Source organism: Hetaerina americana, unplaced genomic scaffold (assembly GCF_022747635.1).
Source record: "Hetaerina americana unplaced genomic scaffold, ioHetAmer1.1.p SCAF_101, whole genome shotgun sequence".
Taxonomy (NCBI): Eukaryota; Metazoa; Arthropoda; class Insecta; order Odonata; family Calopterygidae; genus Hetaerina; species Hetaerina americana.
Genome location: NW_027286082.1, coordinates 49,037 through 193,215, shown reverse-complemented (window position 1 = coordinate 193,215; position 144,179 = coordinate 49,037). Strand labels below are relative to the sequence as shown.

The 144,179-nt window shown below is 38.3% G+C and overlaps 2 protein-coding genes and 3 long non-coding RNA genes across 6 annotated transcripts; 1 reads left to right on the top strand and 4 right to left on the bottom strand.

The window, feature by feature from the left end:
- The first annotated feature begins 50,037 nt into the window (after positions 1-50,037).
- LOC139700468 (zinc finger protein 816-like) lies at positions 50,038-56,943 on the top strand. 2 transcript variants are annotated; one of them, XM_071599050.1, is made up of 5 exons: positions 50,038-50,286; positions 50,468-50,638; positions 51,225-51,449; positions 51,752-51,875; positions 55,788-56,943. In XM_071599050.1, the coding sequence occupies exons 1-5, from the start codon at positions 50,152-50,154 to the stop codon at positions 56,693-56,695; spliced, it is 1,563 nt and encodes a 520-aa protein (XP_071455151.1). In that variant the 5' UTR covers positions 50,038-50,151; the 3' UTR covers positions 56,696-56,943. The 2 variants fall into 2 exon arrangements, with proteins under 2 accessions (XP_071455151.1, XP_071455152.1); XM_071599051.1 differs by lacking the exon at positions 50,468-50,638.
- A 2,697-nt stretch (positions 56,944-59,640) lies between these two features.
- Positions 59,641-66,590, bottom strand: LOC139700467 (zinc finger protein 722-like). Its single transcript, XM_071599048.1, has 4 exons — positions 66,477-66,590; positions 64,944-65,114; positions 64,171-64,380; positions 59,641-61,189 (listed from the first exon to the last, which is right to left on the bottom strand). Exons 1-4 carry the CDS (start codon positions 66,483-66,485, stop codon positions 60,521-60,523), a joined length of 1,059 nt encoding a protein of 352 aa, XP_071455149.1. The 5' UTR covers positions 66,486-66,590; the 3' UTR covers positions 59,641-60,520.
- A 9,100-nt stretch (positions 66,591-75,690) lies between these two features.
- On the bottom strand, positions 75,691-80,602 carry LOC139700466 (uncharacterized). The gene is made up of 6 exons (XR_011703696.1): positions 80,530-80,602; positions 79,939-80,108; positions 77,804-79,761; positions 77,166-77,322; positions 76,575-76,744; positions 75,691-76,397 (listed from the first exon to the last, which is right to left on the bottom strand). It is a non-coding gene; the product is annotated as an uncharacterized lncRNA (long non-coding RNA).
- Positions 80,603-82,397: 1,795 nt separating this feature from the next.
- Positions 82,398-83,291, bottom strand: LOC139700465 (uncharacterized). Its single transcript, XR_011703695.1, has 3 exons — positions 83,219-83,291; positions 82,628-82,797; positions 82,398-82,450 (listed from the first exon to the last, which is right to left on the bottom strand). It is a non-coding gene; the product is annotated as an uncharacterized lncRNA (long non-coding RNA).
- Positions 83,292-84,256: 965 nt separating this feature from the next.
- On the bottom strand, positions 84,257-117,619 carry LOC139700464 (uncharacterized). The gene is made up of 7 exons (XR_011703694.1): positions 117,560-117,619; positions 106,284-106,442; positions 96,749-96,907; positions 86,546-87,766; positions 85,908-86,064; positions 85,317-85,486; positions 84,257-85,139 (listed from the first exon to the last, which is right to left on the bottom strand). It is a non-coding gene; the product is annotated as an uncharacterized lncRNA (long non-coding RNA).
- Positions 117,620-144,179: the final 26,560 nt, after the last annotated feature.

Sequence of the window (144,179 nt, the reverse complement as noted above, 5' to 3'; positions counted from 1 at the left end):
TTCATTAGGGTTGACCGCTTTTCCTTTCTACAATAGTTTCAACTCTCAGAATCATGTTTCAGAGTCATATTTCAAACATTTTCTTCTTTCATAAAACCGCCACGGCAAATGTTGGCAACCCCTGCTGTTATTTGTATTTCTTACTTTTCTTCACGCAACGTGCCTTTTTTTACATCGTTATTTTTTTGGTGGCTTTCATTTGAGTTTGACTTACATAATTTTCATGATTTATCTCATTGCGGGTCTTTTCGGTCAACCCATCGCTCAAGTCGAGAATGCTTCTGCACTCTTTAGCGTCTTTTTAGTCAAATCTTGTCGGGTATCCCATCGGTTTAGAAAAGAAAACCCGACAAGTTATTCAAAATCTCCCGCTAGAATGGCGCCAGAAATCAACTAACATGTTTATTATTTTCCTCAGTTATCATAATTCAGAACCCTTCGTTTTAACGATTATTCCATAGAGCAATTATCAAATCTTATAGGTATTATCCTGTAAGTTTCCGTAATGTCTTATTTTAAATCCCTGACCATTTTATTCTTTGAAATATTTGATGCGGGTGCCATATCTTCAGAGATCCGATGTTTTACCATGTTGTATTATCCAGAATAGGTTCCTGTACACATTCTATATGGTCCTTTAATAGTTTTGTGCCATGCGCCCCCTGTGTCGTAATATTGGTCGGCCCCTATTTTGTCATCAGCAGAGTTGAATATGAATGGCATGTACCTATTGGTTCATCCTTGTGCCTCTGCTGTTTTTGCCCCCTAACAAAGGGATCTTGAATTTGGATGACGACCACTACCTGCATAATATTTTCCTGCTGGAAGCCTGACGTGTATTCCAATCTTTCCCTCTTCTGTTCCTGATTTCAAAGAATTTTGTCTTTTTATTACGTACTCTTATTTTTGCTTAAGTCATAGTGGAATGTTCATTATTGAGATTTTAAAATATAACAGTTTCAGAGTGTAAAAATCATTCGCCTTGACTGGGATTCGAACCCAGATCCCTCAATATCCGGTCGAGTGCTTTAGCCACTTAAGCTACCGAGGCGTCCTCTTAAACTCTGAAATTTCGTTCGAATCCCAGTCAAGGCGAATGATTTTTACACTCTGAAACTGTTGCATTGAAATGCACATTAGCGGATGACTCCGTTAAAAGTTACTGCTGCGGCATCCCCCGCAGTTTCTTTGGAATTTTAAAATATAGTTAATTATTGCCTTTGAGACCGTCTATCGAAAGGGAAAATTTTTTTAGACCAATTCACAGAAGCTGTACTCTTACAATTCAATATATGTAGGGTATTAAACCTCTTAAAGTTAGATTTAGGACTGGCTTACGACTGCTATGTATTTCATATCCATAATACTCTCCATTTTTGCCATTCACTATGTCCTTCCTTGTTTCTTCGTAACTTCTGTCTGCCTTCATGTCATCTTAATGTCACCAATCCAACAGTTACCGCTACAATACAGAAATTTTAGAGTTTTAAAATCATTCGCATTGACCGGGATTCGAAACCGGATCCCTCAATTTCCGGCCGAAGGCTTTAGCCAGAGTTTGAGGACGCCTCGATAACTAAACTGGCTAAAGCACTCGACCGAATATTTAGGGATCAGGGTTCGAATCCCGGTCAAGGCGGATGATTTTTACACTTTGTAATTCTTGAATTTTAATGCACATTTAGCGGATAACTCCTTTAAAAGTTACTTTTGCGGCATATCCCGCAGTTGCATGTAATTCACCGCTCCTTTTCCCAATTAATTTTGTCATACAGAAATTCTGGTTGATAGTGGATCTTCTTACTTTGGAATCAACTGTTTCTTCAGCTCTTTGATCCAAACATACGAGGGTCATCCGGAAAGTAGTACCCGTTCGTGAAATAAAGACACAAAAGTAAATATTAACAAACATAAAAAATTTTATTTGAAAGAGGATACTTTAAACTACTTCTCAACATAATCTCCAAGCAAATTAAGGCATTTGTCATAACGTGTGACAAGTTTCTGTATTCCTGCTGCATAGTCCTTCGCCGCCAGCTCATTGAGATACGCGAGGGACCCATCTTGCACAAATTTTTGCATAATGCAGATGGTGTTTAACAATTTCATGAACAATTGTTCGAGAAACATTGGGAAAATGCTCACAGATGTCATCAATTGTGACGCGCCGATCGTTCCTCACGAATTCGTCAACTGAGCTCACCAGTTGGTCTGTAATGACAGACGGTCTCTCCGAACGCTCATCGTCGTGTGTGTTCCCCCTCCCCATGTTGAAGTTTCGACACCACCGCCGAACAGACGACTCGTCCATTACATTGTCTCCATACACCTCCTTTAATTGGCGATGAATATCACATGGGCGAACGTTTCTTGCATTGAGGAATTTAATCACTGCCCTCACTTCACAACTGGCGGCGTTCTCAATTTTTTTAAACATTGTAAACAATCACAGAAACAACACAGGCAATGCTAGCGTCACGCAACTTGGCTCAGAGAAGGCAGACAAGCCACTGAAGCTATCTGACCTCGTCCAGCGGCTACTCGCGTCGTCAGCACTTCATGCGGCACGAACGGGTACTACTTTCCGGATGACCCTCGTATATTCTGTCAAATCACGTTATTTTGACAAGTACCTGTAGAATTGGTAGAACAACGCTGGAAAATGATATAGATATGCAGTAATTACAGTTATCTATTTAATTTTTTTATATTTAATGGGTGAATAATGTCCTCTCATGTTGAACTTCTGTACGTTTATACATTATTTAAATATTTGTATAGCTATTTATGCTAACCATTTAGCCTCCAATAGCACCCGAGGAAAGGATAATTCCCTTTAATTTTGAACGAGCGATGGTCTTTGACTTATAAGGATTTTATGAATAAAACTCATCTTATAAGTCTTTTATGAATCATAAAATAAATCATTTTTTATGATGCTCAAAATTTTGATGAAAGCTGTACAAGTTAATTTACCAGCATTGAAGCCTCTATTGATTTCCAGGGAGTAAATGAAATTAGGGGCCTAGGTGCCATGTCAAGCAATTGGAGCCTACGTGCCATTATAGAAGCATGCGACAATACACTTAGGGACCTTCCGGAATCCGCGTATATGATTATTTTCCTACTGCCCTTTCTTCTTGTGTCGTTGTCCATTTCTCCGTTGGCGGGTGAATCAGCTAACGAACGCCATCTTCTGGCCGAAGAATTGGGGCACTTGGCGACATAAGCCCCCCGTAGGTTTCAGTGTAAATTGCGTTTCCTCGATCGCTCGGACGTGCCTGTGTTTACCGAGGGTCTGTTTCCGCTGACGACCGAGGCATCGGCCCTCTGGATTTGGTGAGCGCCGCTGCCGGACTCTCTCAGTGATCGAGGTATGGATTGTATGTTTTCGAGCGGCGGCTGGCCGCCAAGTTCTTCTAGAAGCGTTACGTTTGACTTCCGTCTTTAATCCCCGGTGAAGACCTTGCTTTCCCTGTCATTACTGGTTCAATACTGATGTTATATTCTGGTGTTGATCTTAGGCTCATTTTTGCTTGCTACTGCCGGGTGCGTGTAGTGGGGTGGGAGTTTACACGAGTGTTTTTTTCTCTCTTTGGTGTGTTGGACTTTTTTGGTTTGCCTTTTTTCCGCGTGGTCGTGCTCAATCGGATTTATTCAAAATGATGGTACGCGTGCGTAAACACGCTCGCCTTGCAAGTTAACGAGAAGGCAAAGACATCTACTCCATTGTAAGTCCACCTCTTCACGCTAGAGTCGCTGTCTTTCACACTAGAAGAGATAGAGGCGATACAATTTGGATATGATCGCCTTTTGATATTCTTGAAGTTGCCAACCGAAGCTGCAACGAATACGATTCTTCTTAAAATTCCGCCAAAAGTTAACGTTACCATCCTAAAATGACCAGAGGACAACGATTACTAATGACGATATTTCCAGCAGTCCTGGTAATGTAAGGGTTCTTTGTCTCTCCGTAGAGACGCCGTTGGGAGACATTCCTTTAACAGGCGAGATCAAATGTATTGCAAAAATCCAGCGCTCGTGGGGGAGCAGGTGGGAGGGTGACACGAGTCCGAGATGCGTGAGATTGTGCTATTTTGCCTCAAACATAACAACAACCAATTATTTAAAATGGCGCATTGAAATTTGATAATTGTAGTAGCATTTTATGATGGTACAATAAAGTTGATAAAACTAGTACTTGTATTGCTCGTTTATAGTGTAAATAAAATTGTATGTAATTGCTATTTTAAGTTAACGTGTATTATTTTGCCTAGTGTCCGATCAAAGGAAAAAAATCTTGTTTGACTCTGTAAACTGAAGTGTTATCATAAAATAATATATTCATCTAATAATAATAATTTTAATCTCTAATTGTACTAAATTTGGGTTCTACATTACTTCTGTAATTTAATGCTACTGTGTCATCTTGTTCGTCTTGTTTGATATTTCTTTTTCTCAAGTTGTGTAAAAGCTGTTAATTATATCAGAACACTAAATGGGGATTAAGCGAGAGCAGGAACCACCTCAACATATCATGCTATTTTGTTGCATACTATTTTTTTTGTATTTGTTTCCGCAATAAAAAAGGAAAGGTGTAATTGAGGAAACTCCTTCACCACATTTCCTTATTATTATTATTATTATTTATACAGGTTGAACAGCAACAGTGATAATGGGCAACCTTGCCTTACACCCCTTCCTAACACTGCCCATCCTGACTCCCCGTTTCCCACCCGCACCTGAGCAGTCTGAGATATGTACAGGCTGCGGATTAGCCTCCTTTCCCTCCAATCTATTCCTATCTTCTGCAATATACTCATTAGTTTTTCCCAGTTCACTCTATCAAACGCTTTTTCGAAATCTACGAAACAGGCAAATACCTCCTGGTTGTGTTCTATATTCCTCTCGATTAATAATCTCATTACTGCAATGGCATCACGCGTACCTCTCCCCTTCCTAAACCCAAACTGATCATCCCCTAAGTAATCATTTGCCCTCTCTCTATCCTTTTGTTTATGATCCTGAGAACAACTTTAGCTGCGTGGGATATCAAACTCATCGTCCTGTAGTCCTCACATGATCTAGCCTTTACCGCTTTCGGAATAGGAACTAAAACTGATCTCACAAAGTCTTCCGGCCAGATTCCTTCCTCATAGATACTACGAATCACCCCATATAGCCTCTTCCTCCCACATTTTCCTGAACATTTCAGTAATTCCGCAGGAATGTTATCCAACCCCATGGCCTTATTTAGTTTCATCTCCCGTAATGCCCTTTCTATCTCATCGTATGGTATTCCTGGACCTAAGCTATCTTCCTCTACGTCATGTTCATCTTCTATGTCTAGCTTTGTTGGTCTAAGTCCTTTACAATACAGTTCTTCTATGTATTCCTACAAATGGTCAGTTATTTTATTGGCCTTGTAAATATTGGCCGAACTCACTTCCCTTGTTCCTCGGACACAAGTGGTTCGTTACCTTCGGTCTCTTGAGACATATCAATGCCTTCAAGAGATATAACTTTGACGTATTTTGGTATGGTAATAAAAATGTGTGTCTCCGATTACCAACCAGATTTTCCAGTTTAAAATATATTGGGCGGTTTGTGCATAATCAGGTGTTTAGTTTAAATTGATAAGAAATGGAAATACCGCTAGTGCGGATTGAAGGGGTCAATCGCTTGCACAGTCCTTATGACCACAAAAATAACGTTAGAATTGCAAACGGCATACATTTATTTACATCATTACACTAAAATTTGGTTAAATTTATTTAATTCGAGAACGAATTTATAATTGACAAAAAAAATTATAATGCATTAAGAAACAAATAAATGACCAACTGTATGCACGTTGCAAGGTCCTATATATACACATTCCAAATGTATTTGTTTCTCTTTTTTCAAGGGATCTTGGAACCATCTAAAGGATTCTGTATCAAATCTTATATTGTTGCTGAATGAACGTTGAGATAGCCATATAGTCCATACTCATCATACACATGGCACCTTCTTCGTAAAAGAATTAACTTAAAAATTTCAAACCTAAGTCAATTGATTCGCCATACTCTCCTCCACATTAAGGTGACTGATACATATGCTTAGTAAGGTGACACAGGATAATCTTGCAGTCAACTTTTATTTCCTAAGCCCCATTGCTGCAATTGGCTGAAAATTATGCTGATTTGGTTTTTATGACCTTGGATGGCTAAATTTGAACTTGTTAACAACATTGAGGCCTAGAATGTAACTTGCTAAAAACATTTCTCAAATCTTAGTCTGAATATATGAACAATCTATTTTCTTTCATAAGTATGAAGCTAAAAATTTTTATTGAAGTATTATCTTCATGAAGCATGGAATGTTAGTTGCACTTACCAATTTTTAAAGAGTACAAGGTGCTATAAATTTAGAAATTCCCCATACATTTTTCCTCCCTTCATTCTGTCCAATAATATTCTATTCCTTCCAATATACTCGTTTGCCCAACGATTTCCCCTCTATCACAGTCGTCAACATTCTAATATCAACCGAAATGCCCTGAACCCATCTTTCCTGTCTTGTTTCGATTCCTCCCAACAAACTCCTCTCCTTGCCCATCATACCTAGCACTTCCTTATTTGTTTTCCTTTCGATCCATTTCACCTTCTCTATTCTTCTCCCCACCCACATTTCAAAATTCTCCAATTATCCTGCATTATGGCCATATTTCCAGACCGCACAAAACCACGATCTAAATCAAAGTTTTTCGAGCCTTTTCTCAACATTTTTACTCAAATTCCCTGTCATCGATTCCTACCTCTTCATGAAAACTTCCTTCTCTAATGGCAATTTTTCCTTGTTCGTTTACGACGTTAACCACTTTGATCCAAAAACTTTCGCGATACGTTAACTGTTCAATCTGCTCAAGTTTTTACCCTGCTATTTTAGCATTCCGCTTAACTTTTCTCTTCCTAGGAAATCGCTAAACCTTTGTTCCATTTACATCTATTCTCATCCGGCATATATCGCATTAATATTGAAATGTAGGTAGCAGAGTTGGCAAACACTTTGCTAACTGACAAACAAGACCTTGGTCATTCGCAGTCCTAACTTATTTTGACAGTTCATAGCCGACTTTTATTCCTATCTTCAGTTCTTCCTTCATTTATCTTTTTCCAGCCTCTTTTTTTGTTTACTTTACTACTTCACATATAAGTTGAAGAGCACCGGTAATAACAGACACTCTTGTCCTATTCTTCTTCCTAACGCCGCCCATCCAGATTCTACGCTCGTAAATTGCACCTGAGTAGTCTGTGACATGCACAGGTTATGGAAATGTTCCCCGTTCCGCCAGTTTAGTCTTATTTTTCTCCAATACCTTTAATATTAAGAAAGTGGATTCCGGAAGGTGCTTAACGGTACGAGTGCAAGATTCTTCAACGGCATTTAGGTTCCCATGTTGGTTTCCTTTGATGGATGGTGCATTTCACTTTTGGGAACAGGAATATTCTCCTGGTGCCAATTTGGGAATTTAACGGGGTTGGGAAATTATCGTGATACCGTCGTGGAAGCTCTTCGCAAACAGGTACTCGTCTGTGCTCTTGGTCATCCGCTAAGACTTTTGGGACGAGTTTAGCGCAGACCTTTCGCATCGTCAAATTTTCTGTAATAATGGTGCAAAACTGTAATCTTATATCGATGCCAATGTCAATCTTACCAATGCGGTCCATCGCAAACTTAACCGAAGGTCTGAATTCAACACTTCAAGCACACATCAGAAAAAACTGCTGTGAACACTTTTTATAGAGACCTTGTGGCCAAAGAGAAGTAAAGGAATGGAACAGCAGAGGAGTCAAGATTAATAGTGAAGAACGTAGCACTATCTGGTTTGCAGATCACAATGATTGTACATCGCCTGAATGACTGGGGTTCCCTCTATATATAATGGACGTAATATATTTGGAATATAATCTAGGCGTCTGCAAGATAAAGAACATAATCCCTGTTTTTGAAAGAAAGAAGCTTAAGGCTGATATTACATTCCGAGGAGTGAATCTAAAGCAAGTGCAATTCTTTATACAGGGTTCGTCCGGAAAATAAGTGTACTGAGCTCAGGAAAAAAAATGTATCACACTTTTACATATCTTAAGCTAATATTCCTCAAAATAGGACCCTTGTGAGTCGATACACTTGTTCCAGCGGCGTTCCCATTCCTGGAACGCTCCCGCGAAGGCATCATCGGGAACCTCTCGAAGACTCGTCGTCGACCTCTTCTCTGCCCTCCACGAACATCTTGTGCCACCGAAAGATCATGTTTCTGGACATGGCTGACTCCCAGTAAGCCTGGTTAACCATACAGAAAGTTTCGGTAGACGATTTCCCAAGCTTTACCGCAAATTTGATGGAATAACGCTGCTTCGGCATCGCGTACCGTGACGTGGGTCGAGCGTGGAGGTTCGCGTTAACAGAGCTCCTCACTACACCACAGCTCAGAGCCGACTGCCTTTTTCAGCGTCGCTTGCCAACATACCCCCCTCCAATCGCAGCCCGTCAGAGCACTGAGGTGCTGGGCGCGCCTGGAGCGGCGCGCCCAGCCCAGGAGTCAGTACACTTATTTTCCGGACGAACCCTGTATACCATCATTTAGGCAAATAAGTCTTTCCGCTGCAAATCCATGTAATAATGTTTACAATTGAGGTATCCTCTCTGCATACATTTACATCCATTCCTAAATTTGACGGGCTGGCTGAACTGCGCCTCTGGACTCTGCAACTACCTCTGCCTTTTTGATAATTTGGATATCCGCGTTACTTTCGCCAGTTTGATTCTCTATTAGTCTCGATTTGTTCTCGAACAAAATGACTTTTCTGAAGACAAAATATCACTGCAGATAAAAGGCATTATCTTTGGCACGATAATGGCACCCTCGCACATAAACCTGTTCGTGGCTCTTGCAGAGGATATATCCCTTGTCACATGTGACGAGACAATTTATTCGGGTCCTGTTCATTGACGTCAGTTCTTTTATCTGTATCCACGGCCCGGTCATGTACTGGCTTTTTTGCCAGCTTCTAAATCAATTTTAAAAATACCGGTTTCTTCCTTCCCAACAATCAGCCCGTTCCTCATATTTGTTCATATTATTCCCGTCATACACCAATGGTACATCTCTATTTCCCACCACTGCTCAACCGCCGCTTCATCTTTGCACTGCATTCCTCGCCGTAGCCATAATCTTTATTACATTGCGTGGGCGTGCTGGAGAATTTGGAATATTTGTGAAAAAGTGATGCACTGCAGGTATGCCACCTCAATACGAGCTTCGTTTCAAACTTGTCCCGCATTCTCCAACGGGTGACTCACTAACCCACACAATATTCTGCGACATGACAGCCCTCCGCACCGCACGTCCCCCTCCTAACCTCAAGGGTTCAATATCTATGACTTCGAGCACAACATTCAGTCTCATCCGCTCCCTTTCCTCTTTCACCTGGCCATACAGACCAAACGTGCTTACAATTTCATCATACGGCAAATTCTTCTCATTACAAACATCTTATACCTCCCGCAGTGTAACCAACCACCCTCGTCTTAGTTAAGTGAGACTTGTAATCCTCTTCCCATTTTCATTAACTACCACAGAACAGCTTCGCAGTTCTCGATCCCGAAGGATACCCTGAACCAAAGGTATACGGTCAATAATTTTTTTTCCTCTTTTATCCCTCGCGTGACTCCCATATGGCCTATTGCTGCGATTATAGTCATGGATTAATCATAAAATTGGTCTTTGAACTCACCCATCTCGGCAGGACTCGACGATTTTCACCGAGGAACAACGTTTCCGCTTTATAAATATTGGCCTAATCCTTTATTACATAAAAACCCTTTCTAATATTTAAATAATAGCCAGCGGTTTGTAGTCTATCCCCTCCTTTGCCCCTCACATTCCTTCTATGCTAACCCTTACCCCCCCCCCCCCTCCTTATAACATTGTTATTTCATCAGTTTTGGTCGGTTTAAATAAACTAGTTGTATATTTACGGGATGCGACCGACAGCTGAGGTCATTTGCGCCATTAGGGATGGAAAAGAAAGGATGAAGGGTGGAGAGAAACCCGGCGTCGGCATTAGCCTACTCTTAACGAAAGGCGCCAAGGGGTACGCAGCTTAACGTCCCATCCGACGGACGGCGTACTTACTCAAAGTGCCCTCCACAAAGCACCTCAAGTAAGGATCGAGATTCCACTGAAAAATATTCAACACCGCCGGGATTCGAACCCGGATCCCTCAATTTCCGTGCTTTAGCCAGAGTTTGAGGACGCCTCGATAACTAAACTGGCTAAAGCACTCGACCGGATATTGAGGGATCAGGGTTCGAATCCCGGTCAAGGCGAATGATTTTTACACTTTGTAATTCTTGAATTTTAATGCACATTTAGCGGATAACTCCCTTAAAAGTTACTGTCGCGGCATATCCCGCAGTTGCTTGTAATTCACCGCTCCTTTTCCCAATTAATTTTGTCATACAGAAATTCTGGTTGATAGTGGATCTTCTTACTCTCGCCGCCGTGATTCGAACCCAGGCTCACAGGGTGGGAAGCCAGTACGTTACCTACCGTGTCATTCCGTTCCCCATAAAAAACCTAATAGACCTTCATCTACATCCACTCAAAACCCGACAAACCACCGCAACGGCGTGTGGCGGGGGGTCTTAGGACACCACCCGTAATTAAAAAAAGGAATAAAAACCGCATGCAAACGCCAAGGCATAAGTGATACAATGCCATGCTGCGATGACAGAATAATTAGACATACATAAATATGAAGTGCATTCATTAATATAATATGATGTTCCCTCCTCTTAATTTCTTAAAGTGTTAATTTTTGACTGATGACGAGTTAATATTTAGGCAACACCATCAGTGAGAAAGCCAGACGAACGAATATCTGGACAGTAATGTGGGGATTATTCTGATAACTTTCTTCTCCAGGCATGCATTCCCCGGAGATGGCAGAAAATGTTAGGTTTAACAGTCAAGTTCTTGCGGTAAGCCAGGGAAATAAAATCACCCTATAGTCATTTCAATGGTCCGAAAAGGATTTTCCTCAGGAGTGTTCGATGAGTAAAGGGTTAATAAATCAAGCTGTGGTTAAAATAAAACCTGGAAAGGTATGATAGAAAATGAGAATACAAAAAAAAATCACCTTTGAATTTTATCTGACCCACGCCACTTGCAATGGCGATTGGCTTATTGCTCTGAGGCTCATGGAAGACTACAGGCTGGAATGTGTTGTGGTGAATATAATTAAGATATAATACTTATTCAACAGGAAAGATATATAAATTAAACGACAGTCGGGGAAGTGTCAATCAAATAGAAGAAAGCTTAAATGGAGCTCATGAATTCGATAGAGGGCATGGAACAGCCATTTAGCGGCTAGGCCCGGCATTGCCAGACAAACTTATCCGTACAGCTCTGACTGATTTTCATTCATATTTATAGGCCTTGAAGGCGGATCTGAGTCTATTTAGTGAGTTATACCTATCATGGTATCGTTTTTCTTTTAATGATTCCCACCACGATACATCAGGGTTTCATTGACGATTTTCGCTTTATCGTAACAGATTGTAATGAAACGGGCTGCCCGGCGTCGAGCCTTCTGAATTTCCCGGATGAGTCCTTTTTCACTCGGATTCCATGCACTAAATGCTTGCTCTAAATTAGTCCACAAAAGAGCGTGGTAACAACGTTACTAGATTTTGGAGTCACTTCTGTCAACAATGCGTCCCATAAATCCCCATATTTAACATATTTACCTACAGATTTTAATTACGCATATTTTTTACCGTATCAACTACTTCTAGGTCAAGTTCAGCTAGTATGTAAACAAATCCCGTTGATCTATAAATTAATTTAACACCAAACAGTTATTAACGTTTAATGAAAATCCCCATTTTGAACACCAATTCCAAATGCAATCTAGATCTTGTACTAGAATTAAACGATCCTCATCCTTAGATATCTCCCGAGACATCATCGACTCATCCGTGAACATCTTAATATTACAACCAATCTAATCAAGACACATCATTACAAGCCACAACTAAAACGTATTTAAACTGAGTAGATCTTGTGGAACAAAACTGGGTCTTTTTATTTCTTAGACCGGGAGAAAATAAAAGGCCAGTTAATGCAGTAGTTGTAGATTTTAAAACAGTCTTTGATAAAATTCCGCACCATAACTTGTTATACAAACTTAAATGCTATGGTATCAAGGAGAAAATAATAAATTGGATTAGAGACTTTTTGTCAAATCGCAAACAAATACTACTCAAGGATGGGTTGTACTCACCGGATAGACATGTAAGTTCAGGTGTCCCTCAGGGAATGGTAATAGGACCGCTTCTATTCTAAATATTAAATATTTATGCCTTAAACTCATATGTTAGTAGTGATCCCAGATGATTTGCAGAAGACACGGTGGTATACAGGGAAATAATTGGCCTTTCAGTTTGTCAGCTACTCTCGAGACACTTAGGCACTGTATCGGAATGAGGATTACTGCTTTATGAAGGCAAATACGCAATTGCAAATGCAGCGGCAGTTTGTGGGGTACTCTGTAGATGTTATGAATATTTGATAAACACTCTATACCTATGTTTCGGAGAACCAGGTGACCATCAGCTGGGGTGGGAAATGTTGACAACGGGTATGAAAACAGTGGCGAAGTATTATCCGTGGTCTTATGAATGCTTTCAAGTTAGAGGAGGTGGTGGAGGAACCGGGGGAGTGTTTTCCTGGTGTTGGTTAGAACAAACTGGCAAATAAATACACCCTACTTATTCAGTTGAACAGTAACCCCAGGGAAGAAATCTTTTCCATTCCGCTTGAACTTGAACTCATTAAGTCTTCCAAAAATCTATTTAAAAATTAGACACTAATATCAGTTTCAGAATCCCAAACACCCTACGAAACTTACGAGATGATTCCAAAGGCAAAAACGGCTCCTTTACCAAAGTCCGGAATCTCTGAGGTGAATTACAGCACGTATCATGCATAAGACCGGCAACACGTAATGTCCATATTAGGTTCAAGGAATAATTGGCTCACTATAAAAACGGTCATTTTGATAAATCGGAAATCCTTAAACACATTTCTGAAACTTCCCATCCTAAAAATCTTGAAGATTTAACAATGTTTAGGCACATACAAGATTTGAAACTCGACACCACTGAGAGCTTGCATGCAATATTACTTGAATAAAATTACAAAAAATGCACCAGGAATAGTCGACACATCCTTATTTTACTTGGTTCCTGAGTTTAAAATGGCACAGGCCTCACGATAGAAGAGAAAGTTCATCTCCCCCGCCTCTTCTCCACGCCCCACTCCCAGCCTTGCAACCCCAACCCCTAAAAAACCAGTCCTCTGCATTGCCTCCCTGACTTCCTCCGCTTGGACACACACTTGACCGCTCGCTTCCGTAAATTCGTTACTGTTATCTTACCCGTTGCCAAAATTTCCCACTCCTGCTGGTAGTCACTTAGTTGAGGGAAACACCGGTTAGGAGCATTTCTCAAATAATCAATATTGACTATAGGATTAACATTTTGCATATGCACAACTAATAGCTCAATTTAAATAACAGGACCCTTTATAGCACGACTAATATTTTTAGCATAATACTTCCGCAAATATATTTTTTTTTAAATAATGTTCCAAATGATACAGCATAATTTAATACTTTTATTAATGCTAATTATTTGGAAATCTACTGGTTAAGGTAGGTTTTTGGATGGACGCAGCTAATAAACAAATATTTTGGGACTACTAACAAAAGACAAAATCCAGCATCCTATTCTATATCAGATCCCTCTTCATCTCTGAGTACCTTCTTCCCGGCCATCCCGTCCCATCCCTATCCTGTTCCTTCCCTTTCCTCGGTTGCCTAACATTCTCCCCTCAATTACAGTCTTCAACATCCCACTGCCGGTCAATACCCCCCTCATCCACCTTTCCTGCCTCCATAGGATTTCTCCCAACAAACCCCTCTCTTTGCCCACCATACCAAGTACTTTCTCATTTGTTTTCTTCTCTGTCCATTTCAATTTCTCCATCCGTCTTCACACCCACATTTAAAAAGCCTCCAGTCTACGTCTATCCTCCCGCTTCAATGACCACGTTTCCGCAACGCACATAGCAACGCTCCATATTAAAGTTTTTACGAGTCTTTTCTTCATATTCTCACTCAACGTCCCTGTCATAAAATCCCTCCTCCTTGTGAAAGCCCTTTGCCTGGCGTAATTCTTCTCCTTAGGTCCCTACTACTTTGACCGCTTTGGCCCAAAACACTACCGAGACTCGTTAACTGCTCTACCTGCTCTAGTTTTTGCCCTCCTGCTATAGTGTTTAACTTAGCCATTTTCTTTCTAGTAATTCGCAAAACCTTTGTTATATTAATATTGATTCTCATCCAATACCTGTCGCACTGAATTTTCAATTCACTAAGCAATGCTTGCAACCCCTTGGCTGACTGACAAACTAAACCTTGGTCATCAGAAAAACCTAACTGATTTTACGAATTCCCCGCCCACTTTCATTCGTACCTCCAGTTCTTCCCATGCCTCTTTAATCATTTCCTCTGCCTACAGGTTGAACATCAACGATGATAATGGGCAACCCTGCCATACATCTCTTCCTAACACTGCCCAACCAGACTCGATGTTCCCCACTCGCACCTGTGCAGTCTGTGACATGTACAGGTTGCGGATAGGCCTCCCTTCCCTCCAATCTATTCCTATTTTATGCAATATACTCATTAGTTTTTCCCAATTCACTCTATCAAACGTTTTTCGAAGTCTACGAAACAGGCAAATACCCCCTGGTTGTATTCTATATTCCTCTTAATTAATAATCTCATTACTGCAATGGCATCACGCGTACCTCTTCCCTTCCTAAACCCAAACTCATCATCCCCTAGGTAATCATTTGCCCTACTCTCTATCCTTTTGTTTATAATCCTGAGAACAACTTTAGTTGCGTGGTTTATCAAACTTACAGTGCTGTAGTCCTCACATGATGTAGCTTTTACCTTTTTCGGAATAGGAACTAAAACTGATCTCACAAAGTCTTCCGGCCAGATTCCTTCCTCATAAATACTACGGATCAGCCTCTTCCTCCTACATTTTCCGATACATATCAGTAGCTCCGCAGGAATGTCCACCCCCACGGCCTTATTTAGATTTATTTCCCTTAATGCCCTTCCTATCTCCTCGTCGAGTATGCCTGGACCCAAGCTATCTTCCTCTACGTCATTTTCCTTTTCTGTGTGTAACTTTGCTGGTCTAAGTTCTTTATTATACAGTTCTTCTATGTATTCTACATCTACATCAACTTAATACCCCGCAAGCCGCCGCAAGGGCGTGTGGCGGGGGGTGCTAGGACACCACCCGTAATTTAGAAGAGAAAAAGAAAAAAAAACCGCATGTAATAACGACAAAATGATATATAAAAAAAACATGGCATACATTCATGCATGAACACTTACACCCCACACACATGCAAACACTCAAACTACCAACTAACATACACATGCACCTGAAAGTATACCTAACATCTCTATAGTGTTTAATTTTGTTCCGACTTGTAAATTCAGCGTTTTTAATATTTCTAAAGTGACTTCGGTTTCTTGCTATTATGATTTCTGATTGTTCGGGGAAAGAATGAGCATTTGTACCTATCTGTCTTGGAATCTATCTCCCTTAGTTTATCTTTGTGGTCTGATCTACCTAAGTAGTGTGGGGCCATTATAATTCATTCAGTGTCATATTTAAACTCGTTTGTTCTGAACCTTTCTAAAAGTCTAAGCCTCGCTTGTTCTCTCCGCACTTCAAGTGGTTCCCAGCCTAAATCCCCTAAGAGACCTGTCACACTTGTGTTTTTATCATAACAATTTTTAACGAATCTAGCGGATTTTCTCTGGACTTTATCTAATTCTTTTTGCCAAATTTTCTCCCACGGATCCCAAATACTTGCGGCATATTCCAAATGAGGTCTAACTAGAGCAAAATAACACCTCTATTTAACTTTTTCATTACATTTCCCCACCACCCGTTTTATGAAGCCAAGTTTCTTTAAAGCTGATCCGCATATTGTCCTGATATGTGCTCCCCATGAAAGGCGTGGTGTTAGAACAACCCCCAAATATTTAACTTGATTTGCCGTAGTCAATACTGAACCCTCTATTTTGTAGTTTATATCCTGTTCCTCGCTTCATTTATTCCAAAATTTCAAAACTGCACATTTATCTATATTAAGGGTTAATCCCCATTTATTGCACCATTCCGAGATATTGTCTAAGTCTCTAGAGAGTAGCTCGCGATCTAGTTGGCTCCTTATTTCCCTGTATATCACCGTGTCGTCAGCAAATAACCTCAGATTGCTACTAACGTGTGTGCTTAAGTCATTTATGTATATTAAGAACAGAAGAGACCCTATTACACTTCCCTGGGGGACGCCCGAAGTAACATCTCTCTCCGTTGAGCACAACCCATCTATGACTACTATTTGTTTGCGGTTTGACAAGACGTCTCTAATCCAATTAATTATTTTCTCATTGATCCCATAGTATTTAAGTTTATGTAACAATTTATTGTGTGGGACTTTGTCGAAGGCTTTTTTGAAATCCAGGAATACTGCATCGACTTGTGTGTTGTTTTCTCCCGATCTAAGTATATTGCGAAAGAAGAGACCAAGTTCTGTTTCGCAAGATCTGCTTTTCCTAAATCCGTGCTGGTTGTTGAATAGTATTTTCCTACTATCAAGAAATCTCATAATGTTAGTGACAATAATGTGATCCAATATTTTACAAGAGACCGATGTTAAAGAAATTGGTCGGTAATTGGTTGGTTTATCCCTATCGCCGCCTTTATAGATGGGAGTCATATGGGCTAGCTTCCAGTTGCGAGGCACTGAGCCTTCTTCTATCGATTTTAGAAAAACAATATGTAGAAACGGGGCAATGTCTTCAACCAATTCTTTTAATATTCGAGCAGGTAATTCTTCCGGACCAGGTGCCTTGTGTGCTTTGATACTACGGAGCAGATGTACTATTCCCTGCTTGGTCAGTGTAAGATCCCTCATGTGTTCCCCGGGTGGGTGTGGAGGATCGTTTGGTGCGTTTGTGTTTTTGTTGTAGACGCTCTGGAAAAAATGGTTTAAAATATTTGCCTTTTTCACGCTATCTGTAATGATTTCTCCATTTTCCGTCTTCAAAGAGTGAACAGTGGGACGTTTACCCTGTATTTCCCTAACATAGGACCAGAATGACTTTGGATTTTCCTCAAGATATTCGCTTAGCATTTTAGATTTAAAAGAGTGTAGTGCTGTGCGCATAATACTTTTCGTCTTACTACGACATTCTTTTAGTTGCTGTTTGGTTGTATTCATATAAATTATATCGCCACTTTTTAAACTCTTTTTAAAATTTGACTGTAGCTTTCTTTGCCTTCTTAATGCCGATCTGACTTCCCCGTTGTACCATCTAGGTTCCTTACTGTCGCATTTGAGTTTGGACGGGATGTAAGTCTTCATTCCTTCGCGTAAAATATTTAAGAAATAATTCCAAGTGTTCTCTGTATTTGTTGTCAGTGTTTTGGTCTTGTATTCTGGTATTTTTACGTTGAAATATTCTCTTAGTCCGTTAAAATTTGCCTTGTTGTATAGGTATATTTTACGCTTTTCTTTGTTTATTTTGACGAACTTAGTTTTTAACTCTACAAGAATAGCCTTATGGTCACTGATTCCGTCTATTATTTCAATGTTAGTAATGATTTCGGGCTTAGATGTCGCAAAGATGTCTAGTATGCTTTGGCCCCGTGTTGGTGATTTAACTATTTGTTCTAAGGAGTGTTTTGTGAATATATGAAGGAGTTCTTGGCATGAATCTCTGTTTTTGGCAGATTTTCCTACGCAGTAGTTGTCCCAGTCAATTGACGGTAGATTTGTGTCACCAGCGATTATAGTAATACTGTTGCTTTGTCTGCTGCTGATAGTGGATATTTGTTCGTCGAGCTTGTGTAGGACATCTGTGTTAGAATCTGGTGGTCTATAAAATGTACACACGTATAGGCTTCTGCCGTTGTAGTCCTTAATGTTGCACCAAACGCTTTCTATGTCATCTACGTCGCATTCATATCGTTTGCTACTAAGATGTGACTTTACTGCAATGAATACTCCCCCACCCAACCTATTTGGTCTGTCCCTTCTGTAAATTGTGAAACCGTTTGGAAAAACCTCAATGTTTGCTATATCTCCCGTGAGCCAACTTTCCGTTCCAACTACTATGTCTGCGTTTGTACTGACAAAAATATGTTCAATATCCGATATTTTGTTTCTAATGCTACGGCAGTTTAATGTTATAATTTTAATATGGCTAATAACTTCTTGTTTTTCGGTTTTATGTACGCTAACAAAACTGTTTTGAGACGATTCGTGGTGAACAGAGACAAAAGAATTACATTCACTTGCATTGCTATCTGTTATGTATGTAGAGGCACCAATTTTATTAAATTTACGTGGGTTACTACCTTGATCAAAAGGTTCCCGGAATAATCACCGTGTGGCGCTCCCATCGTTCCGATTTGAGTTCTATTTTTTTTGTTAAATTGGTACATCTGTTGTTGATATTCCCTTTAAATCTTAGTGTCATAACTTGACATTTGCAAACGTTACGTAGCCAAGAGTACATCTATCTCTGTGTGTGTTGGCGATTTTTTACAATTGCAGAAATGGATTTAAATTTGCAACAACGAACTTGTATTAAATTTTGCGTAAAAAACGGATTTAGTGGCGCACGGACGTTGGAAATGTTGGAAAAGTGTTTCGGCAACGATTCTCTAAAAAAAAACGGTCGTTTACCAGTGGCACGAGCGGTTCAGAAGTGGTCGTGAGTCAATCGAAGATGATGAACGCAGTGGCAGACCATCGACATCGAAAGTCGGTGAAAAAATTGATAAAGTAAAAGAAATGTTGGTCAATAACCGCAAATTAACCATCAGAGAAATAGCGGAGGACTTGAACATAGCCTATGGATCCGCCCAAGACATTGTGGTTAATGATTTGGGTTTCCGTCGTGTAGCAGCAAAGTTGGTGCCAAAAGACCTCAATTTCATGCAAAAAAGAGACCGTGTTGACGTCGCAAAAGACATGATTTGCGAGGCTGAATCCGATCCCACATTCATCAAAAGGATCATTACTGGAGACGAGACGTGGGTTTATGAGTACGACACGCAATCCAGACATCAGGCAAGTGAATGGCGTTCACCAAATGAGCCGAGACCAAAAAAACCACGTCGTTTTCAGTCAAAAAAGAAGGCAATGCTGACGGTTTTCATGGATTACAACGGTGTAGTGCATCATGAATTTTTGCCAGAAGGCCAGACAGTAAACAAAGAGTATTATTTGGGCGTTATGAGACGTTTGCGTGAAGCAATTCGCCGAAAGAGACCAGAAATGTGGGCAGAAAACTCGTGGATTTTGCACCATGATAACGCACCGTCGCACAGTGCTATCATTATTCGTAATTTTTTGACGAAAAATGCAACAAATACCATCCAACAGCCACCGAATTCACCTGATTTGGCTCCCTGTGACTTCTTTCTGTTCAATCGAGTTAAAAAACCATTACGGGGAACGCGTTTTAGCAGCCGAGAGGAAGTAATGGAAAAATCGCAGGAAGCACTGATGGACATACCGAAAACCAAATATAAAAAATGTTTCGAGGATTGGATCAAGCGCTGGCATAAGTGTGTTGCAGTCGATGGGGATTACTTTGAAGGGGACAATATAGATTTAGATGAATAAACTTGTATTTTTAATTTTCTGAATAAATTCCGGGAAATTTTTGATCAAGGTAGTATATGTTGTTTTAACGCAAGTGTTTGTTTGTTCAATTTTTTTGGGGATATGAGAGGCATTACCTGAACTGAATTGACAAAAAGCGCTGGATTCTACTTTATTTATCCCAATACATGACCTACGCTCCTGCCTACCAGCTATGCTAAACCCTCGAAACGTGTTCGTGTAACCTACGCGCTACCAACTGCGATGCCTCGGTAGTATAATGAACCCCGGAGCGATTAAGGGGTACCCGACACGATGAGAGGACGGGCCTCAGATCAACGAAGTCCGCTCCGATTCCCCGGCAAAATCCCAGCAATCTCTGATTTAAACCCTCAATGCGGCTCCAAACGAGCCTTCCGCGGTCTACACGCGGCACAATACTACATATACTTAATTTAATTGGGATCTTCAACTCTGCCTCGACTCGTTTCACCTCCGAGTGCATCTCCTTAAAGGAGCGCAGGATCTCTTCAGATCCACGTTCCGAGGCGTCGTTTGTCCCGACATGAGCCACAATGCGTAGCTTGGAGCAGCCCGTATTACTGACGGCCGCCTTCACCGCCAGCGTCGCCTGGGGTACCCCGCCGCCTGGTATACACCAGGACGACAAGAATCCAACACCTCCCTCCTGTTGGACTCTGCGGCGCAGCGGATTCATTATACGCCGGACATTTGAACTACCTAATATAACGGTTCCCTCCCTCCCCGACCGCTGATGCCTTACCCTAGGCATTGACCCTCGGAGTAGGGGTAGGGGCTGCAGGTACGGTGGTGCTGTCATCCGACAGCACCTGGTACCTGTTGGAGACGGGGATGGTATCTGCCTCCGCAGAGTCCAATCCTCGCCGCAGCGTTACCTTCCCCTTGCCCCGAGAGACGACCCTCCAATCGTCCGACCTACGGACGTGAGACACTCCCTCGTTAAGAGATGGGACACGGGGTAGGTCTCTAATCGCCCAGCCACGTGTTGAATTCGGACGAATCCGTGCACCCCTATGGGCGTGGCGGGTTTTCGTATTCCCACCCTGAGCACCATCTCTCCTGAGGGGAGCCTTCCGGCCGGCGATCTCCGATCGAAGCTCCCGCACCATTCTCTCCAGCATGACGATACGGGCCCTTAAAGCCGCGCATTCGCCAGTGCCTTCGAGAATGGCAACAGGGGCCTGGATGAAGCCATCCTAATTTAACTACCGAGTTCCCAACAAAAGCTAACCTGTATACACTATGGTAAAATTTCTAAAAGGGGTTAGCTAAATTTAGCTCAAACAATAAGTTACGATTTGGAATTGAATATGAAGCCTAAGTGGAAATAACGATGCTTGAGTAAGGTCTGGTTTTCAGAGGACCAAAAAAAGATAGTAAGAAAAAGGAAAGCACTCACCGGTCACCGATCAGAGTCGAAGGACAAAAACCACCACAATCCACTAAATAAATTACTACTACCACACACTACGGTTAACAAACCACTCACAAAACGAAAACTATATAAACGAAGCAACGTATACGTTGACACTAGACTGCACTTCACTAAAACCAAAAGCACCAAGAATCAAGCTGGCAGGCAGGTAGTCTCTGGTGGGTCAAATTGGTTACCAGGAGCGCTCAGTAGGCAGGTCCGCTCAGGTTGAGGGCCAGAGAGAGAATGATTCCTATTATCCATTCCTTCCATCTCTGTTGGATCTTTCCCATGTCAACAAATATCTTACCCGCTATATATCTAACTGCTAGCATAGATCTCCCGATAACGATTTAACTTAGCTGTACAGCCCACCAATTTCACCCTTCCGCTGCAAATTTTCCATATCCTCACACTGCGTCTTCCACCATGCTTCTTTTGCTTTTTTTGTTACCCGCCTCAATTTATTGTTTAATTATTTGTACTTCATTTTGCCTAACTCTGTATTTACATTATACCATTTTTTACGATCATCCATCTTAGTAATCATCTCATCCGTGATCCATGGTTTCCTAGTCCTTTTAGCGTTAACGGTTCCAATAGTGTCTTTTGCGGCTTTAGACACCCTTTCTTGATACTTTCCCATTTTTCTTCGATAGTACTTAGCTCTTTACCATCCTCCATGATTTCCTCTACCGCCTGTTTGTATTCCTTCCTTTTCAAACCATTTAATGCTTGTACATTCCATTTTCTTACTCGTCGCCCCTGCCTTATCTTTTTGAAACGGACGCTACTTTTCATAACAACTAAATTGTGGTCAGGGTCCGCATCCGCTCCCAGGAAGCTGTGCGAATTCATCACACTGTTCCTAAACCTGTGTCTAACCAGGATATAATCTAGCTGATACCTTTCTGAGTCACCTGGCATTTTCCATGTATACCTGCGTCTTTTGTGGTGTCTAAACCAAGTGTTGGTGATGACTAACCCCTGTCTCCTGCAGAACTCAACTGCTTTCTCCCCGCGGTCATTCTTCGTGCCTAAACCTTAGTCCCCGACCTGATCACCATCTCTTCCTTTGCCTGCCGTCGCATTCCAATCCCCCATCACTATCAAACGTTTCCCTGTAGGAACACATGCGATTATGTCCTCTAACTCATCGTATATCCTATCGACCTCTTCTTCTTTATGGTTGCTCGGTGGCATGTATACCTGAATAATAACCAATTTCGTCGGTTCTGCTTTTATCTCTACTAGTAGTATTTTATCCGTTACCTGCTCTATGTTGACTACGCTTCTTCCTACCTCTTCATTTAACACTATGGCAACCCCTCGTTGGCTCTCATCCCCGCCGCTGTATATTATTCTATAATTATCACTCCAGTAATCCCCGCTATCTTTCCATCTCACCTCGCATAGACCTAAAATATCTATATTTCCACTACCCCTCTCTCCGTTAACATTCTCTAATTTCCCCGTCCTTATCATTGTCCTAACATTCCACGTTCCTATTCTAACTAATATGGTCTTCTTCTCCAGCGTCTTCTGTCCTGCTGCTGCTGGTTTTCCCTTGCAAGGGTTTCGTGGGATGACAACCGCGGAAGCCTTGCCTCCCCCGCTGCCGGGCACGACACACGGCCGATTGGGCCGAGCCACATAGATGCCAGGACTCAAAATCTCTGTATTGTCCATCATTTAAATCTTGGGAATGATAATTGAGGTGGTTTCCCGTTGCCTTCCTCAATAGTGTTTTTAACGTGACAACATCACTTACTGACCGCCCCATTGGGGTCCGACGCCATTGCAGCCGCCTCACTGAGGAACAGACGCTGCGTGGACTACCTTTCGTCAGGCTCCTAACCTTCGACCTATCTCGCATGGGTGACCCTTACAGGAGCAATTATTATTATTCCCACCAGCACAGCTTTAGGCGTCATAGGAACGCGAAAGCCCTTCCACCACGTCAAGGTTTAATCTGGGTAGACATCAATACTAATATATAATAGTTATTTTAACTTGTTTCTATGTAATATATATTCTTAAATGAATAATTATAATATTATTAATATTTTTTATGACACATAATTACATACATTTACATAAATATTTTAAATTGTGTTTTTGAATTTGTGTGGGCTCTAGGGGGTTTTGGGCATGACTGCCTCTCTTGAATTTTGCTTCTTCATCTACATCTACATCTACATCAATATCCTGCAAGCCACCAAAAAGGTGTGTGGCAGGGGGTGCAGCATCAGGAGGAAAGGGTAAGGGGTTGAGGGGATTAGGGTTTTTCAAATGGATGGGGAAAGGTAAGGGGAACCTGCAAAAAAAAATATGTATAAAAAATATGTAAATATAATCGTAAAACCCTGCGCAGTCGCTACCTTGTAGGTTAATACTAATTGTGTCGAGCCGGATCCTGGGCGATTTCGATTAAAAGAATTCTGGTCTCTTATTGTTCTCGGAAAAAATGATCATTTAAATCTGTCTGTCCTGCATTCAATCTCTCCAATCTTACATTCGTGATCCCTCCGCCCGTAATACGTTGGGGTTCGTATTATGTTCTTGATGCCATCGGAAAAGAACCCACCTTTAAATGTTTTTAATAAGTTTAATCTATATTGTAATGGCCGCTGTGTAACGGAATCCCAGCCTAAATTTTCTAGCAAAGTAGTTACGCTACTGCGTTGGTCATAGCAATTTTTGACAATTCTAGCCCCCCTCCGCTGAACTCGTTCCAATTCCGAAATTAAATTTATTTCTTGAGGATCCCATATATTGGCAGCATACTCTAGGTGGGGCCTGACTAGGGCAATAAAACATCGTTCCTTCACTTTTTCGTCACATTTACCCAGCACTCTTTTTACAAATCCCAATTTTTTATCAGCGCGACCGCATATTTCCCGTATGTGCTTTCCCCAGGACAGATCGTGAGTAATTGTTACACCCAAGTATTTAAAGGAATCTACCCTCGCGATTTCTGTTTGCTTCACTTTGTAACTAAATGATGGGGTGTTACTCTTTTCCCAAAAATGTATTACTACGCATTTCTTCAAATTTAATTCCAATTGCCATGTATCGCACCAAGTCTGGATTGCATTTAGGTCGTTAGCTAACGTGACTCTGTCATCGCGACTTCGAATGTCCCCATAAATCACCGCATCGTCAGCAAAAAGACGGAGCCTGCTATTAGCCACGGTGCTGAGGTCATTTATGTAAATAAGAAACAAGAGGGGGCCTATGACACTTCCCTGTGGTACACCCGCCGTGACCTTGACAGTATCGGATGATACACCGTCCAGAACGACTGTTTGAACACGATTTTTTAAAAATTGTCTCATCCAGCATATAACACTCCCGTGTATTCCATAAGTTTCCAACTTCGCGAGTAACTTGCAATGAGGGACTTTATCAAAAGCTTTTTTAAAATCTAGGAATATCGCATCAACTGGAATATTACTTTCACCGGAATGCATTATATCATGAACAAATAGTGCGAGTTGAGTTTCGCAGGATCTACCTTTACGGAACCCGTGTTCGTTATTAATCAATAAATCTTGGCTATCGAGGTACCTCATTATGGAACTAACAATGATGTGCTCAAAAATCTTACAGGAGATAGAGGTGAGCGATATTGGCCTATAATTACTGGGGTCCTCCCGGTCTCCATTTTTAAATATGGGCGTCACAGAAGCTATCTTCCAGCCACTTGGCACGCTTTCTTCTGCTAATGATTTCTTAAATATTATATTAAGATAAGGAGCAATTTCAGACGATAGTTCTTTATACACGCGAGCCGGTATCTCATCAGGTCCCGGAGATTTGTTGGGGTCAATATTTTTAAGGAGTAACTCTATTCCGCGGGTGGAAAAGTCGATTGCATGCATTGGTTGTAGAAATGCTTTCGGGAGGTTCTCTGGTGTATTCGGGGAGCATTTGTTGAAGGGGATCGAGATGGTGCGGGGGCTAACGTACTGGCTTCCCACCATGAGGGCGCGGGTTCAAATCCCGGCGGTGTTGAATATTTTTCAGAGGTATCTCGATCCCTACTTGAGGTGCTTTGTGGAGGGCACTTTGAGTGAGTACGCCGTCCGTCGGATGGGACGTTAAACTGCGGACCCCTTGGCGCCTTTCGTAAAGAGTAGGCTAATGCCGACGCCGGGTTTCTCTCCACCCTTCATCCTTTCCTATCCATCCCCTATGGCGCAAATGACCTTAGCTGTCGGTCGCCTCCCCTCAAAACTACCTACTGCATTTGTTGAAAACCCTGTGGAAGAATGAGTTTAATATGTTGGCTTTGTCTAAACTGCTTGTTACTTTATCCCCTTTTTCGTTGTTTAATTAGTTTACGGTGGACTTTTTTCCCTGCACATCCCTGACGTAGGACCTAAACATCTTTGGGTTATCGTTTAAATGTTCACCTAATTTTTTCCTTTGAATTCCGCTAGCGCCTTCCGGAATGCCTTCTTGGCAGTGGACCTAGATGCTTTGTAATTCTGTATGGTTTCGTTGATTTTATCAGGGGAGGAATCTTTAACCGCGTTTTTCATTCTGGCATGGCACGCCCTTTGCCGTCTTAGTGATTTCCGAACTTCAGAGTTGTACCAACGGGGTTCCTTATTCTCTCTTATATATTTACTAGGTATGAATCTCTGTATTGCTGAACGTGCTGTCGCAAGAAAATTATTCCAGGTATCCTAGTTTTGCTTAATTCGTCAAATGTAAGAAAGGAACAGTTTAACTCACGTTTTAGGCCATCATGGTCAGCTTTATTGAATAAATAAATTTTTGTCTTAGGTTTGTTAACTTTTTCTACGCTTAGGGAAAATTAAGCGTTGACAGCCTTGTGATCGCTGATTCCATCAATAACTCCTACATTGAAGACCTTTTCGGGTATATTAGTAGCTAATAGATCAAGAATGTTCTTTCCCCTTGTTGGTGAAGTGACTAATTGATTTAGGGAATTTGAGGTGAACGTCATTAAGTGGGACCAATCCTTGTCTTTACCTCCATTTATAAAGCTGTACGAATCCCAATCTACTGTGGATACATTAAAATCGCCACCCATTATTAATCTATGCTCATTGTTGTGGGATATAAAGCTTTTTATCTGCCTTTCTAGATCTAGTATTGAGTTAACGCCAGCATGGAGTTGTCTATAATACGCACAGACATATATTCTTTTCGCACTGGGTATTTTTACTGAGCACCAGACACTTCCTATACAGTTATCAGGAAATAACTCAGCTCTACTGATGGTAGAGTTTTTAACCGCGATAAACACTCCTCCTCCGGCTCTATTCTGTCTGTCGTTTCTATAAACTGTGAAGGACTTGGGAAATATTTCGCTGTCTGCGATATCATCTGTTAACCAACTTTCAGTTCCTATTATTAGATATCTGATTCTGTGCTATGAATGAGGTGGTGAAATTCCGGTAACCGGTTCTTATTACGTTTGGTGTCCTAACACCCCACGCAACACGCCCTTGCGGCTGATTGCGGGGTATTAAGTAGAGGTAGATATAATATAGAAAGATACGTTAACTTTTCTCTTAAAAACATTTTGTTTGATTTGACTAAATGGTCAATATATAATATTTATTTTACACTAAATAGGATGCAATATCAATACTAAAATAAGAATTTGTAAAATGAATAAATTTTCATTACATAATATGCTATTTTGTATATTTAATAAAAAAATAAATCTACCGTAAAAGTATGCGTTTCTTATACTCTTCAAGCATTTCTATTTAAATTTATTGAACGAAAAACATATAATAGTAATATGGAACGAACTGGCATCTTCGTTTCAATGTAATTGCCGGTTGTGTGCATTTTCTAGATGGGGTAGAGGTTTACAGGGATGTGTATAAGGGACTGATTCCCTGGGAATAATGTCGTGCAAATGGAGAAGGTGTTCTGTTTTTGTCTTGGAAAGGATTTATTAATTTCGAGGGACTCGGGGGAAGTAATTTTATTGAAATTAACCCGCCTGTGCAGTAGTACTTTAATTATGAAAATGCAAATAAATGTAAACTCCTTCCTTTTATTTTGTTTGGCGTTTGAGCCACCGAATCAATATTGAGCGTGAGAGTGACTATCTTATATTTGCTTACATTTTTTTATTCATTAGTATGGTTTAAGTTTTATATTTGCATTTTAATGTAATATTATATTACATTTATATTTTTCAATTTATATCTATTATTTTAGTTATTTTATTTGAATTTTTAGTTTATCTTTCCATTTGTAATGGGAAACTGGCCAGGAAAGTATACGTACCTAGAAATTCAGAAAAGGATCGTCTTGACAGCGAAATATCTCGGACCATTCTCGTGTCCCATGTCGTTTCCTTTCCGACATTGCACGAGCACGCACGATCATGGCGACGGGCGCAATGCGATCAAGAACGATAAAAGCCAGCATTCATATCGGTCGGTCCTCCTCTTGGTGAATGGAACTATGTACCTAAATTGAATTTAAAAATATTTTGAATTTTTTGTCATTTTTGTTGTAGATATTATGAAATGGATATATTTCTTCACTTTTTCATCCCTTCAAATTGCTCTAAAAGGCGGTAGGTTGAGGTCGGTGCACACGTAAACAGCCGAGGGCAATTCTCATCATTCGTTGCCGGCTCAGCAGTGGAAAATGACCCCTATATTTTTTAAAAGGTATATCTAAATTCCACAATTAACACAGTTGATGTTAATATGTAAAGCTGTCACAGGAGAATAAATACCAGAGCACGATTTGACTACAACATTTCCTGTGTGTATCCAAATCTCAAAATTTCTTTTACGCAGATTACTAGTTTTTTACTTTTAATTACTTATAGAAACTCTTGCCCGCCAAAACTCAATGATGCCTTCCAAAAATCAATCTCTCTGTGCACATTTTCATTAGATTCAAGCTTAATTTACGATGTTATGAACGAATTTCAATGATATTTTACTAAAAATCCTTAAACTTCAGAACATTTGGATGATATTATCTGATTTTTTACTGCATATATCAAAACGATTCGTATTGGTAATTATAAATACATTCTTATTATTTCATTAAATATATCGATACAACATGTTTTATGTTAGTTACTGTCAGTCAGGTTCCTAAGGGAGTGGATAATGTATACCGTATTCAAGCGGCATTCTTGTATATCAGAAATACATGCTGTGTCTCCATAATTATTTTTTTAAAAGAAACAGATCTGAGGAAGTATTCTTAGTGCATGAAAATCTTATTTTTTATAATTTCTTACACCTATTTATGTAATGAATGCCTCGGTGCTCCTAATAAAGCTGGCACTGAGTGTCAAACACATTTAATATATGTGGGCTCTAAATATGATTGCAATATGGTTGGACGTAAAATGGTTTGGCGAAGGATTTATCTCCAAGAAGTGGCCAAAGTCATGTCTCGTGTTCCCAAAGCACAAGTGGCTCGTTACCTACCGTTATTCGACACATATATTTCCGCTGAGATACCGGATTCTTACGGTATCCACCTCATGTTGAGATAGCTGATTATTGCTTCAAATTTCTTATTATATTATAAAACTATCTCAGTATGGTGTCTCAGGTTTCAGAGCCGGATTTCTGGTTATTAAAAGCAACGATTGAGTATAATTTAAGAAGACGGAATACATTTCTTCGTCAATTTTAAGAGATAAATATCTTTATCTTATGCCAGTGATAAACAAATCAATTAATTTGAAAAGGTAATTCTTTACAATATTATCATTTGATGTAGATGTAATTTAATCAACAGAAGGACTAATTTTTTTTCACAAACCAGGTGTTCTTTCAATAACAAAGCCATTTCTTGCTCTGCATACGCGCTTCTTTACTAACTTACAAAAAAAATGTATTTACTTATTTTTCAGTTAAATTTGGGACCATATTAAGATATATCAATCAATGTCGTGGTCGTATTTTTGACATGTCTAAAATAGTGTGTTGTTTACTCAATAGAATATTTACTCATTATCTCTTGAGTTTCATCTTGATTCGTAAAAAAATTTTTATTTATTTGATGTTTTGTCCCACCAGGATATAAATTTAAAAGGATATATTTTCTGCTGAAACACTCATGCTGGTAAATAAAAGTCACTCACCATAATGATGAATGTATAGCGTAAGAAATTTCTTTTAAGTCTAAACAAGTCAAATCATGACAGAAGAGGAGTCAATAATTATCTACCTATAAGTTAAAAACAAGGTTTCTTTAGGCCTTAAATAAGTATAAATGGACTTATGAAGGTGGTAAAAGAGGGAAGAGGATCGAACATTTTTTTTCGCAATATTCTTGCCAAAATATAGGTTGCATGGATCGCTAAAACGATGGATTGCAATGGAGTTAAAACCTTTTACGTTCTAATTTTCTTTTCAGTGCATTAACGTTCTACATTATGTGTAAATAATTTCTTCATAAACTAAATGGCTTCTATTTGCTAAATATTTTTAAGGTTAAAGAAAACGTGCTAGAGGGAAGGTTAAGATATACGAGAGGAAGTATGGCGTTGAGTGTGAGAGGTGAAGGCCATATTAGGTGTTGGACGATGAATAAGATCTATATCATGAGGTAATAGTGATAAGCAAGAAAATAAAATAGAAAGGTAAAACTAAAGAAATGCATCTCAAGGAAGAGTAGACAAAAGTGAGTACGGTAAAAACAAGAGGACGTCACAGGAAAAATATCTCTGAGGGCAAGTGAATTTAATGTCAATAAAGAGAAAAGAATGATAGCAGTAAAATATGTTCAAGGATGAATTGGAATTGCAGTACACATGGTAAAGGACTGTGTCTCATAATTGATCCTATTGAATTGATTCGTTATTAGATGGGAGCGCTTCAATGAATTTAAAACCCACAAGCTGTGCTGGCGTATGTTTACGTAATTACCAAATTCATTTAGCGGCCGAGGAAGTAAAATACAGCAGGAAAATCGTTAAAGGGTGAGGCGTGTCTCCGCCGGTGGAAGAGAATTCGGGGAAGAGGACCACGACAAGACATTATTTTGTCGGAATAATGCTTTCTTTTCAAATTTTAGCCTTTGAGTTGATTTGTATCCTGGTTCATTTTGTTGGCATGTCGCGTGAATCTTGTTAGATCTAAAATTTTCCAGATTACTATCAGACTTATCAGGAGAAGAATAAATGCTAAAATTAGACTTTTTTTAGCCCTTAGGAATAATTAAATTTCTGATCGAAATGCAGGACGATGAATAATATTAAATTAAATAATATTATATTACAGTGATAAAAAATATTAAATGACAGTGTAATGTAATTTACAATTTTTTTCCGAATAATAACTATAAAATAATAAATTTAATAGAAAACCTACTCAATCAATTATCTGACCCCACGCGTGCCCTCCTCCGCTTTCCTTCCCGAGGTCATCTGTTTGTGCTCGAACAAAATGGCAGAGACAAATTATTCCTGGAGATAAAAGCCCGATGACCTCTTCCAAAACATTTCCCACTCAATTTCACTCACTCTGCGTCATTTCCCAGCTACAACTCCAGGAACATTATCCATCTTTCAGACATAGATATCTCTCTTTAGAGAAACCTGTTTCTTACCTCAGCTCAATTCAAGTCCGCCCAAGGCCATTTGAATATACATTTCAAGCAACGTGACACATTTATCCCAGATACATCATTGAAAATACTAAATACCCTCTTTTCTCTGAGGTATTACTGCTAAGAGCTGTAAATTATTTAATGGTATTCCCGTGCGGTCATGATGTAAAAGAGTGTTTTGACAGCAAAACATACGAGGTCAGTGATCGTGTATTCAATTGATCGTGTTGAACTAATTCTTCCCTAGGCGCTGAGGGTGGCAAGGAGAATTTTTGCTATCGATAACCTTAGAGTTGCCATCTCGTATTGCCCGTGGGAAGAAGGAGTCCGGCTAGTTCTGACATCTTTTTATACATGATCCAAAAGACCAATTGTTGACAAAGACCAATTCGCACACCAAAGTTGGTGTGCGAATAATTTGCGAGACCGGCTGCCCGGGGCTGAACCTTCTCAATTTCCCGGATGAGGCCTTTTTTACTCGCATCCCTTACCCTGCATGCATATTCAAAATTAGGCCTTACAAGAGTGTGGGGACAATGTGGCTTGACCTTGGCGTCTATTCTGCTGACTATGCGTCCAATAAATATCAATTTTTTAAGTTCTTGCCCGCAGACTTCACGCATGTGGATCCACTAAGTTAAGTCATTTAGTAATGAAATCTAGAACCAGCGCTAAAGTTAAACGAGAATCATCCCCAGATATCTTCAGATTCTTCTCCGTGTTCGTCACGAACCCGTCATGTTCCTTTTCAATGTCTAACTTTGTTGGTCTAAGCTCTTTACTATACAGTTCTTCTACATATTCCTTCTATTTCTCTTGGACCTTTCCTGTGTCAACTATTACCTTACCTGCCTTATCTCTAACTGCTATCGTTGATCTCCCTTTCTTACTTCCCGATAAAAACTTTGCTGTACAGCGCACCGATTTCACCCTTCCTCGGCAGACTTTCCATATCCCCGCACTGTGTCTTCCACCATGCTTCTTTTGCTTTATTTGTTGACCGCCTCAATTTATTGTTCAATGCTTTGTACTTCATTTTGCCTAATTCTGTATTGACATTCTTCCATTTTCGCCGCTCATCCATCTTTGTAATCATCTCATCCGGATCCATGGTTTCCTAGTCCTTTTAGCGTTTACGGTTCTAATAGTGTCTTTTGCGGCTTTAGACAACCCTTTCTTGATACATTCCCATTTTTCTTCGATAGTACTTAGATCTTTACCATCCTCCATGATTTCCTCTACCGCCTGTTTGTATTCCTTCCTTTTCAAACCATTTAATGTTTTTATATTCCATTTTCTAACTCGCCGCCCCTGCCTTATCCTTTTGAAACGGACGATACATTTCATAACAACTAAATTGTGGTCTGAGTCCGCATCCGCTCCCGGGAAGCTGTGCGAATTCATCACACTGTTCCTAAACCTGTGTCTGACCAGGATATAATCTAGCTGATACCTTTCTGAGTCACCTGGCATTTTCCATGTATACCTGCGTCTTTTGTGGTGTCTAAACCAAGTGTTGGTGATGACTAACCCCTGTCTCCTGCAGAACTCAACTGCTTTCTCCCCGCGGTCATTCTTCGTGCCTAAACCTTAGTCCCCGACCTGATCACCATCTCTTCCTTTGCCTGCCGTCGCATTCCAATCCCCCATCACTATCAAATGTTTCCCTGCAGGAACACATGCGATTATGTCCTCTAACTCATCGTATATCCTATCGACCTCTTCTTCTTTATGGTTGCTCGGTGGCATGTATACCTGAATAATAACCAATTTCGTCGGTTCTGCTTTTATCTCTACTAGTAGTATTTTATCCGTTACCTGATCGATGTTGACTACGCTTCTTCCTACCTCTTCATTTAACACTATGGCAACCCCTCGTTGGCTCTCATCCCCGCCGCTGTATATTATTCTATAATTATCACTTCAGTAATCCCCGCTATCTTTCCATCTCACCTCGCATAGACCTAAAATATCTATATTTTCCCTACCCCTCTCTCCGTTAACATTCTCTAATTTCCCCGTCCTTATCATTGTCCTAACATTCCACGTTCCTATTCTAACTAATATGGTCTTCTTCTCCAGCGTCTTCTGTCCTGCTGCTGCTGGTTTTCCCTTGCAAGGGTTTCGTGGGATGACAACCGCGGAAGCCTTGCCTCCCCCGCTGCCGGGCACGACACACGGCCGATTGGGCCGAGCCACGTAGATGCCAGGACTCAAAATCTCTGTATTGTCCATCATTTAAATCTTGGGAATGATAATTGAGGTGGTTTCCCGTTGCCTTCCTCAATAGTGTTTTTAACGTGACAACATCACTTACTGACCGCCCCATTGGGGTCCGACGCCATTGCAGCCGCCTCACTGAGGAACAGACGCTGCGTGGACTACCTTTCGTCAGGCTCCTAACCTTCGACCTATCTCGTATGGGTGACCCTTACAGGAGCAATTATTATTATTCCCACCAGCACAGCTTTAGGGGTCTTTGGAACGCACAAGCCCTTTCACCACGTCAAGGTTGTAGTCCGGGGAGGGATATATATATATATATATATATATATATATATATATATATATATATATATATATATATATATATATATATATTTTTTTTTAAAGTAATCTACCGGTTAAGGTAGGTTTTTGGACTGACACAACTACCAAACAAATATTTTATTACTCCTAACAAAACACAAAATCAATCATCCTACTCTATATCAGGTCCCTCTTTATCTCTGAGTACTTCCTTCCTCCCTTCATCCCGTCCAACAACCCTATCCTGTTCCTTCCCTTTCCTCTTTTGCCCAACATTCTACCCTCTATCACAGTCTTCAACATCCCACTGCCGGTCAACACCCCCTTAATCCACTTTTCCTGCCTCCATAGGATTGCTCCCAACAAACCCCTCTCTTCGCCCACCATACCAAGTACTTCCTCATTTGTTTTCTTCTCTGTCCATTTCACCTTCTCCATTCTTCTCCACACCCACATTTCAAAAGCCTCCAATCTACGTCTATCCTCCTGCTTCAATGACCACGTTTCCGCTCCGTACATAGCTACGCTCCATATCAAAGTTTTTACGAGTCTTTTCTTAACATCCTTACTCAAAGTCCCTGCCATCAACTCCCTCCTCCTTGTGAAAGCCTCTTTGCCTAGCGCAATTCTTCTCCTTACGTCCCTACTACTTTGACCGTGTTGGTCCAAAACACTACCGAGATACGTAAACTGTTCTACCTGCTCTAGCTTTTGCCCTCCTATTTTAATGTTAAGCTTGGCCTTTTTCTTTCTAGAAAATCGCATAACCTTTGTTTTATTAATATTGATTCTCATCCCATACCTGTCGCACTGAATTTCCAATTCACTAAGCAATGCTTGCAGCCCCTTGGCTGACTGACAAACTAAAGCTTGGTCATCAGCAAACCTAACTGATTTTACGAATTCCCCGCACACTTTCATTCCTACCTCGAGTTCTTCCCATGCCTCTTTGATCATTTCTTCTGCGTACAGGTTGAACAGCAACGGTGATAATGGGCAACCCTGCCTTACACCCCTTCCTAACACTGCCCATCCTGACTCCCCGTTTCCCACCCTCACCTGAGCAGTCTGAGACATGTACAGGTTGCGGATTAGCCTCCTTTCCCTCCAATCTATTCCTATTTTCTGCAATATACTCATTAGTTTTTCCCAATTTACTCTATCAAACGCTTTTTCGAAATCTACGAAACAGGCAAATACCTCCTGGTTGTGTTCTATATTCCTCTCGATTAATAATCTCATTACTGCAATGGCATCACGCGTACCTCTCCCCTTCCTAAACCCAAACTGATCATCCCCTAAGTAATCATTTGCCCTACTCTCTATCCTTTTGTTTATGATCCTGAGAACAACTTTAGTTGCGTGGTTTATCAAACTTACAGTGCTGTAGTCCTCACATGATGTAGCTTTTACCTTTTTCGGAATAGGAACTAAAACTGATCTCACAAAGTCTTCCGGCCAGATTCCCTCCTCATAAATACTACGGATCAGCCCATATAGCCTCTTCCTCCCACATTTTCCCAAGCATTTCAAAAGTTCCACGGGAATGTTATCTACCCCCACGGCCTTATTTAGTTTCATCTCCCTTAATGCCCTTTCTATCTCATTGTCTAGTATGCCTGGACCTAAGCTATCTTCCTCTACGTCATGTTCCTTTTCAAAGTCTAACTTTTTTGGTATAAGCTCTTTACTATACAGGTCTTCTACATATTCCTTCCATCTCTCTTTGATCTTTCCTGCGTCAACTATTACCTTACCGGCCTTATCTCTAACTGCTATCGTTGATCTCCCTTTCTTACTTCCCGATAAAGATTTAACTATGCTGTAAAGCGCACCGATTTCCCCCTTCCTCTGCAGACTTTCCATATTCTCGCACTGCGTCTTCCACCATGCTTCCTTTGCTTTATTTGTTGCCCGCCTCAATTTATTGTTCAATTCTTTGTACTTCATTTTGCCTAATTCTGTATTTATATTCTTCCATTTTCGCCGCTCATCCATTTTTGTAATCATCTCATCCGTGATCCATGGTTTACGAGTCCTTTTAGCGTTAACGGTTCCAATAGTGTCTTTTGCCGCTTTAGACAACCCTTTTTTGATACATTCCCATTTTTCTTCAATAGTACTTAGCTCTTTACCGTCCTCCATGATTTTCTCTACCGCCTGTTTGTATTCCTTTCTTTTCAACCCATTTAATGCTTCTACATTCCATTTTCTAACTCGCCGCCCCTGCCTTATCTTTTTAAAACGTACGCTACATTTCATAACAACTAAATTGTGGTCTGAGTCCGCATCCGCTCCCGGGAAGCTGTGGGAATTTATCACACTGTTCCTAAACCTGTGTCTAACCAGGATATAATCTAGCTGATATCTTCCCGAGTCACCTGGCATTTTCCATGTATACCTGCGTCTTTTGTGGTGTCTGAACCAAGTGTTGGTGATAACTAACCCCTGTCTCCTGCAGAACTCAACTGCTTTCTCCCCGCGGTCATTCCTCGTGCCTAAACCGTAGTCCCCCACCTCATCACCATCTCTTCCTTCGCCTACTGTCGCATTCCAATCCCCCATCACTATCAAATGTTTCCCTGCAGGAACACATGCAATCATGTCCTCTAACTGATCGTATATCCTATCGACCTCTTCTTCCTTATGGTTGCTCGGTGGCATGTATACCTGGATAATAACTAAGTTCGTCGGTTCTGCTTTTATCTCCACTAGTAGTATTCTATCCGTTACCTGCTCTATGTTGACTACGCTTCTTCCTACCTCTTCATTTAATACTATGGCGACCCCTCGTTGGCTCTCGTCCCCACCGCTGTATATTATTCTATACTTATCACTCCAGTAATCCCCGCTATCTTTCCATCTCACCTCGCATAGACCTAAAATATCTATATTTCCCCTTTCCATCTCTCGCTTAATATTCTCCAATTTCCCCGTCCTCATCATTGTCCTAACATTCCACGTTCCTATTCTAACTAATTTGGTCTTCTTCTCCTGCGTCTTCTGTCCTGCTGCTGCTGGTTTTCCCTTGCAAGGGTTTCGTGGGATGACGACCGCGGAAGCCTTGCCTCCCCCGCTGCCGGGCACGACACACGGCCGATTGGGCCGAGCCCCGTGGTTGCCAGGACTCAAAATATCTCTATTGTCCATCATATTTTTCTAGGGAATGATAATTGAGGTGGTTTCCCGTTGCCTTCCTCAATAGTGTTTTTAACGTGACACCATCACTTACTGGCCGCCCCACTGGGGTCAGACGCCATTGCAGCCGCCTCACTGAGGAACAGACGCTGCGTGGACTACCTTTCGTCTGGCTCCTAACCTTCGACCTATCTGGCATGGGTGACCCTACCAGGAGCAATTTTTATTACTCCCGCCAGTACAGCTCTAGGGGTCATCGGAACGCACAAGCCCTTCCACCACGTCAAGGTTGTAGTTCGGGGAGGGATATATATATATATATATACGTATATATATATATTTATTTATATTTAAATATTTTTATTTTCCTATAGATCAAAACATATTTAATATCACTCCCTTGCTCAGTTGAGTGCAACCCTTAATAACTAGATATATATTTTCGCAACTCTTATTACATACTAATATATCTTCGTATTGCACCTTTTTCCTCCGCCGCTTGTTTGTACATATCGAAATTAAATTAGATTGTTTAGTTTACCATGCTCAACATAAATCGTGTTTTTAAGTGGTCAGCCTACGCTTAAAATAGACATCTAATGTACGTACTCTGCATTCATTTCCTAATTTTGTGCATGAATAAATTAGTCATTACCGTAAGATACTTGTATTGGACAGTTATTGAAAACCGCGTATTTTAATATCATTTTATGTCCCAACATTCTTTGCTAAAAGCCTTTTTCTTCATTTTTAACCACTTTTTGCTCACGGCACCCATGCATCAAATTTTTTCTCGATGAATCATTTGAATTCCCACAATTCTCAATCCTAATTAATAAATTTTACCCAATCATACTCTCCTCCCCATTCTATTCGACAAAGTGATATCGTATGATGGTTCGAAGACTTAATATTTAAATGGTGAATTAAATGAAGGAAAAAATCAGGGCTTAGCTGGTTTATTATATATTACTCACAAGAGATTAATAGAAAAGGTAATCACAATAGAACATATAGAATCACCGCTTTGTCAAAATTTCAATGTTTTCCACCGAAATCAAATTCCTATGCATCACATTTTTAAACAGTTAACCTTTATATTTATTCAGAGATAAGATGAACGCATGACCGTTGGGAGAGTCAGACAAAGGAGTGGTCCATCTTGAGGTATTCATGGTAATTCGGTGAGGGGATACGAATTTACATTCCTTAGAGATGGCAGCAATCAAGAAGTCCGTAATCCAAGTGTTGTCGTAACATGAGAAAATGAGATTACTCGCCAGCCCTGGCTTCGTTTGGAGTTATACAGGGGAACAGAGGGCGTTGGTTGGGAAAAGCGCGCAGATCAAAGTTTTTAAACTTTCTGAAAAGTCATAAGAGAATATTAACATATTAGTACATTATGCCGGAAGTTATCCTCGTGGAAACTGTATATTTCGTAAGTGGAGATGGAACATATGTGTATATAACGCGACAGGAGTGTTAACATCATTTGGTTTGGTAAAATTAATGTCAATAATTTAAAAAGATAACTTGTAAAATGAAGCTCACAGGCCTTTTCTTGGGGCTTACTGGGGTGGCATTTTTAAAATTATAATTGTCTTCAAACGCTTTATCTACTTATATTGATGTAGCACCCAAAAAAACACGCACACGAAAACATACAGATGATATATAATTAATATATATATATATATATATATATATATATATATATATATATATATATATATATATATTTATTACTATTTAAGTAAGATTATAAATTATTGCATTGAATCATAACTTATAATATGTGATGAAGATTCTTTTGATAAATATTAAATTAAATGAGTCTCTGTCTAATAATATCTTTTATAAATGCCAAGTCGCCACACTTACGTTCCAAACTAACTAAGAACGCTTCTATGAAACCAGCAAGCGACGGGATCTCTCTTGTCATCCTCACCCCAAGTTCTTTTGATTCCGGCAATTTGTGAGCATGAATCATCAGAGAAATGGACACGAAGACAGAAAGAAATAAATATGCCTTCATATTTTCTTCTTGATTGTTTCTCCTTCGGGTTGAATGAGCTACTATTTAAGAAATGAATGCAATCAGTCATAAGTATGTTAAAATTAAAGATATAAAGAGTTAAACGATAGATGTTTTACTAAAGTTATATTATATTTTGTCCCAGAGGTCGCGAAAAATTGAAATTGATAATTATAATGAAAGTTTTCTTCTAAATATTGATTCGATAAAAACATGGAGTAATAAATAGATATCCAGTGCCACAAATGAAATTATGATACGGCAGTGTTTGTTTAATAACATCCGAGAACAATTGTTCCCGGCGTAACTGTATTTAGTTATAAATTTACATAGCAAAGATTCATGATGAACTTACCTCATTGACTCCTTGGGAATGAGTGGTTAGTTTTTAATGGTTGATCGTGGTATACTTATACACTTAGTCTAGATAACTCTATCGTTTTTTAGAAACATATATTAAAAGATTGTGTCAAGTTTCTCCACCGGATATTCCAGTTCGAAAAATGTGGTCGTTTTTACTTACAATATGATAAGCCTGAATTGATGCAGAGTTTGAAAGTATTCAAGCAGCCTGATGAAGAACAGTGCCGCCAAAGGTAAAAATATATCAAAGATAAAATATCAATAAGTATTATATTAGACAAGGTCAACATTTGGTGGCAGATGACATAACAAGACATATGCGGAACTTCAAATCGTGGCTAGGGAGGAGTCACATGTCAATTGAGAGGACAGAATGATAACAGTAAAATACTGACAGGGTGGTACTACTGTTTATGGCGAACAACTTTGTATCATAATTGAGTCCATCGGTTACTTTAGTGATATGAATACGTGGCTTCAATGAATAGAAAACCCGCAACCTCTACCGGCGTATGTTTACGTATTAACTCAATTCATTTAGTGGCGGAGGAAGTACAATACAGCGGAGAATCGTTCAAAGGTGAGGCGTGTCTCCGTCGGTGGGAGAGAATTCGGGGAATAGGACCACGGGGAGAAATCATTTTGTCGCAAATGCGCTTTCTTTTCAAATTTTAGCCATTGAATGGATTTGTATCCTGGTTTCTTTTGAAGGCATATTATGTGAATATTGTGGAATCTAAAACTTTTAGGATTATTGATAAACTATTAGATTAATCGGGAGAACACAGAATGGTAATATCAGATTCTTTTAACCCACCCTTCGGTTGTGACGATTAAATGCATTTCTGATCAAAGTTTAGGACTATAATCATTGAAAAAAATTTCAAATTACAGTATAGTGTAGCTTACGACTTCTTTCGCGTCAAAATAAAACCATAATATCGTTCATAGAAAATCTACTCATTTAACTACGTCTCCATATCCCACCCCACTTCCTCCATTTTCTTCCTTGAGCTTATCTGTTTATGCTCGAACAAAATAGCAAATAAAATGTGTTGCAAGGGGAAACAGCCCAATTACATCTTCCGGAACGAGTACAAACTCAATTTCACTTTCCCCGCGTCATTTACCTGCTACACTTCCAAGAACAATATCCACTTTTCTGACACAGATATCTATCTCTCTTAAGAGCCACCTGTTTCTTATCTCAGCTCAATTCAAGTCCAACCAAGTGCTTCTGAATATCCATTTAATTCAAGGTCACAAATTAAACTAAGATAATCTATTGAAACTACACAATACCCTCTTTTCTCTAATGCATTGAAATCCCAAATGACTCAAATTATTTTTTTATGAACTCTAATTTAAAAATCTTGTGATTAATTTTCCAAATGACACTTACAGGGGCGCTTCTTCTACGATGCTACGAGGTTTCATCGCCTTTTACGCAAACTTCCTGCTTCCAAATATTTCAAATTTTCTTCTATTTTGATACTACGTGGGACATACAGAAGAAACTATTGTCTAAACTCTTTCAATATTAACCGGTAGTTCTCAGCTTATTTCAAATTTCATCATATGGAAATAAATTTTATAAACTTCAAGTACATAATTAAGAGTATTTTTTTCGGTGCCCTTTATTTCTCTTATCTTCTGTTGTAATAAATTGGATTTCCACAATGGCGACATATTTAACTTTTCCCCGAGTCCCGGCTCATTTCAAATATGATCATGAGAAAAACATTTTATGAACTTCAAGTGCATTCTTAAGTGTGGTTTTTTTGGTGTCCCTCATTTATCTATGATTCTGTTGCACTAATAATTCCGTAAATACAACAATGCTACGTCAACGTATCAAGTCAACGTATGCTACTTATCGCTTCTAGCAATTTTATCGCTCGAGTATGAAGAAGATTTATTTAAAACAGATGAAAGAACTCACTAGGGTGCGTGGTAGGGGTAAATACACAAATACTTGGAATAAAATCCAAATATTTTTGCCTCTTTTGCGGTCTAAGAAGCGTGTACCTTATCATAAATCGAACGTGGAAAAACTGACATCTTAAATCTGTCGTTCATGGGTGTTCAAAGCTTCCCGCCACCGCCTAGTTGTAACTCATCCACGAAGATGTGGGAGCATCCTTTCGATACTTACTTCGGTATTGAGCATTTCTTAAGACTCCCTTCCATAAACCCATTTTCTTTCTTTTCCAATAAAATATTCTCTCAGGCGCTTCAATAAGTGTGAAGCTAACTAATCAGATAAAAGAACACAAAGACATATAGAAATAAATATGCCTTCATCTTTTCTTCTCGATTGTTTCTCCTTCGGGTGGACTATTCGAGAATTGAATACCTGCAGCCTTTTAGTCAGGTTAAAATGAAGATTGAAGCAATTTAAAGTAAGCGATATACGTATCACCAATGTTATACGATATTTCGCCCAATGGGCCACGAAAAATTGAAATTAATGATTATAATGAACTCACCAACAAAGTTTCCTTCATAGTATTCATTGGATAAGAACATGGAGTAATAAAAAAGTCATCCAGTGCTACAAATGAAATTATGGTTGGACAATATTTGTTTAATTATTCCTAAGAACAATTTTTCCCGACATGACTGTGTGTCCTAGCGCTGTCTCAATGAAAAAGCCGCTATGTGGGCGTCTGACCTTCAAAGCGTCCAATTCTAAACATCTCCGAGCGTTCGGTTGTGGGAGATCGTGAATATGGCAGACCTCCGTCCACCGATTCAGTGCATGCCAAAAATGCAGCGAAGAGTTACATTTCTGCGGACCGGCCACTTTAGTTTTGGACTGAAGAAATCAGATACGCAGACGTTGGACATAATCTACCTTTTGCGGAGGTATAAAAGGAAGTCAACGATCTCTCTCCGAATGTTTTTCCAGATGCTAAATAAGTAGTGTTTCAGCAAAGTATTCTAATGTAATTTGAAATTGAATGGAATGTTGTTTTGAATCATTTCCCGGTCTGGGTTAATGAGATTCGCATTATATTCACCAAGTTTAATCACATGGTGCATCGTCTGTGGCGAAATCGATCCATGAAATCAGATTTTGCAAATCATTCCTTGAGAACTTTATCCTTAGCTATTAAGGAATTCCCAAAACAACTATAGGATTTCAATGAATTAAAACGGGTTTCACACGTATTACGACTTGATTTTCTCAAAAATATTGTCACGGGTAAAATACTGTTGATTGTGGAACTATGTGCCATAATAAAGGACTTTCTTATGACTATTGTAGCTGGCAATGGCATTGACACCCTTCTATGTTCGAATGCGCGTGCCCTTTTAAATGAAAGAAGTTACTCTGAAGATTTAACTTCGAAATGCTTCTCAAGTTGAAATGGTTGGACGAGGGAGGGCAAGTAAAATCAGTCACCTCTCATGTGTCTTGGGAATAAATTGTTCTTTAATTTAGACCGCTTGGGATAAACATTCGCCTCTTTCTGAGATAAATGTTTCATTGTTAATGGTAGACAAACTGTATGTCTTCTGAGATTTCTACCAGTTTTGAGAATAGTGAACGTTTTTGAAATTAGGAAGTGTTTAACGAAAATCGATACGAAATTGGAAGATAGGTTTGTTGTCTCAGGCGTAACTTTGTGGAAGATAGGTTTTGAAAAGTAAAGTGATCGATTGCTTAACAAAAACAATTTTCGAACAATTGTTTTGCATTAAATTAGGAGGAATCCAGATTTTACATTCAATTTATGGATATAAAACTGGATCATTATTAAACATATTTCAGTCATATTTATATTCGACGTGGAAGAAAAAGTCCCCGTCCGTCACATGAATTACATGTGAATAGGGAGGAACGAACGATGGCAATGCAATACGTACGTGGTTAAATAGTGTTGATTGTGGACGACTGGGTGTCACACTTGAACCCAGCCAGCATCTGCCTTCGTGATACGACGGGAGGGCTTCAGTGAATCCAAGACACGTATGCTCTACTGGCGGGAGTTAGCGCAATCACTCATTTCATTTATTGGCCGAGAAAGTAAAAAGTTGTCCTAAGAATCGAAACGGGTGGGACGTGTCTCCATTAGAGGAAGGAAATTTGGGTAAAAGGACCGTGGGAAGAAATATTTTTTGTCCTTTATCCTGGTTTGTTTTGCATGCGTAAACTGGGATTTTTATTTCATCTAAAACTTTTGGGTATAATAATAAACTATCAAATCAATCGGGAAAATAAAGAATGTTGGTTTTAGAGTTTTCTTAGCCCCACATGTTTTTTTAGGATTTAATATATTTCTGATCGAAAATTAGGGCTAGGAGCGTTAAAACGAATTTTAACATGACAGCACAGTGTAGCTTACGACTTTTTACGCGTCAAAAAAATATCATAATATATTTAATATAAAATATACTATGTTTCCACATCCCACCCCACGTGTCCATTCCGCCATTTCCCTCCTCGAGTTTATCTGTTTGTGTTCGAACAAAATGGCAAATACAAAGTGTTGCAGAAGAAAACAGCCCAATTACATCTTCCGGAACAAGTCCAAACTCAATTTCACTTTCCCCACGTCATTTACCTGCTGCACTTCCACGAAAAATATCCAACTTTCAGACAGATATACACCTCTCTTAAGAGCAACCTGTTTCTTATCTCAGCTCAATTCAAGTCCGCCAAAGTGCTTCTGTACATCCATTTCATGCCATGTCACAAATTTATCTCAGATACCTTATTCAAACTACTAAATGCCCTCATCTCTCGAAGGGATAGACTGACCAAAAAGGCTCAAAGAAATTTTTCTTTCATTAGAATTAGTCCCTTAATTGAAATATCCTATATTTCAGTGTCCAACTAAACCTTTCAGATCAGCTGCTTCAACAATTTTATAGGTTTTCACCATCTTCGACGCAAACTTCCCTCTTCCGAAAATTCCGACTTTTCCTCTGTTTTGGACCTTGATGGAAAGAGAAAGGAGAGTCTCACCTTCTCTCATTCCATACCCTCCGGCTCAAACTGTCACAGCTCATTTAAAACTTCATCAAATGGCAAATGCATTTATCAGCCATCAATTTGTAACCTCTTTCATCGTTTGCTGTTGGTGTCCATATTTTATCTCAATTATGTTATAATAAGCTTCTTAAATACCATGTCAACGTGTTCAGCTAATTTATAGCTTTTCACAATTTTATCGTGTCCAGTGTGAGGGTACTTAAAATACTATTTAAATGTATTTACTTCACAGTCATGTAAGACATTGTTGTTAATGATTAATTAGACATTTTGACAGCAAAGAACATCGAAAATCCATATTTTATCTACAAAAAAATGACAATGTGCCAGCCATCTTGTATTATACTTGACCAAACGTGGGAATTTGTCCTTGGCTCTCTTAATTGCATACAAGACCTATTTCTAACGAACAAACCAGAGCGTATTTTGAGCAGAAGTAACGAGTAAGAGAAAGTGCATGAAATTGAGGGGACTAATATTTCCCTTGGCACATGGGGTGTAAAGTGGAATTGCTGCTATCTATAACCCTACTGTAGCTATCCCGTTTTAACCGTGGGAAGAAGGAGTCCTGCTAGTTTTGTTACATATATTTCCCGAATTTTGAATGCAAGATGCAAGAGACAAATGGATGTTTGAGTCCAAATAGTTTAGGAGGCCTCTGTTAATAATGCGAATCTGAAACTATTTCCTCAGTTCAACCTATCATTTCAACCCTTTCCTCCTGGTGCTGCACCCCCTGCCACACACCTTTTTGGTGGCTTGCAGGGTATTGTTGTAGATGAATTATTGAATCGCCTGTTTTCTAATGATTCCGCCAAAACTCCACCTGCCATTCCCTGACGATTTTCGGTTTATCGTTATAGCTTTTAAACGAAACAAGCTGCCCACCGTTGACCCTCTTTTTTCCCTTTTCTTGACGCCCTGGACATGCTTCACCTCGGAGCTCAGTTTTTTAAGAGAACGGGAAACCTCCTCGGATCCACGGTTTGTGAAATCGTTGGTGCCCACACGGCCCAAGACCTGCAGCTGAGAGCAGTTTATGCACCTGACCGCTGCTTCGATCCCCTTCGTCACTTAAGAGCTCAGTTCCTTAAGGGAACGGCGGACCTCCTCGGTTTCACGGTCCGTGACGTCTTTGGTGCCCACATGGGGCACGACCTATAGCCGAAGGCAATTCATCCACCTGACCGCCGCCTTCTTTGCCTTCGTCACCTGAGGGACTTTTCCGCCTGGTGTTCACCAGGCGGTCACTCGTTGATCGACGCCCACGCTGCGTATCCTTTCTCTCAATGGGAGGCGGACCTTTTAAACACCAATCTCTACCTAAAAAGAAGGGTTTTACTAGACTCATTGTTGGACTCCAAGTTCAAGAAACCTTGTCACCACGCCCTAGTGAGACCGCATTTAAAATATACAGGCAGTAAATGGGATCCGACTTAAAATGGGGAACTGAGAGGGTTCCTCGCCGGTAAGCCCGTTTGTTAAAACAAACTGTCACCATAACAATAAAGGCGTTATTAAAATGCTTTTGGAGTTGCGACGGGAACTATTTAAAGAAGGGTGTCTCAATGCTACGATTGAACGTCCATTTCAACAGCTGTTACGAAGAAGCTCGAATATCACTTGTTGCGTTCATGGCAAGTAGCGAAAATGCCTGCGAAGACACAATGAGACTGTCAATTTTCTTAAACTCTCCCTTTGGTCAAACACATATTTAGTGTTACTTTATCGCTTAGTTATTTGTAACTCTTTATAACAAGGTTTAATTTACCAGCTGTTTTTTAAAATTTGAATTAAACCTTTTTCCTCAGCTAATTCTATCTTTTAATCACATCATTTTTTTCCTAATTGAAACTCAATGATAGTTGTTTGCTCCGTGTAAACATTAAATTAATATAATCATTTTTCTATGTTCAACATAATATGTGTTCTTAAGTTGTCAGCCAACGTTTGATATAGATTGTCAATGTACACAGCATACTCTTTCATTTCCCAATTTTATGCATGAAGATACAAATCATATTTTAATATAAGTGTATTAGATAGTTATTCAAAACCGGGTATTTAAATTATCTCTTATCTCCCAACATTCTTTGTCAAAAGCCTTTTTTACCATTTCTACATCTCATTAAAATCATTTATTCTACGAATGCTATCGCAGAAAAATTACATAAATTTAATTAGAGAAATTAATCTTCTAATTGGAGAATTAATCTCCTTACCTAGTGTTTGGAAGAGCTATAAGCCAAGGTTATACATTGTCACCGGTGCTAGGTTGAAGGAAGTACCAACAGTTAAATAATTAACTGAGGGGTAAACAAACAGATCGGGAGAAAGGTGGTAGAAGCCTTTTGCTGATTCGCAGGTTTCGTAGATTTTGATAAGGCGTTAGAAAGGCTTCATTAGGAAAAACTAATGAATGTATTGCAGAAAATAATGAAGGATTGGAGGAATACGAGGCTGATCCGCAACCTGTACATGTCTCAAGACTGCTCAGGTGCGAGTGGGGAACGGGGAGTCTGGATGGGCAGTGTTAGGAAGAGGTGTAAGGCAGGGTTGCCCATTGGGACCGTTGCTGTTCAACGTTTTTGTGGAGGAAATTATTTAAGAGGCATGGGAACAACTGGAGGTAGGAATGAAAGTGGGCGGGGAATTCGTAAAATTAGTGAGGTTTGCCGATGACAGAGCTTAAGTTTTTCAGTCTGCCAAATGGGTTGCAAGCATTGCTGATTGAATGGGAAATGCAGCGCGATAGATATGGGACGAGAATCCCCCTTTATAAAACAAAATTTATGCGATTTTTTAGAGAGAAAACGGCTAAGCTAAACATTAAAATAGGAAGGTAAAAACTGGAGCAGGTAGAACAGTTTACGTATCTCGGAAGTGTTTTGGACCAACACGGTCAAAGTAGTAGGGACGTAAGGAGAAGAATTGCGCTAGGCAAAGAGACAAAGTAGGAGGGAGTTGATGAGAGGGACTGTGAGCAACCTCTTTTTGTAACTTCGTTCTTTGGACGGGATATAGGGAGGAAGGAAGTGCACAGAGATGAAGAAGGACTTGATGTAGAGTAGGTTGCTGATCAGAGTTTTGTTAGGAGTCACAAAATATTTACTCTTCAGTTCAATGACTGAATTTAGTCCAAAATAAGCAAACTTATCTTAAGATGAGCAATACTTAAGAAGCAAACTTATCTTCGATTTTAAATATGCAATATTTCCAAAAATTATGTATAAAACGTAATTATTTTATTTTGGAGTAAATACTTGACATGTTCCTAAGGTATTTATTCCATTTTTAAATTTTTTTCCCATTTCAACATGAAAAGGGGCAATACCCCTACTTGGCTTTAAAAGGAAATATTCGATCGTGAAAAATAAAACAAAATGATTTCAAGGGTGTAATTTATGTTCACTGTTACCCTATAAAACTAAAAACCCAGAAATGATTCTTTGAAGACACAAAGAAAACATGATAAATGAATAAGAAAATTTTTTATCATTTTTTATGTGCAAATATTTCTAAAAAATATTCATAAAATGTCTACAAAATCCATTTTATCACACATTCTGAACGTTTTCGATTGCGCCGGGTGATTTACAGGACAATATAACGTTAAATATTAAGACCTCTTTCCCATGTTACGTAAAGAAATATGTAATTAATAGAGCACAGTTAAAGGATTAAGGCTATGTGCCGGTTCTTTCGTTCTTCTTATGTTTTCTTTATGACAGCAGTTCAGTGGCAACAGCGGAAGGGTCAATAAAAATAACTAACTCTTGTGGAGAGAGGGGCTCACATTGCTACACATTACACAATCAGACGAATTTCAACAGGTGGATCATATCTTACTAAGAAAGAATCGGTGTTGTTTGTAGATATTTTTGAGCTAATGGAGTGTCACAGGTATCCTTAATGCATTAAATGACTACGAACAAAAATGAATCATGTAATTAATTTTCCGTTCATTGTTCGAAGACCCTGGTCAAAAGATTCATTATAGGTTCCATGGAAGAATAACTATTAATTTAAAGATGTAGTGGCTTTCATGGCTATACTAGTGATATGGACACATTCTGGACTCTACTGTGCAGTATTAATTACAGTTTTTCATTGGGAAATCGTTTCAAAGAGGCTAAAGTCTGTAACTAGCTTTCCTCAAAAATTGAATTTGAGCGCCACGTTAGGGATCTGTGAGATTGAGGTTCCCGCATTCCATGAGTATTTAGATGAAAATAATTGTGCATGATTTCACGGAAGAACTTAAAATATTTGTTGGATTCTTAAAATAATCAGATAAGCTCAGCAATATACGATATTATTATTAAAAATACACATGTGCTTCAAGAAGTTCTCTCGGGTTTCCCACCGGGTCAGGTTGCAGTACACCGACGTTTCGAAGGCTGACTCTGCCATCGTCGTCACCCTGAAGACGATGGCAGAGTCAGCCTTCGAAACGTCGGTGTACTGCAACCTGACCCGGTGGGAAACCCGAGAGAACTTCTTGAATACCATACGCCGGGAAAACCTGAGATCCTTCATTACACATGTGCTGATAGACAGTGTCAGGTGGCACACAGGTCCCAAATAATCGCAAAAGATAATATATAAAACCAGACTTCAAAACACAAATCTCTTTAACAAAACAAGTGAATCCCCATCCCATTTACAGCCATTAATCAGCCAGAAAAAAAGATACATTAAAAAACAATTAAGCTATTACATATATTACAATACACCACACATCAATCAAATTATTACATATATGCCTTACATCTATTCTTAAAAGTATACACTCTGTTTGGAAAGGGCTCGAATATTTTTGCAGGTAAAGTGTTCCACTCAACAATTGTTCTATTTAGAAAAGAAAATTTTTTTAATTTGTTCTCTGTGCCCGGCATTTTACCTTAAATTTGTGATCATTTCTGCCTATAAAATTTGGGTTCCCCGCCTCTTTCCTAAGATCTGCCCAAGCTTTCTCCCCCTTCAGAATTCGGAACACTCCACAAAGTCTGCTTACTTTCCTTCTAGTTTCTAGAGGTTCCCAGCCCAGCGTTTCTAGCATGTCAGACACTCTCCATCCTCCTATGCTTCCCCAGTACATATCGGGCAGCCTTTCTTTGCACCTTTTCCAGTTTTTTAATATGACCTTCTTCATGAGGGTCCCATACAATAGAAGCGTACTCTAAAATTGGTCTTACTAGGGTCTGATAAGCCTTCTCCTTGGTTGCTCTAACGCTCCCTTTGAGGTTTCTCATCACCCAATGAAGAGTTTTGAAAGCTTTCTTATAGATGTACTCCACATTTAGCCCCCACCCTAAGTCCTTAGTTAAATATACACCTAGGTATTTGCAAGTATCACTTCTAGGAATGACATTTTCTGAGAATTTATATTCCCTTATTTATAGTCCCGTTCCCGTATTTATATTCCCTTATTTATCCCGTGTTTATATGTATGACAGGGACCTATGACTCAATTCCGATTTACATTAATTGGAATTTAATAGACAAGTAAAGGCACATAAGTTACCCTAATAATAGTTTAATTATTAAAGTTAGTTTTAAGTCATTCGAAGGTGTTTTAATAGAATTCCGCACACGCATTGGCTTTTAAAAACTGCGGGGCTGCGTCAAGGTTCGAAGAATATTTTGACGTGCATGTTGAAAGGAAAAGATTTGGAAAAACGGCACAGTAGAACTTGCAACATTTTTATATCACTCTAGAGCTAGGACAGCCAATGATTTGATACCGTCATAGTCATTCTTTTATGTTGACATTGTAAAAAATGCAATGATGGGTCTTTTGACCCGAATCTTTAAAATGAATGAGCGGGACATTGACGAACTGAATCTAATTTTTCGATTTTTTTTTATAAATCGACACCCGTGATACACTATTAGCGCATTAACATCCCAAAAAAAGCTGAAATGATTTGTAGTTACCTTTTTACCAGATTAAGTCTAACTATTCCGTGAAATGTGTTTATATGTATGACCCGGATTAGGATGCTCTCTTTTCGTATCAATCAATTGAATCCTAGCAGACCTTCTCAAAAGAAAATAACAATTGAAAAATGATATGCAAGTTACCAGCTGTTAATTGGGTTATTTCGTGTATCAGAAACTTATTATAGTAAATCGAGTAAATTGAGACTGATGTCGTGATATTTTTAACGTTAGGCTGTCCGTTAAATCATTCTAAGTCCTTTAAAACGATCAGAATGCGCGATAAAGTGGATTTTGAAGTGTGTAGATTGTGTTTAAACAGTCGTGGACTTTTGATGAAAGTTTTCGGCGAGAATAGTCAATTACAATTCATGCTGGAAAAGACCATAGCCGATTTAATAGGTATTAAGGTAAGTTTAGAGTTAAGGTGATGAGTTTTTTCAAATAACGTTTGTAAGAAATCATCAGTAGGAATATTTAGTAGTCGGTTTATATATTCCGCACACTGTTGTCAAAAAGTATACTCTTTTTCGGAAAAAAGGAGTTTCGCGCATTCTGTGATTAATATCTGTTTTTTAAATATTTTATTAGGTTGTGGAGGATGCAAATTATCCATGGTTGGTATGTTCTAACTGCATGGAGAAGCTTACGGAATTTCGGCTGTTTAAGCGTCGATGTGCCGAGTGTTTGTCTGTTTTCAATGATCGCATCCTACAGGAGAGCATGCCTGCATCGAAATACAGGATACCCAGTCTAGAGGAGGTCAGTTGTATCTATTAAATTAAAGTATATAAGCTGCGAAGGCATCTTTGGCCAAAAAGGAATATTTAATTAAATATTCCATGATTAATGTGTAGAAGAGCCATTTTCTCGTGACTACGGTATTTATAATCAATAGTTTTTCGTAATGGATCTTTTTATCTAAATTTCATTTGCCACGGTTTCTTATTTAACTCATTAAATCTTTACATTTTTAACTATATAACTCTGTTCCTAAATAAGCAAGCAAGCAAAGTGTGGGTGTTGAGTAATGCCATATAATCTGTTAATCATTCGCTTTGAACAGCAACGGTTGAGAGGCTGGCAGTTATACATCTGGCACGTGGATATATTAAATGGTTGCTAATAATTTAAACAAACTAAAAATGTAGGTAAAAAATTTGAGCAATTATGCATTGACGTCATAACAAATGATGTTTCCTAAAGTTTTTTATTATAGTTTCTTGATGCGATTACGTTATTTACTGCGGCTCTAGTTTTTAGTTATCTCGAAAGATATGTTACTCTTACTTTTAATTGTTTACTATATGCCATTTTTTAATTGTAACGTTTGCTTGCCTTGCATCAGTTTGGTAGTGAGATCAAGAGAGAGATTAATGATAACGCCATCGCTAGTGACACTTTTGACAGTAGTGCTGTGGATCTCCAAGATGACATGATCATCGTCAAAGAGGAGATTGACACTGCCAGTGGATTCTCTGTTGCTCAAAAAAAGGTTGTAGATATTCCAATGATTGCATCAATGCAGGGAGTAGACAGTCATTGGTCGAATAATGATGAAGCAGGGAATTTGGTGAGTTTGCATATTCATGTTGTATGGATAATAAGCCAATTGCACTTTGAATCCAGTGACATTCAAAATGAAATTTTCTGTTTGATTTTTAACAATCCCCTCTCTTAACATGACTTTTTCTCTGTGTAGTTTGTTATCCTTTCATTCCACTCCATCACATGTGACAGTTAAGGACTGCAGTTGATTTTCTTCTGTTTGCAGTAGTGGCAAGGAGAATGTAAACTCTTCCATTGGTCATAATGAAAAAATCGAAATATATATAGACATCTCTGCATCTGTTATGTTCGTTTTTAATCTTGCAGGACCTTTTGGAAGATGGAGAATCACACTTGTCCTTTAATGAGGAAGTGGACATTAAGAATGAGTTTGACAATGAAATTTCTCAGGAGGGAGGATGCCTGCAAGCTGACCTGTCGCAGGAGCAAGGTAAGGAGGCGTGACAACTGTTTGTTTTTGACTTCAGCTTCACACAAATCCCTTTCTCCGCCCTTATTGTTTCCCCTTTAGTTATTTAGGACTGTTAGTGGATATGCCACCAGTGCATGCAAAAATTATATTGTTTTTTCCCCTGTTTTGGTGGGTAATTTTTTAATGCCATCTCAATACCTTTGGCTAATATTTAGTACACTTCTGTGAACATTAGTCGTGACATAGGGGCTGTTTATTTTTCAAGGTATAGACTGCAAGCATGTCATTTAGCAGGTGCTTTGGATTCATGCCATTTCATTGAGGACCTTGTCTGAATCCATCATTCCTGCCTTTTATGGATTTCTCCTAGCATTTCCATTTCACTCTATAATTTACAATTCCTTATTTGTTTTCTTTTCTTTCAACTTAACCTTCTCCAAGCCCTCATTTCAAAATCATCCAATCTATGCCTAACCACTTGTTTCCATGATCATGTTTCTGAGCCACACAAAAGATTTATAAGTTTTGAATTATGATGATGCATGTCTGGTGTAAGTTCATCCCCATGCCACATACCCAAGAGTTGGGTTTAGGGTACCAGGCAGAGAGATAGATATATTTTGATTGGAGTAATGAGTATGGCCTATGAAAAAAATAACCTGTAAATTTTGGCAGTTATTTAATGAAGTAATATTTCAAGACAGATTTTTCCTGTGCTTATGGAAGAAATGCCCAAGAATGGAAAGCAAGCCCTCAACCACCAAATACTTATCAGGATGTTTGTGTGTATATATATATATATGAAAACATCACACGAGTGTAATCCTAGAAGTACCTGACTGAAAAAGAAAGCATGAAATTTTTTTTAAAAATTGATTGAATTTTCAACATTATCTCCTTTAACCACTATAATTTTTTTCGGCAATGTTCAATAAGTTCAATACTCTTTTTAAAGTAAGAACTGTCTTCCTCCTCAAAATGGCCATTAATTGCCTTTTTTTAATAAACCTTTTTCCCAAATGCCCCTTGGTTCCTTTCAAACTCAACGTATCTGATCCCGCCAAATCAACCAATTCACTCCTTAAGAACCTTATGCTATCCCAGATCACTCTCATTCTCTGTTATGAACCTAGATAAAAACTTGGCATACTTTCAAAACCTGAATCAGCTCCTCTCTCTCACTTTACAACTCATGCCTTACCAATTCTGCATGTGCTTCCAGGACTGTACGTTTACCTTCTTAAGTGCCCTGCCTTCTTTTTTGGACGGTGTACCATACCCCTAACTATTGAAATCATAAATCACCTCATGCCATATACAAGAATTCTTCCCATATTGGGATGGTCCCAATCCCAAAACACGCCTCTGAATGCAACACTCCCTTTGTTAAATACTGTAATGTTTCCATCTTAGCATCCCTCTCACCCTCCACATAAACTCAGAATAATAGGGCAGGCATTTATCTGAAGGATCTCAGGTTTCCCTGGTGAATGGTATTCCAGAAGTTCTCGCAGGTTGCAGTACAGCAACATTTTGAAGGCTGACTCCACCATTGTCTTCAGGCTGAAGTTCAAAGCATAAAAAAGACCTAGTATTAATACACTCCACCAAGGTTCAGGTGTGCCCTGATTGGTCGGAAGCGTTAGTGTCCGGGTACGATACTCATTCCCCTGGAATGTCTTCCTTAAGTGATATATTTCTGCCTCCAGGTGCTCTTGGTCCGAAACTGAAGTAGTTCGGTGCACAAGTGTGGAAATCACTCCTCTCTTTTGTGCAGGATGATGATGACTTCTCCAGGTCAGTGTGGGTTGGTTTCCCAGTGTGGAGGCGGAAATACATCACCTAAGGAAGACCTTCCGGCAGAATAAGTATGGGACCCAGGAAATCCACATGACCCTTAAAAGGGCCTTCACAAATCCTGGAGGTAGGAGAGAAGAGACAGAAAAACCTGTTGCAAGAGCCTGCATCCTATTTGTCTCTACGATTTCCAATAAAATCTCAAGGATATCAAGGAAATACAAGGTGGAAACTATCCACAAACCGATAAGGAAGCTGCAATCAGTCCTGGACATGGCTAAAGACAAATGGATATTGAAGACCTCAGGAGGTGGTGGATTCCTTGCGAGTGTGGTCAAGCATACACCGCACCATAGAAACACGCCCAAAGGAACACGAGAGGTGCATCAGGTTAGTCTAACCAGCAAAATCTGTGGTCGCCAAACATTGCCTCAATAACGACCTCAATCAACTTTACCGGCATGAAGAGGCTCTGCCATGCCAACGGCTACTGGGATCACATGGTGAAGAAAGCCACTGAATCCAACTAGACACCAATACTTTCAACAGAGACAACGGCTTCCAAATCAGTAACACTTGGAAGCCAGTGCTAAAGAAAATAAAGAATGCATAGGAATGCACCTGATTGGCCATAGCAGAGCACACTAATGCTTCCAACCAATCAGGGCACACCTGAGCCTTGGCGGAGTTTATAAATACCAGGCCTTTTTTATGCTCTGAACTTCACCTTGAAGATGATGGCAGAGTCAGCCTTCGAAACATCGGTGTACTGCAACCTGACCCGGTGGGAAACCCAAGAGAACTACTTGAAGACATTTACAGGAATTCCTGTATCTGCCTCCTTGGATCCTGGAAAAAGCCAGGTATTAATTATAGACATTTTTTACCCCTAATTTCATATATTTTCATCCCCTCTCCACTCCAAAAACCTTCCATACTATGATTTCCATATTTCATAAATTCTCCTATGAACTCCCTCGCAAACTTTTTCCCACCTTCTCATATCATCCAGCATCCCCAGTATCTTCTGCTCAAACCATCTCCTAGGTTCATTCCTTCTCCTTCTTGAAAAATGTAGCTTGACCATTGAAAATTCTAAACTAGTAAATTTTGTTCCTGTGCTCTTTTATCACATAAAAAACCTTAGTTCTCCTTCTACTCCCAGTGCATGGCCTCCATCTCTACACAGCACCTCCTCCCAACAGAAATACATAGACCAGCTACAGGAATCTCTAAGGAAACACGGGTGCCCTTAAAAATTACTAAACAGAAAACTCCTCAAACCATCAATCTTAAACACTTCTCTCCCCAACTCAGACCTCCCAAAATGCTCAAACCATATCATAACTTTGTTCCCCAGAACCCACTCAAAATTAAACGTATAATCCATGAACTCTTCTCAATTATTAATAACAGTCAGTCCACATCAATTTTATACCAAGAATTGTCCCATGGTTTGGTTTCCCTTCATTGCGTGACATCTTCAAGACAACAAGACTATCTGTGGCCCCCCTGTCTCTTCTCTGACCCTACCTGCAACAAGTAGCCACCCATGCTGCAAATGCTACCTTCTTCTAAGATCCCATGCATCCCTTACTTCTGATTCTTAAACTTAAACCACTTGCACCTCAAAAAACAATATGTACAGCATCTCTTGTAACTTCTGTCCTGTCCTCTAGGTGGGTTAATTACCAGCGCTACTTTATTAAATCTCCCATATTCCTTAATTTTACCATACCTGATAACACTGCTATTTAAATGACCAATCTTTGGATGACTTCTCCTCTGGTTTCGTGATTGAAATCCATCCTGAAGCCAGAAGAGAGAGACTCAGGAACCAGTGAGATGGTGCATATCTGGGTACTTCAGTCATTTAAAACGCCCAGGCTAAACCATGCCCACTGAATCCAACTAATAGCCATCTAAACAGCCTTTCCTGCCCCATTTGTCATTTCCTATTCATCCCTTACCTTTCCTCCCAGCAACCTTCCCCCACTTATTTACTCCACTCTTTACCCAAGAATGGCATTTTGATGAAGGCCTCATCATTGAAATGTTAAAACTATATATCCGAGTGTCCTTTCTTTGTGTTAAAAAAATCTAAATATTTATAGGATACCGCAACTCTTTCAGAAGGTGGCAAAGAACAGGATGGACAGAATATTTGGCATAAATGTCAAATTTGCAACGAGAGATTTGCACAGAAAGACATTCTTGAGGCACACGTGACCCTTCTGCATCCTGTGAAGGCAGAGAAAATCAGAAGTGGCATTGATGCTGAGGCTTTAAAGTGCACGAGTGATTTCAAAGCAGACGTGATGATGTACAGGTACAAGTGTGCAATTTGTTCCAGAACATTCTCACAAAGAGACAAACTAAAGAGTCACATGATAACACACACTGAGGAAAAACATTTCAAACGTGACATACGTGCGAAGACACACAATCTCAAACAACACCTTAAGGATCAAATTCCTATGCATGCAATGGAGAAGTCCCATAAATGTGAGATATGTTCGGAAGTATTCACATTGAAACAACAGCTTATGGAGCACAGGTTGACGCACAGTGGTGCAAGGCCACATCAGTGTGATTTGTGTTCAAAGTCCTTCTCACAAAAGGCACATCTGCAGAGACACATGTTGGTGCATACTGGCGAAAGGCCTCACAAATGCGAGATATGCTTGAAAGGTTTTCACCACAAGCAAAACCTCGAGTGTCATATGTTGAGCCACACTGGGGAAAAGCCTTACAAATGCGAGGTTTGTCCCAAGACGTTCACTCTCAAGCATCACCTTAAGGATCACGTCCGCATACATGCAGGGGAGAAGCCATTTAAATGTGAGGTATGTTCAAAGGCATTCAGGCATAAACAGAACTTGAATGAGCACATGTCAAACCACAGAGTTGGCCCCCAGCAATGCATTGTTTGTTCAAGGGCATTCACACATAGTGGCAGCCTTAAAAGGCATATGAAAGTGCATGTAGATATCAACAGGATACCAACGAACAACTATATGACTGCCAATTCACTTCCCTAAGGGACAAATAGTGCCTATGGGGGATATCAACTAGAATGCAGAGGATTGATTGATACCCTAACTAATGTATGTTTAAGGAATCATACCTAATTGGGAAGTGATTGGAACTATTTATTTTCTTAACCTGTCATTATGAATGAAAATCTGTCTATAAATCCATGCGATAATGACTATTCTGTGTTAATATTACACGCTACAACAAACTATAATTTATGTATTTTCATTGAATAAATATTTATTTAACTATATTGTAGATTAAAATGCATTTCTTCTGCCTCCTTTGGATTTCTCCCAACAATCCTCACTCTCCTTCCCTCTTTGTACCTCCGTATTTAATTTCCTTTCTGACTACTTAACCTTCTCCATCCTCATACAAATTATATTTCAAAATGCTCCAACCTATGCCTATCGTACGTTGAGCAGCACAGGTGATAATGGGATACACCCAATTCCATACTCTTCTTCCCAACAAGGCTCATGTGGATTCTCTACTCCCCACCTGATAGCAGTCTGAGACATGTACAGGTTGTGGTTCTACAACCGGTTGTGGTATACCGATTGTACAGGCATTTGTCCCCCTAATCTATCCTTTTTTCCTGCATTATAAACTGGATTTATCCTAGTCCACTAAACATTATCAAGTGTCTTTCAACATCTTTGGAACAGGGGAATACGTACTGTATGTATTCTATTTGCCCCCTTATTAGTGCCCTCATTACTGCAATGCCTTTCACCTTCCTGGACCCAAATGTAACATCCCTTATGAAATAAACATTTGCCATTGCTCTTATTATATCCTCTTGTGGATGACCTTAAGTATCACATTAGCTGGGTGTAAAACCAAACTTCCTATATTTCTGTATTCCTCACAAATGAAGCCTATCCTGCTATTGCAGTTATAACTAATAGTGATTTAACGATTTTTTCGCCCTAACACATCCCTTATGTCAATATCATGATGTGATCTTTAGATGCGCTTTCTCCCCCATTTTAGTATCCCCATAATTATTCTAGTAGTTCATCAAATTAGACACTTTTCATAAGGTCAACATTGTGATAGGGACGTAAGGTACATAATATATATTGGTATGTATTTCCTAGTGATGCAACGGTAATTAAGTGTGCCTATGAATAATTAAATGAAAAATGCTAACTTGAAATCATTCAAAGGGTATATGAATAAACTTAATCATATGTTTCGAATTTTAAAAACAGCGGTATTGGGTCAACGCTCGCAGAATAATTTTGAAGTGTATTCAGAAAGGAACTGAATTGAGACGCGGCACAATTGAACTCGTGAAATGTTGATGAATAACAATTAATTAAGGCATCCCTTAGCTGTTGTAGGCATTAAAACAATGTGTATCATGTAAATAATGCTTATTGTAAATCTTATGACTTGGATCTTTGAATTGGACGAACGGAACATTAACTTTTGGGATCTTTTATTTCGATCTCAATTCAATATCAAAGGATACCTTTGATTCTACATCAGCTCATTAACATTTAAAAAAAGGCAGGTTCCGATTTTCCTTAACTCAACCATATCTGATTCATCGCGAAAACGGTTTTCATATATCTGACCCAGATTAAGATTCTTTCTTTCCATACCAAACGGGAATCCAATTGAATTTGCAAAAGAGCTCCTCGAAATGAAATAAACAGATGAAGAACGAAATGCAAATGGATAGCAGTGAAGTTGACTTTTTATTGTGTTATTGCTATTTTAGTGTCTTTGAATGCCTGTTCAAGTAATATGTGAAAGATGCCATTTTATTTTTACAATTAGCTGCTCCTGTTAATTAGTCTGAGCTATAAAACGATCAGAATCTGTGATAAGGTCGAATTTGAAGACTATAGATCGTGTTTAGACCGTCGCAGACTGTTGATGAATGTTTTCGGCGAGAATGGTAAATTACAATTCATGTTGGAAAAGACTGAAGAGGATTTAATAGATGTGAAAGTAAGTGTAGTTGTCCGTTTGACGTGTTTGTTTTAATTATGTACGTAAGAAATCTTCCGGAAATGATTTAGTAGTTGGGATACTTGTTCTGTACACTTGTCAAAAATTATTGTGGCATTGGAGTAAACGGAGTTTCGTGGGTTTCTGTTGAATATCCGTTACTGAAATATTTTATAAAGTTGTGAAGATGCAAATTATCCCTGATTGGTGTGTTCTACCTGCATGGAGAAGCTTACGGAATTTCGGCTCTTGAAGCGTTGATGTTTGTCTATAATCGCATCCAAACGGGGTGCACCTCTGCGACAAAAGACTGGTTTACACATAACTGAACTTGGCCTACGGAGATCTAGCCCACGACTATCCACCGGCCGTTGGAGCTCTTAGAGTTTTCAGTCATACCAACCTGCAATGGTTTAGGGGATTTACTTAGTTGCTTCGTGCAAAAATTTTTACGTTGGTCAGGAAGGAAAAGCCATTGAAGTAATTAGAGCAGAGAGGGGCGAATGAAATATCATCAGGATGTATTTACCTGTTCCAAAGATATCAAAAAAGGGTTAGATAGGGTAATATAAAAAAAAACAAGGAGTATAATGCAGAAAAATGAATGGAATGGAGGGAAATGAGACTACTCTGCAACCTGTACATGTCTATCAGATTGCTATCAGGTGCAAAAGGGAACCAGTAAGTCCAAATAGGCAAGGTTAGGATGAAGGGTATGGCATGAGGTGCCTCCCATTAAAACGTGTTCTGCTCAACGTATGATAGGCATTAATCGAAGGCTTTTTAAATGTGATTATGGAGAAGGGTGTAGGAGGTAAAGTGGACAAAAAGGAAAACAAACGAGGGAGTGCAAATAGGGGAGGATGCTGACGATTGTTGGAAGAAATCTTTATGAGGAACGAATATTGTGAATTTTAATCCACAATATGATTAAATAAATATTTATTTATTGGATATACATATATTAGTTTATTACTGTGTGTAATATAATCGCAAAACACCAGCTAATACATGGATGTGTAGCAATTTTTCATTCAAAACAACAGGGTGGAAAAAATTATTGTTTTTTATCATTTAAAAAATTGATACAATTCCTTAAACATACATCAGTTAACATATCAATGAATCCCCTGCATTCTAGTGCTGTAAATATAAATTCTGCCTGGGCACTATGTACCCCAGAAATAAGTGAATGTGCATTGGCGCTCATATAGTCATTCGTTGGCATCTGGTTAATAACCATGCACAATTTCAAGTGCATTTTAAGGTTGCAGCTTTGATTAAATACAGGGTTCGTCCGGAAAATAAGTGTATCGACTCCTGGGCTGGGCGCGCCGCTCCAGGCATGCCCAGCACCGCTCTGACGGGCTGCGATTGGAGGGGGGTATGTTGGCAAGCGACGCTGAAAAAGGCAGTCGGCTCTGAGCTGTGGTGTAGTGAGGAGCTCTGTTAACGCGAACCTCAACGCTCGACCCGCGTCACGGAACGCGACGCCGAAGTTTTTGGAGCAGCGTTATTCCATCAAATTTGCGGTTAAGCTTGGGAGATCGTCTACCGAAACTGTCGGTATGATTAACCAGGCTTACGGGGAGTCAGCCATGTCCAGAAACATGATCTTTCGGTGGCACAAGATGTTCGTGGAGGGCAGAGAAGAAGTCGACGACGAGTCTTCGAGAGGTTCCCGATGATGCCTTCGCGGGAGCGTTCCAGGAATGGGAACGCCGCTGGAACAAGTGTATCGACTCACAAGGGTCCTATTTTGAGGAATATTAGCTTAAGATATGTAAAAGTGTAATAAATTTTTTTTCCTGAGCTCAGTACACTTATTTTCCGGACGAACCCTGTATCCTTGAGCAATCATCTCATTGGTGAGGCCTATCTCCATGCGTCACTACGTGATCTGTTAGGTGGTGTTTTTGCCTGAATGCTGTTGAACATATCTCACATTTGTAGGGTCTCTCCCCAGTATGGATAAACATGTGACTTTTCAGACTTTGTTTGCGGACGAACGTCTTAAGGCATACCTCACATTTGTGCAAATCTTCCCCCGTATGTATACGAACGTGATCCTTGAGGTGTTGTTTGAGAGTGAATGTTTTTGCGCAAATCTTACACTCATGCGGCCGTGCTCCACTATGCGTCAACATGTGACTCTCAAGGGTTTGTTTGTGATTAAAACCTTTCAAACATATCTTGCATTTGTGAGGCTTCTCTCCAGTGTGCACCACCATGTGTCTCTTGAGATTGTGCTTGAGTGAGAATGCTCTCGCACAAATTGTACACTTGTAAGTCATTGCATCTGATTCAACTTCCTTTGAGCACTCAAAAGCCTCAGCATCCACATCGCATCTGATTTCCTCCATCTTCACAGGGTGTAAATCCATCACGTGACCTTCCAGGACGTCTCTCTGTGCCTGTGACAGATTGGCTCCCATGCATCCTTGCTCCACAGGAATAGCAACATCATACTCTTCCTTTATGTCCACTTCCTCATGAAAGGACAAGGATAATTGTCCATCTGGCAAAGGATCCTGCAAGATCAGAGACGAAATTTACGGATGTAAATGGAAATGTTAGCATTCTCCTAACCAGTACTGCCAACAGATGAATAGGAAGTGCCGTCCTTAACCCTCTTAGTGCGGCGGGGATTTCAGGGGTACTAGTGAGAAGTGCGAAGGGTAATTTAAGAAAATGTATCACCTTAGAAAAAAAACATTATGAAGTTATTTGTTTAGATATCCATATGCAGTTTTTTTATTTTAAAATATAATATTGTAGTTAATAATGATGTTATACATTTACATCATCTGAAAAATAAATGTAACTACTACAGTATCATAAATTTGAAGAATATTTTTTTAGCAATCATATTTCGATTTTTAGACACAAAACCAATATTTTTTTAAAAACATTTTTCAATTAAACTACGATATTTAAATATAATAAAGAATCAAAAAGACATGCAGAAAATTTTATAAATAAATAAAGAAAAACCAGTGAATTGCAAATTTTTTTGTCAGCCTCTGCATAGGTTGATTTTGTTGAAAAGGCTGATCTCACTGAGTCAAATTGGGACTTTTCCCCTTTCCTTGAGACTGCGGCAATGTGCTTACAATCTAAAGGCAGAAAAAAACCAAGTTCTAACTCACAGAGAACTGCTGACAATGTAATCCATTACACAGGGCGCAATTGATTAGATAGGATGGATGGCAAGGGAAACCAAAATGATTACAAAGCAGTGTTCTCATTTCCATCGTCTCAACAAAGTCTGAATAAGCGGCTATATGTGACACCACAACACATTCAAGAGATTACAGATGAAACCAGATTAGTAGCCTTTCAGTGGCTTTTCACAGTGGAAAGACCACTCAGAAAAAAAACGAGCAGACAATTAGGCTGAGCATCCCGACATGTACAAAACTGAACGAAAAATTATAGTAAGAATTATACTTTTTGAAAAGCATTAAAAATTGCTAATAAAAAATTAAAAAAATAGTTACGTAATTCTATGGAATTCAACCTATCAATAACATAAAAACCATAAATTATTAAAGAAAAAAACCATAAGTTACAGCGATTTAAACAATAGCCTACGCAAGAGCCAATATATCGGCCCGCTGCACTTTTCGCCAGGGATACGAAAGCCGATATATCGGCCCGCCGCACTAAGAGGGTTAATAGTCACACGAAGGGAATTGGAAAGAAAAGATAACATACTACAATGTGAAGGATCTCAGGTGTTCCCGGCATATGGTATTCAAGAAGTTCTCTTGGGTTTCTCACCGGGTCAGGTTGCAGTACACCTACATTTTGATGGCTGACTGTAACATCGTCTTCAGGATGAAGTTCAGAGCATAAAAAAAGGCCTGATATACTCTCCGCCAAGCCTCAGGTATGCCCTGATTGGTCGGAAGCATTAATGTGCTCTGCTATGGCCAATCGGGGGCATTCCCGTGCATTTTTTATTTTCTTTACCACTGGCTTCAAAGTGTTCCTGATTTGGAAGCTGTTGTCTCTGGTGCAAGTACTGGTATCTAGTTGGATTTCAACGGCTTCCTTCACTACTTTGCTACTTCTACAAGCATGGTTCAATGAGAAAACCATCAATCTCTTCTGCCACATCCTCACTTCAACATATTTCCTCCTCAATGGCAAATTCTATGAGCGGGTGGAGGGAGTCCCCATGGGTTCTCCATTGTCACTGGCCATTGCAAACTTCTACGTGGAAGACTTACTCACTGAGAACAGCACCCTTAAGACCAAGATACTTCTTCAGATATGTGGATGACACCTTCATCTTGTGGCCAAACCAACCAGAAGCACTCACTGAATTCCTTTGCCATATGAAGTTTCCACCCAAACATCCAGTTCACCATGGAGACTGAAATGAACAAATGCCTGCCTTTCCTTGATATTCTTATCGAGAGGAAAAGAGACAGCAGCTTAGGTCATCAAGTCTATTGGAAACCGACCCACACTGACCTATATCTGAACGGGAGAAATCATCATCATCCTGCAAAAAAGAGAGGAGTGATTTCCTTACTCGTGCTGAAAGCCACTTCAGTTTTGGACCAAGAGCACCTGGAGGCGGAAATACATCACCTAAGGAAGACGTTCCAGCAGAATGAGTATGGGACCCAGGAAATCAACATGACCCTTAAAAGGGCCTTCACAAATCCTGGACGTAGGAGAGAAGAGGCAGGAAAACCTGATGCAAGAAAATGCATCCCATCTGCCTCTCTGATTTCCAATAAAATCTCAAGGATATTAAGGAAATACAAGGTGAAAACTATCCACAAACTGATAAGGAAGCTGCAATCAGTCCTGGACATGGCTAAAGACAAATGGGGATTGAAGACCTCAGGAGTGTACCGGTTTCCTTGCGAGTATGGCCAAGCACACATCGGGGAGACCAGCCACACCATACAAACATGCCTAAAGGAACACGAATGGTGCATCAGGCTAGTCTACCCTGCAAAATCTGCGGTCGCCGAACATTGCCTCAATAATGACCACAGAATCAACTTAACAGGCACGAAGAGACTATGCCACACCAATGGCTACTGAGATCCTGTAGTGAAGGAAGCCATTGAAATCCAACTAGACACTAATACTTTCAACAGAGACAACGGCTTCCAATCAGGAACACCTGGATGCCAGTGCTAAAGAAAAAAAATGCACGGGAACGCACCTGATTGGCCATAGCGGAGCACATTAACGCTTCCCACCAACCAGGGCACACCTGAGGCTTGGCAGAGAGAATAAATACCAGACCTTTTTTATGCTCTGAACTTCACCCTGAAGATGATGGCAAAGTCAGCCATCAAGATGCAGGTGTTCTGCAACCTGACCAGGTGGGAAACCCAAGAGAACTTCTTGAATACTACAAAAAGCGAAAGTCAGGGTAAGGGTATGAATTGCTCAAATTGAAACAGCATATTTTCACTTAGAATAACACAAGATCCAAAGCACAGATGGATAATTATGCATACAAACCAATACGCACACTCACCAAATTCCCTGCTTCATCATTGCCAGACCAATGACTGCCACCTTCTTGCATTGATGTAATAATTGGAAAAACTACATCTTTTCCTGAGCACCAACTAGCAGTGTCAACCTCCTCTTTGACAATGATCATGTTATCTTGGACATCCACAGCAATACTCTCAACAGTGTCACTGGCCTTGTCATCAATCTTTTTCTTGAAATCTCTGTGAAACTATGCGAAGCATACACACGTTACAATTTCACAATCGCAGATAATAAACATTTTAAAATAGGAGCAGCAAGGCTACAGATATTTTTATAAAATAAACCTAATCACTTCAAGACACTACTCTTAAAAACTATGGGGAACATCATTTGTTTTAACTGCAATGCATAATTGCTCAGTTTTTTCACCTACATCTATATTTGGTCGTAGTGATTAGCAGTCATTTAATTCATCCAAGTTCCCGCTGCATTACTGTCATCCGTGTCAATAGTTGCTATTCGAACCGAATGATTAACAGATTGCATGCATTGCATTCAACACTCACACTCAGCGCAGTTTTAGGAACAGAGTTCAATAGTTAAAAAGATAAATAGTTAAAGAGTTATTAATAAACCGTGGCAATTACAATTTAAATAAATAAACCACTGTTAACTAAATTGATAATAGAGACCTTAGTGACGAGAAAATGGGTTTTCTACAAGTTAATTAAGGAAAATACAACGAAATATTAAATTTTGTCCTGATTTGCCCTCATTACTTACATGGTAGTTTTTAATGTATAAACTGACCTCCTCTCGATTGATTTTCCTGTCTTTCGTTGCAGGATTGCACTTCTTTTGGATGCGATTATAGAAAACAGACAAACACTCGCGACATCGACGCTTAAACAGCCGGAATTCCGTAAGCTTCTCCATGCAGTTAGAACACACCAGCCAGGGATGATTAGCATCTTCCACAACCTAATATTCAATTTCAAAACCAGACATTAACCACAGAATGCACGAAACTCCTTTTTCCAAAATTAGAAAAAACTTTGAGACAACAGTGTACGGAATATAAAAACCAACTACTAAAACTTTAACTGAAGATGTCTTGCAAACATAATTAACAAACGTCAAACAGACAACTAAACTTATCTTAAAATCTATTAAATCCTCTATAGTGTTTTCCAGCATGAGTTGTAATTCACTATTCTCGCCGAAAACATTCATCAATAGTCCACGATTGTTTAAACACAATCTGCACACTTTAAATTCCGCTTTATCGCACATTGTGATCGTTTTAAAGTACTTCGACTGATTCACTAGCCACACTAATGTATTAATAATAACGGCATCTTTCACAATACACTGACGTATTATTAAAAGTTTCTAACAAACAGAAAACCCCAATTTACAGGAGGGTTCTTGCATTTCATTCTTCAACTGTTCATTTAATTTGCGAAGGTCTTTTGAAAAGCAGGGGATTGATTGTAAAGAGTGGGTCTTAATCCGGGTCAGAAATATGAACACATTTCTCGGAGTAATTTGACTGAAACGCTGAACAAGGTAAAAGAGAATTACATTAAGTATTTTTTGAGATATTAATGAGCTAATGGAGAATCGTTTTCGAATGACCTTTACATCGTAATTGAAAGATTCATTTCGTTCATTCGCATGGAAGATTCGGGTCAATAGATTCATAACTATACTGTTTACGTTTTCAACTTTGAAGAATGATTATAAATGTATGCAAGCACTTGTTACCGTAGCTTTAGACTAGTGTAAAAATGTTACAAGTTCTACTGTGTGGTTTTTCCATTTATTTCCTGTCTCAAAACTCATCAAAATAATTCTTCGGTCGTTGACGTGGGCCCGCTGTTTTTAAAAGTCGATACGTGTGCTGAAGACTATTTTAATACCTTACAATGACTTGAAGATGACTGGAATCATTATATTGTTCATGGGTGAAATTATTTACCTTTATTTGGCTAAGAACATGCGTATTAATGTACATCATGAACCATCTTAGCTACTTATCACATAGCTGAGCTTATGAAAAGAATCTGATTATTTTAAAAATCTAACAAATAGTTTAATTTCTTCCGCGAAATCATGCACAAGTGCTTCCACTTAAATTCTCTTGAAATTCGGAAATCAATATCCCACTTTCCTGACGAGGCACTCAAATTTAACAAGAACTAATAAATAACTGTTGTAATCACTGGGTAGCACCGTTTTCGAGAGAAGGAAGTTAAACACTGTGCCATTTTGAAACCTATTCCTATGAAAAAACGGGACAGAATAGTAGCACTGTATAGTTTAGAAAATGTCTATACTTACGTATTCCATGACAGCTATTAAATGTTTAATTTCATAGTTATTCTATATGCCGACATCGTAACCATTGGGAATATTTGGATCTGGATCTTCGAAAGGAATGAACGGAAAACTTAGGAATTGATTCATTTTTGTCCAATGTCAGTTAAAGTTCAAAGGTAACCTGTGATACTCCATAGGGTCAAATACATCTATAAAAAGACTGATTTTGCTCCTTCTTTATATTCGTACTTAGACATGATTCACCGGGTGGAAGTTGTCTACAATTGTACGCAGGATTGTGAACCTGTCCTTCTAAGAATCGGTCATTTTATTGACCCTTCTGCTGTTGCTCATGAACTGCTGTCATGAAGAAAACATAAGATGAACGAAAAGCCACTCCTAATAGGATTACCCTTATGCTTCTTGCGTTCATGATTTATTAAATATTTCTTAACCTAATATAGGAAAGAGGTCTAATATAGGAAAGAGGTCATAAGATTTAACTTTATTGTCCTGTCAAATCATCCTGCGCGATTAAAAACGCTTAGAATGTGTGATAAAATTGAATTTGTGGTATGCATATTGTGTTTGAACAATGGACTTAAATTAAACATATTCGATAAGAATAATGAATCAGAATTTATGTTCGGAAGGACTTGAGAGGATTTGATGAGTGTTGAAGTAAAAGTGAAGAAATAACTTCTTAATCGAGTGAAGTTTGTGGGAATCTAGTATTGTGACACAACCAAAAGATATGCACTTCATCGAAGGGTGGTGGTTTCCGTGGAAATCCGTAGGTGTTTGGTTCGCTTCAATTTAACGAGCAACTTTTTTACTTTTAACTATTTTTTACGAATGTTGACGATCCTATTACTTTAATATAACCAAATAAAAGTATTTTTTCCTGAATAAAACCAAGTCAAATGTAAATACTTCATCAATGGTAGGGTATTTAAGGCGTTGGCTTGAAAATCCGTAGGTGTTTAGTTTGGTTCAAAATTAATTTTTTTACTTTTACACTTTTAATGGGGGACAACTAAGGCTGGTTAAGGTAAACTTGAAAAGGCGAAGGTGTTTGGTTCGCTCCTTTGTAACGAGAACTTTTTTATTTTAAATTTTCCTCTGTATATATTTTCTTAATTTAATAAATATCCATATATAACAAAAAAGTACTTTTCCCTCAATAAATGAAGTTACACTCACCTTTAATGTAACAACTTCATCAATGCAAGGCTAAATGTTGGATTGTGGTTGGTTGCTTGGATTATGTGATGGTTTGAAAAGCCGAAGGTAAATGTTTTGGTCGAAATGTGCACATTTCATTTTGAGATGAGAAAAATAAAATATTCTGAAAATGTACCTCTTAAAAACCTCAGGAAAAAGGTTGGTGGTGTTGGTTTCTGGTTGGTTGGTTGGTTGATGGCGTTCGGTGTTGATTTGAAAAGTCGGAGGTGTTTGGTTCGGTGCTGTATAGCGATATCTTTTTTACTTTTAAAATTTTTTACGCTATTTATTAATATGAAAAATTATAATTAATTATTAATGCACTAAATATTTTCTTATTCTTACCGATTTTAAAAATATGATCAAAAACAAGTATTGTTTTCTTTGAGTTACACACTTCATCGTAGGATATTGGTGGTTTAAAGTATTGGTTTGAGAATCCGAAGATGTTCAGTTCGCATTATATTACGAGCCCTTTTTTTACTTTAATTTTGTTCTCTTTATTTATTATTTATTATAAATTTTCGATAATCATTTATAACGTTCATATTTTTTCCTTGAGGGTTTTTCTGGATTTCTTTCAAAGCCAAAAAAGATAATGATGTTTTATGCATAGTTTATGGAAATATGTGGATATTTACTATCTAAAAAAATTTCGATTGTAATTTATTAAGTATATCTTTTGTCCTCTAGCATAAATTCTGAGTTTACGCATTTTATTTAAGCACTCCGAAAATGTAACTTTCAATAGAGCAAACTGGTAAGGTGACTGAAGGTGTTGGATTAAAAATACGAAGGTGTTTGGTTCGCTCTTATTTACCCAGAACTTTATTTACTTTAAATTGCGTAGAATACATTTTATCAATTTTCAAAATATAACTGAAAAAGAGGGCTATTTTGCATGAATAAATGAAATTACCCATTACTAAACCTCATAATTTGGTTTTGGGTGGTTACGGTGTTAGCTTGAAAATGCGAAGGTGTTTCGTTCGCTCGAGACATTTTTTACTTAAAATTTGTGCTCATTTTACTTTCGTAACCTAATCAAATTTAAAAATATCTTTATAAAATTAACACTTATACTCAAGTTAGTTTGGGTGTTTGTTTGAAAATCCGAAGTATTTGGGTCGTTTTTATTTTACGAGCATGTTTTGTACATGTAATTTTCTATAATTATAATTTCTTTATTCAATCAAATTTAAAATATAATGAAAAAAGTGTTGGTATTCATGAACAAAGGGAGTCACACAAAAATAAAATGTTACAACTCTTCGCAGGATAATGGGTGCCAAGCAAGGGGGTTAAGGTGTTGAAAAACGGAAGAAGTTTGGTTCGCGCCTTTGTAACGAGATCTGTTAAATTTTAATTTTTTCTCTATACATATATATTCTTATATATTTCACTCTTCTTCCCTCTCTCTCTATATATATATGTGTATGTGCATATATATATATATATATATATATATATATATATATATATATATATATATATATATATATATATATATATATATATATATATATGATTAATCTTATTAATTCCATACTACTTCATCAAAGATGCAGCCAAGATTCATCAAGATCAGCAGCCAACTGGTAGGGTTTCCCTGCAACAATTTCAGAGTGTAAAAATCATTCGCCTTGACTGGGATTCGAACCCAGATCCCTCAATATCCGGTCGAGTGCTTTAACCACTTAAGCTACCGAGGCGTCCTCTTAAACTCTGAAATTTTGGGGCTTTTAAAGGAACAAGATGTTGTGACGAAATACCGTACATACAATGTCACAGGCATTCGTAGTCGTGCGCGAGGCGCCACAGTCCACGAGGTTAAAGCCAACTTTAAACACTTATGGTGTTTTCACTTTGACAAATTCCAAAGAAACTGCGGGAGATGCCGCAACAGTAACTTTTAACGGAGTCATCCGCTAATGTGCATTTCAATGCAACAATTTCAGAGTGTAAAAATCATTCGCCTTGACTGTGATTCGAACCCAGATCCCTCAATATCCGGTCGAGTGCTTTAACCACTTAAGCTACCGAGGCGTCCTCTTAAACTCTGAAATTTTGGGGCTTTTAAAGGAACAAGATGTTGTGACGAAATACCGTACATACAATGTCACAGGCATTCGTAGTCGTGCGCGAGGCGCCACAGTCCACGAGGTTAAAGCCAACTTTAAACACTTATGGTGTTTTCACTTTGACAAATTCCAAAGAAACTGCGGGAGATGCCGCAACAGTAACTTTTAACGGAGTCATCCGCTAATGTGCATTTCAATGCAACAATTTCAGAGTGTAAAAATCATTCGCCTTGACTGTGATTCGAACCCAGATCCCTCAATATCCGGTCGAGTGCTTTAACCACTTAAGCTACCGAGGCGTCCTCTTAAACTCTGAAATTTTGGGGCTTTTAAAGGAACAAGATGTTGTGACGAAATACCGTACATACAATGTCACAGGCATTCGTAGTCGTGCGCGAGGCGCCACAGTCCACGAGGTTAAAGCCAACTTTAAACACTTATGGTGTTTTCACTTTGACAAATTCCAAAGAAACTGCGGGAGATGCCGCAACAGTAACTTTTAACGGAGTCATCCGCTAATGTGCATTTCAATGCAACAATTTCAGAGTGTAAAAATCATTCGCCTTGACTGGGATTCGAACCCAGATCCCTCAATATCCGGTCGAGTGCTTTAACCACTTAAGCTACCGAGGCGTCCTCTTAATTGTTTTTTACACTCTGAAATTGTTGCATTGAAATGCACATTAGCGGATGACTCCGTTAAAAGTTACTGTTGCGGCATCTCCCGCAGTTTCTTTGGAATTGGTAGGGTTTCCGCTAGAAATTCCAAGGTGTTCCCAATCCCTAGGGAACGGAAATCAAACTAAAAGTAAATCTGTTATAACGGGCGCTATTTTTATTTTTCATTTCTTTCTCCACACATTTTGATAATCTGATCAGTTCTAAAGTTTAAAAACCTTAGAGCCAGGAAAAATTATTGTTTTCCTTCAACTAATGAAACATTTCTTCGTTCAATACATTAATTGAAACATTGGGATTGGGACATTGGGAAGGATCGAATATTTTGTATTGAAGCCAAAGGGCACTTTTGGCACAAATGGCACATTTCATTTTGAAATAAGAAAAAAAATTTCTAAAAATCATGAAGTTATTCCTTTGTCTTTGAGAATTACTTCAATTTTATTCAACAAAGAACAAAAATTACCACTCTTGAAACCTTTTTGTACTTTTTTCAGAATTGAATATTTTGTGTAAAATCCAAATGATACACTTTTTATGGTGAAATAAGAAAAATCAAAAATTCTTAAAATGGAATAAATGCCTTTTAAACAACTAAGGTATTTACCATAAAAATGACGTTTTATGTATAATTTATGGAAATATTTATAATCGAAGAAAGAAAATTACTAAAATGTATTCGAGCATTATGGGTTCATGTTTCAAATGGTAACAATGAACAGTAATTAACATTGAAAACATTTTGTTTAATTATTGAGGATCGAATATTTCGTATTGAATTGGTATGGAACTTTTCATGGTGAAATGAGAAAAATAAAAAATTCTGAAAATGGAATAAATACCTTGTGAACACCTCAAGTATTTACTATAAAACAAAGACAGGATGTTTTAATTTTTTTTTAAGTTTTTAAGAAATTTATGCAAATTTCATCACATTAAGAATTGAAAAAAAGTTTGCTTGATTATTGAAATGGTATAAATGGTAAACATTATGTTTGCTTAATTATTAAAATAGTATACCAAATAGTTATTCTTTTGTCCTTGAGGATTATTATGGGTCTTTTCTATAGTATGATCTTAGAATCGGTGTTTTGTGTTGTTTGGTATTGGAATGAATGAAAATATTTTGCTTAATTTTTCAGGATATTTTATTTCGTATTGAAGCCAAATGGTAAGGGTGCTTTTTCTTTTGCAATGAGAAAAATAAGAAATTTAAAAAATGTAATAAATGCCTTTTCAACAGCTCAAGTTTTGCAACCGTATTGCAACCGAATTTGCAATCGAATAAAATTTTGGTTAATCATTGTTATACATTTACTACATTGGTCTTCGAGTTCGGTTCTTCATCTTATCAATTTTAAAAATATAACCAAAAAGTACCGTTTTGCTTGAAAAAATGGAGCGACTAACTTCATGGAAAGATAGCAATTCAGTTTTGAAAATCCGAAGGTGCTCGGTTCGATTCAATTAAAGAACAATTTTTATACTTGATTTTTTTTCTACCAATACCGACGATTTTTGATATAAAATTATTGATTTTCAATAATGAACACAAAACGCTAAACATGTAAACTACAACGAAAATATAAATTCTGCTCCTAAAAGGTGCTTCATTGTGGCGGTTCACAGCGCACTGTTTGCTTGAAAATCCGAAGGTGATTAAATCGCTACTTTGTAACGAGAACTTTTACTTTTAATGTTTTCTCTATTTATATATCCCTAAAAATAAGTCTAATCAATTTTAAAATATAACAAAAAAGTATTTTTTCCTTGAACAAATGAAGTTACACGAAACTAAAATGTAACAACTTCATCGAAGTGTTCGCTTGAAAATCAGAAGGTATTTGGTTCGGTCCTTTTACGAAAATCACTTTTTTACTTTTAATTTGTTCTAATAATTTTCATAATATTATTTTTTATATTATCTAAATACATTATCCCAGGGAAAAATATTTTGCTTGAATAAATTAAGTTACGCAATCCGAAAATGTAACTTTCAATCGCAGCAAATGTAACTTTCAATAGAGCCAACTGGTAAGTTGGATTTGGTGCTGGATTAAAAATCCGTCGGTGTTTGGTAACAAAAATGTAAAAACATCAGCAAAGTGCGGGCCAATTGGTACGGTGATAAAGGTGTTCTTGTGCAAATCGGAAAGTGTTTGGTTAGCTCTAATTTACCGAGCACTTTTTTATACTTCAAATCTTTTCTACGTATTTATATAATCAAATCAATTTGAAAAATCTATCCGAAAAGGATTGTTGTTTTGCTTGAATAAATGAAATTACCCATAGCTAAAATATAACTTGTTAGTCTAGGGAAAAAAGTGTAAATAAAGGATATATAAAGGGGGGTTTAAGTTATTGGTGTGAAAAAAGTATTTACATTTTCGTCGTAGGTAATTTTAATTATAATGAGTATCCTTCTATATTACTAGCACTTGTTTTACTTTTAGTTTATCTCAACTAATCTTCTCAATGTTATCTGAGCGCTTCGCTTCGAGTTTGCTTCTGTATCACGAGCACATTTTTGATTTTAATATTGTCCCCGCACATTTTCCTATTTAACTATAACCCAGAAAAAGTATTGTTTTTCTTAGATAGATGATGATACAAACAACTAAAATGCATGTCCATACTAACTTCGATGTATAATTTTGAAAGATTGAAATTAGCTACATAGTTTCTTTTAAATATATTTTTTTATTTTTTATTATAATATAATTAAATGCAAAATTTCTGAAAACAAAAGCAAAATGTGTTTTCCTAGCATCCTCAAAGCGCCAACAATTCCAGCATTCCAACGTTAATATCTCCTAAACATCTAACGAAATTTATTTCAAAAGAAAAAAAATATCAGCAAATATATAAAGCGTTACTGTAAATAAGTTGGAAAAGGGTAAACACCTCATTAGAAACAAGAAATCCAAAAAAGCTGAAATAATTTATTCAAATCAAAAAAAAATTTACATTCAAAAACAAAATTTTCTAATGAACAACATCACTAGTTATATGAAAGAAGTTTCATTCAAATTTTTGGATGGACCAGTTTTATTAGTACTTAATTAGTATTTTCAACAATAAATAATTTAAATAATTTCACTCTTAGTGTAGAAGTTCATTTTTTCTAATCAAATTCTTAAGTCATTAGAACAACATATTTGCACATTCCATGCCGAGCCCAGGAGGCCGTGCAATCGGCTCGTTATCCTTTATTTTACGTGGCGATTCCCCTTGGGTCCCCTTCAGGCTCCCTTCAGGCCTATACTCCACGATATAGCAAGACCTGTGGAAAGACGGGTTAATAACAAAAAAATAACACTACCCCATATATATAAAGCGTAATATCCCTCGACGGGATCCTATCTCGCAAACTCATGCACCCTGGGTGCCTATCTAAAACACGACCTAAGCGTCGCCTCCTATTTCCATTTCCTATTTCCATCGTAGGAAGTCCTCTCTTCTTTCTTCTCTCTTCGTTCTTGAAGTTACCTGGGGAAAAAAGGGATTAGAAAACAAAAAAATAACACTGCCCCAAAATATAAACCGCGTAAAATCCCACGGTGGGAGCCTGAAGGGCCCTAACTACGCAACATTTTGCACCGCTAAGTGCCTAACTAAAACACGCGCCCTAAGCTATCTTCAAACTTCTTTCTTCATCCAAAGAAGTCTTCTCTCTTCATTCTTGACATCCATGATCTTCTTTTCTTGAAGTCACCTGTGGAGAGAACGGATTAGTAAACATATACAAATAACACTCCCCACCAAAACCGCGTAAAAACCCACGACGGGTTGCCTTACGGGCCCTAACTACGCAACGTTTTGCACCGCTAAGTGCCTAACTAAAACACGCGCCCTAAGCTTTCTTCACACTTCTTTCTTCATCCAAGAAGTCTTCTCTTTTCTTTCTTCATTCTTGATATCCATTATCTTCTTTTCTTGAAGTCACCTGTAGAGAGAACGGATTAGTACACATATACAAATAACACTCCCCACCAAAACCGCGTAAAAACTCACGACGGGTTGCCTTATGGGCCATAACTACGCAACGTTTTGCACCGCTAAGTGCCTAACTAAAACACGCGCCCTAAGCTTTCTTCACACTTCTTTCTTCATCCAAGAAGTCTTCTCTTTTCTTTCTTCATTCTTGATATCCATTATCTTCTTTTCTTGAAGTCACCTGTGGAAAGAACGGATTAGTACACATAAACATATAACACTCCCCACCAAAACCGCGTAAATACCCACGTTAGGTTGCCTTACGGGCCCTAACTACGCAACGTTTTGCACCGCTAAGTGCCTAACTAAAAAACGCGCTCTAAGCTTTCTTCATCCAAGATGTCTTCTCTTTTCTTTCTTCATTCTTGACATCCATGATCTTCTTTTCTTGAAATCACCTGGAAAGAAAGGGGATTAGTTCACATATACAAATAACACTCCCCACCAAAACCGCGTGAAAACCCACGACGGGTTGCCTTATGGGCCCTAACTACGCAACGTTTTGCACCGCTAAGTGTCTAACTAAAACACGGGCCCTAAGCTTTCTTCACTTCTTTCTTCATCCAAGATGTCTTCTCTTTTCTATCTTCATTCTTGACATCCATGAACTTTTCTTGAAGTCACCTGTGGAGAAAGGGGATTAGTTCACATATACAAATAACACTCCCCACCAAAACCGCGTAAAAACCCACGACGGGTTGCCTTATGGGCCCTAACTACGCAACGTTTTGCACCGCTAAGTGCCTAACTAAAAACGCGCCCTAATCTTTCTTCATCCAAGATGTCTTCTCTTTTCTTTCTTCATTCTTGACATCCATGATCTTTTCTTGAAATCACCTGTGGAGAGAACGGATTAGTACACAAAAACATATAACACTCCCCACCAAAACCGCGTAAATACCCACGATGGGTTGCCTTACGGGCCCTAACTACGCAACGTTTTGCACCGCTAAGTGCCTAACTAAAAAACGCGCTCTAAGCTTTCTTCATCCAAGATGTCTTCTCTTTTCTTTCTTCATTCTTGACATCCATGATCTTCTTTTCTTGAAATCACCTGGAAAGAAAGGGGATTAGTTCACATATACAAATAACACTCCCCACCAAAACCGCGTGAAAACCCACGACGGGTTGCCTTATGGGCCCTAACTACGCAACGTTTTGCACCGCTAAGTGCCTAACTAAATCCATTATCTTCTTTTCTTGAAGTCACCTGTGGAGACGGGGGATTAGTACATATATACATATAACACTCCCCACCAAAACCGCGTAAATACCCACGATGGGTTGCCTTACGGGCCCTAACTACGCAACGTTTTGCACCGCTAAGTGCCTAACTAAAAACGCGCCCTAATCTTTCTTCATCCAAGATGTCTTCTCTTTTCTTTCTTCATTCTTGACATCCATGATCTTTTCTTGAAATCACCTGTGGAGAGAACGGATTAGTACACAAAAACATATAACACTCCCCACCAAAACCGCGTAAATACCCACGATGGGTTGCCTTACGGGCCCTAACTACGCAACGTTTTGCACCGCTAAGTGCCTAACTAAAAACGCGCCCTAAGCTTTCTTCACACTTCTTTCTTCATCCAAGATGTCTTCTCTTTTCTCTCTTCATTCTTGACATTCATGATCTTCTTTTCTTGAAGTCACCTGTGGAGAGGGGGGATTAGTACACATATACATATAACACTCCCCACCAAAACCGCGTAAAAACCCACGGCGGGTTGCCTTAAGGGCCCTAACTTTGCAATGTTTTGCACCGCTAAGTGCCTAACTAAAATACGTGCCCTAAGCTTTCTTCCAACTTCTTTCTTCATCCAAAGAAGTGTGCTCTCCTCATTTTTCATTCTTGATATCCATAATCTTGCAATCGTTTCATCAAGTGAAATTGATGAAAATTTCCATTCCTCAGGTTTAATGCAGTAAGTTCTGCATTATTTCTTCATTATCCGCATATTTTCTGTAAAGAAAGTGGAATTCATGTATGTATTTTATGTATTACTATTATTCTAATTAAACAGTATAACATGAGTCACAGCAGATAATGCTTCTTGCATTTTTCTCTTTTTTCTGATGAATTAATAAACTACCAACACGAACGACGGAAAATTTCCGTAAAAATGAATCCAACTCTTACAAATTCCTCGCTCCAACTTCCTTCTCCATCGGAGGTAGTGTTCTCTGTTCATTCTTCCCGCTCATAATCTTGTCATATATTCATTTAGGAAGAAGTTGAAGTGATGATAAAATCCATGTTTTACATTTTTTCCTGGTTCCATTAATATCCATTCAGGATCCATTAATTATCTGTGAAGAGAATTGATTTTACAATGACTAACCTATTTTTACTATAAATTTATACAGTTATTCTCTTTACTATTACACTGGTCATAGCATTTCATGCTTTTGGATTTATACTACTTTTTATCATCATTTAAAACATGAACAACAGATAATGTCTTGAATTATCATTTATGGAATTATTTGCTTAAAAAAGTGATTTCAAAAAATAAAACTTTTTTTGCATATGTGCCTTGATGAACAAGGTTATTGTTATCACTATATTACGTAGCATTCGTCAATATCCGAAAGTCATTGTAAGGGCAGAGAAAAAACTTTAAAGCTATACATAAATAGAATTCGAGTAACAAGGCGACTACTAGAAATTTATCTGCCCCAACTATTATCCCATTGGATTACTAACTTAAATATGCACCCCAATAATTACTTTGATTTCGTTCTCCATCGGAGGAATACTTTCTCTTCCTTCTTGACGTATGTGATTTTCACATTTCTTCTAGAAGGGACTGAAACTGATGTTAAATGACATCCTTAAGGTTTTCTCCGGCAAGAGCTGTATTTTGCTTTCCGTCTCCAGAACGTATCTGCAATAAAAGTAGATTTTACAATTAATTCATTTATTTATTATATTTATAATTATTATTCTGATTATGTAGATTTTTATTGGTGAAAGATGATGACGATCATTCCTCCATTTTATCTCATAACTAATAGAAATTACAAGCTTGAGCAACGGAAAATGTCCTTAAAAGTGAATCATCCACATTTCTACTACGAAAAAGCTAAATAGCTAAATATGTAAAACATAGCAAGTAACTTGGCTGTTACTGTTGTTAAAAGTTATCTTTTCTGATTTACTGTATGCCCATTTGCAAGAGGGACAAGAAATGTGTTGTAGCCAAACGATCTACTTAGACAGTACATTTAAGCAACGTAGAGAAATAGGCTAGAAATGCAAACCGCAATCTCTTAACTTGAAAATCAATGTTGGAAAAGAATTATTTGAAGGACAAAAACTAAGGATTAAAAGGAAAATTCTTTTCTATTGATGAAATTAAGAACTACCTTCTATCGGAGGAAGTGTTTTCCTGTCTCTTCTTTCTTCATTCTTGACATCCAATTTTCTTTTCTTAAAGTCACCTGTGGAGAGAGCGGATTATCACACATATACATGCAACATTCCCCACCAAAACCACGTAAAAACCCACGACGGGTTGCCTTATGGGCCCTAACTACGCAACGTTTTGCACCGCTAAGTGCCTAACTAAAACACGCGCCCTTAGCTTTCTTCACACTTCTTTCTTCATCCAAAGAAGTCTTCTCTCTTCATTCTTGACATCCATGATCTTCTTTCCTTGAAGTCACCTGTGGAGAGAACGGATTAGTACACATATACATATAACACTCCCCACCAAAACCGCGTAAAAACCCACGACGGGTTGCCTTATGGGCCCTAACTACGCAAGGTTTTGCACCGCTAAGTGCCTAACTAAAACACGCGCCCTAAGCTTTCTTCATACTTGTTTCTTCATCCAAGAAGTCTTCTCTTTTCTTTCTTCATTCTTGACATCCATTATCTTCTTTCTTGAAGTCACCTGTGGAGAGAACGGATTAGTACACATATACATATAACACTCCCCACCAAAACCGCGTAAATACCCACGACGGGTTGCCTTGTGGGCCCTAACTACGCAACGTTTTGCACCGCTAAGTGCCTAACTAAAACACGGGCCCTAAGCTTTCTTCATACTTCTTTCTTCATCAAAGAAGTCTTCTCTTTTCTTTCTTCATTCTTGACATCCATTATCTTCTTTTCTTGAAGTCACCTGTGGAGAAAGGGGATTAGTACACATATACATATAACACTCCCCACCAAAACCGCGTAAAAACCCACGGCGGGCTGCCTTATGGGCCCTAACTACGCAACGTTTTACACCGCTAAGTGCCTAACTAAAAACGCGCCCTAATCTTTCTTCATCCAAGATGTCTTCTCTTTTCTTTCTTCATTCTTGACATCCATGATCTTTTCTTGAAATCACCTGTGGAGAAAGGGGATTAGTTCACAAATACAAATAACACTCCCCACCAAAACCGCGTAAAAACCCACGACGGGTTGCCTTATGGGCCCTAACTACGCAACGTTTTGCACCGCTAAGTGCCTAACTAAAACACGGGCCCTAAGCTTTCTTCACACTTCTTTCTTCATCCAGGAAGTCTTCTCTTTTCTTTCTTCATTCTTGATATCCATTATCTTCTTTTCTTGAAGTCACCTGTGGAGACGGGGGATTAGTACACATATACATATAACACTCCCCACCAAAACCGCGTAAATACCCACGATGGGTTGCCTTACGGGCCCTAACTACGCAACGTTTTGCACCGCTAAGTGCCTAACTAAAAACGCGCCCTAATCTTTCTTCATCCAAGATGTCTTCTCTTTTCTTTCTTCATTCTTGACATCCATGATCTTTTCTTGAAATCACCTGTGGAGAGAACGGATTAGTACACAAAAACATATAACACTCCCCACCAAAACCGCGTAAATACCCACGATGGGTTGCCTTACGGGCCCTAACTACGCAACGTTTTGCACCGCTAAGTGCCTAACTAAAAACGCGCCCTAAGCTTTCTTCACACTTCTTTCTTCATCCAAGATGTCTTCTCTTTTCTCTCTTCATTCTTGACATTCATGATCTTCTTTTCTTGAAGTCACCTGTGGAGAGGGGGGATTAGTACACATATACATATAACACTCCCCACCAAAACCGCGTAAAAACCCACGGCGGGTTGCCTTAAGGGCCCTAACTTTGCAATGTTTTGCACCGCTAAGTGCCTAACTAAAATACGTGCCCTAAGCTTTCTTCCAACTTCTTTCTTCATCCAAAGAAGTGTGCTCTCTTCATTTTTCATTCTTGATATCCATAATCTTGCAATCGTTTCATCAAGTGAAATTGATGAAAATTTCCATTCCTCAGGTTTAATGCAGTAAGTTCTGCATTATTTCTTCATTATCCGCATATTTTCTGTAAAGAAAGTGGAATTCATGTATGTATTATATGTATTACTATTATTCTAATTAAACAGTATAACATGAGTCACAGCAGATAATGCTTCTTGCATTTTTCTCTTTTTTCTGATGAATTAATAAACTACCAACATGAACGACGGAAAATTTTCGTAAAAATGAATCCAACTCTTACAAATTCCTCGCTCCAACTTCCTTCTCCATCGGAGGTAGTGTTCTCTGTTCATTCTTCCCGCTCATAATCTTGTCATATATTCATTTAGGAAGAAGTTGAAGTGATGATAAAATCCATGTTTTACATTTTTTCCTGGTTCCATTAATATCCATTCAGGATCCATTAATTATCTGTGAAGAGAATGGATTTTACAATGACTAACCTATTTTTACTATAAATTTATACAGTTATTCTCTTTACTATTACACTGGTCATAGCATTTCATGCTTTTGGATTTATACTACTTTTTATCATCATTTAAAACATGAACAACAGATAATGTCTTGAATTATCATTTATGGAATTATTTGCTTAAAAACGTGATTTCAAAAAATAAAACTTTTTTTGCATATGTGCCTTGATGAACAAGGTTATTGTTATCACTATATTACGTAGCATTCGTCAATATCCGAAAGTCATTGTAAGGGCAGAGAAAAAACTTTAAAGCTATATATAAATAGAATTCGAGTAACAAGGCGACCACCAGAAATTTATCTGCCCCAACTATTATCCCATTGGATTACTAACTTAAATATGCACCCCAATCATTACTTTGATTTCGTTCTCCATCGGAGGAATACTTTCTCTTCCTTCTTGACGTATGTGATTTTCACATTTCTTCTAGAAGGGACTGAAACTGATGTTAAATTACATCCTTAAGGTTTTCTCCGGCAAGAGCTGTATTTTGCTTTCCGTCTCCAGAACGTATCTGCAATAAAAGTAGATTTTACAATTAATTCATTTATTTATTATATTTATAATTATTATTCTGATTATGTAGATTTTTATTGGTGAAAGATGATGACGATCATTCCTCCATTTTATCTCATAACTAATAGAAATTACAAGCTTGAGCAACGGAAAATGTCCTTAAAAGTGAATCATCCACATTTCTACTAAGAAAAAGCTAAATAGCTAAATATGTAAAACATAGCAAGTAACTTGGCTGTTACTGTTGTTAAAAGTTATCTTTTCTGATTTACTGTATGCCCATTTGCAAGAGGGACAAGAAATGTGTTGTAGCCAAACGATCTACTTAGACAGTACATTTAAGCAACGTAGAGAAAAAGGCTAGAAATGCAAACCGCAATCTCTTAACTTGAAAATCAATGTTGGAAAAGAATTATTTGAAGGACAAAAACTAAGGATTAAAAGGAAAATTCTTTTCTATTGATGAAATTAAGAACTACCTTCTATCGGAGGAAGTGTTTTCTTGTCTCTTCTTTCTTCATTCTTGACATCCAATTTTCTTTTCTTAAAGTCACCTGTGGAGAGAGCGGATTATCACACATATACATGCAACATTCCCCACCAAAACCACGTAAAAACCCACGACGGGTTGCCTTATGGGCCCTAACTACGCAACGTTTTGCACCGCTAAGTGCCTAACTAAAACACGCGCCCTTAGCTTTCTTCACACTTCTTTCTTCATCCAAAGAAGTCTTCTTTCTTCATTCTTGACATCCATTATCTTCTTTCTTGAAGTCACCTGTGGAGAGAACGGATTAGTACACATATACATATAACACTCCCCACCAAAACCGCGTAAATACCCACGACGGGTTGCCTTGTGGGCCCTAACTACGCAACGTTTTGCACCGCTAAGTGCCTAACTAAAACACGGGCCCTAAGCTTTCTTCATACTTCTTTCTTCATCAAAGAAGTCTTCTCTTTTCTTTCTTCATTCTTGACATCCATTATCTTCTTTTCTTGAAGTCACCTGTGGAGAAAGGGGATTAGTACACATATACATATAACACTCCCCACCAAAACCGCGTAAATACCCACGATGGGTTGCCTTACGGGCCCTAACTACGCAACGTTTTGCACCGCTAAGTGCCTAACTAAAAACGCGCCCTAATCTTTCTTCATCCAAGATGTCTTCTCTTTTCTTTCTTCATTCTTGACATCCATGATCTTTTCTTGAAATCACCTGTGGAGAGAACGGATTAGTACACAAAAACATATAACACTCCCCACCAAAACCGCGTAAATACCCACGATGGGTTGCCTTACGGGCCCTAACTACGCAACGTTTTGCACCGCTAAGTGCCTAACTAAAAACGCGCCCTAAGCTTTCTTCACACTTCTTTCTTCATCCAAGATGTCTTCTCTTTTCTCTCTTCATTCTTGACATTCATGATCTTCTTTTCTTGAAGTCACCTGTGGAGAGGGGGGATTAGTACACATATACATATAACACTCCCCACCAAAACCGCGTAAAAACCCACGGCGGGTTGCCTTAAGGGCCCTAACTTTGCAATGTTTTGCACCGCTAAGTGCCTAACTAAAATACGTGCCCTAAGCTTTCTTCCAACTTCTTTCTTCATCCAAAGAAGTGTGCTCTCTTCATTTTTCATTCTTGATATCCATAATCTTGCAATCGTTTCATCAAGTGAAATTGATGATAATTTCCATTCCTCAGGTTTAATGCAGTAAGTTCTGCATTATTTCTTCATTATCCGCATATTTTCTGTAAAGAAAGTGGAATTCATGTATGTATTATATGTATTACTATTATTCTAATTAAACAGTATAACATGAGTCACAGCAGATAATGCTTCTTGCATTTTTCTCTTTTTTCTGATGAATTAATAAACTACCAACATGAACGACGGAAAATTTCCGTAAAAATGAATCCCACTCTTACAAATTCCTCGCTCCAACTTCCTTCTCCATCGGAGGTAGTGTTCTCTGTTCATTCTTCCCGCTCATAATCTTGTCATATATTCATTTAGGAAGAAGTTGAAGTGATGATAAAATCCATGTTTTACATTTTTTCCTGGTTCCATTAATATCCATTCAGGATCCATTAATTATCTGTGAAGAGAATGGATTTTACAATGACTAACCTATTTTTACTATAAATTTATACAGTTATTCTCTTTACTATTACACTGGTCATAGCATTTCATGCTTTTGGATTTATACTACTTTTTATCATCATTTAAAACATGAACAACAGATAATGTCTTGAATTATCATTTATGGAATTATTTGCTTAAAAACGTGATTTCAAAAAATAAAACTTTTTTTGCATATGTGCCTTGATGAACAAGGTTATTGTTATCACTATATTACGTAGCATTCGTCAATATCCGAAAGTCATTGTAAGGGCAGAGAAAAAACTTTAAAGCTATATATAAATAGAATTCGAGTAACAAGGCGACCACCAGAAATTTATCTGCCCCAACTATTATCCCATTGGATTACTAACTTAAATATGCACCCCAATCATTACTTTGATTTCGTTCTCCATCGGAGGAATACTTTCTCTTCCTTCTTGACGTATGTGATTTTCACATTTCTTCTAGAAGGGACTGAAACTGATGTTAAATTACATCCTTAAGGTTTTCTCCGGCAAGAGCTGTATTTTGCTTTCCGTCTCCAGAACGTATCTGCAATAAAAGTAGATTTTACAATTAATTCATTTATTTATTATATTTATAATTATTATTCTGATTATGTAGATTTTTATTGGTGAAAGATGATGACGATCATTCCTCCATTTTATCTCATAACTAATAGAAATTACAAGCTTGAGCAACGGAAAATGTCCTTAAAAGTGAATCATCCACATTTCTACTAAGAAAAAGCTAAATAGCTAAATATGTAAAACATAGCAAGTAACTTGGCTGTTACTGTTGTTAAAAGTTATCTTTTCTGATTTACTGTATGCCCATTTGCAAGAGGGACAAGAAATGTGTTGTAGCCAAACGATCTACTTAGACAGTACATTTAAGCAACGTAGAGAAAAAGGCTAGAAATGCAAACCGCAATCTCTTAACTTGAAAATCAATGTTGGAAAAGAATTATTTGAAGGACAAAAACTAAGGATTAAAAGGAAAATTCTTTTCTATTGATGAAATTAAGAACTACCTTCTATCGGAGGAAGTGTTTTCTTGTCTCTTCTTTCTTCATTCTTGACATCCAATTTTCTTTTCTTAAAGTCACCTGTGGAGAGAGCGGATTATCACACATATACATGCAACATTCCCCACCAAAACCACGTAAAAACCCACGACGGGTTGCCTTATGGGCCCTAACTACGCAACGTTTTGCACCGCTAAGTGCCTAACTAAAACACGCGCCCTTAGCTTTCTTCACACTTCTTTCTTCATCCAAAGAAGTCTTCTTTCTTCATTCTTGACATCCATTATCTTCTTTCTTGAAGTCACCTGTGGAGAGAACGGATTAGTACACATATACATATAACACTCCCCACCAAAACCGCGTAAATACTTACGACGGGTTGCCTTGTGGGCCCTAACTACGCAACGTTTTGCACCGCTAAGTGCCTAACTAAAACACGGGCCCTAAGCTTTCTTCATACTTCTTTCTTCATCAAAGAAGTCTTCTCTTTTCTTTCTTCATTCTTGACATCCATTATCTTCTTTTCTTGAAGTCACCTGTGGAGAAAGGGGATTAGTACACATATACATATAACACTCCCCACCAAAACCGCGTAAATACCCACGATGGGTTGCCTTACGGGCCCTAACTACGCAACGTTTTGCACCGCTAAGTGCCTAACTAAAAACGCGCCCTAATCTTTCTTCATCCAAGATGTCTTCTCTTTTCTTTCTTCATTCTTGACATCCATGATCTTTTCTTGAAATCACCTGTGGAGAGAACGGATTAGTACACAAAAACATATAACACTCCCCACCAAAACCGCGTAAATACCCACGATGGGTTGCCTTACGGGCCCTAACTACGCAACGTTTTGCACCGCTAAGTGCCTAACTAAAAACGCGCCCTAAGCTTTCTTCACACTTCTTTCTTCATCCAAGATGTCTTCTCTTTTCTCTCTTCATTCTTGACATTCATGATCTTCTTTTCTTGAAGTCACCTGTGGAGAGGGGGGATTAGTACACATATACATATAACACTCCCCACCAAAACCGCGTAAAAACCCACGGCGGGTTGCCTTAAGGGCCCTAACTTTGCAATGTTTTGCACCGCTAAGTGCCTAACTAAAATACGTGCCCTAAGCTTTCTTCCAACTTCTTTCTTCATCCAAAGAAGTGTGCTCTCTTCATTTTTCATTCTTGATATCCATAATCTTGCAATCGTTTCATCAAGTGAAATTGATGAAAATTTCCATTCCTCAGGTTTAATGCAGTAAGTTCTGCATTATTTCTTCATTATCCGCATATTTTCTGTAAAGAAAGTGGAATTCATGTATGTATTATATGTATTACTATTATTCTAATTAAACAGTATAACATGAGTCACAGCAGATAATGCTTCTTGCATTTTTCTCTTTTTTCTGATGAATTAATAAACTACCAACATGAACGACGGAAAATTTCCGTAAAAATGAATCCCACTCTTACAAATTCCTCGCTCCAACTTCCTTCTCCATCGGAGGTAGTGTTCTCTGTTCATTCTTCCCGCTCATAATCTTGTCATATATTCATTTAGGAAGAAGTTGAAGTGATGATAAAATCCATGTTTTACATTTTTTCCTGGTTCCATTAATATCCATTCAGGATCCATTAATTATCTGTGAAGAGAATGGATTTTACAATGACTAACCTATTTTTACTATAAATTTATACAGTTATTCTCTTTACTATTACACTGGTCATAGCATTTCATGCTTTTGGATTTATACTACTTTTTATCATCATTTAAAACATGAACAACAGATAATGTCTTGAATTATCATTTATGGAATTATTTGCTTAAAAACGTGATTTCAAAAAATAAAACTTTTTTTGCATATGTGCCTTGATGAACAAGGTTATTGTTATCACTATATTACGTAGCATTCGTCAATATCCGAAAGTCATTGTAAGGGCAGAGAAAAAACTTTAAAGCTATATATAAATAGAATTCGAGTAACAAGGCGACCACCAGAAATTTATCTGCCCCAACTATTATCCCATTGGATTACTAACTTAAATATGCACCCCAATCATTACTTTGATTTCGTTCTCCATCGGAGGAATACTTTCTCTTCCTTCTTGACGTATGTGATTTTCACATTTCTTCTAGAAGGGACTGAAACTGATGTTAAATGACATCCTTAAGGTTTTCTCCGGCAAGAGCTGTATTTTGCTTTCCGTCTCCAGAACGTATCTGCAATAAAAGTAGATTTTACAATTAATTCATTTATTTATTATATTTATAATTATTATTCTGATTATGTAGATTTTTATTGGTGAAAGATGATGACGATCATTCCTCCATTTTATCTCATAACTAATAGAAATTACAAGCTTGAGCAACGGAAAATGTCCTTAAAAGTGAATCATCCACATTTCTACTAAGAAAAAGCTAAATAGCTAAATATGTAAAACATAGCAAGTAACTTGGCTGTTACTGTTGTTAAAAGTTATCTTTTCTGATTTACTGTATGCCCATTTGCAAGAGGGACAAGAAATGTGTTGTAGCCAAACGATCTACTTAGACAGTACATTTAAGCAACGTAGAGAAAAAGGCTAGAAATGCAAACCGCAATCTCTTAACTTGAAAATCAATGTTGGAAAAGAATTATTTGAAGGACAAAAACTAAGGATTAAAAGGAAAATTCTTTTCTATTGATGAAATTAAGAACTACCTTCTATCGGAGGAAGTGTTTTCCTGTCTCTTCTTTCTTCATTCTTGACATCCAATTTTCTTTTCTTAAAGTCACCTGTGGAGAGAGCGGATTATCACACATATACATGCAACATTCCCCACCAAAACCACGTAAAAACCAACGGCGGGTTGCCTTATGGGCCCTAACTACGCAACGTTTTGCACCGCTAAGTGCCTAACTAAAACACGCGCCCTTAGCTTTCTTCACACTTCTTTCTTCATCCAAAGAAGTCTTCTCTCTTCATTCTTGACATCCATGATCTTCTTTCCTTGAAGTCACCTGTGGAGAGAACGGATTAGTACACATATACATATAACACTCCCCACCAAAACCGCGTAAAAACCCACGACGGGTTGCCTTATGGGCCCTAACTACGCAACGTTTTGCACCGCTAAGTGCCTAACTAAAACACGCGCCCTAAGCTTTCTTCATACTTGTTTCTTCATCCAAGAAGTCTTCTCTTTTCTTTCTTCATTCTTGACATCCATGATCTTCTTTCCTTGAAGTCACCTGTGGAGAGAACGGATTAGTACACATATACATATAACACTCCTCACCAAAACCGCGTAAATACCCACGACGGGTTGCCTTGTGGGCCCTAACTACGCAACGTTTTGCACCGCTAAGTGCCTAACTAAAACACGGGCCCTAAGCTTTCTTCATACTTCTTTCTTCATCCAAGAAGTCTTCTCTTTTCTTTCTTCATTCTTGACATCCATTATCTTCTTTTCTTGAAGTCACCTGTGGAGAAAGGGGATTAGTACACATATACATATAACACTCCCCACCAAAACCGCGTAAAAACCCACGGCGGGCTGCCTTATGGGCCCTAACTACGCAACGTTTTGCACCGCTAAGTGCCTAACTAAAACACACGCCCTAAGCTTTCTTCACACTTCTTTCTTCATCCGAGAAGTCTTCTCTTTTCTTTCTTCATTCTTGATATCCATTATCTTCTTTTCTTGAAGTCACCTGTGGAGAGGGGGGATTAGTACACATATACATATAACACTCCCCACCAAAACCGCGTAAATACCCACGACGGGTTGCCTTATGGGCCCTAAATACGCAACGTTTTGCACCGCTAAGTGCCTAACTAAAACACGGGCCCTAAGCTTTCTTCACACTTCTTTCTTCATCCAAGATGTCTTCTCTTTTCTATCTTCATTGTTGACATCCATGATCTTTTCTTGAAGTCACCTGTGGAGAATGGGGATTAGTACACATATACATAAAATAAAATTTGTGTTTTGGATTTTTCTGTGTTTTTTTCTCATGAGTTAACACAAACAACGGAAACTTTCTAAAAAATGAATCATTGACATTTAATAAATAAATTAATGCTAAATAGCTTAAGACATAATAAATGAAATATTGGCTGTAACTGTTCTTGAAAGTTATCTTAATGATGACTGGTTGAGTGTATGCCCATTTACAAGAAGGGTAAAAAATGTGCTGTAGCCAAATGATTTACTGAGACAGGACATTTAAGTAACATGAATAAAAAGGTTATGAATGCAAACAGAAATCTCTCAACTTGAAAATCAAAGTATTGGAAAAGAATGAGGTAAAGGAGAAGACCAAAGAATTAAAAGGAAAAGCCTTATTTGATTGTTGAAAGATGAAACTACCATCTATCGAAGGAAGTGTTGTCTACGATCTTTTTTCTTTCTTTCCTCCAGTACCTTTATTCTTGAGGTAACTTTCCGTTCATGATCTTGTCATTTTTCATCTACGAATGAGTGAAATAAATTCCATCCTTCAGGTCTTTTCCCTTTAGCTGTGTATTATTACTTCATTATCCATAAATTATCTGCACGGAAAGTTGATTTAAAAATTAATTTATTTTACTTTAAATATATACATTTATTTTAATTATCTACTATTACACTTGTCAAAGGAGATCATGCATTTTGCATTTTCACTACTTCTGGCCATCAATTTACCACAACGGAAAACTTCCGGAATAATGGTCATGAAATGAAAAAAGTCTTTTGAAAAATAAAACGCATTTTAGAAATGTGCATTGATTAATTATGATAATTTCTCAGGTAATATTATGTAGCATTAATAAATATAAGAATGCAATTTCATAAGGAGATAAGAAAATATCTTTAAAGGTAAATGTAATCTAAATTCGAGTGACAAGGGGACTACCGGAAATTTATGAAGTAATCAGAGGCCTTTGGGAAAAATTAAATTGCTTTCAATCAATATCAAAGAGCTACTTTGCCTTATGATTCTTACTTTGCAGTGAATTAAATATATTTTTTTACTGAAGAAATGTTACTTACTAAATACAACTGTTTCACTTTCTCAAAATTTAACAGAAATTCAATTTACAAGGTTATTGGCGTTCTCTGAAGAATTTGACGCTTAATGTCAGCAAATTATTTAACAAGTGATTTGTAAGAAATTCACGAAATCTCTATATACTTACAACATGCAACTGGAGATGAATTATATATCCATCCTATCAACCCAGACAACTACGCTCTTATGAAAAAGAATTGATGTCGAATTGCACACTCTTGGAAAATAAATCGAAAAAATAATATTTAAGTCATAAATGCGCGTTGTTTAATTCAAATAAATGTTGACGTAATAATAACCGGAGTAGGTAATATTCTAAGGAATATGAGGAGAGAACAAAGTACCTGTGATACCTAAATTCGAGCTATGGGCTTGTAGCATCTGGCAGAATAATTCATTGAGTAATATTAAAATTTACGTTAAAATTAATTAATGGGATAAAAAATATTAAAGATCAACTTCACTATACGGTTCTTACTTCAAGGTGAACTAAGTGTAATTTGTAATTGACAAATACGATGGGTAACTTAATAATATCATCTACTTAAGTTAATTGAATTTCCAATCACAGGATAATTGATATCCCCAAAATTTTATATTGGATAATGTCAATGACCAACTTTGTTTGGAAGAAATTCACGAAATCTCTATATGCTTACAACTTGCAACTGGAGATGAATTATATATCCATCCTATCAACCCAGACAACTACGCTCTTATGAAAAAGAATTGATGTCGAATTGCACACTCTTGGAAAATAAATCAAAAAAATAATATTTAAGTCATAAATGCGTTTTGTTTAATTCAAATGAATATTGACGTAATAATAACCGGAGTAGGCAATATTCTAAGAAATATGAGGAAAGAACAAAGTACCTGTGATACCTAAATTCGAGCTATGGGCTTGTAGCATCTGGCAGAATAATTCATTGAGTAATATTAAAATGTACGTTAGAATTAATTAATGGGATAAAAAATATTAAAGATCAACTTCACTATACGGTTCTTACTTCAAGGTGAACTAAGTGTAATTTGTAATTGACAAATACGATGGGTAACTTAATAATATCATCTACTTAAGTTAATCGAATTTTGAATCACAGGATAATTGATATCCCCAAAATTTTATATTGGGTAATGTCAATGACCAACTTTGTTCTGCACGGAATCTCTGTGCTTCCATCTTGTACCCTATACTCAAATATATAATGCTTCCTCTTCATCCGCGAAAAATGTTCCTATGCGAACACTTGTCAGGCAATGATGAACTCATTGAAAGTAAATCGAAAAAAAAATTTTTAAACTGTGCATTGATTATTGGGAGTTGATATAATATTGCCTACAATAGGTAATATTTTGAAACAGTGATTATACAGGAGATAAGAAAGTACCTCTAATGCTAAATGTAATCTCAATTTGATTAGCGGGCCAATAAGGGCTCTCAAAAAATTTTAAAAAGTAATATGATACAAGAAATAACACTAGGTAAATATCTTTGCCATTATATATTAAAATGGATTGCAATCAATATCCAAGGGCTATTTTTTCTCACAGTTCTTACTTCAAGCTGAATTAAGTATCATTTTATACAAATATCACGAAGTACTACCATTAAGTAATATTACCTTGAAACACTTCGAAGAGTCTACGCCGAGTGTGCGGGAGGGGGAGAATGTGCAGCGAGGCCATTGGACAAGCGAAGTAGACCCTGTACCCTGAATATAGAAATATTAAATAAATGTGCCCTACTTATGAAATGAATAACCTTTTCACACTTTCACTTTGCTCTTGCCATTTTGTGCAGTGGCAATCGTTCAATGCGTCAACGGGTCGGGGTAGACTTTGCGTCAAATGGCCTTGTCGAGTGTTTTCTACACTGTACCAAAGAGCCATTTTAGCCTTTGACTTAGGGAATAAGATATAACATTGGCCTCTTTACATACTGGAAGATATTATACAAATACTACTCATGAATAGTAAATCCTGCAGGTTTTCTTCTTGATTCAATTTTGAAATTTACTAAAGTCAGGATGCGATGTTACTACTGTCTCAAAGTATGAAATTCCATTCTGTTCAGTTACCCTAATATGACTCGTATAATAATAATTTAACTCTAGAACTCATGCCTTTTTTGGTTCTCTGATTATAAGGCATAAGCAGAAATATTGAATAAGAAATTTCCTTCACCTTGTCTAGGAAAGTCCATAAATTGTGAATTGGAACCGCCGATGTTTTTAAAATAAAGCTACACACCCATTAGGCTGGCATAAATGACCTCAAAAGCATGGACGATGTATGAATGGAAATATTTAAGGAGGATTGATGGCCTGGTGAAAATAAAAGATAAATGCAGAACCCTTAACACTTGATTTATAAAAATACCAAAGTCGCTGTTTTAGACTGGGACATGATTTTATCAGTTAAATGATAATTACACTACCTGTCACTAAAATGAGATATGCCTGAACATTAACCCAGAGGTTGGTGTTAAACCAAATCAAAAAGTAATTTTCACTATGAAATGACCATCTCAATGCAACAATTTCAGAGCGTAAAAATCATTCGCCTTGACTGGGACTCGAACCCAGATCCCTCAATATCCGGTCGAGTGCTTTAGCCACTTAAGCTACCGAGGCGTCCTCTTGAACTCTGAAATTTTGGGGCTTTTAAAGGAACTAGATGTTATGACGAAATACCGTACATACAATGTCACATGTATTCGTAGTCGTGCGCGAGGCGCCACTGTCCACGAGGTTAAAGCCAACTTTAAACACGTATGGTGTTTTCCCTTTGCCAAATTCCAAAGAAACTGCGGGAGATGCCGCAACAGTAACTTTTAACGGAGTCATCCGCTATTATATAAGAGATAAAATGACATGAAAATTTTTCACATCAGCAATAGTACATTTTGCTTGTGTAAGATATTTCCTGTGAAAAAATTCATTAAATGCCATATTTTTTCCAAAGAAGCTATCATGCAATCAATATACGCCAGATTACATCACTCAAAATCAAACAACATGAAAAGCAACATACTGGCCCCATTCATCATTGCGCTGGTATTCAGATTACATCTGAACCTCTCATTTATGGCCGAGGATTAATGGAGCAGGAGTGTGGTACAAGATATGACAATTTTCAGCGAATCAGTTCACTGCAGATGCAATGCACTTCCAAGCAGCTTGAGTTATCCCAAGCCTGGATATCAAAGAAATGTGACCATTTGAAGGAAAAAGACCAATTTATGATGCAAAGGCACCAGCGGCCCCAATGGCAGCCACACATGCTGTGTCTGTGTTTCCAGAGTATTCCAACATAACTGTACTAACTGGTGCATGCCATAGATAAAAGAAGGTGTTTTTAAGTATATTTTGGATGTAAGAAGAACTGTATAGTAATGAACATAGGCTAACAAGCTTAGACATAGAAAGGGAACATGAATTAGATGAACATACAGCCTGTAGCTTAGGTCCATGCATACTAGACAATGTTAGAATGGACAGTAGGGGGGGATGAAATCAAATAAGGCCGGGTGGGTAGACAGAATTTCTGTGGAACTACTAAAAGGTTTACAAAAATGTGGTAGGAAGAGACAATGTATGGACTGATTCATAGTATCTGAGAGGAAGGAATATAGCCAGAATGTTATACGAGATCAGCATTGGTTCCTGTTTGATAAAAGGTAAAGGCTAAATCATGTGTGGATTGCAGAACAATAAGTTTGCTTTCCCGTGACACCAAGCTGAACTATCATTGTATAGAAATACAATTAAATATTACCTCCGACCGCTGCGAAGAGTCGACGCAGAGTGAGGGGGAGGGGGGGATTGTGCAGCGAGGCCATTGGACAAGGGCAGTAGACCCATTACTCCGGAGAAATAGTAAATAAATGTGCCCTACTCATGAAATGAATAACCTTTTCACACTTTCAATTTGCTCTGGTCCTTTTCTACAGTCGCGATCGGTCAATGCGTTGACGGGTCGGGGTCGGATTCAAAATTGTTCAAATCTTTGCGTCATGTGGCCTCTTGAGTTAAATTCACACATCATGCCACAAAATATGAAATAAAAAATTACTTTCACTGAAACAACTCTCGCGGACGGACCAATCTTGTCACAGCGACGGCGCTGCGCATACTTACGCATGTGACGTTAGCCTGACATACGACCGGCCGAATAAAGTACCGCAGCCGAATTCCCGTTACTTTTGGGGTCCCCCTCGTGAGATTCTTTTTTAACAAATCCCACTGATGAATGAAAAATGTTCCTCATGTATAATTCAATCGAAATTCGAATGATAGTCTTGCAGACATGAAAAACAACAAATAGTACGATTTTTACGTCAAGGTTAATTAGGTAATACCTAAAAAAAACCACTGAAAACTAACTATTATCTGCTTCCTAAATTTAATCGGATTTCGAATGACTAGCTAATAGATGTTCACTGAATAATTGAACGCATAATGTCAGTAAGTTATAAAGAAGAAATTCTATAAATGTTCTAGCGCATTCGTCCTGCAATGCACACGTGTCACATTTCCATGCGGAGAATGGTTTTGGAATGATTTACGAATTGGATGTAAATTTAAAAACTCATGCTTTTTAGAAATAAGCATTAATTAAGATAATTGCTGAGATCATGTTACCGAGAGTACTTACAGCGATTTTGAGGGCACATAAGAATGTGCAAAGTAATCTTAGTTCGAATAACTGGCTAATAGGACCTCGCATAATCATTTGAAAAGTAATTGGAGGAAGCAGGGGTGTATTAACCCCATTTGCCGCCCTACGCTATATATAGTCAATGTCTTCTGCCCCCTTAAGGAATTAATTTTCACAATTCAGAGCTTGTGTTTGAATAATGCGAACCAAATTCAATGTGTCCACAAGGTCCTCGCGCCTAACAACAGGAACTAGCGAAAAAAGCAATAGCGTGATCATTCGCAGTACAATGACCAATGTAAACACAGGATTCTCGCTTCTGGCGGCCATTGGTGGAACCTTTTTTCTAAAAAGAAAACGCGTGGGATTTTGAATCAATATGCTTGCATTAAAAAAATTGAAACAACTGAAGAAATAAAATTCCCGGACTTATGCCGCCGCCCCCCTGTGGGCTGACGCCCTACGCTAAGGCGTAGTTGGCGTGCAGGTAAATACGCCCCTGGGAGGAAGCTAGTAAGTAATTATTGAATAGGATTTCAATCAATATGAAAGAGCTACTTCACCTTACGATTCCTTCCTTCAAGGCGTATTAAGTATCATTTTTATTTGACCAATACCATTTGACAATGGCAAATTTAGTTCGAGAATAGGCGTTTACCGAAATATAAACGAGTAATGTCCGTAAGTAAATTAGAAGGTAATAAAAAAAATTTACTAAATGTCTAAGAGCTTAGGTTATAGAAGTTTTTACAAACATTTAATTAACAACAACCACCAGAAACCGACAAATGTCACTTACGTAAACTTGATTCGAAATTCGAATGACTGGCTAACAGAGTTTAACGAAACAATGTAACGTCATTAATAGGTTAGTGGTAATTAAAGAAATTCGCCAAATGTTTAAGTGCTTCATCCATTTAACCCAGGATGAAATACATCCCAGTCAAGGCGAATGATTTTTAAACTCTTGCCTTGAAATGCACATTAGCGGATGACTCTGTTAGAAGGTACTGTTGCGGCATCTCCCGCAGTTTCTTTGGAACATATCATTTCTATTCAGCTGCGACAGCAACGCCCCTATACAGTAAATAACTGTGGAGTAATGCACTCATGGGAAGTATATGCCATTAGTAATATATTAGTAAAAACCAAATCGTATGTTGGAAATGCTAGTTATTAATTAAGATAATTGTTGTCATAAATATTTGTCGACTAAGAATGCGTTAAAATATGAGACAGCGATTTTTAGGGGCGTTCGAATGGAAGTTCACCGACTTATTTGACAAATAATGTCAGAAATTAGTTACAACATTCGGGCGTCTGAAAAGTTGCCGATCTAACAAAGATGCAACACTTTTTTTCTAAAATGTTTGAGGTTGGAAACTTTTTAAACTTGTCGACTCTTAATTAGGAAAACACCTAAACCCCAATGCCTAAAAGCTTCCATCTTGTACCCCGAGATGAATTTCCTATTTAGCCACAACAAAGACGTTCTTATGCAAAGAATTTTTATGGACCTCAAATGCATTCATGGAAACTAAATCGAAATAAATGACAATAAAAGACACTTAATGCGCATTGCTTTACAAAGATCATTGATGACGTAAAATCATCTGGATTACCTAAAATTATGAGGAAGCGACTTAAGCGGGGAGAGGACAAAGTGTCTATTGTACTAAATTGAATCTGAATTCGAGGAACAGGCTAACAGCGACTCAAAGAATAATTAATGAAATATTCTTAGGATGCACGATAGTAATTATTATATAAATAGGATTTCAATCGATATCAAAGGTTAACTTTGCCTTACGATTCTTACTCAAGGTGAATTCGAGGTATCATTCTTACTTTAAAAATATTGCTGTTATCTAACTAATATCTCCTTGGTAAATCTGATTGAAATTCGAAAGACCGGCTAAGACGTTCACCTAATACTTTAACGAATTATGCCAGTAAATATTTTTAAGAAGATGGTGTAAAAAGAATGTCGGTAATAGTTAAATGTACGAATAAAAAGTAAGTTATTAGGAAGAAATTAACTAAATCTCTATTTGCTTCCATCTTGCTCCCAAAGATGTCTTGAGCAATAAATATAAAGTTATACGAGTAATGTCAGTAAGTTATTAGGACGAAATAAACAGACTATTATTAAACCATCCTATTAACCGCGAAAAGCTCACACCATCAATCAATAGTTTTTATAAATTGATGCGTTCAAGTAATTCGAGGAGAAGAATTCGAGTAATAGACTTGTAGCGACTCGCAGAATTATTAAAAAGTAATGATAGGGTGTACCTTAGTAATTATTAAAAAGGGTTCAACGTGAATTAATACCATTCTTGTTTATCAAATACCACATAACACTTCCCCGTGTCCACTACGTGCAATTTAATCGAAATTCTAACGACAGGCTAATAGACGTTCATCAAGAAATTACACAAGTGATGTCAGCAGAAATACTATAGTTACGATGAAGATATTCACAAAATCTCTTCGTGATTCGTTCTTGTAGATCATTACTAGATCATCCATCCTATTTTTCCGCGACAACCGCATTCCAATGCGAATGTCGCGAATAGTCGTTTGGAATAATGCACTCGTGAAAAGTCGAAAAAATATTTTTTTTAAATGCGCATTGACCGCATGCTCCAGATTGTGGACATGCTGACGTAATATTTCCTCAAGTACGTAAAATTTTAAGAGTGATTTTTTCAGAGAGAAGAAATAATATCTCCTTATCTAATACTATATGCAATCTAAACACGATTAACGTGCTTACTACTAGTAGAAGAGCATAGAAGTAATCTGAGGGAGTACGTAACTAAGTCGTCTTTATTAATTAGGTTCCGAATGAAAACCGAAGAGCTAAGTCACCTTCCGATTCTTACGTAAAGTAAATCATTCTTATTTTACTTATGCCACTAGAAACTGTTGTAGTAATACTTATGTGCGTAGTGATACGTAAAACGAAAATACGTTTGTAAAAATTGAGAAGATTTCACCTAATGTCTAAGGGCGTCCGTGTCGTAACCCAATAGGGTTTACGTGCGAAAACACTTTAACCACGACGACGCCGCTCCTATGCGAAGAATGGTTATGGAAATGGGCCACTCATGGAATGTACATCTGTGCATTTTGAACTCAGAACATTGATAAAATCCTCAGTTATCTACATATCACCCTGAATATGAAACGTTACCTACTTACCACGATTTCCACCAGCTATCGATTTCGAACTCCTTGGCTGGGTTATTCCGTGGTCTTCCTACTGTCACGACTTCTTCCCATGGAGCTAGAAGATTGAGTTCTTTCCGATCCAACCCGTTTGGAATTTCTCACCAGTTCCTTATTCACCCCTTGAATTCCCTGGAACAAATTTAAAAAGGATCATCATCAGAGAAAACGAAAATCAATTGTCGAGTGGATTAGGGAAATAATACCAGGACAGCTAAAACTAAGAAAAGGAGGTCTAGGACTCAGTTCACGACTTCTTAGTTCGGCATTGAAAGCACGACGCATCCTAAAACACAAGGGATAGTATTACATAAAATAACGATTTTACATTTCACAGAATTCGGTAAAATGATTACGCACTAATTAGAACAGCCAACAGTAAGCCTCTAACAGGTAAGAATATCGAACCCTCACGCGCGTGGTAAGAATAAAATATTCTTATCACTCCCTGTGCAGATGCACATAATCGAAGTTAACTGTTTCGAAAGAACTGCGTGCCATCATCGCGTAATTCGAGCCAAAATTGTTAATTTAATTAAAAAACGTACGTTGAGAACTATTGTATGCTTATTACTGGATTGCTTTAATGAGCAATGTTCTTAGTTTGGGCTTCATGCATGGATGGAGCTTCTTACCTCCGATCACTGCGAAGAGTCGGCGCAGAATGAGGGCGAAATGTGAAAAAGTAGTGTCCTCACAAATGAACAAATGACGTAATACGATGACGCAGAAACGTAATGCAAGGGGGTGGGGGATGAACAAGTATTGCTCAAGTCAAACTTTCTGAAGCCGTTAGCAGTAAATTGAAAAGAGGTCATGGCTGCTAATCCTGTATACCACACTACACAAGATCTAATGCAGAGGTCTCCTCATTTAACTCTCGGGGTCGATGTAAAATGGGTCAGCTGGAGTGTTACCTAAAGAGAGAGGGAGCTGTTGACCGCGAATACCAGTTTAATTCCATGACTCATGAGATTGGCTGGTGGGCCTCCTACACCGTGTGATAGGAATCGAATGGGGGAGTTGGGATGGGAGGGGCTTTGGCTTTCGTTCCCCGCAAAGACCGGGGGGGGGGGGGATCATGCAGGGAGGCCATTAGACAAGCGCAGTAGACCCATTTCTCCGAAGAAATATTAAATAAATGTGCCCCACTCATGAAATGAATAACCTTTTCACATTTTCACTTGGCTCTTGTCTTTTGGTACAGTCGCGATCGTTCAATGCGTCAACGGGTCGGGGTAGACTGCGTCAAGTGGCTTAGTCGAGTGTTTCCTACACTATGTACCAAGGAGTCATTTGGGCCTTTGACTTAGGGAATAAGATATAACATTGGCCTGTTTACATACTGCAAGATATTACACCAATACCACTAATGAATAGTAAATGCTGCAGGATTTCCTCTTGATTCAATTTTGAAATTTACAAAAGTCAGGATGCGATGTCACTACTTTCTCAAAGTATGAAATTCCATTCCGTTCACTTACCCTCATATGACTCATATAATATTAATTTAACTTCCTGCCTGTAACTGTTGTTATGACTTCACCTTGTCAAGGAAAGTCCATAAATTGTGAATTGGAACCGCCCATGTTTTGAAAATAAAGCTACATACCCATTAGGCTGGCATAAATGACCGCAAAAGCATGGACTGTGTATGAATGGATATATTTGAGGAGGATTGATGGCCTGGTGAAATAGGGCAAAATATGCAGAATCTTGTTAAAATGTGGTATTTAGATCTGCCTTAACATTTGAATTTTAAAAATACAACAGGTGCTGTTTTAGACAGAGGCATAATTTAATCAGTCCGCAAGCAACTTTCACCGAATAAGTTAAAGAGTAAATACGTTAGTGAGTTATCAGGGAGAATTTCACATTAAGATGTTTATTCACGCGCGTTCGTCTTGTAATCCGAGATCAGTAGCACAACATTCCCACTGAGCCGTGACGACGCTCTAATGCGAATAATTGTTATGAAATGGTGCACTAAAGAAAATTAAATGGAAAAATAATTCGTATATTATAAATACGTATCAATTATTTAGATAATTGTTGATCTAATATTACATGGTTTGATTCCCAGGGATTGTAGCCTGCAGCTTCTCCCAAGCTTTGTGATTTGGGAGGAATCAATTTTATTGTTACAATTAGCACTGAAAACTATGGGGGCAGAGATGAGGAAGTACGTCTAATACTAAATTGTATTCTAAATTCGAGTAACGGGCAATAAGCGACTTGCAAAATAATTTTAAAATAATATTGGGGTACGGTAGTAACTATTTAAAGTAACTATATAAAGAGCTTCACTGCCTGACGATTCTAAATTCAAGGCAAATCACTGTCATTCTTATTTAACAAATACCACCAAACATTTACAAATGTGTACAGCATCAAATTTAATCGGAATTCAAATGACATGCTAGTAGATGCTCATCGATAAATTGAACGAGTGACTTCAGCAAAAAAGTAAAAACGGAGAAAAATTCAAACGATGTCAAGGGACTCCAATGTTTTCACCCAAGATGAATTCCATATCATTCCTATTAATCCGTGACAACGCTTGTATGCGAAATCATCAGGTAATGATGCACTCATGGAAAGTAAGTCGAAAAAATATACACTTTTGAATAATACGGAATGACAAAAGAGATATGTTGATGTAATATTGCCTGGGTTACGTCAAATTGTGAGACAGCCTTTGTGGACAAATTATCTCAAATACTAAATGTTATCTAAATTAATATAAAAGAGCTAATTCACCTTCCGATTCTTACCTAAAATGAATCATTCTTATTTTACGTATACCGCTGGAAACTTGCTCCTATTCACGCATAAAAACGACGCTCTCATGCGGATTATGGTTATGAAATGGTGCACTAAAGAAACGCAAATCGAAATAACCTATACGTTTGTTTTAAAGGCGTATTAATTAATTTAGATAATTGTTAATATATCAAAGAGCAGTAAAAATTATGAGACGGTAATTTTTCGGGGAGAGAAGAAAGTACCTCTAATGCCAACTGTAATCTAAAATCAAGAAACATGCTAATAGGGACTCGAAGAATAAATTAAAAAGTAATCTGATATGGTAGGTCAATAGTCATTAAACCAAGGATTTAAATCAATATATAAGAGCTACTTCCCCTTAGGATTGTTACTTCAAGGAGAATCAAGTATCATTTTTATTTGACAAATACCTCTAGCCATTAAATATTATCACCTTAGTCAAATGACAGCCTAATAGAAGTTCATCGAATAATTTATAAGTAATTTCAATACCTAGTTTCAAAGTTATTAGGAAAAATTCACTATATATTTAAGAGAATTCGTCTAGTAATCCGAGTTCAATCCATCGTATCAACCGGCATAATAATAATAATACTTGATTCATTTTGAAAAATGGTACAACCATATTAAATGTCATCAATATAAATATTATTTTACATAAAAATGAGTTCTTAGATGCCACGAAGATTGTCACAAAAGAATTCATCAAATGAGTAAAGTGGGTGAGCAAGTAATCAGGTATATACCCTATTCTTGAGACTCTGGATACAGTCTGATTTTAACTGAGTAGGCAGATAGTTATACAGTCATATGTTTATATTATGAAATGTGTAAAGTTGATGACAATCTACAATATGTAGTATTTAGATTTGATCTACCTCTTGTGGGGTATTTATGGATGTTAGATCTTTATTGGTAAGTTTCTAGATTAACTTTCACATGAATCAGAGCCTCAAAGATATCTAAACTAAGGGCAATCCATAAGATTCCATACCAAATAAAAAAAAGGTTTGTGGGCAGCATCAATGATATGAGAGAAAAAATTGTCTTTAACAGCTTTAAAGAAAAATTATTTACAGCATCTGGGATAAAAGGAAGATTTTCCTTTCCATTACCATGACCAACTGCTTGATTGATTACTCTGCCCTTTGTAAATTTTTTGAATTCAATATGAAATGCTAATAAGCTTTATTTTTTGCACACTTAACTTTGTGATATTATCTATATCAAGTAAGCCTCTTTGTCATGCAGGCTTCCGCTGATTTTGTTAGAGTTATAGTAGCTAAGTAAATCATTTCTAAGAGCTAATAATTCCCCAGTATACCAGAGATTATTTTTATTTTTAGTGGGCATGGAGTTTAGTATTTTTTCGGAAATCATTGTTCAAAAATGTCAAAGAAGTTACCTTAAAACAAGTTTTCTATACAGAGTCTGTGTAAATACCATTCCAATTCATTCAAGATAGAAGCAGTTGGAAACTCTCTCAACCTTCTATAATTACGGGCCTCGTGATTATGGTTTTACCCCTATTTGAGAATATCTTTTGAGTTATTTTGTCTTTTAATAGTGAAGCCTTGATGGTCAAATGGGAGAGAGTCAATATCACTTAAACTAAACAGTTCAGGACATTAATTGGTAATTACATTATTTAGGCGGGCAGAAAATCCAGTTGGCTGTTTTACTGCCCAGTAAAAATTATATGAAAGCAAAAGATTTGCATGACATGGAAGTCTTGCAAGGAAGTAAAATTTCGAGAATTATGAAATGCTATTTTAATAAGTAGCTATGAAAATAAATAGCAGTATTTATGATAAAATTATTGATTACTTCTTTCCTTTGCAATGAGGTCATATTAATACTTGAAATGCATCTACTTGACCGCTGCTGACGCGTTTCGGATGTACATGGAACTGCTAACTTAGCATTTAGAAAATATCAATCTCTTCTCTTAACCACATTGCATGAACGGGAATTGCCTTTTTTGCTTCTTAATTGTTTGTCCTGTGCTCTATGGGCGTGAGTTTTTAAAAAATATATTGACGTTTCTTTATAATTCATGCCGTTTATTTTCTAGTGACGTGTTTCTGCTCTTAGCTGGAATGAAACGTAAGGATAAGTTTTTGGGAAATCTTGCTAGTTTTTAGCAATGCCTATTATATGGCATTGTGAAGAATCTTGACAAATTCTGTTGTGCACTTTATCATTCCGTTATATTAAAATGTCTTCTGTGGGTATTCTTATGATTAGCGGTAAAAGAAAAAGTGGGAAAGATTATATTACTGACGTTTAACACAAAAGGTGAGTGAAATATGATTACCCATCAATTTATTTATGATAAATATCCATTTAGTGATTTACCTCTTGTGGAGTTGTTTTGGATATTAGTTCTTAATTGGTAAGATTCTATATTGACTTTCAAATGAATGAGAGCCTTAAAGATATATGAACTAAATACAGTCATGATTCAGATTAATATTGCTGGCAGGAACCATGGGGTGGGGTGTGCATAGCTCTCTTTTGCAGTGGTAAAATTTGTTTAAAATATGGGGAATGACCCCATAATTCAACACCATAATTCAAATGACATTGAAAGAACACATGATAAAGTATTAAACAATACTCATTGGAATTGAGAAAGTTGAGCTTTCTTAACATAAATGCACCTCTTCTCAGTGTATTACAGGTCTGACTGATGTGAGTCTCCCAGTTAAGTTTTGTATCAATGTAAATTCCTAATATTTAAATAGTTTTAACATCAGTCACTGCATACACACGTCAACCCAACAAAGTTATTCCTATTCGAGAAATGGTTTTGGAATGATTTACTCATGGAATTTAAATCGATAAAAATAACAAGGTTGTTAGAAATGAGCTATAATTAATTTAGATAATTTTTGACTGTATATTACGAAGCGTAGGTAATATATGTGAGCCAGCGTTTTCATAGAGAGAGACGAAAGTACTTTTAATGTTAACTGTAATCCAAATTCGGGAAACTGGCTGAAAAGGACTAGCAGAATAATTTAAAAACTAATCTGAGAGAGTAGGTTTGTAATAATTAAAAAGGATTTCAATCAATATCAAAGAGCCACTTCTCCTTATGATTCTTTCTTGTGAATTAAATGTCATTCTCATTTAACAACTTTTGCTGGTAACTAAATAATATCTACTTGCTAAATTTAATGGCAAATCTAATGACTGGCTAATAAATGTTCAACAAATAAATTAACGAGTAATATAAGTCATCATGTTAATTAGTCATTAGGCACGAAGTAGAACTATATCTCTATGTGCTTCCGTCTTGCAACCGGAGATTAATATTATATCTATCCTAGAAACCGCGAAAAGCAACCTATGCGAATAATTGTAAAAGATGGACTGATGGAAAGTTAGTCAAAAATATATTGTTTTAAAAGTTGAAGTAAATTTATAGGAGTGATTTTATCAGAGATATTTATTAAGATAATTGCTGAGGTGATGTTACCAAGAGTATTTACAGCGATTTTGAGGGGAGATAAGAATGTGCCTCATATATTAAATGTAATCTTAGTTTGAATAACGGGCTAATAGCACCTCGAATAATCATTTGAAAAGTAAATGGAGGAAGCAGGGGCGTATTAACCCCATTTGCCGCCCTACGCCATATATAGTCAATGTCTGCCGCCCCCTTAAGGAATTAATTTTCACAATTCAGAGCTTGTGTTTATATAAAGCGACCCAAATTCAATGTGTCCCCAAGGTCCTCGCGCCTAGCAACAGGAACTAGCGAAAAAAGCAATAGCGTGATCATTCGCAAGACAATGACTAATGTAAACACAGGATTCTCACTCCTGGCGGCCTATGATGGAACCTTTTTTCTAAATAAGAAAACGCGCGGGATTTTGAATCAATATGTTCCCATCAAAAAAATTGAAAAAACTGATGAAATAAAAATTCCCGGACTTATGACGCCCCCCCTGGGAGCTGACGACCTACGCCAAGGCGTAGCTGACGTACTGGTAAATACGCCCCTGGGAGGAAGTTCGTAAGTAATTAATAAAATGGATTTCAATCAACATGAAAGAGCTTCTTCACCTAACGATTCCTTCCTTCAAGGCATATTAAGTATCATTTTTATATAACCAATACAACTTGACGCTGGCAAATTTCGTTTCAGAATAGGCGTTTACTGAAATTTAAATGAGTAATGTCCGTAAGTAAATTAGAAGATAATGAGGAACAAATTCACTAAATGTCTAAGGGCTTAGGTTATAGAAGTTTTTACAAGTATTTCATTTACAACATCCACCGGAAACCGACAAATGTCACTTTTGTAAACTTGATTCGAAATTCGAATAACTGGCTAATAGAGTTCAACGAAACAATGTGACGTCAGTATATAGGTTAGTGGTAATTAAAGAAATTCACCAAATGTGTAAGTGCTTCAGCCTTGTAACCCAGGATGAAATACATCCCAGTCAAGGCGAATGATTTTTAAACTCTTGCCTTGAAATGCACATTGGCGGATGACTCTGTTAAAAGTTACTGTTGCGGCATCTCCTGCAGTTACTTTGGAACATATCATTTATATTCAGCTGCGACAACAACGCCCCTATACAGTAAATAGTTGTGGAATAATGCACTCATGGAGAGTATATGCCAATAGTAATATATTAGTAAAAACCAAATCGTATGTTGGAAATGCTAGTTATTAATTAAGATAATTGTTGTCATAAATATTTGTCGACTAAGAATGCGTGAAAATATGAGACAGCGATTTTTAGGGGCCTTCGAATGGAAGTTCACCGACTTATTTGACGAATAATGTCAGAAATTAGTTACAACATTCGGGCGTCTGAAAAGTTGCCGATCTAACAAAGATGCAACACTTTTTTTCTAAAATGTTTGAGGTTGGAAACTTTTTAAACTTGTCGACTCTTAATTAGGAAAACACATAAACCCCAATGCCTAAAAGCTTCCATCTTGTACCCCGAGATGAATTTCCTATTTAGCCACAACAAAGACGTTCTTATGCAAAGAATGTTTATCGACCTCAAATGCATTCATGGAAACTAAATCGAAATAAATGACAATAAAAGACACTTAATGCGCATTGCTTTACAAAGATCATTGATGACGTAAAATCATCTGGATTACCTAAAATTATGAGGAAGCGACTTAAGCGGGGAGAGGACAAAGTGTCTATTGTACTAAATTGAATCTGAATTCGAGGAACAGGCTAACAGCGACTCAAAGAATAATTAATGAAATATTCTTAGGATGCACGATAGTAATTATTATATAAATAGGATTTCAATCGATATCAAAGGTTAACTTTGCCTTACGATTCTTACTCAAGGTGAATTCGAGGTATCATTCTTACTTTAAAAATATTGCTGTTATCTAACTAATATCTCCTTGGTAAATCTGATTGAAATTCGAAAGACCGGCTAAGACGTTCACCTAATACTTTAACGAATTATGCCAGTAAATATTTTTAAGAAGATGGTGTAAAAAGAATGTCGGTAATAGTTAAATGTACGAATAAAAAGTAAGTTATTAGGAAGAAATTAACTAAATCTCTATTTGCTTCCATCTTGCTCCCAAAGATGTCTTGAGCAATAAATATAAAGTTATACGAGTAATGTCAGTAAGTTATTAGGACGAAATAAACAGACTATTATTAAACCATCCTATTAACCGCGAAAAGCTCACACCATCAATCAATAGTTTTTATAAATTGATGCGTTCAAGTAATTCGAGGAGAAGAATTCGAGTAATAGACTTGTAGCGACTCGCAGAATTATTAAAAAGTAATGATAGGGTGTACCTTAGTAATTATTAAAAAGGGTTCAACGTGAATTAATACCATTCTTGTTTATCAAATACCACATAACACTTCCCCGTGTCCACTACGTGCAATTTAATCGAAATTCTAACGACAGGCTAATAGACGTTCATCAAGAAATTACACAAGTGATGTCAGCAGAAATACTATAGTTACGATGAAGATATTCACAAAATCTCTTCGTGATTCGTTCTTGTAGATCATTACTAGATCATCCATCCTATTTTTCCGCGACAACCGCATTCCAATGCGAATGTCGCGAATAGTCGTTTGGAATAATGCACTCGTGAAAAGTCGAAAAAATATTTTTTTTAAATGCGCATTGACCGCATGCTCCAGATTGTGGACATGCTGACGTAATATTTCCTCAAGTACGTAAAATTTTAAGAGTGATTTTTTCAGAGAGAAGAAATAATATCTCCTTATCTAATACTATATGCAATCTAAACACGATTAACGTGCTTACTACTAGTAGAAGAGCATAGAAGTAATCTGAGGGAGTACGTAACTAAGTCGTCTTTATTAATTAGGTTCCGAATGAAAACCGAAGAGCTAAGTCACCTTCCGATTCTTACGTAAAGTAAATCATTCTTATTTTACTTATGCCACTAGAAACTGTTGTAGTAATACTTATGTGCGTAGTGATACGTAAAACGAAAATACGTTTGTAAAAATTGAGAAGATTTCACCTAATGTCTAAGGGCGTCCGTGTCGTAACCCAATAGGGTTTACGTGCGAAAACACTTTAACCACGACGACGCCGCTCCTATGCGAAGAATGGTTATGGAAATGGGCCACTCATGGAATGTACATCTGTGCATTTTGAACTCAGAACATTGATAAAATCCTCAGTTATCTACATATCACCCTGAATATGAAACGTTACCTACTTACCACGATTTCCACCAGCTATCGATTTCGAACTCCTTGGCTGGGTTATTCCGTGGTCTTCCTACTGTCACGACTTCTTCCCATGGAGCTAGAAGATTGAGTTCTTTCCGATCCAACCCGTTTGGAATTTCTCACCAGTTCCTTATTCACCCCTTGAATTCCCTGGAACAAATTTAAAAAGGATCATCATCAGAGAAAACGAAAATCAATTGTCGAGTGGATTAGGGAAATAATACCAGGACAGCTAAAACTAAGAAAAGGAGGTCTAGGACTCAGTTCACGACTTCTTAGTTCGGCATTGAAAGCACGACGCATCCTAAAACACAAGGGATAGTATTACATAAAATAACGATTTTACATTTCACAGAATTCGGTAAAATGATTACGCACTAATTAGAACAGCCAACAGTAAGCCTCTAACAGGTAAGAATATCGAACCCTCACGCGCGTGGTAAGAATAAAATATTCTTATCACTCCCTGTGCAGATGCACATAATCGAAGTTAACTGTTTCGAAAGAACTGCGTGCCATCATCGCGTAATTCGAGCCAAAATTGTTAATTTAATTAAAAAACGTACGTTGAGAACTATTGTATGCTTATTACTGGATTGCTTTAATGAGCAATGTTCTTAGTTTGGGCTTCATGCATGGATGGAGCTTCTTACCTCCGATCACTGCGAAGAGTCGGCGCAGAATGAGGGCGAGTTGTGAAAAAGTAGTGTCCTCACAAATGAACAAATGACGTAATACGATGACGCAGAAACGTAATGCAAGGGGGTGGGGGATGAACAAGTATTGCTCAAGTCAAACTTTCTGAAGCCGTTAGCAGTAAATTGAAAAGAGGTCATGGCTGCTAATCCTGTATACCACACTACACAAGATCTAATGCAGAGGTCTCCTCATTTAACTCTCGGGGTCGATGTAAAATGGGTCAGCTGGAGTGTTACCTAAAGAGAGAGGGAGCTGTTGACCGCGAATACCAGTTTAATTCCATGACTCATGAGATTGGCTGGTGGGCCTCCTACACCGTGTGATAGGAATCGAATGGGGGAGTTGGGATGGGAGGGGCTTTGGCTTTCGTTCCCCGCAAAGACCGGGGTGGGGGGATTATGCAGGGAGGCCATTGGGCAAGCGTAATAGACCAATTACTCCGGAAAAATATTAAAGTTGTTTATCTTCTGCAAAATGAGATAGGTCCAGGAATCAGTCCAGAGTACCAGATGAACTACTAATTTTAACCAAGAAATGACCGCTTAAAGAAATCAATTGATAAGACAGGTATTAATAGCAACCAAAACTTGGTTTGATACCACAAATGGCATAGGTTTACATGGGAGGCTACTCAGAAAATGATTGGTTAGATTGTCAATTTTGTATTGAGAAACAGAAAAATACATTTACACTTGTTCCTAGGAGTGGATCTGATCACAATTTAGTAATTAGCAATATAGTAATAGAGTGGTATTTTGCATCTGATTGAATCAGTACAATGAGGGAGGATATTCAGGCAGCAGAAAAAATTGTAACTGAAGGAAGGAAGCTGGGGACTATCGAGAAGAATTGGGGATATATCAAAATGGGAATATATCTTCTGCCTCCTGCATGGGAATGGACATGGGTATGGGAAAAGGACAAGAAAGACAAAGGATTATGGACTGAATGATTAGGAAGATAGAAATGTGGAAAAATGTTAGGAAGTAAGAAAGGAAAATATTAACAAACAATAAGTCAAGAATATATGAGTTGAGCCACAAAATAACAGATAGTTGAAAGGAATACAGAGCTTTTACAAGGAAATTAAACAAGCAACATCATGATAATAAATGGTGTACATAGAATAGTTTATTTCAAGGCTTAACTGATTAAATGGACAAAAGAAGATGGAGGAAATTTTGACAAAAAAAGGCCATGGGGGTTGAAAACATTCCTGTGTTACTTTCAAATATTTAAATAGTGCAGGAAGAAGATTTTTTTAAACTATTTATTGGCATTTACAAAAGAATGAATTTGGCCAGAAGAATTGGTTAAATCAGTGTTAGTCCCTATTCCAAAAAGGGAAAAGGCTATAAATATATGTTTTGTATTCATCGCAATAAATCTGATTTTGCATGCAGCTTAAAATATTTTTTATGGTGTCAGTCATAGCATTTATGAGGCAGGTTTGGCTGTAAGACAAATTTATTTGGATAATATCCAAAAAAAGTAGCAGATGTACAAAAAGACTATTGAACAATGAAGTTTGATTTCACACACCAAAGGATTTTCTCATTTCAAAACTATCTATTGACATATTACTTTAGGTGAGAGATTAGCTAGGGTCATCAACCATTGAGTAAAGAAGAGAGGAAATTAGTATAAGGGCAATGAACAGTTTGAATCAGGAACCTGGAGGAGTATGTGTGACACCATGTCAGTAATGAGGTACCAAGTAAAAAGGAGCATACGATCATAGCGAGGATGTATTTTTATGCACCTTGTACTTTTATAAAGCATTCAATCTAGTAAACTAGGTACACATATAAATTAAGGTAGGAGTATCCTAGAGGGATTCACATCTTATCTGCTACCCATACATTTCCTAAAATGCAAAGAAGAATAAAGTAAACAAAGTAACATGGAGATAAAAGGTAGAAGGGATGAAGCCAGCGATGGCCAATATAGCTCAACCTTTTCAATATTTAGGTGTAGTAAGTTGTGCACACATCATGGGAGGGCTGATGAAGTAAGTGGGGAACCCATCAATCATGTGTGTGGATATTCAAATATTTGTTAGCCAGTCTACCAACAGGAAACAATTATTTATTATCACAGTACAGGATTAGTGTTATTTTATGGTGAGAATCTGTAGAAATGGGATGATTTAAATGAACATTCAGGGGCAAAAATTGGAAGCTCACCTATTTTGGAATTTATTTCAAAGGGGGGGGCAGAGCAGCAAGGAGAGAAAAAAAACTTACGTAAGGTGGGGAGTGGGTTGGGTGTAAAATGGGTGTGAGTTGATGACAGGCATACTAATGAATGAATTAAAGAAAATACTAGTTTTGTCTATCTCATTGTCGAGTATGCCTGGAACTAAGATATCTTCCTCTACGTCATGTTCCTCTTCTATGTCTAACTTTGTTGGTCTAAGTTCTTTATTATACTTTTCTTCTATATATATATATATATATATTTTATAGACCAACAAAGTTAGACATAGAAAAGGAACATGATGTAGAGGAAGATATCTTAGGTCCAGGGATACTCAACAATGAGATAGAAAGGGCATTCAGGGAGATAAACCTAAATAAGGCCGTGGGGGTGGATGACATTCCTGCTGAACTACTGAAATGTTTAGGAAAATGTAGGAGGAAGACGCTATATGGGCTTATTCGTAGTATCTATGAGGAAGTAATCTGGCCAGAAGACTTAGTGAGATAAATTTTAGTTCTTATTCCGAAAAAGGTAAAGGTTACATCTTGTGAGGAATACAGGACAATAAGTTTGATTTCCCACGCCGCTAAAGTTGTTCTCAGGATCATAACCAAAAGGATAGAGAGTAGGGAAAAGAGGCTTTCACAAGGAGGAGGGAGTCAATGACGGGGACGTTGAGTAAGGATTTTAAGAAAAGACTTGTAAAAACTTTGATAAGGAGCGTGTGTGTGCAGAGGAGGAGACATGTATGGCACAAAAACTTGATCATTGAAGCAGGAGGATAGAATATACAATAGATAGGAGGCTTTTGAAATATGATGTGGAGAAGAATGGGAAAAAGTGAAATAGACAGACAAGAAAACAAATTAGGAAGTACTTGGTATGGTGGGCAAAGATCTTGTCGGGAGAAATCCTATGGAGGCAGGAAAAGTGGATGAAGGGGGTATTGACCGGCAGTGAGATGTTGAAGACAGGGGGAGAATGTTAAGTTAACGAGGAAAGGGAAGCAGGATAGGGAGGTTGGACAGGATGAAGGAAGGAGGAAAGTACTCAGAGATGAAGAGGGACCTGATGTAGAGTAGGAAACTGGATTTCGTATTTTGTTAGGAATCACAAAATATTTATTTAGTAGCTGTGGCCATCCAAAACCCTACCTCAACCGGTAGATTACCTAATAATAATAATATATGCAATTTCAATCATTTATTAACATCAAATTTGCATAATATCTCTCACCAGGAGACTTGGTTCTCTTTCCTCAGGAATGTTTGCACCCCCTTAATTTTCAATTACTTGTGTAGTCTTCTTCATGCTTGCTCATTGGATATTTTCTTTCAAATTCAAATAAAATTTTTCGGGTGCCAGTTCTTTATGGGAAACCAAAAGCAGCTTAGGATACAAGGTGTGATCAAAAAAACACAGGACTGATTATATAACTTGGTTATTTCGACGGATCCAGCTTAATTGAACTAGTCGACCTCAAAGTACATGCCTTGGCTGACCTTTGCCAACGTTTCTTCCAGCTCTCACACCCTACCTGGGAAACTGCCACAAGGATCCTCTTCAGGTCTGCCATGCAATTAGTTTTAACGTCCACAATAGAGTCGAATCGGCACCCTTTGATGGTTGATTTTAACTTTGGAACCAAAAAAATGTCTGAAGGAGCCACGTCTGGAGAGTAGGGTGGCTGCGGGATCACGGAAGTTACGGTTCTAGCAAAAAGCTCTGTCACGATCAGTGCCGTGTTAGATGGTGCATTATTATGGTGGAAATGCCGTGCATTATTTCTCGGCATGTCTGGCATCTTTCGGCAAACTGCAACCCTCAGCCTCTTCATTACACTAAGGCAGAAATCTTTGTTGATGGCTTGACCTTGAGGGTCATATTCATAATGAATCAACCCTTGCAAATCAAAGAAACACCAGCATGACCTCCACATCAGACGGGGACACATGAGCTTTCTTTTGTCGCAGAGATTCAAGACCTTTTCACTGAGAAGACAGGGCCTTTGTCATCATAGCCGTAAACCAAGGTTTTGTCAGTGGTTAAGATGGATTTAAGAAACTTCGGGTCAGCATTGGCTCCATCCAAGAAGTCCTGACCAATGCCTACACGTTTTTGTCTCTGTTCATCAGTCAGAACCAGCGGGACGAATTTTGATGCGATGCACGTCATGCCCAAAATGTCTGTCAAAATTGTAATGCGGGCATTTTTCCGCACCAAATTGTTCAAAATTTGACATGGTTGGGGTCTGTTGAAGTTGAAGGTGTTCGCGAATCTTCATCTGTCGAGGTTCTGCCCGACTAAAAATGACTGCACCACTCAAAACACTGGCTTCGACTCATAGCTTCATTAACAAAGGCTTGCTGAATCATTCCCAATGTCTCTGTAGCACTTTTGCCAAGTTTGAAACAAAATTTCACTCACACACGCTGTTCCTCTAGCTCCTTAATTGCTGCCATTGTACGCGGCAATGAACAGATTAAGACACATACCACTGCTGCTGTGATACGATTCGATGTAAACAAATGCACCACCTCTCTTTCAGCCATCAGCTGTGTTGCTAGATGGCGCAATGTTTCATTTCGATCCGTTGAATGGTTTGCGCAGAATAAAATCAGTTCAGTCTTCTTTTGATCACACCTTGTAGAATGCAATTAGAATGACATGCTTCCAGACTGATTAATTTTTGAGAGACTCTTCTTAAAATTATTGTGGACATGGGTATGTAAATATTTGGATTTGTTCAATTTTTATTACATAACCCGCATCGTCATTGTTTCAACAATCTGAACATTTTTGTATAAGATAAATGCGTGCTTTATTGATGAGCAATTACAGTATTTACCCTGCAACGTTGCATGAATAGATACACACAGATGAATAAATAAATTCAATACAAAGTACCAGGTGGTTTTGTGGAGATATTGCTCATGTAATCCATCAGTATACGCCAAAAAAGCATAAAAGCATTGGTCTGTTAACAAGTATATTATTTAACCAATAATTTCAATACAGAAAATATCTTTATAAGCTGATGGAACCCATTACGTTAGGTTTAAAACAGAATTAAACCCTTGGGCAAATGTATTATCTATTTCTTATTGTGTGTAGGCCAATTGAATACCCTGTAAAATTATTCTTCCATTCACTATTGAAATTTAAGTCTGTGAATACATTAAACCTTCCAAACAAGTCATAAATAACAATCCATTCTACCAATCCAATCCACTCAATTCTACCAAAAAACTATGAAGCTGCCGCAAGAAAAAGTCAGGAGAGACTGCTGATACATGGAAATCAGTTATCATAGGTAATCAGATTTATGATTTTTAACACCTCTAAATAAAGGTTGCAGCAACAAAACTTATTTTTTTTGAAAACAGGATTTATGTTGCCGCCCCCTGCATTATACCATGATTGCATTTAGAATGATGTCTAAGTTCTAATTTATTTATGGTGCATAACTTCCATTACCCTCTTTCTCTAATTCTGGCTACAATGTTCTTTTTTGAATCTCAGATTCAACCATACTCGTGTGGATGATTGCATATGAATAACAAATTATGAATTTAAGAAAAGTGGTGAATATTTTACGGCAACTCTTTATGCAGTTGTTATTTAAAGCAACCTTCAACCACTTTGCAACAAATTTATTAGATTAAACAAACCTAGTAAGAAAGCAATGACTCTTAAATGAGCAAATAGTCAGGAATGACAACTCTTAAAACACTTGGATTAAATGGCATAGCTTGAACTGGTGAAGCCATCCTCGGCTCTTTCGACTAAAACATGTGAAAATGAAGAATAAATATTATTATTCGTCATCATATAACAATTGAGGTCTCTTAAACATTTCTGAAATGATTTGCTCCATAACTATAATTTCAACATCTCCAACTGTGAAAGCTACTAAATCATCATTCTCGCATTCAAATGAGGCACTTCAATCAAAGTAACAGCATTCAATTGCAAAATGACTAACTCTGTGACTCTGAAGGATATACTAATCAATACAGCAACCCTTGCTGTCCTAATAGCACCACCACTGTAAGATGCAACTGGGCTACATTGTGTGCATGTACGACTCATTTGGGAATTTTTCCATGAAAAGCTGTCAATGAAGCATTAAAACTATATTGCTTCCCACTGGCCAAAAACATAAATTTATAGAAGTTCGTAATAATGGCTTCCTTCAGTTGCTTCATTTTGAATATACTACACTAGATTGTAAAACATTACAATAAACTTAGTAGCACATCCAACATACTATATATATAAATCAAACCTCTCGCATAAATTGGAAAAATGTCTCTTAAGGAGTGATATTGAAACTATCATTGCCTCCATTATACTACAGTAGGAGGGAGTATGTCAATAAAACTTGTGAGATTAAGTGTAGAGGAGATAGATTTAAGATGTCCTTTTTCCAACAAATAATAAGGGATTAGAATACCAAGGCAAAAAGCAGAGGATGGTGAAAGGGAGGGAGGTTGATGCCCTCCCTTGTTTGATGGTCAGGAGAGGGTAAGTTACCACATAATTCCCATTCTTAATTTCTTCACATCGTTAATTTTGTCAAGTAATAACTTATATTAAATTTAAAATACCACACAAATTTTTATTGAGCTTATGTAAATAACTCATGTATACTTCAAAATAATGTATCATTAAACACTTGTTTAGCCATAAGACCTACCCTGACAGTGTTAATTCACATATATACATTAGTATTGATACATCTTGTATATAAAATTATTAAAATGTGATGTAATGAACAGAGAATAAACAGGTCTAGTAAACTCAAGAGATATGAAGGAAAATATAAATAATAAAGATTTTAATTATTATTATTCCACATGTTTTGTGGATAAATACAACATTAATATTCCCTTTACCTACTTTCAAAAATTTAAACATATATTATTCATTAAATTTAAGGAAAACTAGTTCAACTGAGTACAACTTTGATACTTCAAAAAAAGAATTCCTAGTAAGGTTGCGCATTGACAGGTGATCCAGTAACTAAAACAATTTTCCAAATTTCGTTATTAAAATAGGCAAAATATCATTCTCTACATTGGTGATGCACAGAAATGGTGCTTCAAGTGGTGCACAGTTCAACCGGTAGAGTGAAATGGCATCATCATTAGTGATGATGCAATTTCACTGGCATAGACTACACAGATGAATGGCAGTTTGCTTAACAGTTGTTTTGTACCATTAATTTAAATCATATATATATCAATAAAATACGAGGGCCATCCGGAAAGTAGTACCCGTTCGTGCCGCATGAAGTGCTGACGACGCGAGTAGCCGCTGGACGAGGTCAGATAGCTTCAGTGGCTTGTCTGCCTTCTCTGAGCCAAGTTGCGTGACGCTAGCATTGCCTGTGTTGTTTCTGTGATTGTTTACAATGTTTAAAAAAATTGAGAACGCCGCCAGTTGTGAAGTGAGGGCAGTGATTAAATTCCTCAATGCAAGAAACGTTCGCCCATGTGATATTCATCGCCAATTAAAGGAGGTGTATGGAGACAATGTAATGGACGAGTCGTCTGTTCGGCGGTGGTGTCGCAACTTCAACATGGGGAGGGGGAACACACACGACGATGAGCGTTCGGGGAGACCGTCTGTCATTACAGACCAACTGGTGAGCTCAGTTGACGAATTCGTGAGGAACGATCGGCGCGTCACAATTGATGACATCTGTGAGCATTTTCCCAATGTTTCTCGAACAATTGTTCATGAAATTGTTAAACACCATCTGCATTATGCAAAAATTTGTGCAAGATGGGTCCCTCGCGTATCTCAATGAGCTGGCGGCGAAGGACTATGCAGCAGGAATACAGAAACTTGTCACACGTTATGACAAATGCCTTAATTTGCTTGGAGATTATGTTGAGAAGTAGTTTAAAGTATCCTCTTTCAAATAAAATTTTTTATGTTTGTTAATATTTACTTTTGTGTCTTTATTTCACGAACGGGTACTACTTTCCGGATGACCCTCGTACCATCAGTCAAATAAGGCTGAAGTGAAGCAATCTTCTGATTAAAATACTGGTGATATTGTTGATAGTGAATATTTATTATGAAAGCACACCAACGATGCAAGGTTTGAATGAAAAGTTTTGGAAAATGAGACTTATTTGAAATATTGCTACGATGCCTCGATTCAATGAAGTAAATCGCTTGAGAATCAACACATTTTGCCAGCAGCTTTTCCATGACTCAAAAGCTCCCTGGTTGGCAGATTCCGGAAGGTCCTTCAGGGTACAGGCATGCAAGCCTCTTTTGATGGCACTCAGGGTCCCAACATTGTGTCCTTTAAGGGAGGATTTCACTTTTGGGAATATGAAATGAAAATTTCCTGACTCCCCAGTAAATTGCTGCATTTCCATAATACTCTGCCATTGTGCATCACAGGTATTTCCCGCAATGGCCACCAAAAGTGACCTGAGCCCCAATCCCTTTATTGCCTGATGCAAGGGGTTCTTGGTTGAGAACATTTTCTTAACCCCCCAACGCTGTTCTCAGTACATGGTACGTCGCAGTCGGCAGGCCTCATTTGCAGATTGACATGAGCCGTACGTCCTGCTCCACTCTCTTGGTTTCTGAAGTTTTTCTGCAGCACCATTGAATTTATTTAATACTACCCTTGCCCTTAGCCTCAAAATGAGATAAGTGAATTATTTGCTTTGTGGCTTTGTCCTCAGGTTCTGTTTATCTTTATTACTTGAAATGATCTCACTATCAATTTTCTCTGGAACCATTCATGCATCATCCTTTTGTCATAACAGTTGGGAGGGCAAAAGAAGTCACCACCATCTAGTATCTTTAATATCTTTCTTGAGAAAGAGAAGCAAAAAAACCTAAAGTATAACACTCAATGGATTCCAAAAGGGATAAACGTTTTTTGAGTGAAGATAATCTAGAGATTTTATAAGAAGATTTGGACGTAAAAAGTGAAGTGAGCAGTGTATCTGATAATTCAAGTTCAAGTGAGGAAGTTCGGTTGAGAGGCACTTGGTTGAAAAGATATGGCCGACCAGGAAGAAGCCCAGGCCACAAAGAATTTGTCAGGTGCACTCTTCATGAGGTAAAAGGCAAGATACAGCATATTGACTTGACCCGACTGAAATGAAGGTCTAAGTTTAGAGAGTTGTTTAAAATAATATCATACAAAACTGAAATTTTAGAACCGAGGTTCGAAACTTAAAGGCAAATGAAGAAGTGAGAATATGAAATATTATGCAAGTAAAATTTTTACTCAATAGAATAAGCAATGAAACATAGGGTTAATTTTTTTAATGTTAGAGTATACATTTGAAAAGATACAAATTATTTTCTGCCATGCTGCAGATGGAGAGATGCCAAAAAATTGAATACTGCAGGTAAGGCACAAGCATTTAAATTCCTATAGTGGCTTAAAGGGTTAAAATGGAATTGAGGGGGCCAAAACTCCTTAGCCTCGTAAATCCTTTAGAATGATGTAGAAATGCGAGTGCCACTGAATGCATATTTGTTTCTTTCATTAAACTTGCACATTTCTCTGTCCCTTCCTGCGAAATACTAATCTCCAATCAGCTTGCAAATCCTTGTTTTGATCACACCATCTTGATCACCCTTTCTTTTATAACCTACACCATTAACTCCACTGTGCACCAATTCTTGTGGGGATCGAGGTCCTGTGCTGGCTATCGTACCAGCTTCCCACCCTTCAGGGCATGGGTTCAAATCCCAGGGGCATCCAATATTCTTCAGAGGTAACTCAATCGCTACTTGAGGTGCTTTGTGGTTGAGGCACTTTGAGTGAGCATGCCATCAGTCTGATGAGATGTTAAGCCGTGGAGGACCCCTGGCGCCTTTTGATAAGAGTAAGCTAATGTCGATGCCCAGTTTCTCTCCACCCTTCATCCTTACCTGTGCATATATCTCATGGCACAAATAACCTTAGCTGTCGATTGCCTCCCCTGAACACCACTACTATTACCAGTTCTTATATTATAGATATTATGCCCTGATATTTGACAAATATCCTTTAACAAAACACTAAGATAAATGGAAAGCCAGCAGTGCAAAGGCACTTCAAAACAATAAGTTTAACTTACCTAACACCAAATGGTGCTTCAGAGGAAGGCTTATGGGAGATGATCAGAACACTGTCTCACGCTTAACTATGTGGAGTTGATCCATATTCAAAGGAATGACACAAAAAACTCGGCAATTCCACAATTCCCTTTTCCTCAAGTTTCTTATAGATAGCATCCTTTTCTCAAAAGCCATCTCACTGGCTCTCTGGCTGACCATATTACCCGAGGTTATTCATACCACTCCATATAGCAAGCTTGTCAGTTCCTTGAACTTACCTTGACTGCATTTCTCACAAGCTTGATGAAGGACACTGTCTCAGGCTGCAGAATTCCTCCATATTCCAAGTGAATGTAGAAAAAACTCTGCAATTTCCAAAACTTCCGCCATTCCTTGGAGAGGGACGACCAGTTTCATTTCAGGAAGGGGAGGGGCACACGTGATGCAATACCAGTGATGAACTTGCATGCAGAAAGGGTGATTTATTAAAAGTAGGATTCAGAGCTCTTAGTGTAGGAGATAAGGGTATAAAATTATTTTTGTTAACAAAAGGAAAACATGCCCCCCCTCACCTTATAGTTTTATAGACTTCTTATTACTTTCTGCCATACAATTCAGTTTCTCATGATTCTATCAATTGGAGAAATATAACACTATTTAGAAATAATATTTGAAAGGATTTACCATGAATTTCAACTTAGGAATCTCCATCCAGTGGCTGAAAGCCCTGCCCACTCAGTTACCATGGCACCCAGAGATGCAGTGGAATGAAGCCTTCATTTCTCAATGGATCTCACTTATTTCAATTGCAGTACTTCCCATACCATTCATGGATAGATAGAACGATTGAAAGAGGTATTTATCTGGAAAAAATTGAGACCAAATGGTCACTTCTTCCATTTACTCATCACCATTTAGATATTGTAATGGCCATAGAATTTATAATTACATGCACACACAATACCTATGCATGTGCTCATACTTTGATAAACATAGAGAAAGAGAGAGACAAACTACACTCAGATTTGCAAATCTAAATAACTATAATTATTATGCACCTACATATACACACATACACAAAGTAAATTACAGTGGAGAAAGAAAACGCGTGGTGTTGCTTACCTAGTTAAAACCTACACAGGAAAACACTCACATAGAAAAAGTGAGTATAAAAGATGTGAGCAAAAAACCTGCAAAAAACCTATGAATTAGAGGAATGACCACAATAGGAGCCTTTCCCTGGGCTGGTTATGGTTTCTCAGAGAGGAGATGCAGGATCCCAGAGAGGCTTGCCCAGGAATCAATTGCGGGCCCTCTGGTCAGCAATCCAATGCTCTACCCCTATACAGGATATGGTGCTTAAATCTGAGCAAATTAAACTTTTGTTTAAAAGAAAATTTATTTTCACAAAAAAGAAATGTAAATGAAAAACATACAAGTAGTTTCTGTCAAGAGTAACATCACTCAATGTAACTTCCTTTAGCCGCAATGACCGCCTCCAAACTTGTCTTGAATCGATTGCGCACACACTTTAAAACAATGCTGTCCATATTCGCAAATGCTGCTATGATAGCAGTGCATAGGGATACACCTCATCTTATTGATAACTCCTTCGACTACGCTGCAAACATACATAGCATAATAGTCAAAGGGGTTCAAGTCCGGGCTACTCTGGGGCCAGAACTCTTTCGACCAGAACATGTCAATGTTAACTGAGAGCCAGTTTGGACTGAATGACTTGCATGAGCTCGTGCAACGTCCTGTTGAAAGACATATTGTCTTCCCGAGGCCACAGTTACCATCCCTGGTTTTACGACACTATTCAAAATTTGCAGATAGACTTCTTTTGCAATAGTTTATCCCTTTTCAAATAAATGTGGCAGCATGATATCATCCTCATTGACACAATATCTGGGATGTGAACACTAGCTGGCAATTTTGTTGGAGCAACAATCGGGATATCCTCGGGGTCCTGGGCAAGCCAGCAATCATTTCTAAAGTTGATCTTTGTGTCAATGCTGAAAATGTTTTCATCAAAAAAGAAGCAGCTTTATTTTTTAGAGAACACAACGGCAGGTTGCAGTGAGCGATCCACTTTGTTCTGCCAGCATCAGCCGCACCATTTTGTGCATGACTTGTATCGCAGGTCCTCCTCTGCCATCCAAGGCATCGTTGTTCTGACTAACATTTAACTCTGATGCCAATTTCCTCAGTGCCCACCCTGGGATCTCTGAAAACTGCACCTGAGCCTTCTTGACAACTGCCGCAGTTCGTGACATATGTTTCCTTGAATGAAGTTTCCTTGCCGGATTAGCAAAACCTTCCCAAGGCTTCTCTGTAGCATTATGCTTTGCCACAATATAATAAACAGTTGATCTGGGATACCCGAAGAATCGGGCAATTTCACAGGGCCAATGCCCAGCACAAACACTTTCCATAATAGCGGCTCTTCAATTGTACTCTGCAAGGTTACCAGGCTACTTAGAAAGGTATCAGTTTGATTATGCTATGGTTAGACACAGATACAGAAAAAGTGCAATCAATTTGCACAGCTTCCCGGGAGCGGATGCAGCCTATGACCAAAATTAAGTTGCTACAAAATGCTTCAATTTCAAAAGACAAAGCAGGGGCGGCGAGTTAGGAAGTGGAATGTAGAAGCATTAAATGAATTGACAAAGAAGGACTACCAGCGGGCTGCAGAGAAAATTATAGAGAATGGTAAAGAGCTGAGTATTATCGAAGAAACATGGGAATTTATCAAGAAAGGTTTGTCGAAAGCAACAAAGGAAAATATAGGATCCATTAACATGAAAAGGACTATGAAACCATTTAAATACAGAGTTAGGCAAAATGAAGTACAAAGAGTTAAACAATTAATTGAGGTGGGCAAAAAATAAAGCAAAAGAAGCATGGTAGAAGATGCAGTTCAAGGCTATGAAAAGTTTGCAGAGGAAGGGAGAAATTGGTGCGCTATATAATAAGATCAAAACACTAGTGGGAAGTAAGAAGATCTGGGTTAACAGTTGTAGACAGGTCGGGTAAAGTAATAGTTGACACAGAAAAGATCCAAGAAATATGGAAAGAATATAGAGAAGCACTGTATTAAAAAAGAAATTAGGCCAACAAGGTTAGACATTGAAAATGACCATAATGTAAGTGAAGATAGCTTAGGTCCAGCCATATTCAATGATAAGTTAGAAAAGGCATTAAGGGAGATGAAACCAAATAAGGCCAATGGGGTAGACAACATTCCTGCAGAATGACTAAAACGCTTAGAAAAATATGGGACGAAAAGCTTATATGAACTGTTTTCTAGTATCTATTAGAAAGGAATCCGGCCAGAGGATATTTTGAGATGAGCATTAGTTCCTATTCTTAAAAAGGTAAAGGCTACATCATGTGAAGACTACAGAACAATAAGTTTGATATCCCACGTAGCTTAAGTTGTTATTGGATCATCAACAAAAGTATAGAGATTAGGGCACATGATTACCTAGTGGATGATCAGTTTGTGTTTAGGAAGGGGATAGGTATGAGTTATGTCATTACAGTAATGAGATTATTAATGGAGAGGAATATAGAATACAACCAAGAGGTATTTGCTTGTTTCGTAAAGTTTGAAAAGGCATTTCACAGAGTGAATTAAGAAAACCTATTGAGTATATAGCAGAAAATGGAAATGTATATTGGAGGGACAGTAGGCTAATCCACAACCTGTACATTTATCTAACTGCTCAGGCTTGAGTGAGGAATGGAGAGTCCGGGTGGGCAGTGTTAGGGATAGGCATAAGCAGATTTGCCCATTATCACCATTGCTGCTCAACCTATATTTAAAGGAAATGATTAAAGAGGCATGTGAAGAACTGGAAGTAGGAATGAAAGTGGTTGGGGAAATCATAAAATCAGTTAGGTTTGCTGATGACCAAGCTTTAGTTCATCAGTCAGCCAAGGGGTTGCAAGCATTCCTGAGTGAATTGGAAATTCAGTGCAACAGGTACAGGATGAAAATCAGTATTAATAAAACAAAGATTATTCGATTTTCTAGAAAGAAGATGGCTAAGCTAAACATTAAAATACAAGGGCAAAAACTAGACCTGGTATAACAGTTTACGTATCTCGGATGTGCTTTGGACCAACACGGTAAAAGTAGTAGGGACGTAAGGAGAAGAATTGCACTAGGCAAAGAGGCTTTCAAAAGGAGGAGGGAGTTGATGACAGAGACGTTGAGTAAGGATATTAAGAAAAGACTCGTAAAAACTTTAATATGGAGCTTAGCTATATACGGCGCGGAAACATGGTCATTGAAGCAGGAGGATGGACTTAGACTGTAGGCTTTTGAAATGTGGGTGTGGAGAGGAATGGAGAAGGTGAAATGGGCAGAGAAGAAAACATATGGGGAAGTACTTGGTATGGTGGGCGAAGAGAGGGGTTTTTGGGTGAAATCCTATGGAGGCAGGAAAAGTGGATGAAGGGGGTTTTGACCGGCAGTGGAATTTTGAAGACTGTAATAGGCAAATGAGGAAAGGGAAGGAATATGATAGGGATGTTGGACGGAATGAAGGGAGGAAGAAAGTTCTCAGAGACGAATAGGGACCTGGTGTAGAGTATGTTGCTGGATTTTGTGTTTTGTTAGGAGAGGCAATTGAATTATTTGGTAGTTTGCCCATCCAAAAACCTACCTTAACTGGTAGGTTTTTACCTAATACTAATATATTTATAACTGTATGTATATATATATATATATATATATATATATATATATACGAGGGTCATCCGGAAAGTAGTACCCGTTCGTGCCGCATGAAGTGCTGACGACGCGAGTAGCCGCTGGACGAGGTCAGATAGCTTCAGTGGCTTGTCTGCCTTCTCTGAGCCAAGTTGCGTGATGCTAGCATTGCCTGTGTTGTTTCTGTGATTGTTTACAATGTTTAAAAAAATTGAGAACGCCGCCAGTTGTGAAGTGAGGGCAGTGATTAAATTCCTCAATGCAAGAAACGTTCGCCCATGTGATATTCATCGCCAATTAAAGGAGGTGTATGGAGACAATGTAATGGACGAGTCGTCTGTTCGGCGGTGGTGTCGCAACTTCAACATGGGGAGGGGGAACACACACGACGATGAGCGTTCGGGGAGACCGTCTGTCATTACAGACCAACTGGTGAGCTCAGTTGACGAATTCGTGATGAACGATCGGCGCGTCACAATTGATGACATCTGTGAGCATTTTCCCAATGTTTCTCGAACAATTGTTCATGAAATTGTTAAACACCATCTGCATTATGCAAAAATTTGTGCAAGATGGGTCCCTCGCGTATCTCAATGAGCTGGCGGCGAAGGACTATGCAGCAGGAATACAGAAACTTGTCACACGTTATGACAAATGCCTTAATTTGCTTGGAGATTATGTTGAGAAGTAGTTTAAAGTATCCTCTTTCAAATAAAATTTTTTATGTTTGTTAATATTTACTTTTGTGTCTTTATTTCACGAACGGGTACTACTTTCCGGATGACCCTCGTGTATATATATATATATATATATATATATATATATATATATATATATATATATATATATATATATATATATATATATGCTTTCATAGACGTAACACGGAAGTGCCGAATAGTACAATACACAGTAACACATAATATAGAAACACAAAAAAAGAGAACACTCACACGTATTTTCTTGATATTTCGACGGAAACAATCCGTCTTACTCTGAAGATGTAGAAGTAATGACTGCTGGAATTGTTGAGGTGAGGGGTGCGAGAGAAAGGGAAGGGGGCCAGGGGAAGGGGAGAACGGGAGGAGAAGGAGGGGTGAAAGGAATGGTTGGGGAGAGGAAAGGGAGAGGGAAGGGGTGGAAGTAAAAGTTTTAGGCCACTCCCATCAGTGAACGACATTGAGGCCCGGATGCTGATAGGCCATACAGATGTAAATGAAAGCCAATTCAAGGGTTTTTAATTCTATAGGGTTCTCGGATGTGGGAAGGGACGCTAGGACGGAAACATTGTAACACTGGTTGAAGGGGGTATTATGATGGGAAGCATGTTTAGGGATGGGGAGACCCGCGGACGGGGAGGAGGGATTGCACGAGGCGCGGTGGTTGTTAATCCTAATGTTAAGTGGTGTGGAACATTGGCCTATGTAAAAGGACGGGCAGAGTTTACAGGTAAGAAGATAAACAACATTCTTGGAAGTGCAAGAGAAATAGGGGAAGGGCGGGAGAGAGTTGAATGGTGGGATGGAGTGGGGTGGAGTGGTGAAAATAGGGCAGGTTTTGCATCTTGCTCGATGACATGGAGTGGGTATGGCTCAGGGGGTGTGAGGGGATTTTGAGAGTGGCCTGGTGGATTTGACGATATCTGCTAGGTTGGCGGGACGTTTGAAGGTGACAGAGGGGCAATTGGGGAGAAGGTTGGAGGAAGTGTTGTGATTTTTGAGGATGGGGAATAGGTCTTTGAGGATGACTTTGAGAGACTGAATGCCTGGGAAGTAGGTCGTACAGATTGAGAGAGGCTGGGAGTCTGTGGTTGACGCAGGCTTGGGGGTGTAGGAATGTTTAAGTATTTTTTTATGGAGGAGAGAATCAGGGTATCCTCGTTGGAGGAGGGAGTGGTGAAGGTTGTTAAGGTATTTGTTAAGGGATTCGGGATGGTTGCAAATGCGGTGACCGCGGATAGAAAGAGAGTAAGGGAGGGAGCGCTTGGTATGGGAGGGGTGACAACTGCTGTAATGAAGGTATTGCTGCTTATTAGTAGGTTTGGTGTGAACAGAGGTAAGGAATTTGTTGTTGCTGAGGGAAATATTAACATCGAGGAAGGTAATCTGAGAGGATGAAATGGTCGAGGTGAAAGACAAAGATGAGGAATCATTGAGTTTGGAGATGAAGGAATTGAGGGAATCTATGCCGTGTGGCCATAGTAGAAAGATGTCGTCAATGTATCGGAGCCACAGGAGAGGTTGCAGAGGATAGTTGGAAAGGAAATTCTCTTCCAGGACACCGAGGTGGAGGTTTGCATATGAAGGGCTGAATCTGCTACCCATGGCACAGCCCTTTATTTGGAGGTAATGGTTTTTGTTGAAAGAAAAGGAGTTGCGGGTGAGAATGAAGTTGGAAAGATCAATGAGAAAATCGGTACTGGGGATTTGAGGGGTAGGGCGTTTGGAGAGGAAGTAACGTAGGGAAGAAAGGCCTTCTTGGTGAGGAATGGATGTGTATAAGGAGGTGACATCGATTGTAGCCATAGTAATTTGGGTGTCAGGAGGGAGTGAAGTTGAGTGGAGCAATCTGAGGAAGTGGTAGGTATCTTTGATAAAGGAGGGTAGGGAGTGAACTAAAGGTTGGAGATAGTGGTCCACGAAGGCGGAAATTCTTTCGGTCGGAGAGCTACGCGAGGAGACTATAGGGCGGCCTGGGTTGTTGGGTTTGTGGATCTTAGGAAGGATGTAGAAGTGAGGGGTGCGAGGTTGGGAAGGGGAAAGGAGGGAGATGTCCCTGGGGGAAAGATTCTCCTTAGGGCCATTGTCTCGGAGGAAAGCGATTATTTCTTTTTGGAATGCGGGGTTAGGGTCAGCAGGAATATGTTGATAGGAGGAAGTGTCGGAGAGTAATCTGTTGCATTCTTGAAGGTAGTCTGTAGTGTTTAGGATTACAACTGTCGAACCCTTGTCGGCAGAAGTGATGACTAGGTTGGGGTTGCGTGTGAGTTTTTTTAACTCAGCTAATTCGGCCGGGGAAAGATTAGTTTTCGGATTTAGAGATTTAAGGAAAGAAGGACTAGATGTTTTGGACAGGAGAAGATTGATAAAGATTTCGACCGGGTGATTTGGAGGGAGCGGTGGAGGCTCAAGGTGGGAAGGCGGCCGGAACTTGGTGAGAGCGCTGTGTGTGTGTGTGTGTGTGTGTGTGTGCGGGGGATTGAGTGGCGGGTTGCATCGCCCAGAAATGTCGCCATCTAAGATTTCTGGCAAAATTGATGACGTCTGCGAGGATGGTCACGTGATTAACCTTGGGGGTGGGGGAAAAAGAGAGGCCTTTTCCCAGAAGAGAGGTTTGGTGCTCATTCAGCGTTGTGCTAGAGAGGTTCAGCACGTGTTCGGCAGTATCTTTTGCTTGGTCAGCCGGCGGGGAAGGGACGGATTGAGAAGGGTTTTGTTGGTGGCAACGGCTCGGTGGAATTCCTGGTGTTGGTAGGGAAGGTGGGGGTAGGTGGAAAATAGTCGCTAAATCCGGTTTCTGTAGGTAAAGGGGTGGGGGAGGAGGGCTAGGTTTGACAAGTTGGAGAGGTAAGGCAAGGCCTTGGCGGAAGTAAGAAGTGCAAAGATTGGACAATTTGTTTAAGGCTTTTCTGCGTCGGAACTCAAGGGAGCGGAGAGCCGATTTGAGGATTTGGTTTACATTCGGGAGGAGATGTGGGGAAGTGAGAGAAAGAATGTTGATGAGGGAATGTGTGGAATTTTGATATTTGTGAATGAGGCCATTGTATTGATCTCCGATGAACGTGCAAAAAAGAAAGGACTGTTGAAACTTGAGTGCATGTAGACTGGGGTGCAGGACGGAAGGTAGGCCTGATATAGGGAACTTAATGCATAAGCCATTGGGAATGATACCCAATGCAATGCATGCCGAAAGAAATTCAGAATGGCAGGTGTATTGGGCGAGTTTGCGGGAAAATTTCCGAATCTGGCGTAACCAAGATGATGTGGGATCAAAGTCGTTCATCATTGGAAGGGTGCAAAAATATATAAAGGAAGGGTGTTGGGATGGTGATTAAGTGGAAGAGGAAAAATAGAGAAACAGTAGTTCATTTCATTCATTCATTTCGTTCATTCTCACCCGCAACTCCTTTTCTTTCAACAATAACCATTACCTCCAAATAAAGGGCTGTGCCATGGGTAGCAGATTCAGCCCTTCATATGCAAACCTCCACATCGGTGTCCTGGAAGAGAATTTCCTTTCCAACTATCCTCTGCAACCTCTCCTGTGGCTCCGATACATTGACGACATCTTTCTACTATGGCCACACGGCATAGATTCCCTCAATTCCTTCATCTCCCAACTCAATGATTCCTCATCTCTGTCTTTCACCTCGACCATTTCATCCTCTCAGATTACCTTCCTCGATATTAATATTTCCCTTAGTAACAACAAATTCCTTACCTCTGTTCACACCAAACCTACTAATAAGCAGCAATACCTTCATTACAGCAGTTGTCACCCCTCCCATACCAAGCGCTCCCTCCCTTACTCTCTTTCTATCCACGGTCACCGCATTTGCAACCATCCCGAATCTCTTAACAAATACCTTAACAACCTTCACCACTCCCTCCTCCAACGAGGATACCCTGATTCTCTCCTCCATAAAAAAATACTTAAGCATTCCTACACCCCCAAGACTGCCTCAACCACAGACTCCCAGCCTCTCTCAATCTGTACTACCTACTTCCCAGGCATTCAGTCTCTCAAATTCATCCTCAAAGACCTATTCCCCATCCTCAAAAATCACAACACTTCCTCCAACCTTCTTCCCAATTGCCCCTCTGTCACCTTCAAACGTCCCGCCAACCTAGCAGATATTGTCAAATCCACCAGGCCACTCTCAAAATCCCCTCACACCCCCTGAGCCATACCCACTCCATGTCATCGAGCAAGATGCAAAACCTGCCCTATTTTCACCACTCCACCCCACTCCACCCCACTCCACCCCACTCCACCCCACTCCATCCCACCATTTAACTCTTTCCCGCCCTTCCCCTATTCCTCTTGCACTTCCAAGAATGTTGTCTATCTTCTTACCTGTAAACTCTGCCCGTCCTTTTACATAGGCCAATGTTCCACACCGCTTAACATTAGGATTAATAACCACCGCGCCTCGTGCAATCCCTCCTCCCCGTCTGCTGGTCTCCCCATCCCTAAACTTGCTTCCCATCATAATACCCCTTTCAACCAGTGTTACAATGTTTCCGTCCTAGCATCTCTTCCCACAGCCGATAACCCTATAGAATTAAAAACTCTTGAAATGGCATTCATTTACCTCAATGGCATCCGGGCCTCAATGTCGTTCACTGATGGGAGTGGCCTAAAATTGTTACTTTGTGGAAGCAAAGCATATCGGGGGGTGGACACTGTATTTTTCCGAATGAGTTTTGGTGTACGTGGCCTTTGTTTTGACTTACGTGGTCTTTATCAATACTTTTTGGGTTGAAACATGAGTCTCGTATGTTGCAATAGTTGCGGTGAGCATGTTGTTCTATTTTCCGATTTTGTGTCAATTCCACCCCTTCCCTCTCCCTTTCCTCTCCCCAACCATTCCTTTCACCCCTCCTTCGCCTCCCGTTCTCCCCTTCCTCTGGCCCCCTTCCCTTTCTCTCGCACCCCTCACCTCAACAATTCCAGCAGTCATTACTTCTAAATCTTCAGAGGAAGACAGATTGTTTCCGTCGAAATATCAAGAAAATACGTGTGAGTGTTCTTTTTTTGTGTTTCTATATTGTGTGTTACTGTGTATTGTACTATTCGGCACTTCCGCGTTACGTCTATCTTTCCGTACGCGTACGTATCTATATATATATATATATATATATATATATATATATATATATATATATATATATATATATATATATATATATATACATACATATATATATATAGATATAGATATATATATACACATATATATATATATACACATATTTACATATATATACATATATATATATATATATATATATCATACATATATATATATATATATATATATATATATATATATATATATATATATATATATATATATATACATATATATATATATATATATATATATACATACATATATATATATATATATATATATATACATACATATATATATATATACATACATATATATATATATACATACATATATATATATATACATACATATATATATATACATACATATATATATATATATACATATATATATATATATACATATATATATATATATACATATATATATATATATATATATATATATATATATATATATATATATATATATATATATATATATATATATATATATATATATATATATATATATATATATAAGTATATTTACAAATATAAATATACCTGGTGCCTGCTCTGTGCAAAAAATACGCCGCAAACTAGAGTAATCCTGTGGCCATAATGTTGATTATAGTTTCGCCCATAAGCGGCGTTAGTTGCCTGGGACCCAGTGAGCCATCTGTGCTAGGCGCCCCTTTGAACTGTGCATATGGTGCCAGTTATGTTCGTTTCTGTTGTCCTTGTTAATTTGTCGAAAAAGGAAAAATATGAAATCACGGAACAATGAACTTACTTCAAGTTTTTTATGAAGTTCAGTAAAAGTTATCAAGAAATTTCTGTAATGATGACAGCTGTTTACAGTTATAATACTCTGAAGCAAACATCAGTTTTCGATTGGATTAAGGGTTTTGAAGATGGCCAAGAGATGCCACTGATGATGCAAGGCCGGGACGACCTTCAACCAACTGTGTTTGGTGATAACATTAATCGTGTGAGGTCCCTTGTCCATACCATTCGTCAAAAAACTGTCCGAATGATATCTGATGAACTGAATTTAGGATTCAACAGTGCACAATATTTCAAGGGAACATGATGGATGGATCATTTACCATGACAATGCACCTGCACATTCAGCTTTGATTGTTCTCCAGTTTCTGGTAAAAAATTCAATCACCATCCTTGATCATTTGAGGGAAGATGTGGACACAACAAAGCAAGAAATGAGGAGTCAATCAAGAAGCCTAAAGCAAGCCGAGGACTTCTAAGGGTGCTTTAAGCAGTGGAAAAGAAGATGGAATAAGTGCAAAGCAAACGAATGAAGAATTCTTTGAAGGGGACAAAATGAAAATATTAGCAGAAAATTTGAAAGAGAACCTGAAAACACTTTGGTCGTACCTCATAGAAGGTCAGAGAAATTATTGAAGTTAGTTAAATCAAATGATAATGGCAAAAGAGTAAAGAGCAGTTTGTATAAGGCCAACTTATTCAATTCCTTCTCTCAAAACATCGTCTTCCAAGTCTTACTGTATGTCTCCCATAGCTTTGAAGTTCATTCTCTCTGACTGACGCTCAAAATGGAAACCTCATATATTGGAATAGAGCATTACCTGAAAAATATTAAGCCTGGTAAATCCTTTGGGTCCAATCAAATACCTGCTCATATATAGGGAACTAGCAATGGAAATTGCACCATTCCAAGGAATCAAATTAAGCAATTGCCAGTAGATCACAAGGTTCCCATTGACAGGAAAATGACTAATGTAACACCAATATTTAATAATGGAGACAAGGAGGAACCAAGCAATTACAGACCTATTTCCCTTACATTCATATCATGCAAGATTATGGAATGTATAGTTGCTATTTCCATAGTGGGACACCTCGATAGTTGCGAGTTGTTGAATAACCAGCACAGTTTCCAAGAGGGTAAATCCTACAAAACAAAACTTCCACTTTTTGTTCACAATATGCTTATTTTGGGATAGAGCCATGTCCCAGTGGGCATGGTTTTTTCACATTTTAAGATAGCTTTCGACAAAGTATCTCACAGAAAACTACCAATCTCTTTTAATCATATACGTACAAAAAAAAGTCTTTGAAATCAAGACTGAAATTCATCAGCATCTGTTTTACAATGTTAAATTGTTTTACTTAGGCACATAGTTACACAAATAGTGAAAAAACTGAATATATGTAAACGTACATATACTGAGTATATGTAAATATCGGCTACCACATATAAAACAAAACCATAAACACAGTAATCAACCCGAAGGTCGGTTTGGTAGGTGATGGTGGAGATCACCCAGTACTAAGCCCTATATGGCGTGTGAAATTCACACATAAGGGTTAGGGGGGCCAGTTCCTTTCCCTGTGCCGGTTATGGTTTCCCAGGAAGAACTGGTACCCGAAAAATCACTTTAGCTTGGGTGGAGCTGCAGGTGCCGAGAGTGCCTTGCCCGGGAATCGAACCCGGGACCCTCCGGTCAGTAGTTCTACTCACTGGACTACCGCGTCCCACCTACCACATATGTTGCAATGAAATGAAATTGTTATTGGAATGAGAGCAAATATATTTAGAATGAATGTATATATGGCATTTAAATATAATTATAGAACTCCTACTGTGAACAATGGCAGTGCCATATTACAATGAATTCTCAGGGATGGCAAAGAGAAAACATCCAAGATACACTGAAAAAGAGGCATTGATTACGTCCCAACCAACGGCCATTACGTACCAGAACACCACAATGGACACTCATGCCGTGCTTAATCAAAAATATATATATCAGATCACCAAGATTAGACTACCTTATTATACTTCCCACAGACACAAACTGTGATGCAATAGAAAACAGGTACTTACTTTTGTGTTGAAATGCATTTTCTCCTATTTGCCATAGCAGTGGCGACCAAAATGACAGAAGGATTGCTACTCAATGCTTCCAAATGTGACTCACTGCCATATGCAAACTTATCTGACATGAGCATGTTCAGCCACTGATCACAGGCAATCAGCCAAGTCTAAGAGAGGGACTATTAATGCTTGGTTCTGAAGAAGCAAGGCCAAGGCATGCACAGACTCATACTCTTCATAGAAGATGGTGGATGCAGGGATGGGCTTTCGTGTCTACCTTCACTCAAATAATGTCACAGCAATACCAACATATCCTGAAATATATATATTTGGCATTAGAGAAAAAAAGCTTACAAAGCTATCGATCTACTTAAGGGCATTTGGATCAAGGGAACTTGTTCCAATACCCACCCTCTAATCATATATGAAAAATGTATCTCCCCATGAATGTATTTCCTGATGCACACATTCCCACCCCCTACACATGACACCACGACACACCACAAACCACATGTCCCGGAATCAATAACGAAAACTGCTATTATTTCCTCTACACAATTGCATAAGCATGCTCTAAATTTTTAAATTATTACAAACCTGCCATATTGCCATATATCCAATCGTCTTCTGTATCATCTTGAAGTTTTGGTGACAAGTGCCATAGTGTAGTGGTGTCTAGTGCAGGGTGGCCAAAGGTATATAAGTTTGGAGAGCCGCCGTGCTGGAGGTGTAACCCTAAACTGGTCCCACAAACGACAGTGCTATATAACTGGAGAAGACATAGAAAGCTCACCATTTTCCTTTGTATGGGCATGGAATTTTAAGGATGGATTCTCATACGTCACCTATGTGACAAGTGAGAAGGAAGGAGAGACAATGAATGTCTCTCTCCCTGCTTCTTTCAACAGTTTTGTCTGCTGCTTCTCTGAGAGAACTAACGTCTGCCTAGAACATAATATGCTGATTAATGGACTCCAAGTAATTTGCAAAGCAAAAGACCCCAAGGGACGCAAGAAAACCCCAAGGAATTAATAGACATCTGCCATCCTGAATTTTGCCCTACACTGACTCCTAATCAAAGCTTTGAAGCAGCACCAGTCAATCCTCTCATCTCAGCTCCCGAGAATAGATCTCAATTGGTTTGGAAAGTATGGATTTCGTTTGCACCTCACACACGAGCACTCATACATACACGCACACATACATTCAGAAGATGACAGAGCACAGGTGATGGGCAGGTGATGCCACGTCCCATTAATCTGCCCCATTGGCCAAATATTCTAACGGTAAGTAATTCAATTCCTTTAGCCCATACAAATCTTACTTGTTTTCATCCTAATAAGACTGTACTTTTCCTTTTAGTACTTCACTTTTTAGTATGGCGATTAAATACTTCCACAAAGTGAAGCCTGAAACAGTAGAATACATAATTTTCTTTTGTTTATGCCAGTTTATGACCTATTAGATATGTTGTCAAAATCAATGTTTCTCTGGTTTTATATGGTCCATGGCTTGATTGAGGCTACTTTTTGATTCCCATTTAACATTGAAAATTTTAAGCAAATTTTCCATGGGGAAAACCACATAACTGATGGTATTTTACGTAAATGTAAATATGGTTTTTAGGCAGCATGCAGTGTCCTTCAGGGAGGCCGTTATTCCAGCAAGGGGCTGATTTGATTCAGCTGATTAGGCAGCACTGTAATTGGTAAGTAATCTTTCCATTCAGGCAAAGGGCCTAGTGAATAGATAGATGATGATATCAAAGGTCATGAGACAAGTTTATTATACAAGATTGGAATAGCTTTAATCTGAACTCTGTAGCAAGTTGCCCACAGTCCAGGGAGCAAGGCTCACCACAGCTAAAAACAACTTTGGTTCTTAATATTGAGGGAGAGAGAAGAAAACCAAAAACCTTGTGAATAACTAGCCAGCAGTAAATGATACCATTTAACGTCCAGGGACAGCCTTTCAGAAACATTCTCCCACCAGTGATTCCTCACAGCAGTCTGGTGCCTTCTCTTCACTAACTTCCTAGCTTTTTTCTCATTCCCATTAAATCCACTCCTAATCAATGACCTCCCCCAAGCCAACATGAGCTTTCTTTTTATTATTTGTAAAAGAAGGTATACCATTCAAAAAGGATCGCACTACTATCATTGATTTAGAAATTTACAGGAACACCTTCAGCAACTGAATTTAGTTTTTTTTGTTGTGGGTACAAAATGAATCAGTTAATGTAGCAAAATTTATTTTTCAGCTTTAATGTTCAGATCATTAACCTAATGTACTGACTTACTGTATAATCCTCAGCACAGTGTATATACACAAGAGACAATACTACAAGAAGTATATTACTCGTATAACAAATGACATCTGAACGCAACCATTTCAGAGTGTAAAAATAATTCGCCTTGCCAGGGATTCGAACCCAGATCCCTCAATGTCCATGCGAGTGCTATAGCCAGTTATGCTATCGAGTTGTCCTCTTAAGCTCTGAAATTTTGGAGATGATTTTTACTCTCTGAAATTGTTGTATTGAAATGCATATTAGCCGATGACTACTTTAAAAGTTACTGTTGCGGCATCTTCCGCAGTTTCTTGGAATTTGTCAAAAGACATCTGAATGCGATCACATTAATATATGCTGAAGGATAGGAAAACATGACCCCACCAACATGGAGATTAAAGAAATAGCAGGAAGGCTAAATTATTTATTTTCTTTCTCGTTAGTAAATTTTACCTCAGGATTCGATATGTATTTACTGATTCTGTTAAGAAAATGAACGTCTTATTGATTTGGAGATTTAATGAGGATTTCCACAAGGATAGAAATATGCATTGATACAACCATTCACCTTAGCCTACCTAAATAACTCCTTTGAAATGCCTTTTCAAATAACTTTGTGGGCTACAAGAAAAAATCTGAAGTAATTTTATCGGTTTGTTTAATATTCAAAATGTTCCTTTAAGTACAGAATCACTTACAATGAACTAAATAATAGTAAATAAATGTTAGATATTATAACAATATATCAAAAGTGATAGCATTAGATATATAATGACTGACAATGTTCAGCGATGGCGGCAGTGAGTGACAATGAAATTGCTACAATGGAAGACATGGTGCTTTGATGGCGGAGCACCCTATGACCCTACAACCTTGAGCATTTTAGATGAAACACTTTCTGTTCACGTAAACTATTCAACCTATTCGAGTTTATGAATTCTTTTTTTAATATTTCACTTGGCTTCCCTATTTCTCAATAACTGAGTTATTTCACATTTATTTTCATCCCATACCTATCACACCTGACTGTCCAATGCACTCAGCAGAGATTGCAACCCCTTGGCTGACCAACAAACAAAACCTTTCACATTACCTTTGTTTACAAAGAGAATTTAAAAAGTCATTCCCACTCCCTTTATCTACAAAGATAATGCTCATCGAAATAATTATTTTACTTCGGCATCATCCACTTGCCTCAATTTGCAGTACCAGTTTCCCCGTAATCCCAACATTTTATCACAGAAAATACTCTTTGCATTTATAATCGCCAAATACACTTCTGTGTCAGTAATGTTTTTGGGGAAATTGATGCAGTCAGTTATATTTTTGTGAACCTTACCCCAGCATCCCGGCCTTTATTATACTTAATTATCCTATCCATCTCTCCAGACGAGATTTGGTTTTCCCAAATATCCATTAATTACCAGACTGCAGTACGGATTAGAAGGGGAAGAAAGTCCAAGGAATGTCACCACAATTGCCTCAGCACTTGATGGAACTAGAAGACCACTACTGTAGAAATGAAGTATTTCCCAATGACCGCATTCCATCTACATCTCTACAGTAATTACCCCCCGATCCAACTAACAACATGTGGGGCAGGGGGTGCAAGCACCAGGTTATACTAACACTGCAGGTCACCTGAGACAATACATTATTCTCATTCTCCATTTTAAAAGATATTCTCCTTTCAACTTCTTCAGGTTGGGCCATTGTCAGGTGTGGCATTTTAATATTGTTATAAAAAACCAAAACCTATAAATTTTCCCTGAACATTTTAGTAAGTGAATTGTGATAGATGGTTTATGTACTAAATTCAAACTTCTACAATTGATAAAAATGTTGAAAAGTTAACAATGAGACCTCATAAAATGATTAACACTCTGACCTCGTGGGATGACTTTGAAATGCACTCTTCCTCTCACATCAAAACACAAATGAGCATTGTCTTGACGTTTGATTTCACTTAAAGAACTTTTCTTGCCTGAGGTGACAATGAAGTTTTCCACTGACCTGACTGTTATTTGATTCTGGAGTCAAAACCACAGCACCATGACTCTTCAACAGCATTGACCTCAGGAAAAAATCTGAGCCAGTTTGGGGCTGGATACTCTTCAGTGGTGGACGTAAGGTGCCTCGTGAAGAGGGAGCTTCAGTTTGGACACCCTATGCAGTAGTACTGCCATCCATGTAGCTAAGAATATGGAATGAAAAGATGTCTTAATGTAAATACACATATTTTGATAATTTAGATAGCTTGTGCGAACATATTTGGGCAGTTGTGAGAGCAGGTAATGGTTTTTGCCTAGTTCTGATTTCACTTCACAAGTCATCCAGCACTCTCTGAATCAAGCCTTCCATTAATTTTTTTAATTTTGTGACCTGGGCGATTTTTGGTAATAGTTTCGCATCTATTTTCTCTACTCTGACCATATTTTGTCAATAGATAATCCGTTTTTTTTATTTTGCTTTAATTATTAGGTGTGATGGTATTATCTATCAATAAGTAAAAAACTTTTCATCTTATTATATGGTATGAGGGTAAAATAAAACTTGACACTTCCACAATAAAGATATAATATTTCACGACCATGTTAAGTAATTTAATCTATCCCCAGGTGATATGCATTCAAATGCATATTAAGTGAATGACTCCATCAAAAAATTACTGTAGCAGTATGTCCCACAGTTTCTCGGAATATGCCAAAGGTAAACCCCCCCTAGTATTTAAAGTTGGCTTAAACCCCATGGACTGCGGCTCAATGCGCACAACTACGAATGCCTGTGGCATTGTATACATGGTATATCATCACAGCGTCTCGTACCTTTAAATCCACTCAAATTTCAAAGGGTAAGGGGACACCTCGATAGCTTCACTGGCTAAAACACTTGGCTGGAAGTCGAGGGATCCAGATTTGAATCCCGGCAAAGGCAAATGATATTTACAAACAAATTTTTGCATTATAATATTAAAGAATATGTCTTTCAGTCTTGTGATATACTTTCAATGAGTCTTCAGAAAATTTGTTATTTACTACAATTAAATTAATTTCTTATATTGAATGGTATTTAACTTGCACCTATTGTAAGTATTAACGGACTCTATAATTGCTCTCACCATAAGGTGGAAGTAATTACTATGTTTCTTATATGCTAACTGCTGCTTAGTTAAGCTAATGGGCTGGCAGGTGATCAAATTAACCGAGGAAATACTCAGATAAGTATCTTAGTAAAAATTCTTGTCATTTTGATCCACTTGAGTTGCATGCCAGGTAAAAATAGGTTGTGCCCCACACTTATTCTTCATAAGTGCGATTTTCATTCTTTGAGAAAGTCCACAAGTGCATTTATATTTTCCTCACATGAATAAAACTTGTGTGTTTTCGTTAGAAAAACGAAGTCATCGATGACAACCGGTTTAATGATAAATTAATAAAAGACACTACACCCATAATTCTGATCGACTCAAAACAGCGCCAACACCCTGCAAACAAAACGATTTTCAAATACTTTCACTGGAAACGGAAAACGCTCAATGACAACAATCAGTGATTCTGTATATCCTCCCAATAACAAATTAATGCCTAGTGTAAATCACTCCTACCATAAAACGATTACCTGATGAGATCATGGGTACTTTCCACCAGAGCCTTCACTCGATGTTGTTCCCATAGGCACGCGTCTTTCATAAAATGATTTCATATAATTCACTTATCCATCAACACACAGAATAATTAAAAAGCATTGATTGAAATAATAAACTCCTGAGGGCATCCATTTGGTTTGCCGAGATCAACTTCATTGAGCAACTGGCTCCTCCTCGTCATTACATGGTCTGAAAACGAATACGCCGCATTAGTAATCACACTTATAATCGACGGAAGTTGATCAATAAGCTTCACAAATACTATTAGTTCGAATCACTTACTTGAATTCTGTACTAGCACGAAACGTGACATTCGATATCTTGATCTTCAATCGACGACTCGTCAAACGATCGCGGCCAGAATCAGCTGACATCAAGGATCGCTTGTAGACCGTCAACTGTTTTCCGTTTGACCGTTTGGCGCGGGCAGAATCAGCTATCAAGGATCGCTTGGAGACCGTCAACCTTTTTCGTTTGACGAGTCGTCGATTGAAGATCAAAATATTGAAGGTCACGTTTCTTGCAAGTAGAGAATTCAAGTAAGTGATTCGAACTAATAGTATTTGTGATGCTTATTGATCAACTTCCGTCGATTATAAGTGTGATTACTAATGTGGCGTGTTAGGTATAGTAGTGGACCTATATTCTATCTGTGGGCCAAAACCAGCGAAGAAAATCTTGTTGGTTTCTCATGAAACGGGTCAAACGTTGTCCAAAAATTTCCATTCTGATGGTTTTGTGAAGAGTCATGGCACTCATCTGGGAGATAATTTTCTCATATCCAATTGTTACTCGTACTGGATTAAAGCAGATATTTTATTCTCTTGGTTTCATTGTTCTACCTCATTTGTTCTGCAATGATGATTTAATAAACGATTACATCAGGTAGTCTCAATCCTTGGGTTATTGAGAGTAATATGGCCCTTGTGATAATTGAAAAATTTAGAGCGTGTTTGTACGTATTGTGGAGGGAACAATAGCAGTTTATTATTTATTCCAGGACATGTGGTTAACATGTAAAGAATGTTTTTGATATTTTGTTTATTGCCAAATTTTAATTGTTTAACATGTGTGCATCAGGATATACATTCATGGGGAGATACAATTTTCATATATGATGAAAGGGTGGGTCATGGAAATTGATCCAAATGCCCTTAAGTAGATCGATCGCTTTGTAAGCTATTTTTCTCTAATGCCAAATATATATTTCAGGATGAGTTGGTGTTGCTGTGACATTATTTGAGTGAAGGTAGACACGAAAGCCCATCCCTGCATCCACCATCTTCTATGAAGAGTATGAGTCTGTGCATGCCTTGGCCTTGCTTCTTCAGAACCAAGCATTAATAGTCCCTCTCTTAGACTTGGCTGATTGCCTGTGATCAGTGGCTGAACATGCTCATGTCAGATAAGTTTGCATATGGCAGTGAGTCACATTTGGAAGCATTGAGTAGCAATCCTTCTGTCATTTTGGTCGCCACTGCTATGGCAAATAGGAGAAAATGCATTTCAACACAAAAGTAAGTACCTGTTTTCTATTGCATCACAGTTTGTGTCTGTGGGAAGTATAATAAGGTAGTCTAATCTTGGTGATCTGATATATATATTTTTGATTAAGCACGGCATGAGTGTCCATTGTGGTGTTCTGGTACGTAATGGCCGTTGGTTGGGACGTAATCAATGCCTCTTTTTCAGTGTATCTTGGATGTTTTCTCTTTGCCATCCCTGAGAATTCATTGTAATATGGCACTGCCATTGTTCACAGTAGTTACCCCCTCCTAAAATTCTTAAAAGACTCCAATATCTTTCCACCCCATCCCTACCCCCACCACGGTAGTGATGATCATCAAACATCCCTCAATGTAGATCAATCCATTGTAGACAAACACCCCCCTGATTAAATGAAGGACAAAATGCGTTTGATTTTTTTCCGCTGCTATTTCTAAGAATGGTGGAGTGTTACATTGTGTTTTTCATTTAATGGTCATCTAATTAATTTAAACTCACAAATTTGAGCCAGTAACCTTCCAATTCATTCCTTCTCCTAGTCCACTAATAGGTAGCTGCACCTAACCTCAAATTACCCCCTCTCCCTTACTCCCCCTACCTTAACCCCTCTCCTCTCCCTCTTGGAGCCAGACTGTATAAGTTGAAATAAATGCTGACGTATGTTACCTGATGTTGATGCGCAGAATCGAAAACATGGTCGTGAAATATTATATCTTTATTGTGGAAGTGTCAAGTTTTATTTTACCCTCATACCATATAATAAGATGAAAAGTTTTTTACTTATTGATAGATAATACCATGAGACCTAATAATTAAAGCAAAATAAAAAAAAAACGGATTATCTATAGAAAAAATATGGTCAGAGTAAAGAAAATGGATGCGAAACTAGTACCAAAAATCGCCCAGGTCACAAAATTTAAAAAATTAATGGAAGAATTGATTCAGAGAGTGCTGGATGACTTGTGAAGTGAAATCAGAACTATGCAAAAACCATTACCTGCTCTCACAACTGCCCAAATGTGTTCACACAAGCTATCTAAATTATCAAATATATGTGTATTTACATTAAGACATCTTTTCATTCCATATTCTTAGCTACATGGATGGCAGTACTACTGCATAGGGTGTCCAAACTGAAGCTGCCTCTTCACGAGGCACCTTACGTCCACCACTGAAGAGTATCCAGCCCCAAACCGGCTCAGATTTTTTCCTCAGGTCAATGCTGTTGAAGAGTCATGGTGCTGTGGTTTTGACGCCAGAATCAAATAACAGTCAGGTCAGTGGAAAACTTCATTGTCACCTCAGGCAAGAAAAGTTCTTTAAGTGAAATCAAACGTCAAGACAATGCTCATTTGTGTTTTGATGTGAGAGGAAGAGTGCATTTCAAAGTCATCCCACGAGGTCAGAGTGTTAATCATTTTATGAGGTCTCATTGTTAACTTTTCAACATTTTTATCAATTGTAGAAGTTTGAATTTAGTACATAAACCATCTATCACAATTCACTTACTAAAATGTTCAGGGAAAATTTATAGGTTTTGGTTTTTTATAACAATATTAAAATGCCACACCTGACAATGGCCCATCCCGAAGAAGTTGAAAGGAAAATATCTTTTAAAATAGAGAATGAGAATAATGTATTGTCTCAGGTGACCTGCAGTGTTAGTATAACCTGGTGCTTGCACCCCCTGCCCCACATGTTGTTAGTTGGATTGGAGGGTAATTACTGTAGAGATGTAGATGGAATGCGGTCATTGGGAGATACTTCATTTCTACAGTAGTGGTCTTCTAGTTCCATCAAGTGGTGAGGCAATTGTGGTGACATTCCTTGGACTTTCTTCCCCTTCTAATCCGTACTGCAGTCTGGTAATTAATGGATATTTGGGAAAACCAAATCTTGTCTGGAGAGATGGAAAGGATAATCAAGTATAATAAAGGCCGGGATGCTGGGGTAAGGTTCACAAAAATATAACTGACAGCATCAATTTCCCCACAAATATTACTGACACAGAAGTGTATTTGGCGATTATAAATGCAAAGAGTATTTTCTGTGATAAAATGTTGGGATTACGGGGAAACTGGTACTGCAAATTGAGGCAAGTGGATGATGCAGAAGTAAAATAATTATTTCAATGAGAATTATCTTTGTAGACAAAGGGAGTGTGAATCACTTTTTAAACTCTCTTTGTAAACAAAGGTAATGTGAAAGGTGACGTCTGCTCCTGTGGGATTCATGTCCGCAGTCTTTATGGTGTCCTTATCAACATGACAACCAAGGGCAGTGAAGTGAGTGTTTCACAATAATAATTAGACATGCTCCTAATCATTTAATCTCGCTCTGGAGGGGTCTTTTAAAGAATTGTCAAACTCATGTCAAGCACTCACCCTTTGCCACCCTCGACTAACTTGGCTTGGGGAATAGGTATCGTGTAGGTCACTTTGTTTTTTGGGAACATTGGCTGCTCATTGAAAGCTCACTTCAACCTCCTCACCATCATTTGCAGCTCTACAGCCTGGCAGGTGGGCCTTGGCTTCCTCTATGATATGCCCCCATGCACGAGTACTTGTTCTCTCTTTACCCTTCCATTTTGTAACTTCCATTGCCTTCAAATTATTCTCTGCGCCCTGTAGCCATCTCTTCCTTGGTTCACCTCCTTTTCTGACCCCTTCCATCTTCCTATTAAGCATCAGTTTGGGCATTCCCTCATTCTCCATCTGTTCTACGTGGCCCAACCATGCAAGCCACGGTGACTTGGCAAATTTAATATGTCCTTCCCTTCTAGTAGTTCATTTATCTCCATGTTAATTCTAATTCTCCATCTCTCTCCTCCTCTAATTGAGCCATAGATTCTCCTAATGATTTTCTAATCTTTCCATTTTTCTTAGGGTTTTTTCATCCTGCCATGTCCATGTCTCAGCTCCATAAGTTGTAACGGGTCTAGTAATCAATCTATAGATCTTCAGTTTTGTATTCCTTGATAGTAACATTGACTTGAGGAGTTTGACATTCGCAAAATATGCCTTGTTACCTTCCATTACCCTTGCATTGATCTCCGTGGATATCTTATTTTTACTGTCAAGTCGGACTGCTAGATAGGTTAGCTCCTTGAAACCCTCTAACTCATAATTCCCAATTGTTATGTTTTGCAGGTCCCGCTTGTTCTGAGAAGCTGTAATTTTCAAGTACTTGGTCTTCTCCTCACTAACCTTCAGCCCCACTTCTTCACCAGTGTTTTCTTAAATGTTTAACATTTCTTTCAGGCCATTCACGTTTCGTGTAATTAGTGTTATATTGTCCACATATGCGAATCCTTGCTGGTATATATGCACAATGGTCCCTCTTGAATTCAATTCTTTCATTGTATTATTTAGGGCCAGGCCCAATGACATGGCTGAGAGAGCATCTCCTTGTCTTACTCCTGAGGTCATATTGAATGCTCAAATTGCTCTACCCCCAATAAAGGTTTTACATTGTGATTCTGCAATGTCAATGGAACCAGTCTAATCAGGAATATCATATGCAATGTCAATGGAACCAGTCTCTGGAATATCATAACCTCTCAACACAGGTAACATCTCTTTCTTTTCACGCTGTCGAAAGCTTATTGAGATGAAATGAAATAATTGACTTTGTAATTCGACACACTTTATTTTAAAAACACAACCCAGGTTTCAAGGTTGAATGTCATCATCAGGTGGTCCTAATAGAAGCAAAGTTGGTACATATACCATTTGATCAAGGGAAGGGAGGGTTGGTCAGAGAGGGAAGGTGGAGGGGTAAAAAGGTTACAATGTAGCCGGGAAGAAAAGAGAATTAAATCTTTCGGTGTCAATTGTTGACTTGGAAGGGTGGTAGGTAGGTCTAGGAGTGGGGAGGGAGTGGGAGGGATACAAAATTCCCTTGAAAGGTTCATCTTTGAACGGACACATTTCAAACTTTCCCACTGCTCCGAAGCATCATGCCGCCGACCTTTATTTTCAAAATAAATAATTTTAGTCGCTAAGTAACTGTTGTGGTCACTTTCGATGAGGTGCTTTGCAAAGAGGGATGTTATGTTCTTACTTTTTAAACATGTTAGGTGTTCTTGAATTCTCTCTTTAAATTTCAGTCCCGTTTTCCCAATATACTTTGTGTTACACTCTGAGCACTTTAACTCATGCACTCCACTCCTCTCGTTTTTGGGGACCTTGTCTTTAGTTTGAGAGATGAGGTTCTTTAGGCATGATCCACTGTAAAAAGCACATTTAATTTTTTCTCTAGGAAAACATTTAATAATGGGATCTTTTAAATGTTCGGGGTTGTATATGTGGCATAGGACTGTTTTTGTAAGTTCATTCCTGTAAAGTTTTTTAATTAGATCTTCTGAATAGCCATTGTTTACTGCTAATGTTTTAATTACATTAAGTTCCTGATTTATATTTAACGTAGACATAGGGATAGCGGTTAAATGGTGGATCATTGCATGAAATGCCGAAAGCTTTTGGGCGAAGCAATGCCTTGAAGAGAAATGAATAGATTGGTCCGTATACATTTCGGTCTTAAAAATAGAATACTGTTACCCGTCTTTGTCTTTACAAATGGATGAGTCGAGGAAATTCAGGGAACCTTTTTCCTCTTTTTCACACATGAATTTTACATTAGAATTGACAGAATTTAAATGTGCTAGAAACTGATCTAGTTGCCTATCAGAACCTGTCCACACACAGAAGACATCGTATACATATCTAAACCAACGAAATACATTATTACTGAGAGGGTGAGCTGAGGAGAACAAAATTTTTTCAAAATTCTCCCTATAAATGCCGGTCAGGAGTGGGGACGAGGGCGAGCCCATGGCTAAACCGTTGGGCTGTTGGAATTATGAACCATTAAAAATAAAATAATTTTGGGAAACACACGTCTTTAGTAATACACAGAGTTCACTTATAACTGGCAATGGGTTGGATTTTAGGAGGATGATGTCTTGGGCGAGGTTCACAGCTTCGATGGGTTAGGTCACGTTATTGAAAAGGTTGCGTACATCGAAGGAAACAAGGATGCACTTTTCCGGGATGACCACTTTCATTAGTTTTTTGACAAGGTCCAATTAATTCACTAAACCATATTCTGTGGAAAATTTGGACTGGATTTATTTCTTTCTTAATTTCTTTTTGTACCACTGGATTTAATCACTTTCTTAATATCTGGTTGAAACTTTGGGGTTGGGTCTGAACGAAGTACTTCAGTATTATTGTCCCTGATAAAGTCTTTGCATTTCGTGTTGTAGGTGTTTCATTCTAATACAACCGCTGCGCTGACTTAATCTGCTTTTTGGATGATCAAATTTTTATCTGTCACTGAATGTACAGTATAATCGACTTCAAGGCCTCGTACTCAGTAGAATGCTTTTTCTTTTTTACTTCTAGTTGTGAGATTTTAAGGAGCTCCTGGGAAACAACTTGCTTAACTCGCAATGTTTTCTTTCTGAAGGGCAACTTCAAGGTCAACCACCGGGTTTTTAATCCCTTTCAAAGAAATAGGGATTTAAGGTACGTACTTAAGCCTTTTCTAGCAAAGAAATCTCACAATTAGAAAAGGAATGTCCAGAAAGATTAACAATTTGAGGCCCAAACTTATGGTCACACTGAGAACTTCTTGATTTTGGACTGGACTCCTTATTTTTCCATAGTAGGTCAAGCCTACGGTTGATTTTTGTTCTTTTATGAGTTACCCCTGAGACAAGAGATTTTCTGTCGAAAGCTTTTTTGAAGTCAATGAAGAGTGTATTCAAGTCAATGTTATATTCATAGCATTTCTCCATTGTTTCCTTTACCGATAATATCTGGTCAATGGTACTTCTTCCAGCTCTAAAGCCACACTGATATTCTTCCAGTATGTCTTGAGCATAGGCGCTTATGGATGTTAGAAAGAGACTAGTGAAAATTTTATATGGTACATTCAGTAATGTAATGCACCTATGGTTTTTGCAATCATATTTGTCAACTTTTTTTATGCGTTGGACAAATCAATCCTTTCTTGCAGTCTTCTGG

What these genes read in the sequence shown, in the direction of transcription:
- LOC139700468 (XM_071599050.1), top strand. Translation starts at nt 50,152, where the DNA reads ATGCGCGATAAAGTGGATTTTGAAGTGTGTAGATTGTGTTTAAACAGT. An exon ending in ATGATGAAGCAGGGAATTTG is followed by an intron (nt 51,450 to 51,751) that starts GTGAGTTTGCAT and finishes TTAATCTTGCAG; the next exon opens with GACCTTTTGGAAGATGGAGA. An exon ending in TGACCTGTCGCAGGAGCAAG is followed by an intron (nt 51,876 to 55,787) that starts GTAAGGAGGCGT and finishes CAACTCTTTCAG; the next exon opens with AAGGTGGCAAAGAACAGGAT.
- LOC139700467 (XM_071599048.1), bottom strand. An exon ending in GGAAAATCAATCGAGAGGAG is followed by an intron (nt 64,381 to 64,943) that starts GTCAGTTTATAC and finishes TGCTTCGCATAG; the next exon opens with TTTCACAGAGATTTCAAGAA. An exon ending in ATGATGAAGCAGGGAATTTG is followed by an intron (nt 61,190 to 64,170) that starts GTGAGTGTGCGT and finishes CTGATCTTGCAG; the next exon opens with GATCCTTTGCCAGATGGACA.